Source organism: Balaenoptera borealis (genome assembly GCF_965194805.1).
Source record: "Balaenoptera borealis genome assembly, chromosome: 11".
Taxonomy (NCBI): domain Eukaryota; kingdom Metazoa; phylum Chordata; class Mammalia; order Artiodactyla; family Balaenopteridae; genus Balaenoptera; species Balaenoptera borealis.
In genome coordinates, this window is record NC_138868.1 from 2557123 (window position 1) to 2698543 (window position 141421).

The following is a 141421-nucleotide window of genomic DNA, read 5'->3' on the forward strand; positions in this document are numbered from 1 at the left end:
GCCTATGACCAGGAGGAAACATGCATTCATTTCTCTTTTCTCATTGGGTTTCTCTAATTATTGATCCTGGAAGGCATGAGCCTGAAAAGACCACACCAGTTCCTCATCACTGGAAAAGTATCTCATGCAACTGAAAGTAAAACTAAACATAGTGGGGAAAAAATCCTTCTGGTGGGAATTTGGAAGGTGTGATAAACGATTTCTGGATCTGTTTATCCCTGGGAAGCTTAGGGGCCTGAGCTGGACCATGGTGACTCCACAACAGAGGGTGTGATTTGAGACTTTCTTTTTTTTTTAAATAAATTTATTTATTTACTATTTATTTATTTATTTTTGGCTGCGTTGGGTCTTCGTTGCTGTGCACGGGCTTTCTCTAGTTGTGGCGAGCGGGAAGCTACTCTTCGTTGTGGTGAGCGGGCGTCTCATTGTGGTGGCTTCTCTTGTTGCAGAGCGTGGGCTCTAGGCATGCGGGCTTCAGTAGTTGTGGCTCGTGGGCTCAGTAGTTGTGGCTCGCGGGCTCTAGAGCACAGGCTCAGTAGTTGTGGCACATGGGCTCAGTTGCTCCACAGCATGTGGGATCTTCCCAGACCAGGGCTCGAGCCCGTGTCCCCTGCATTGGCAGGCTGATTCTTAACCACTGCGCCACCAGGGAAGTCCCTGATTGGAGACTTTCATCATTTATTTCTGACCTTCTACAGGGGGCTTGGCCAGAGCTATCCTGTCTCTCCATCCTCATCATTCTGCTGTCTCTCCCCAAGGGCTGGAGGTCATCCTGTCCACAATTAGACGTGGTTTCTGGAAAGAACATGGCTCAGGTCTTGAGGTGGAATATGTTCAGCGGTTCCCACCCAACCTCACTGATGCCTCCCTGGAAGCATTGATCTAGAAGCAGGAGTGCTTAGTGTCTAGGATGTCTGTGTGGTGGGTGAATGCAGGGGAGACATGAGAGGTTGAGACTTTGAAAGAGATGAAAGGACAGAGCATCTGGGAAGGTCAGGATGTGAGCTGAGGAGGAAGATCCCGAACAGGATGGCCCTGGAGGGACATTCTACCAGGCATGACCCTTGCATAATGCTTAGCCACCAAAATATACCAGCTAGTTCAAAGTCTCAAACATCACCAAGATGATGGATGCCAGGTGTTACGGGTGTGTTCTAGTGCACCGCAAATGTGCAATTGAGGCTTGTTTCAGAGAAAAAGTCACAGGAAGAGAGTGATTCTGAGAACATCGAGGTAGAAGCTGAATGTGAGGATGAGGCAACACAGGAGGAAATGCAGAAGACACACACGTGATCTTGAGATATTCTCCTGAGATGACGCTTGGACTCCGATTGGCCAGTGACCCCACACAGGAAATAACAAGGGACCCTGAACCAACTTGATAACACTCAGAGCTCCACTCTCCTCAGGAGCTCCTGAGGGTGGCTCGGTGGTCCAAGGACAGAGATGATGTCTCCATGATCAGACATCTAGAGAAGGTCCTTCCTACCCTCGCAGACCACTTCCTGGACTGGACCAGCATCAAAGGTAAGATGGAGTTGTCCACCTCCTACTCCTTTACTGCATTTCCCCCAGGGCGTTAAGCTTGTGTCTGGTCTGGAGCCCAGAGCATCTGTGGCTTCTCAGGTTCCTCTTGCCTACTGTCTCCACCACGTCTTCCTTGACCCGCCATTGCTTTGTAGTTCATCCAACCTCTGTCTCCCTGCCCACTGGGCATCAGTCTGATGTCTCGATGGGAAATATCGATGCCTAGGTCATGCCTTTCTGGAAAATTCTCCAGTGGGGTTCCCCCCATTTTAGCCACCTCTTGTTTGCTTTCTTCCCTGCCTACCCTACCCCACCCCAGCATTCTCATCCAATTACTTTATGGAGGGACTTATGCCATTTTTGCATTAGGACTACATGGCGTGGAGAGACAAGTACCTTAAACCAGGAAAGTCTGCAGTGGAACAGCTACCGAAGCCAGCAGTCACAGGGATCCTTATAGAAGCAGCCTAGGACCAAGGGCGAGCCTACCACAGCAAAGATGGCCTTGGTGTCCTGACCATCCTTCAGATCAAAGCAACTAACCAGCCCCAGGGAGCAGGTTCCTTCTGAAGACAGTGCCCCAGGATATTTTGGTGAGCAAAGTAAACGTTATTCTTGATGACATCAATCTCATAGTGATCTATCCTCCATTTCGTTAGAATATTGTTACTAGTGCATTATGGATCTACAATCTAAAACCCTCTAAAGTACGCTAAATCCTTCATGCTACTAATGTATTTCATTAATTCAAACTTCCAAGGAATTGCTACTGTACTACTGATCCCCCTCTGCTTCTGTTACTTTATTTTATTTTCACCATGCCACACAGTGTGTGGGATCTTAGTTCCCCGATCAGGGATGGAACCTGCACCCCTGCATTGGAAGCACAGAGTCTTAACCATTGGACCACCAGGGAAGTCCCCCCCGCCCCGCTACTTCTGAGTCTTGCTCTTAGCTCCTCAGACAACACTCTCTGTTGTTTTCTTCCTCTGTACCCTCTCCTCTTCTGTGTGCTTCTGATGGTCCTCCTTCATCTACGCATTGGATGTAAATAGATGGTACATCTTCCCCAGCCCGCCCCTTTCCTCCCTGCAATGTCATCCTCTTCAGTGGCTTCAGCTATCACTTACATCAATGATGTTTGCTAAATCCACACCTCCAGACCACAGTTCTCTTCCAAAATCCTGACTGTCTGGACATCTTCACCTGGGTGTTCCACAAACAAGCCCAAATCAACATAAGTTAAAATGAATTACTTATCTTTTACACAATTCCTTCCTCGAAATGTGCTTTAAAAAACGAAAAAAAATTTTTTTTTAAATTTCTTTTATTGAAGTATCATTGATTTACAATGTTGCATTAGTTTCTGGTGTACAGCAAAGTGATTCAGTTATACATATGTATATATATTCTTTTTCAGATTCTTTTCCATTATAGGTTATTACAAGATTAACAACCTATAATTATTAATCTTGGATAATTAGTTCCCTGGATATAGTTCCCTATGCTATACAGTAGGTCCTTGTTGTTTATCTATTTTTTATACAGTAGCGTGCATCTACTATATATAGTACAAAGACCGAGTACATCACACAAAGGCACTCGTTAATTAGTGGGAGGGGCAGGAATCCAACCCAAACAGCCTGACCCCAGAGTGCACCTGATGCCCTCCAGTGATTTCACATTTCATATCTAGGGGACTGGGTTTTGTGTGGCAATGTAATTTGTAGGAATAAGGAAGAGCAGTGGAGAGCACACGTTTGGGGGGTGGTGTTATACGTGGTGTTATTAGTCGGCAGTTTGATGAGCAAGTCAGGGCTGAAGAGAGACGGAGGCTGAAGAGGTGTGTTTGGGAACCGAGTGGTCCACAGAACGCCATGTGAATGGGTGAGATCAGATTCAAGGGCGTCGTTTAACTACAACAGAACAGAATACAGAGAAATGTGACCTGGAAAACGTCAGCAGCATCCAGGGGATGAGAAAAGGAGAAGAGCTGAATTGGTCTGAGTAAAAGATAAGGAGAAGCTGGCAACAAGGGATGAGAAAGGGAAGAAGCGTGAAACCCAAAGGGCAGAAAGGACCTCTTGGAACCTGAGCCCAACCACGGAATGAGCGACCTTATGTAACAGTTTCCTATGGCTGCTGTAGCAAATCACCACAAATTTATGACCCTACAATTATGGAGGTCCAAAACCCAAAATGGGTCTCACTGGGCTAAAATCAAGGTGTGGACAGGGCTACATTCCTTCCCAGGGCTTCAAGGGAGAAGCTGTTCCCTGGTCATTTTTCAACTTCTGGAGGGGCCTGCATCCTTGGCTGGTGGCCTCTACTGTACTCTTCAAAACCAACCATCACATCACCCCTCCCCTGCTTCCCGCTTCACATCTCCTTCTCTGACTCTCCTCCTCTGCCTCCTTTTTATAAGGACCCTTGTGATTACATGTGGGGCCCTCCTGAATGACCCAGGATAATCTGCCTATTTTAAGTTCAGCTGGTTAGCAGTCTTAATTCCATATGCCATCTTCATTGCCTCTCTCCTACCTCAATCGTCATAGACTCTGGGGATTAGGACATGGGTGTCTTTGAGAGGAGCCATCCTTCTGTCCCACAGCCACTGAGACATGAGAACCCACAGCCCTAGAAGCCCGCAGAGCACCTTCAGGCGGCTGACCAGCTTTTCGGAGTCATTAGTACAGGATGGTATTGAAGCAGATGGAGTAGATGAGATATCCTAGGGACTCAGGCACAGCTCGCCCTACAGATATCAGTGCATCTGGGCTGCCACCTGGTCCTAAGTAAGGAGGTAGACCAGATGCCTCCACCCACCTTTACATCATCGACGTCCTCTCCCCTGTATCCCAAACTGCTCTTCAGGTCCTAACCATACTAAGAGGTCTACCCTGAGTGCACAAGCTCCCCCAAGACTCTGGACCTTCTTCAAGTGGTTTCTCTGCATTGGGTATCATCTTTCTTGGTAACGTCTACCATGTCTTCAAGGGTCAACTCCCCCCTGAGTACTAGAGCTCCAGTCGCACCGTCCTGTAAGTGGTTGTTCCCCTGGTTTCCTTGGGGGCAGAAACCAGGTCTCCCCAACTTCCCCCACCCTGTGTTCTGCTCAGCGCCTAAGCTGGAGGGGACATCCGGCAAATCAGTTTGTTGAGTACAGAGATGAATGAATGAGCTGTACTGATGCCCAAGGGGCCCAGCTCAAGAGGATGAAGCTGAACTCTTATCTCATCCTCTAGGGAGAGACGAGAACCACAGTAACGACCTGTACTTGGTTCATTTGTGGCCAGGCTTGGGGGTGGGAAATAGAAGGAAAGGGAAGAGAAAGAGACAACTGAGGGAAGAAGGGGGGCAAGGAGGGAAGGAGGAGGAGAGAGAAGAGAAGAGAGAGACAGGGAGAGTGGGGAGGAGCAAGAGCCCACCTTACTTGCCTGAGGTTCTGTATTTCCGTCTCTGACTCCCCCCACCCCACCCCCAGGAGTGCCGGGAATCAGGGATCAGAGGAACCCAGCAGAGTCCTGCTGAGCTCGGATCTCCTCACCATGGACCAGTACCGCAAGACACGCAATCGTTCCAGCATTGACGCCACAGCGCTGGCTCCAAGATCAGAGAACACTGACCACATGATCTTCCGGTCCATCACTGTGGTTGTGGCCCTTTGTGGGTTGGTGGGAAATGGAATAGTAATCTGGTTTGTCCATCTGTCCGCCAAGAAAAATGCCTTCTTCATCAACAGCCTCAATCTGGCCGTCGAGGATTTCATGAACCTTTGTTTCCAGACTGTATTCTCTGTCTGCCAAATCCTGAAGCTTTTCCTTCACTATTCCTTTCACCTGCATGACACCTTTATGGTCCTGAGGTTCTTCTTCTACTTCACTGGCCTGGGCATCATGACTGCCATCAGCTTCCAGCACTGTCTGTCCTCCTTCTTCCCTATTTGGTATCGGTGTCATTGCCCCAAGCACCTGTCAGGCAACGTGAGCGCCCTGCTCTGGATTCTGATCTTTTCGGTTAATACACTGAGAGGTCATGCCTGTGGTCAGTTTATTCATCCCAAGGACAAAGTTCGGTCCCGCACTTACGACCGCCACCACCGTGTGGGTCCTCCTCCCGTTCTCCATCCTGGGCTTGTCCAGCCTGCTGTTGCTCTTCCGAGTCCAGGCGAGCTCCCAGCAACACTGGCCCAGAAAGCTCTACCTGGTCCTTCTGCTGTCGGTCCTGGGCTTCTTTCTCTTCGGCCTGCCCCTCTGCATCGTCAGCTGCCTCGTAGCTGACATGAAACGTCACACTCTCAGCGACGTCTGCATCCACCTGTCCTGCACCAACAGCACCGCTAACCTTGCTATTGACTTCTTCATTGGGGGCCTTCAGAGACAGCGGCTGAGGGAGCCCCTCAAGGTGGTCCTCCAAAGGGCCCTGGGTGAGGAAACAGAGGATGGTGAGGATGGGAAGGCGCCCCTGACTGGCAAGGTGGAGACGGTGGACCTCTGAAGGATGGGGGGCTCCAAGTGGATCCGTGTCCCTGGGGCACGGTCCCTACCATCTCCTGGTGATAACCATGGCTCGCTGCCAGCGGGACGGAGCTCCCCAAGTCAGCACCCCCAAATAGTTCCCTTCCCAGCCTCCTCTTTGTGAAAAATGAGAACGAATAGCCAGAAGCAGAATTTTTTGTGTGTATGTATATGAAACCAAATGCACACATTTGAGCCTTTTGAAATCTGTTAAATTAACCTTCAGAAAGTTTGTGAAGTCACACTCACCAACCTCAGAAATTCGATTTTAACCTCTGACTTACTGTTAAAATTCTGCTCATTTTCAGTTTTGGATAACAAACGCTGCTAAATTCCTTTCAGATGTAGGCTGGTCCTTGGAAATGACGCACCCTTGTCCTTCGCCCATTTTTCCGGCATGTTCTAGGATCTAAATACAGTGTTTTATTTTTTTTCTTCCTTGATTTTTAATGGATTGACCTCGTGGGATGTACTATCTCTCTCAAAACTCTCTCCTTTTGTCTTTAGAATTCCAGAGAAACAAAGATTTGTCGACCAATGCTGTCTGGGGGCGGGGTGGGCAACGTCCAGTTGGGTGCGGGTTTGGCTGCGTCAGTAGCTCATGCTGCAGTGACACTCAGGTCTCCGTGTGGTCCCCCAGGCTGCTTTGATTGTTGAGTGAAATGTTTCAGCCAAAGCTTGTACGACCGCCCAACCGAGAGGACGGTGCTGGTGAGTCTTTGCTCTCAGGAGCGACCCCAGGAGATTCCGAGTAAGCTCTGGGTTTGACATGAGGCTTCACTGCCCTCTCCAGGAGCTGGGGTGGGCGGGCTTGTCTATGTTCGGGTCTCAGAAAAGAGCCAGGACCCCACACGACGAGCTGGAGCTGCAGACAGGAACCCATAGCTCCTCATTAGCCAAGCTCTGGTGACTTCTAACTGGGGGGACCCTACCTTATACCTGGATGACCAGCGGCCCGGGTCCTGGGGTCCCTGAGTGCAGGAGGCCCTTGCAGGACAATGTTCAGGACGCTGCCACTGACCCCACGACTGGCCGTCCTCAGTGTCCCCGCCCCCTCCATCTCCCTTCCCTGGAGCAGAAACCCCCCACCCCACTCCCAGCACACGTGGTGCAGGAGCCGCGGCCTCAGGAGGGCATGCGTGGCTGGGGAGGGGGGTGGCAGAGAGGAGGATGTCTCCTCCCCAGGGTGTCAGCAAGGTGCACGTCCCCCCGGGGGACACCCGTGGGGTGCCGACACCTGCACCGAGGGGCCTGGCCGTCACCCTGGGTGACAGCCATCCCAGAAGGTGACAGCAGTGTGTGAGCTGTCACCCCTCAGCTGCAGAACCCACGGCCACCTCCTCTTGAGCTCATCCGTGACCCCGCCCACGAGGGCCAAACGCTGGGATGAGACCCACAGGGTCAGGGAGGGCTGCCCGCACGGGATGCACCCATCCACTCGCCGGCCGTCCGCAAAACTGTCCTCAAGTTAGGGAAATACTCATCAGCGTACCTGGGCCACATTGGCTCGAAGAATAGCTTTTACTGCTGTTTTGTTTTCTTTCCAGATTCTCCCCAAGGTGAAGGACTGAATTCTCCTTGAAGCGTAAACTTTTCCTTTGTTTTAGGAGAAACACCTTCACGGGGGTCTCAGTACGTACGTGAAGGCTGCTGTAACAAAATATTGATGCCACAGACCTGGTGACACATAAACAAAAGGGCACTGCTCACAGCTCTGGAGGCTGGAAGTCAAGACCAGGTGCGGGCAGGGTTGGGGAAGGGGCCTCTTCCGGGCTGGGCCGGAGACTTCTTGCTGGGTCCTCACGTGGCACAGGGGCCGGGGGCTGCCTGGGGTCTCTATTATAAGGACAGCGATCCCATTCGTGGGGCTCCACCCTCAGGCCCTCATGACCTCCCAGAGGCCACGCCCCCTGACACCATCGCATGGGGGTTTAGGATTTCCCATATGAATTCTGGGGGGATGTGAACATTCAGACCGTAGCATTGGGATTTGGCTCCACAAGGCCAAGAGTCTCTTCTGGAAGACAAGTTGGAGATGGTAAGCAGGATGTGGCTTCGCATCGTGGTGTAAAAGGTTGTCTTTACGTCGAGTGACTTTACCTCACAGAAAAGTGGCCCTCGGTGGGGTGAGGGAGAAGGGGTTATTCTGTCCCCGAGCCTGCGGGAGGGGCTCTGGATTCCAGGGGTGGGAGATACAAAGATGGCGGCAGCCTTCGGGGAAAGAGGGCAGTGTGCCCTTGTTCCCTTCCCTCTGCCCAAGCCTGGAGTCTTATTAATACGTCCCTGGGTGTTGCTGTCACTGTGGGAAGTTGAGGAACGTTCTGTGCATGTGCTTTGCAGGCCCAGGGCCTGCGGTAGCATTGCCAAGAAACGTGGACTTAGATCCAAGGAGCCATCGTCCAGAGCCTGGGCCCGGGCCAGGGCCTGAGGGTGTGTGCAGTGGCCGTTCCTGTTTGGAGAACTCACCATCTATTTTTCCTAATTCTGATAACACCCTGTGGTCCTCTTTGGAGGACCTCGGGGCAGTAGCTAACTGGTTCAGAAATGGGCATATGACCCAACTGAGCTAACCCAGGGCCTGTACTGAAGAAACGGGGAAGGCACATGTGCTAATCTCCTGCTGGATCTGAACTTGGGAGTTTGCAAGACTGGAGTCACAAGAGGAAGCCAGCACACAGAGACAGGGTCAGGGGAAGAGAGAAACAAGTTCCAATGACATGGCACAAACCCTGGGTCCAGCCAGGCCTGAAGCTGTCACTCCCCCGGACTGCTCAGCATGTCAATCAATAAATTCCTTTCCTTGTTCACCAGGTTCTTTTCTTGGGTAAGGCTTTTGGTAACACACACGCGGAAAGTCCAAGCTGATGCAGTTTGTAAATATTCCTGGGGATCCTTAGGAATTCCTGGTGTTCCAGCAGAATGGGGGCTGAGCTGTGTTACTCGGGCCCAAGGCGGGACCTTCCGCAAGGTCCGCAACCAGAGCCCAGCTCTCTCCTCCCGCCCACACTGGCATCGTCCCACTTAACCTGGGTGCTGACCCAGGACGGTGAGACCGAAATGGGAGGAGGAGGCTGGCAAGGATGGCAGGCAGCTGGCCCCCCAGGGGGGTCTTTCCTTAGGGCAGCACATGGCGGGGGCAGGGATGGTGACCGCACAGCCTGCCTCGAGAGCACGTGAAGCCTTCCCTGGCGGCACAGGATGGAGGCAAATCTACATCCCTGCAGGTTTAGGTCCTCGGAATGACAATGACGGTGACCAGGAAACAGAAATCAGGGAAATGGGCCAGTTTATAGTGAGAAGAGTCATACACAAGGACAGAGGAAGAAAAGGAGAAAGGGCTGCTTTGCAAAACTACAAAGATTGCAAGGGTGGGTGATGGGTGGGGACAGTCATTCTAGAACCACCCTCCACCCCCCAGGGCCTCCTCCATCCCCGCCTGGAAAATCCTCCTTCGGCTCAGGTGACACTCAGGAGATGCTGCACAAGGGCCAGAGGGGCTGGGGAAAGCGCTCGCTTCAAGAAGAGGGCTTATATATAGTAGTTTGTGTATGTCCATCCCAATACCTGCTGTACAGCACAGGGAACGCTACTCAGACTCTGTAATGCCCTCTATGGGAAAAGACTCTAAAAGAGAGCGGATATATGTATACGTATAGCTGATTCACTTTGCCGTACAGCAGAAACTAACACAACATTGTAAATCAACTATACGCCAATAAAAATTAATTTAAAAATTAATTTTTTAAATTAATTTTTTAATTTAAAAAAAAGAGAAGAAGAGGGTTTAAAATCGCATCCTCTTGTATTTCAGCCTTTTTTAAAGAAACCAGACTGAAAAGATCCCTCTCCTCGAAACATGTCGGACGGGGCTTGTGGACACGCCAGCCGTTCCCGCTCACAGCCACCAGCAAGGCAGACGTGCAACGCGCATCCTCGCGGGAGGGGAGCCCTCTGTGCAGGACCCGGGCTCAGTCCACGCCGTCCAGGTCCTGACGCTGTCTTCTCTCCAGCTGGAGAACCTAGAAGAGAGGATGCAGCGTCACCACGAGGACCTGAACGGCTAGGCCGTCACAATGCACCGATTCACCCGAAAGAGGGTCGCGGTCACGGGACTGAAAAAGCAGGTCCTCCGACAGCATCTTCAGTGATGAGATGTGGGTGGATCCGGAGTCCGGAAGGATGTGCCTTGGCCCGGGCACGGGGGTCACTGCTGGGCTAGAAGACTCCAGGTGAGTTCCATCTTTACCCACATGTGTTTTTCTCCATTTGAGGGTCTCTGCACACCCTCTGAGCCCCAGGCCTGAGGTGAGGGAACCCACTGCTGAGTGTGTACTGGTGGAAGCGAGGCCCCACGGCTGACTAATACTTGGCGGGGGGAGAAGGCTGTGCTGTGCACCACGGGGTGTTCTAGAGGCATCCCTGGACTCTGCCCACTATATGTGGCAGCAGAGCCCCCACCCCAGGTATGAGAACCAAAAATGTCTCCAGACATCGCCTGACGGCCCCTGCATGAGGGCCACGGTCACGGCCGTGCGGTGTTGCTTGCGTCCCATCTCAGTTTGCCCATCGTCTCCTCATGGCTGCTCCCCGCTCCCCACGGCTAGCGCCGGCCGCTGCGCTCATTCTATTACAAGTTCATCACTAAAGGGATATTGCCTATAAGCTTAAATTACACATAATGGCCCATCTCTGGGAACCCTGCCTCCCAGGTCATGAAGATTAAGCTAAAATACCTTTGTTTAGCTCACAGGAAACATCCCGACCAGGCCCACCTATGAAAGGCTGCAGGGAGGGAGAAAAAAACACATCCCCTCCGGAGCCAGGACATGTTTGACTGTAGTCCCTCCCCTTTTAGTATCAAAGAAGCCTGAATTCTCAGGCAAGATGGTTCTACTATTAGGTAATTAGGGGAAAAGAGGAAAAACAGACGGTTTAGAAGATGTGAAGCCAGTTGGATAGCCTAGTAGTGTAGAAATCACGGTGACTGGTACCACACTTGACACAGTGTCGTAGCCCCTAATTTTAGCATCCTCAGCACAGCCAAAAATAGCTCATGCTCTGATTGACTTGAAACCTACTTGAAACCTTTGCAGAAAGAAGGACGCTAAAAAATGCCACCGTACATATTAAAAAGCTTCTCAGTCCTCAATGGAAATGAGCTGATATTCCCTCAACAGACGTTTAACAGGGAGAAAAACCATTTTTGCCTGATTTACCTGAGTTTCTATGCAGCGGAACTGCCAAGGCCAGCGGGTGTTGTACAGAAACGGCCGCAGGTCGAACCTGTTGTCGTCTGGGCTGTAGCTCTCGGCGTGATACGCGGGGGTCAGTGTGGTCATTTTGTGTCTATTCATGGAATACTTTGAGAAAAACCGCTTCACTTTGTCGGCCACCTGGGAGGCGAGGGATGCACAGGGCCTGATGCTGGCAAAGCCGGAAGGACCCCAGGCTGGTGTTCCCGGCAGCACCGCCCTGGGCTGTGCCAGCTGACAGCACCCGCCCCCTGCAACGCGGCTGCCTTTGAACCCCCCGAAGGCAGGAGTGGACCGGTGCCACTGCTCGGGCTGGGGAAGCGGGATGAGCTTTGAGGACGTGGGCTCCTGACTCCAGCACCCCGGAAGCTGCATCAGGAGACCTGGTCAGGGGTCCCGGGAAGATGTATCTCATGAGGCTTCCAGGCCGTTCTGCGGGGACCACTCCGTCTGTGGGCTTCAGCCCTAAGGAGCCTGACAACTCGCAGAAAAGCAGCGCTATTCCAACCTCAGAGTCTGCCCTCTGCCCCCCAAAGAGGAGGAGGAGCTAGCTGGTTAGGATGGGGTCCAGCCCCACTCAGACGGACTCAGCCAGGGCAGAAGGAAGGCCCGGGCTGCTGAGAGCCGGAAACTGGGCCGTAGCTCCTTAGACAGAGCGAGTGTTCTCATTTTAAGGTCACACCGCGGCCACCTGCTCCTATGAGTCAAATCCACCCACCAGGTGACCTTACCTGCCGACCCCCTGAGGACACTGCACATGGCTTACCTGTCTGGGGGTGCAGACGTCCTTCCACATGTAGAGGAGTTTGCAGAACATGCTGTAGGGCCCCATCTTGGCGATCTTCCGGAGCCTCCCGTAGACCGACAGCTCCGCGTAGGTCACTCCCATGTCTTCCTGGGGACAAAAGAGATGCGTCTCATGAGTGACAGCAAGTCAGCGCTGGGGGACAGGTTAAAGCTTCTGCTGGAGATGGAATCGAGGCCTCCCACCCCACTCGCCTCATCACCTCCCTCCCGGCCCCAACCTTGAGGGACCTGAATTGAACACTGAAGGCCAGCAGTGCATGACGCTGAGCCCGGGGCTCCCAGGCCGGGAACCCAGCGATGGAGCATGGCTTGTTGGGGCAGAAAGGAGGCCAGGAAGGAACCCAGCAGCAGGGAGGTGGGGGAAGAAGCACAGTGACAAAGCCACCGCCGTTACCTCGTCAGTCTGGGACACCCGTCCATGGGCCAAGGGCTCCAGCTCGGCAGTGGCCGGCGCTACCAGGATGCTGTGGCCAAGACACACAGAGGTCAGTGACAACACCTGCGTGTTAACTCAACAGATGCCATGAAAGCACCAGGCGCGCTCAGCCCGAAGACGGAGGCATACACAGACCTCCCGGCCTTACGACGGCGGGAGAAGGGTGGCGAGGGGGAGAGGGAAGCAGCGGCTGCCTGACCTGGCCAGAGCCAGGGCAGCACCGACGGGAAGGAAGGGGGGGCCTGGTCCCGGGACCCCAAGTGCCCCTGCAGGGCAGGACTCTTTCCATCAGGAGATGGGAGCTACGGAAGGTGGCTGAGGGGGGCGAGGGGGGCCCGGGGCTGTGCTGAGACGCATACCCGGTGGCTCAGGGGCCACAGCTGAGGCCTCGTGGGCGCACACGCACCTCTGCAGGGCGGGAAGCTCGAAGCGCTCCATGCAGAGCTGGACGAAGGCTCTCAGGTCCGTCTTGCTGATCCCGCCTATGGGGTTGACGTCTGCGCTGGAGCAGTCGTACTTGGTCAGGTAGCCGAGGAGGCTGCAGCAGGAGAAAGAACACGCAGTGTCCACGCAGCAGATCCGAGGGGCTGCAGATTCCACGAACCTGGGGGCCTGGCCATCCAGCCCCTGGGCATCCGAAGACTCGCTTCTTCCAGGGCCCTGGGGCCAGAGCTTGGCAGATCAAGGGTCTTGGAGAAGCCTGATGTGCTGGGGCAGATTGGGGAAGGGGCAGAGGCTATGGACAGCCGAGGAGGAGTATCCAGCAAGCCAGACGAGGCGTCTGGGCCGGGAAGCAGCTTGGGGACTGAGCAGCAGCCTGGAAGCGGCCCGTCTGGGAGGGGAGGGCTGGGGCCAGTGGAGCGGGGAGCTGAGGGGCGGAGGTCCTTGAGAGGGAGGGGCAGGACCTCAGTGCACACAGACGCCGAGCCAACAGAAGCAGGGTCACCTCCCCACTGCTAGACACCTCCTGTGGTGGGCAGAGTGGCCCCCAGAGTGCCCACATCCTAATACCCGGAACCTGTATACATACACATACAGGGAGAAAGGAACTCCGCAGATGAGATGAGGCTGAGGACCCTGGGATGGGTGATCACCCTGGATTATGGGGTGGGCCCTAAATGCAATCACAAGGGTCCTTAAACGTGGAAGAGAGAACTGGTGGGAGGGGGGCGTCAGTCAGTGGGAGCTGTGGCCACAGGAAAGGCACAGAGAATCTGCACCATTGGCTCTGCAGACAGAGGAAGGGGCCACACGCCAAAGGACGCAGGCGCCCCTAGGAGCTGGAAAAGGCGAGAAACAGCTTCTCTCCTGGAGCCTCCAGAAGGAACCGGCCCTGTGCCACCTTGACTTTGGCCCAGTGAGATCCGTGTTGAACCCCTATCCTACCGAACTGTAAGATAATTCATTTGCGTCTTGAAGCCACCGACTTTGTGCCCACTTGTCACCTCAACCCCACGACACTCACCCCTTCGATGCGTCCGTCCCTCTCCACCCCACCACCACCGCTACCATATTCTCGCTGGACCACTGGATGACCGCAGCTCTCCACCCGCATCCCAAGCTCCACCCCGCCAAGGCCATTGCTGACCTGTGCTGTGGGTACTGTTTGGCCTTTGTCCCACCTGCACTCACACGGCTGACCTCTCCCCACTTTTCAAGAGAAAGACCAACCACTCAGCCCTCCAGGCTCCCACGAGGGTGCAAAGCCGGGGTGTAAGACCCCCTGGGTCCCAGACAAGGGGGATTAAAACCTGCGCCGCCCTGAGCGGGGCTCCTTCAAGCAACCCCGAGGTGGGTGTAACATCACTCCCTGTCCCGTTAAACGGATGGCTGATGGTAGGAACAGGGTCCAGTCTGTGGGCAAGGGCCAGGATTTACAGGCCAGAAGAGATGACCGTTTTCACCTGACCCCTGTGCCTCTTCCCCCCATCGGCTGCTCTCAAAGGTGCATCAGGAGCTAAGGCAGAGCGCGGGAGACACAGACCCGGCTGGAGTGGCCGTGGGTCAACCAGGGGACTCATCCAGAGCAAGGGCCACACACCTCTCATCCACGTTGGCAGATCCAAGCACGAGAAGCCTGCCGGGGGCACCCCGGGACCAGAGGCTCAGCTGAGCGAAGAGGTAGGCAATGACCATCCTCACGCGCGCCTGGACCACAGGAGGGGAACGTCATCCGCGCGGGGCGGGGGTGGGGGACGTGCATGTGAACACCGCCTCCCTGCCGCCCGGGGCAGGGGCTCTCCCAGCAGCCTCAGGAGGACGGGAAAGTTTAAGTGATGCCGGAGCTTCCAGCGTCCAGAGGGTCCGGGAGCCCGTGGTCCCCTCACCCGCGCCGTGGGCTCCTGCGCTCCGCCACACAGATGGAAGGACCAAAGCCCGAGGCCGCGGTGGGACAGGGCTGCAAAGCCAGCGGGGGAGGCCGCGGTCCCTCCTGTCACTCCCTGCACTGCTGGGCAAGGCCACCCGCACCCGCAGAAAGGGGACAGAGAGACAGGACAGACCCAGGCAGCTGTAGCCCAGGCCCCCTCTTTCCCTCCACGGACCACGCAGGGTCCAGCTCCCCTGCAGCCGGCTGGAAGGTGGGGCTGCGTCTGAGCCGCCCCCCAAAGATGCAGAAAACGCACGCACTTGCACACACACACCCCACGTTCACAGACCCTCACGCTGATGCGCACGCTCTCACGCACACGCACGCACACACACGCAGACCCCCATCCTCGTCACGAGGCCGCACACTCAGGGTCTCTCAGGCAGGCTGCCGACCCCGGTGCCGGCTGTCCCCCGGGTTCCCTGCGGCCCCCGAGTGGGGACAACGGCCCCATCTGGGAGGCACACCTGTACGTTCTGCAGGGCCAGGCTCTCCCGGCTGCTTCCTCCGTGAGCTGCAAACACAGGGCTTTTACCCGTCACCAGGCTGAAGATGCCCATGACGGCCTTCACGGCTGGGTCGATGTTGAGACCGATGTGGCGGCTGGGAAGAGAAAGGGAAGGTGTGCAGACAGTAAAACAGAAACACAGAACACAGAATTTACCATTTTCAAGTGCCCCATTCAGCAGCAGTGAGTACACTGACGATGTCACCTCTAGTTCCAGAACTTTCCATCAGCCCAGAAGGAAACCCGGTGCCCACGAGCGGTCTCTCCCCACCCCCTCCTCTTCCAGTCCCCGAGGACAAGTGACCCACTCTCTGTCTCTGTGGATCCGCCTATTCTGGACATTTCAAAGAAATGGAATCACACAATATCTGTCCTTTTGTGACTGGCTTCTTTCACTCAGGATGTTTTCCAGGTTCATCCACGTTGTAGCCTGTGTCAGCGCTTCATTCCTTTCTAAGGCTGAATATCATCCCCTTGTATGAACAGACCACCTTTTGGTTACCTATTTAACTGTTGATGGACATCTGAGTCGTTCTGGCTGTTGTGAATACGCTGTCACAGACACAGATGTGTAAATATTTGTTCACGTCCCTGCTTTCACTTCCTTTGGGCATCTCCCTGGGAGAACTGCTGGGCGGGGACAGCTTTTAGCTGAGCTCCGCATACAGAATGGGCAGCCTCTTGTTTTTCCCTTGGAGGCAGAATAAATGGAACATTCTGGATGGAGCCGAGTCTCCCTGTGTGGAAAGATGCCCTCTCTCCACCTTCCTCAGGCACAGAGGCCGCCAGGTGGAAGGGGGCAGAGGGCGGGTCACGCTCCCAGGAGGGGCGAGGGCCTGCCTGTGCTCCCAGCTGGAGGGGGGTGAGGAGGGAACCTGCTCGCCTCCGGGGTGCTCACTGACCCACAAACGTGGCCCTGGGTGGAGCTTCCCGCCGTCACCGCCACCTGGCCGTGCCCGACGCCCCTGACCAGCTACCTTCCGATCTGCTGGGCGAGATCTCCGGCTCTGCTGCAAGTCTCCTGGGAGGAGTTCTCGCTGGCCATGTAGCAGGTGGTCAGGACGCGGCCGCAGAGCTCCCGGGGGTCCTGGGGGGTGTAGCTGGTCTGGTTCACAATGGTCCGGACGTCGGCCAGCACTTCCTGATCTGAAAACCACCGGACAGAAGCGCACGTGCCGTGTGCCAGGTGCCTGCACCATTTAATCCCTTCTCCACCGCCCCGTAACCTCGCCAGATCAGCCCCGCGATGCCCGTTTCTCGGCTGCGGACACTGAGGGAATGGCCGATGTCACTGCACAGAGTGACAGGATGTGAACCTTGGTTTGCCCGACCCCACGGCCCCTGTTCTTTCCTTGGGGCCACACTGCCGACACACGGCAGCGACAGCCACCTGTGGCTTGAAGGACACAGCCACGTGGGCCCTGGAAGGGACTTTAACGGCCTTGCTGTCCCCAGGCCCTGGGACTTGGGTGCGACGCTGTGACATCTGAATACGACCTCCACCACGATGCCCAGGACCTGGGTTTTCCCTCTGCTTCTCCCGCAGGCTGACCCCCCGGAACCTGCTCGGGCCCCAGACGTCACCTACTTCCGTGCTTCACAGCCTCGCAGACCTGGTGGCACATGGAGTAGACGAGACAGGCGGTGGCCCCGCTGTCCACCCCGCCGCTCAGGGGCAGGAAGAACCCCGCCTGGAACGGGCCGACCAGACGGGGGTGTGAGCAGCGCCTCTGGGAAGCAATGCGCCCCCAGATGAGCCCGGCTCCCCCTGCAAAAATGAGCGCCCACAAAATACTCTCCCTGGGGGAGGGGAAAAGATGCCCTGCACGTTCCAGGATGGACTTTCTAGAAGGCAAAGGGGCCTCCACTGTGGAGGGTCTAAGGCTGGGTCTCCACGGTGAATTACAGACACGCACGATCACGAAACTGGCAGGGGGTGGGGAGTCTCGTAACTCAGTGTCATCAGACAGGACCCCAAAGACGGAGCCAAAGCTCAGTGGGACCTTTGGGCTCTGGCTAGTGTAGCCGAGGCTCCCGACTGAAGCAGAGCCAAGAAACGCTTGCATTAAAAAAAAAGTCACCAGCCAGCCGCAGGATCAAACGCAAACCAACCGGTAGAAGGAGCAGAGAGGGGTGGTGAGACACTGACGCCTTACCTGTTGGCTACGTCTTAAAAAATCCCAGAGCCAGCATGCAGGTCCGAGGCTGGGGAATGATGGGAAGCATTAGGACAGGGAGCTGCTGACCTGGTCCACAGCTCACCTGGGGGCAGGTGCCAAGGTGGGCGCAGCGCCCGTGAGAGCCGCCAGCACGACGCCCGGGTCTCTGTTTTAAGCACTTCGCGTGAATGATCTCATTTGAAATCTCAAAACGGCCCCAGGGGGCAGGTGCTATCATTGGCCCCGTTGTGAAATGGCACAGGAAGGCAAGAACAGCATCTCTGTGCCCAAGGGCCCAGGGCAAGGAGCGGCAGGGCTGGGCATGGGCCAGGGGGTCCGGCTGCAGCGTCAAGTGCAGGCTCTGGAGACCAGGACACGCTGGCCCCGCAGCGCCACCTGGCGGTGCAGCAGGGGATGGGGGGTGCCCGGGGGACAACAGGACCCCCCTCCAGCATCCCAAGGGCCCCACCTGATCTCCTCGGCGGGACTGTGGTATTTCCACTCAACAGGCTCAGAGAGAGGCTCCAGCAGGTCCTCGTGGCAGGACAGGGCGAAGTCCACCTTCACGCGGGGGTAGGGGCTCACCTTGCTGGCCTGGGAAGGACACCCCCTCAGCGCTGGTACCCGTACAGGCCCCTGGGATGACTGCAGCCAGTGGGGGGGAACACAGCTCAGAACCCCACTGGGGACCCTTCACGGCCACCAGGACGGCCAGAACAGAGGTGGATGTAGCAAACGCTGGCAGGGACGTGGGGAACCCAGAGCCCTTGCACAGCGCTGGGGGGACGTGAGATAGAGCAGTGGCTGAGGACAGCCTGGCAGGGCCTCCTACAGTTAAACAGGGAGCCACCACAGGACCCTGCAGTCCCCAGGTACATAACAAAGGACACGCAGACACGTCCACACAGACACCCGGGCATGTGTCCACAGCAGCACGATTCATCACAGACAGAGCGGAAATGGTCCAGACGTGCATTGACAGATGAATGGACAAACAGCACGTGGTCTATCCATCAGTGGAATATTATTCAGCCATAAAAAGGAATAAAGCACTAACACACGCTACAGCATGGATGAACCACAAGACATTATTCTCAGCGAAAAAAGTCAGATGCAAAAGGCCACGTGTGATATGATTCCATTTCTATGAAACGTCCAGAATTGGCAAATCCATAGAGACAATGCAGACTGATGGTTGCCGGGGGCCCTGGGGGAGGTGAACGGGGAGCAGCAGCTCATGGGTCCGGGTTTCTTTTGGGGTGATAAGAATGTTTTGACACTGATTGTGGTGACGCTGCTTGACTCCACGAATAAACTAAAAACCACTGAAACATGTGCCGAAATCAGTGAATTGTGTGGTAAGGGAATGACATCTCAATAAAGCTGTTATTAAAAAAAATTCTGGGTCTTTGATGCGCATCCCATGTGTGCGTCTATGAGCACTTACCGCCAGGTTTCGAGATGAAATCTCTGCCCTGTAGCTTCTGACGTCCTCCAAATCCAACGTGGCAGTGAGGACTTCCTGGAGAAGGGAGTTTCAAAGAGAAATCGTGATTTCCTGTTTTGTTTTTTTCACTCACACGTCTAATTTGTTTTCATAGGTGTGCCAAATGGCACCCGATGAGTTATGCCTTCTAAGGCAGGGACTGGGGGTCCAGGGAGAGGGGACAGCCAGTGGTGCTGCCAACCCAAAGCCCTTTCCTCTTGTCGTTGCCACAAGAACTTCCATTGAATTGCCGGTGATTCGTTAATCACAGCACAGGACACAATCCTGTCAATAAATGTCTGCTGGGGCTTCTGAGAAAGCTTCTTAAAAAGACACATGAGGAGCAACAGCCCCTTTTCTGCCTTTGAATGGGGCTGCATGAAGATGGCATGGCTGGAGCTCCTGCAGCCATCCTGTGACCAAGAGGCAACTGAAAATGAAACCCACACAGAGGAAGGCCCAGATGGAGAGTGACAGAGGGGTGGAGCCAGAGCCCCGGCAGTCATCACGTCGGGGTCCTGGCCTGGACGTGCTTCCTGTGTTCTAGGAGGTGATGCTTCATTGCCTTTGAACCCAAATGAGATGGGGGTTCTGCCACTTGCAACAAATTACAGAAAAGGGAAAAGTTTTAACTCATAGACGTTATTCCTTCCGTTATGGAGAAAAAAAACACTCATCAAATTATATTATGAGGACATTGTCTCATACACACAGGTGCAGGACAGCAAGAACTGCTTCTGGGCACCACTGGGGGACACAGGGTGGCTGGGCCCCCGCTCCTGCCGCTGGGCTGGGGACAGCTACCTGTGTCAACAGTGGGCCTAACCCAAGCTGGAAACGCCCTGAAGAGACAGAGAAAAAGGAGCTGCCGCGTCCTTCGGTTCTCCTGTCCTTTCCCAAGTGGTGGGTCACTGAAGCCGCCGGGCTGCCTTGGCAAAGCCACAGAAAGTGAGAAGACGCCAGAGGAGTGAACCCTTCCTGAGAAGGAGGCTCCAGTCCACTTTCCCCAGAACTAGGTTAGCTTTGCACAAAGGCTCGATCGAGGCTGTGAGAAGCATGTGCCCTCGAGAAGGTCAGCTGACCACGGAGGAGATGGCAGAACAGAAGGGCACTGCCCTGGCCCCAGGGCAGTGATGGCACCTCCATCCCGAACACTCAGGCAAAATCAGAGAATTCTGGCTCAAAAGCCCCCTCCAGGGAGTGGGAGACAATGGTCCCCAGGTTTTTGTATGGTGAAGAATCACTGTGTGCTTGATGAAATGGGGGTTCCTGGGGGGGCCTGGACGGGGTCCAGAACCTGCAGTGACCTGCACGCCTGCTCATCCTGGAGCAGGTGACCCCCCAACCCACCTGCCAGTCAATCCTGCCACCAGGTGCCTGTGGCTCTGACGTTTGGCTGAGTGTTTTGGCCAAACCGACGTGCACTGAAGCATGTTTGGAGCAGATGAACACCTAGCCGTCTGCATGGACTTCATTTTCCCCTCCAAAGCCCTTCCGTCTTTAACATGGTTAATACTGAACAAGAGGACGCCTTTGGGGACGCAGCCACTTGGAAAGCAAGGTCTGGGGGACCACGATCAGGAGAACTTTTGCAGAGAGACGGAGCGTTCCCGCTGCCGGCGCCCAGACTGCCAAACCTCGGGCTTCCCTCCGGGCGAGAAAACACCATGGGATTCTTTTCAAAGTTCCATTCCTCGGTCCATTTTGAAACCAAAGTTTGGTTTCATAACCACTTCCTTGCCAACAGCCCCAAGGAGACTGCGGAAGGCATGAAACATCACCCCGTCTGCGGGGATGCCAAGGAGGTGAAGCAACAGAAGTTACAACAGAGGGTCCTGTAGACTTTCTTATTCTGTGACACCGCTTGCCTTGCTCCGGCAGAGCAATCCCCGGAGACTTTTTTTTTTTTGCTACCACCTGCCTCTGTGAATGAGCATTTCCAACACTTGTTTCCAAAAAAACCCAAGTTGGATCCAAAGACAAGATGCGCGATGCCATATGAAGCCTGTACTGACCGTCTGAGGCCAGTAAAAGTGACCCTTCTCAGCAGCAATGAAAGTTACGTTGTGTTGTGTCTGCAGAATTGGAATCTATTCCCATTTTTCTGGCAGTGACAGCCATTTTCCTTCTTGAGTGCTTAAAAAAAAAAAAAAAAAAACCGACAGGGAGAGCCACACAATTCTCTACAAGCACCTTTTCATCTCGTCTTACTCTCTCTGTAAAGGAAACTAATGTCCAATCACATGGGAAAGCTCTGCACCCACGTTAGTATGTGTTTTCAGAAGCAGAGGGTGTGCAGTTTTCATATCTGTGGCTCCAGTGAGGTTACGACCCCGTTGGGGGGACGTGCCCCCCGTGCCCCCAGCTGGTCATCAGCCCAGTGAGACCGGGGTGCCCCCCAGAACGAGGAGGGTGGGGGGTCTCCAACGCTGCTTCCAGAACCCGCGGGGCAGGGCCCACAGGGAACGTGTGCTGCCTTGACCTCTGGGGAAAACCCCCTAATGGCCCACCTGCAAGCCCCCCCTGGCTCCGTCCCCACGGACGGGCTCCGCTCTCATCACGGGGACCAGGCGTGGTGTCTGCTCATTCCCGAGGACTGGCTCCAGTTCCCCGCCAGCCCCGGCTGTGGGATTCTTCAAACAAGCCCATCACGTCCTCCCGGGAACCAGGGGTCACTCCTTGTCACTACAAAGCCCACTCCTCCTGCAGCTCCTGGCCTCTCCCTCGGCTCCAAGTGCAGCCTCGGGAGGGACCCTGCAGGGCACGTGGGGCTGATAAACAGCCAGGGATCCCATCCGTCCAGCGTGCTGTGCGGGCGGTCCCCGTAACCTCGGGGTGAGAATCCCTCCCCCACCAAGGAGGTGAAGAGGGAGCAATCAAAACCAGCAGGACCCACCACGGGGGCCATGTCAGACCCCCCCCCCCCCCCGTCATGGGGTAGACCAGAGAACACAGCCCCTGAACCACAGACCCTCCCGCCATCGCACGCGGGCTGGTTCGTACCACGTCGTCCAGAGAGAACTGGGATCCCTGGGCAAAGACGCTGCCGTTCATGGCTATCAGGGCACAGCCGTCGTAGTACAGCCGGTCCCCATCACAGCCCTTCTGATTGGCCAGCAAGTATATCCCGCCGTTCTGGAAAATGCAGGGGACAGCAATGGTCGACTGTGGTCCGTCACCTTCACCCTCCTCCGGCCCAAACACATGAAGCTTCAGACCCCCCCGCGACTCTGTCATAATTAGCCCCCCACCCCAGCAAGAAATGTGCGCCTCCAGGGAATGCCCGCAGCTATGATGCTCTCGGCCTTCCAAGGTACCAGGCATCACACGAATCATCCATTCTCGCCTCCCAACTACCCTTCAAGGCAGGCGCTGTCACCTCCACCAGACAGGAGGAGAGATGCAGCTTCAGAGAAGACAAACCCCCCAGGTCACGAAGCCGAGATTCCGTCCCAGGAAAGAGCAAACACGGCCCCTGGTGTCACGCTGCCAGCAAGAGGGGCAAACTCGTGGGCGTTCCCCGTGCCTTGCTGTGGTGCCAACGGGCATCCTGGTTCCCGGTCACCATGTCACTTGTCCTGAGACCAGTATGATGGTCAAGAGCCCAGGAACCGGATGGCTGGGGTGTGAGCCCAGGGGCCGCCTGACCGCCACGTACAGAGTGTCCTGCTCCAAAGAGCAGAGGTGTCAACAGCACCTGGCCCGTAGGGCGGTTTTGAGGGTTAAGTGAGGTCAGGAAAGTGGGGCCCGGGAAGCGGAGTCACGCACACCGATCGGCTGCGGCTGTAACCAGAGGCACCGAGCGCCCTCACGCTCAGGCCCCGCCCAGCGCTGGGCGCTGGGGTTGCAAGTGTGAGACAGACACGCTCCAGCATCCCCGCCGCCACCTACCTTGGTGGTGGCCATGGTCACCAGGTCCACCCTGGCGTGGGCTTTGCGCAGCACATGGTGGCTGCCTGAGGCGTTGGTGAAGATCTCCACGCCGTCCAGGCCCATGTCCACGTGTGGGCTGTGGGCAGAGGAGGGCAAAGGAAAGAGACCGGTGTCCCCAACCCTCCCTCCCAGCCCCGCAGCTCCCAGGGCGTCTCCTCGGCCCCAGGCCATGACGCCAGGAAGGCTGCAAACCCCCCGCCCTCCGGGGCCCAGCGAGGATGGGATGGACGGCGCGGAGGGCAAGGCTGACCTGCGGGGTGTCCAGAGCTCCTCGCAGACCTCACTCCCGATGCAGGTGTCCCGGGTGGAGAGGACAGCGTCCCCAAAGGGCACGGTCTCCTGGGTCGGGAGACCAGAGCGCTTGAGACCCCTTGGCCATTCCGTCTGGGCCATGTACTGAACCAGGACGCCAGATGTCACGCATGAGACTTGCATGAAGGCCACGGTTTTGTTTCAAGTGCTAATGAATCCTTCCTCGACCCGGAGCATTCCCAGCCCAGGGGCCAGCAGACATCTCCTCCGCTGACCCAAGGGCCTCAGTCACACCTGGGAGCCGAGCTCTGAGCTGCCACGAGCTTGATTGTGGCTGCAACTAATTGTGACTCGGTCCCTAAAGTTTCCACGGGCCCAGATGGCCAGCAGTGTCAGCATCCGCTGGATGCTCTTTTGACGTCATCCATGCTCCCGGGGGTCCCATCCCCATGTCAGAAACGAACGGATTGAGCTCTTACAAAGTTCACGCCAGCCAACGGGTCACCCAGCTCCTGAACGGCAGGGCTGGGGCGGGACGCAGGTCCCTGTGTCTCTAGGAGCTACGTTCGTGACCCCTGAGGGGTGGGAGCTTCCAGGGCAGGGATGGAGCTGCCCCCGAGGCTGCCACACAGGTCTGAGCAGTCACTGACGTGAGCAAGTGCTGACAGGGTCACCCGGGCGTGGGGCCCACCTTGGCCTCCTCTCTCGGGGACCAAGTTTCAGCTGCGCTGCCATTTCACTCAGCCAAGAAATCATCCCCGCGGGCCTGGACCACATCCCAGCACTCTTGGTTGCGTCCCCTGACGTGTGTGTTAGTGAGTTCAACTCCTTTATGACCAAGGGCAAGAACCGAGGGGCAGGCCTGGCGTTTTCTGTTCTGATGCTTCCTGCCACGGACACAGCCCTCACCCAGGACCCCGAGCTGGCCATCCCGGGACCACTGCACACCCTGCAATGGGTGCCTCACATTCCTTACCACAGGGGTAGGGCTGGAATCCTGACCCCATCTTCCTGTGACAAGACCAGGGCTCGGGGCAACAGGGTGATAAACAAAGCATGTAGGGGGGGTCTCAGTGACGGGTCCCCGACCTGAATTATCCAGGTTACAGCAGTTACGGGGCTGGCTTTGCCCTGTTTCTTGAAAACTCCCCTGAACTTTAATCCACTCGCACCCAGGGCCAATTTCTGCAACTTGCTCTCAACCAGTGACAACAAGCAGCATCCTTCCACCTGCAGGCGGCCCCCAGATTGGTTTAGGGGGGATCACTTGGTATGTTTTTTAGGATATCAAAGGGTCCTAGAAGAATGAAATGGAGGATTTCTCGCAGCAGGGGGATTGCTGCTGAAATGTTTGTTTCACTCACACACACACACACACACACACACACACACACACACTGTGTTCTGGATCACGATGAACTTAAATTGTTCCCATTGCTGCAATTCACGGTCAGAAAAGTTTCCAGGTCACATGGGAGGCGACCAGACCTGGCTGAGAGCCCCTGTCCCCAACCTCAGCTGTGCCCACCCCTGACTGCCTGCGGGGGGCACCAACCCAAGCTGGCCCCTCGGACATCCTCTCTTAGGGATCAGAACCGGTGCCAGTGACTTAATCTGGCTCCCGAACAGAGGTGATCTTGGCCCAAGGGCCAGGGAAGTGAGAGGCAGGCGGAGACCCCTGGCATAAAGAGGAAATGGGTCTGGGGGCTGGTGGGATCGGGGAGAAGGGGACTCCTGCCCCACCCCCTCCCCAGATCCATCCCCGAGGTCCAGATGCGTCCCTGCCAACCTGCTCCACTGGGGAGGTTCAGTGTGTCCCCGCGAGCCACCTTGAGTGCAACAGTGAGGGGTGCAGAGAATCGGGTGTCATGGGCTAAACTGTGTCCCCCAAATTCATATGCGGAAGCCCTAAGCCCCAGCACCTCAGATGTGGCTGTGTTTGGGGATTGGGGTCTTTAAAGAGGTGATGAAGGTAAAATGAGGTCACTAGGGTGGGCCCTAATCCCATAGGACTGGTGTCCTTATAAGAAGAGGAGAAAAGCACACAGACACACACAGAGGGACGACCCCGTGAGGACACAGGGAGGAGACGGCCATCTACCTGCCGAGGAGAGAGGCCTCAGGAGGACCAGCCCTGCCCACACCTGGACCTCGGATTCCAGCCTCCAGGACTGGAGACAGTGAATGTCTGTTGTTTAAGCCACCCAGGCTGTGGTGCTTGGTTATGGTGGCCTGAACAAACTGATACACTTGGCAACCAGAATGGAAACTCAAGCAGGAGCCAAAGAAATCAGGCCCCCCCGAAACACCCCCTCTGTGCCCCTGGCTCTCAACGCCCCACAGGAAGTGGACAGCACCGGATCCCAGCTGTCCCACCTCAGCAGCTTCCAGGACGAAGGGGATGGTCGAGGCCCCCAGATAAGGCTGCAAAGTCAAAGCTCTTCAGGCCTGGCCAGCCAGGTGCAAAAGACAAGACAAGCCAAGACAAGACAGATTTCTGATGCTGAGTTTTCACAGAATGAACAGGCAGCCAAGGAAAGTCCTTCATGAGTTTTATAACTAGAAACCCTCCAAACTCGGCTTCTTGGGCAGTCCCTAAGCCCGAGCCCCAGCCCAGCAGGGAACAGCCGGCCGGCCGAGGTGGGGCAGGAGCCCCCTTCCCCAGGCTCCCCCGAGCCCTCTACCCCACTGTGTGAGCCTGAGGAGAGGAGAGGAGAGGAGAGGAGAGGAGAGGAGAGGAGAGGAGAGGAGAGGAGAGGAGAGGGCAGGAACAGGACAGGCATCACACAGGGGAAAGGAGACGCCCACCGTCCCCCCCCATGCTCCCGGGACCCTCCCCACTTGTTACAGACATCACCCCTTTGTTTGTGCTCCTTACATGGGCCATGGTGATGCCCGTTACTTTGACCCGAAGGGTCCTGCCCCCACGGCCCACCCCAGAGTGACGTCTGACCGAGAATGGGTTTTCTTCTCCGAGACTCACTCACCTGCTTTGTCAGGTCCTGTATCATCCGGGGGAGAAAATATTCCTCTGTTTGCCTGGAAAGGAAACCACCACAGATGTGAGGAGGACCATCTCGGGAAATATGCAGAACGGCACCCAAACGTAAAGCGAAACTCAAAATGAGAGCTTGGAACTGATGAGCTGGCAAAGGAACTGTCAATTTAAGGTAAAAAGGAAAGTATACGGCGACTCGATGAGGCTCCCAGGCCGCATGACAGTGAGATGCTTGGTGCTCTCCTACCATTGGCCTGGCTTCCCCACACTTTTGTAACTGACCAGGACACCATGGGGGCCTTCCTGGGACAGGCCTTCCCCCACAACCTCTGCCTTAGCTCCTCTCTGAAGTACCCAGATAACAGTATTTGATGCACATTTCCTGAGTTGTTTTACAGATGTGAACACCCCCCTACCACCAGCACCAAATGGAAGAACTCCTCGATGACCGTGAACACATAGCCCCAGGCCTCCTGGAGCCTAAGGACTGATCATATTAACCCCTGTGACACCGCCCTGCTGCCTCACCGTCAGCCAGTCAGAGAATTGTGCACAAGCTGATCACGTACCCTGCAAGACCCTCCTCTCCTGGCCTTGGAAAATGCTTCGCCAAAACCCTTCGGGGAGTTTGAGGCTTCTCAGGGCCTGAGCCACCTCGTCTCCTTGCATGGCCCTGCAAAAAACCTTTCTCTGCTCCCGACTCTGACATTTCAGTTTGTTTGGCCTCACTGTGCATCGGGCACACGAACTTGCGTTAACACTTTCATGCACGGCATCTGAGAGGCACGTCACGGGGATTATCTGAAAAGAAGTCATATTTCCCCACAGAGAAATCCAGGTGGAATTCCTGATCAAAGTTCCTGAATCAGAATGATCGCACTGCATGAACCCAACATACGGTGACAAACCGATATCATCACTGAAGTAATAAAACAACGTTCCAAATTGTATGAGCTGGACAGAGAGTTTAATACACAACTTTAGTACAAGCCATCCCACGGTCTACACTAAAAGGTAGAATTCGAACAATAGATCGTTTCCAAATCTGACCTCAAATAGGCTGTTACCAGATGCGCCATTAAGACATTTAATTAACTAGATTTCTTTTTGCTTTCTTAGAATTCACAAGAACCTTCTGGGAGATTTTAGTGGCTTTTCCTTAAGTAAATTTTAAAAGCAGAGAAATTGAGAGGACAATGCTGTTTCTCCCTCACTAGTGAAGGGAACAGAGACTGTAGACGTCCTCTGACCCCCGAGCTGCCTTGGCATCCCATAATGAGCGCTCAGTTCACCGTCGGTAGGCTTGTTGATGGCGATGCTACTGCATCACAATTTGTTTTACAGGGAAGAGATGCCCCAAGGTTTCTCCCTTCACCCTCGCCTCTCCCCTCAATTTGCACGAAGATCCATTCAGAACCAGACGCAGGCAAGCCCACCAGGGAACGATGCAGGTTCACCTTTGCTCCTCCCCACCCCCTGCTCCAAAGCCAACCTACACCTGGCGGATGGCTCATGAGGTTTGCACGGTTCATTAACGAGCCAAAGTATCAACAATAAACCCTCCGGATCGGCAGTGAGTCATTCCAAGCTGGCTTCACGCTGGCCCGACCCATCTTTCCAGCTGCCTCCACACCTGAACTCCTCCTGCTCTGCATAGCTCCTCTGATGGGATGTTCTTCTTCCTCAGCAAACATGCCTTGGAGAAACCCTAGCAGCATATCTGCCGAGAAACCACTTCTGGCCATGCTAATTTCAAGTCATTTCTGGTCCCCTGGGAGCTACAAGAGCCCCCTCGACACCCCCACCCCCCGACATCCCCGTCTTGCTGGGCTCAGATTTGGGGCATCCACCTAAGAATCTAATGAAAATGAACCTAGATTCTTAAGTTCTCTGCAGTCAAGAACTGGGCCTTTTTTCCGTTTTCCTACAAAAGCCTGAAATAGCATCTTCAAGCTGTGATGGACTCATTACTAAAGCAGGGACACAGTGACATAACCATTTTATTGTCACCATTTTGGCACAACTCCCGAAGGGTAAAAACTCTGTTTTGTTTTTTAACTGTACCAAAATGAAAGCTTCTGGTTCCAGCTCAACATCCACTGCCACCCTTTCTACAGGCATCATTAAATGAGTGATGGTCTGAAAGGATTCAACATTTCAACATTAGAAATGGAGAAAAAGAAAAGTGAACTAGAGATCTATACTGGCATAGAATTAGAGACAACAGAAGTCAATGCAAGATCACAAAGGTAATCAGACAGTAGAAGATAAAAAGCGAGCTCAAAACTAAGAAAATAATTTGAAAAATTAAAACATTTGAAGATATGAAAACATATTAGGTGCATCAAAGAACAGAACAGATAGGGAACCCTTGGGTACTGTTGGTGGGAATGTAAATTGGTACAGCCACTGTGGAAAACAGTATGGACATTCCTCAAAAAACTAAAAATAGAGCTACCATATGATCCAGCAATCCCAATCCTGGGCATATATCTGAAGAAAACAAAGACGTAATTTGAAAAGTTAAATGCACCCCAATGTTCATAGCAGCACATTTACAATAGCCAAGACATGGAAGCAACCTGTGTCCATTAATAGATGAATGGATAAAGAAGATGTGATACATATACACAATGAACTACTACTCAGCCATAAAAAAGAATGAAATTTTACCATTTGCAACATTGTGGATGGACTTGGAGGGCATTATGCTTAGTGAAATAAGTCACATAGAGAAAGATAAACACTGTATGATATCACTTATATGTGGAATCTAAAAAATAAAACAAACTAGTGAATATAACAAAAAGGAAACAGACTCACAGATATAGAGAACAAACTAGGGGTTACCAGTGGGAAGAGGGAAGCTTGTTTCAGAAGCTGATCACAAGGAATCTCTCCTTGGATGAAAATCAGAGGCCCCATGACCTGCAACCAGGGATTATACATACTAAAAAAGTCATCATTTAAAGGACTCTCTCTCCAGCTTAGATGAAAGGACCCTTATCAGGTATTCATAAGTAGCTCAAGCACAGTGAAACAAGGGAACTGACTCTTGAGTTCATATTTCCCACTCACGAGGGGTCTCTGCATCAGACTGGTCTACAGAAAGGACTGCCGACCCAAACAACACCCACCCCAGGATGAGAAGAAGACAGCAGTGGTAGACAGCTGACCCAAGAATCTGGACCAGACCCATTCTACTAATTCAGTTTACTGTTTACCAAATATTTGTCTCCCCTATCAACATTAAAGTTATTGTTTTACTTCTAACCATACCTTTGCCCCCAAAGTTCGGATGGAAAGAAAATTCTCTAGTGAAGTTGTCACAGAGTATAAGTACTCGTGACATGTACCACTGCTTACTTTAAGTCTACTGCTAAAAGCACATGTAAAGTGTTTCTGTGACAATTCAGTATAATTGATAAAATGTATAGCCTATAAAAGGTTTCCTTGCTAGCATACTTCTGTGCTTGTTCACTGAGTCTCATTAGTTTCCCCAACGTGGATAACTAGGCATATATATTTGTTTATATCTATATCAAGCTGGCCTAGCACCGAGTGATATGATGGACCCATGGCAGGCAGCAACCACCCTGGCATCGAGGGACAAATATTTTGATCATAAATGCTTTCTATCAAAAGATCTGCAATCAAAAGAGGAAAATGATGGAGGAAATTTTCACATGTTGAGGTATGGGGAAGTCATTCTGGCTTATACATGATTTAACTTAAACTTTATACTAACCAGAATGACCTGTTTTGTGGCCTATCAAACATGCATTGTACATCTGCTTTAACCACTGAGGAAAAGAGTAGATTCAAAAATCAAAATAGAGTAACTGTGGTTCAGGCATCCAAAATAGAGCTGGATGGCCATTGTGGGTGTGGTTTCAGACATGCTCCAGTATTACTGAGAACTTGAATTTTCTGAACTGTATCAGACTCAAGGACAACCACCAGCTGTCCTCAAAACAGTATCTGCTAGCTGCCAATTGCAAACTTATGTCCTCAAGGTCTCCTCTTGTAACTATGAAATCTTTTACTTTAAGAATAGCAGCAAACGAGACAGCTCAAGCCATAGCCTCCCAGCAGAGGGCTCTAGATTCTTTAGCCAGAAGGCTACTAGACAATAAAATTGCTTTAGATTATATTTTAACAGAAAAAGGGGGCATGTATGTAGTGGCCAATAGTTCCTGTTATGTATGTATTAATATCACATCAGAAGTTAAAACCTATTTAGATAAAATCAGACAAAAGGCAGCTTGGCTCCAACGAATGTCATCCCAAAAACCTGGATTTGATCTCTTAAGAAATATATTCTCATGGATTCCAGCAAGAATAAGGTCTATGTTTGAGGGACTGGTTAAACTAGGTATTATCGTTTTGTGTTTGCTATGATTTATATCCCTTTTTGTCATAACTCTCTACTTGCTGTTTGTCTTGTATCCTTAAGCCCAAAGTCTTGGCCTCATCTTGGGATTTGTGAGTATTTGCAATCAAATTCGAAACAGTTTCATTCCTCAAAACTTTGTTAGGCCTACATCCCTCTTCAGTAGGAAGCAGCCAGAGCAGTCATGGCCCCCTTTCCTCAAGACTGAGGAATGATTAAAAGGTGGGGGGACTGAAACCATGCCCCCTAGAGTTAACAGAAGCTGATGGCTAAAAGGAATTCTTGAGCTTGTTTTGCAGAGCAGCAGATTGGGGAACAGTTTGCTAAAACCCCTCTGCTTGTAAACCGCCTTTACTGATGTAGCTCACTTTAGTTATTTTTTTCTTTCTTTCTTTTTTTCCTCTCTTTAATTGAATACGTTCCCAGCTTCACGTAGTCCAGTTGTTTTACAAGAACGTGGAGGTTGGCTCATCGGTTACCAGGGAAACCAGCAAAGGGGCACGTCCCTTACCGCCCCTTTGATGAACTGTCATAGTGGAGATAGTTCTGATCTAAAGATTAGAACAGTCGTCACTAGCTGGGGCCGGGGGGGCAAGTATGTAGGCATTTACTGATTAGGCTCTATGACTAAGAGGGAAGGTGAGTCAGGTGAGTGGGGTGTAGGTGAGGCGGGGACTGGTCCAGCAGGGATGTACAGAGAGCAAGAGTGCAGCCATCTTGGGTGGCCTGACGGCACAGCTGCAAACCTCAGCATCTCAGCATTTGGTTTGCTGCACGTTGGACGAATGGATGTGTCCACAGTAACAGACTTGTGATTGGCATCTGAAGTAGGGTGGGGGGCAGTTCAGTGGGGCTGAGCCCTGAACCTGTGGGGTCGGACACTACCTCCAGGTAGACAGTATCAGCACTGAGTCCATTGCCTGGTGGTGGTAGAATCGTAGAAGGCTACTGGATGCTGAGTTCCAGCAAATGAGTGACTGACAGGGGAAGACAGTCATCCAGGAGGCTGAGCAAACCCAGGAGGGGAGAGAAGTCCCAGAGACCTGTGACAGGGAGGGGCTGCCGGCTGTGCACCCAGCCTGGGGGAAAATGAGCAGACTGGGGCAGGAAGTGCCTGTCTGTCTGTGGGAGGAGTGTTGGGCGAGAACAGAGATTGAAAGCAAAGGAACCTGACACTGGTCGACTCCAGGCAGGAGAAATGAGTGAAGAAACACGGATTCAGAACACAATCTGCAGCTCAGTTGTGAACATAGATATTGGCCGATCGTGAAACACTGAGCTGTGACTGGTTAGAGAGAAACAGCAAGCCCAAAATGGAGTCATCTGCCCCAAGACAGGAAACCAAGACTTAACTGCAGTTTCAACCTTTAAGAACAGTCAGTCTGATGTCCTGATCACACTGGGGAGGCAGGCTCTGCACGATGAAGACCCTGCTGTTACTATTCACAAGAGCCAAGACATGGAAACAACCTAAATGTCCATCAACAGATGAATGGATAAAGAAGATGTAGTATATATATGCAATGGAGTATCACTCAGCCCTAAAAAAGAATGAAATAATGCCATTTGCAACAACATGGATGGACCTAGAGATGATCATACTAAGTGAAGTCAGACAGAGAGAGACAAATACCATATGATATCACTTATATGTGGAATCTAAAATATGACACAAATGAACTTATCTACGAAAGAGAAACAGACTCACAGACATACAGAACAGACTTGTGGTTGCCAAGGGGGAGGAGGGGTGGGGGAGGGAAGGATTCGATTTGGGATTAGCAAATTAGACTATTACATACAGAATGGATAAACAACAAGGTCCTACTATATAGCACAGGGAACTATATTCAATATCCTGTGATAAACCATAATGGAAAAGAGTATTTTAAAAATGTATATATATATACATATAACTGAATCACTTTGCTGTAGAGCAGATATTAACACAACATTGTAAATCAACTATACATCAATTAAAAAAAAAAAAAGACCCTGCTGTTCCCTCCGTATCAAAGAGGAGGGCCTGGCCTGAAACTATCCTAACTTTTCTCTTGCTAATACCTTCTTGTCCTGTCCTTCTTCTGCCTATAAAAACCTTCCATTGTGTACAGCCCCTTCTACTTACTAGTGGGAGGCTGCCCAGTTCCTGAATCATTGAATAAAGCCAATTAGATCATCAAATTCACTCAGATGAATATTTGTTTTTTTAAACAAACTTAACCAGAAAACTGTGAAGTGCCCATGTTAGGAAGAGGAGGTCAGAGAGACTAACGGTGAGGGCTGAACTGTGTGCCAAATCCTGTCCTTCCAGAGCAGGAGGCCACGAAATGGCAATGTCTGCACATGAGTTAGAAATACCAAGGCGGAACCCAGAGGCTACAGGAGAAAGGAGAAAAATGGAAAATGGAAATGGACAGCTATGGGGAGCAGGGCTCGGAGACGGGGCAGATTGGGGGGGGCGGTTTGTGTATTTCTTTCTTGTTATCAAGCTTATAGAATTATTTATGAATTACAAACCCATATTATTATATAAAAGAGCAAACTACTTGTACTATGTATAAAGGAACAAACCACTGGACGAATCTCAAAAGCATCATGTTAAGCTAAAGAAACCGGTTACAAAGGAATGTACGTGGTGTGACTCCATTTGTATGAAATCTAAGAAAGGAGAAGACTAACCTTGGGGGCATCAGCTGGAAAGGGGCAGGGGTGCCATGGACATGGCTCTATCTTCTTTAGGGTGTGATTGCACGAATGCACACAATTGTCAAAAAAGAAAGCTCCTAAAATCTGCATATTTTATTGCATGTTATTTATACCTCACTAAAAAAGCATAAAAGTGAACACTATTTGATACAACATTCCCAACTGTAAAGAGAATTTTTGTCATATTACTACTTGATACTACATGATTTTTATAATATTTAAAGCATTCAGAGCACAGAAAAAAATTTTTTTTAATTTTAACTAACATAACACTGGCATATAAATTTAGATAAGAGAGGGAAATCCTGAATAGATACTAGCAAATGGAAACAAAGTTTAACATACCACATCCATTTGGAGCTTATAAAGACATGCAAAGACTTACCATGTTCATCTCAACATATGCTAAGAAGAAATCTGATAAATTCAACAACCATTCTCAATTAATTTTAAATCCCCAAAGTAAAAATAACTAAGGATGGATATAAATCTGAAACCAAATCAGAAACAGGAAGAGCTCTCCAAGTCAAGTTGGGAAAAAGACAAAAATGCCTGTTATCAAAGACATTTGTTCTAGAAATGATCTAGAATATTGTTCTAGAAACGCTGGCCAAGAAAAGTAGTTTTGAAAATGAACTGACGGATGTAAATATTAGAAAGAAGTAAAGTTAGTTTTCTATTGTATAATTTCTACTTGAAAAAAAACACTAACTAAGAAAATCAATAGAATAACTACTAGACCCAATAAGAGAACGTAGTAAGGTGGCCAATTACAAAAGCAACACACAAAATCTCAAGTTTTCCTACATAAAAATATTAACCACTTAAAAATATCATGTTAAAGATTCCATTTGTAATAGCAGCAACAATAAATAGACAGGAATAACTATAAGAAGAATATAGGGCAGGGGTTCTCAACTGGGGATGATTCTGTCCCCAGGGGACACTTGGCAATGTCTGGAGACATTTTAAATTGTCACAAATGGACGTGTCCATCAGGTGGAGGTCAGGGATGCTGCTATACACCTTTCCGTGCACAGGACAGACCCCCCACGGCAAGAATGATCCAGCCCAAAGCAACGGGGCTGGAGCTGGGAAACCCTGATATACAGGATCAGATGTATAATGATGGATGATGGGTGACTGATGACTGAGAGTTCCATGTGGTCTGTGATAAGTGGGTTATAAATTAATCAGCAGTGTCAAAGCAGCCATATCTAAGTGACAGGTACTGTGGGGCAGGGACTTCGCCCGGAATTCGTGTCTATCTCCCCCACGACCTGCACAAGCTACGCACAGGAAGATGCTTCATAAGCATCCAAGAAGCGGTCACAAACCAGCCTCCTGCGCGTCGGGCAGCGACTCACCGACTCCTGGACCACGGGGTAAACCAGCGCAGCTCTCGGTAGTTGCCTTCATTGGCCAAGGCCATTTTGGGTCTGATGAGCAGGATCTTCCTACAGGCAGGGGGACAAGGCCACTCCCGAGATGAACACGCCCCATGACAAGGAGCAGCCGCCGGTCCGTCCGCCCCGACAGTCGACGGGGACAGGGCAGCCAAGACCCGGCAGGGGGGCACTTGCGGGCAGCTGATGTTCAGGGTCTGCGAGGGGACATGACAAGGCCTCTCCCCCGGACTGACCTCCCAGCAATGGGGCCACGTGTCCCCAAACCCCACCCCGTGGCCTCTCTCTTTCTAATACCTGAAGGTGTCAGTGGTGGCAGAGACCAGGAGCAGTGCCACTTGAGTCACCTGCCTGGTACACCAGCCCCCACTAAGGTAGGTCCAGAAGAAGCCTCCCTGCACACAGCCCCCGGGGACCATGCCCCAGGGCACTGGCACGAGTGCCCACAGGCCCCTAGAGCTCAGGGGAGACAGGCAGGTCACTCTGCTCCCGACGGTCACCTACCTGTTGAGAAATATCACCCTGCAGTTGTAGCGGACGTTTCGGTGCATTATGGGCCTGCGGAGAGAGGGGACGCACACACTTGTTGGCAAAGAGCAGAGTTATGCGTCTGTTTCGACATGAAGCTTCCCCGTCCTTTATGAGAATCAGAAGGCTCCCCTGTGGCTTTCTCAAACCAAAGTTAACAACAAACCCAAGTGTTTCTGCCACAGCGTAGGCTCTAAATGGGAGAGAGTCCTCTAAATAGAGCACCAAGTCCCTCCCTGCTCAGGGCTCTTCCTCTCCTCCTGGAAGGTTCTCGGGCCTTCCAGTGGCTCCCTCCCTCCTTTTCTCACATCCCTGCTGTCACATCACCCCTTCATCCCCTGCTGGCCTCAGGCACTAGTCCCTGTGCCTCCCCAGTTCTCCCTCCCAGCACCTCTCCTGACCCGAACACCCCTTCCCCAGAATGCAGGCTGCAGGGCCGGGGCAACGGGTCCGAGGGGCCGGGGCGGGGGTGGGGGTAGGGGTGGTAGGCGCTGAGCAGATCTGCTCACCCCTCTGTCTGGACCCTTTTCAGGATAGACATTGTGTTTTACATCTCCTCCCGGACCACCTGGTAGCTTCCTCCTCTGCAGGGGAGGGGACCAAAGCTCCAGAGGCTGGGGTGCTCTGCTGGCCACTGGCTGGGGCAGAGCTGGGCCAAGACGGGGCAGAGCTGGGGCAGAGCTAGGCGGAACTGAGCAGAAATGGGGCAGAGCTAGGCGGAGCTGGGCAGAAATGGGGGCAGAGCTGGAGCAGAGCTGGGGCAGAGCTGGGGCAGAGCTGGGGCAGAGCTTGGGGCAGAGCTGGGCAGAGCTGGGGCAGAGCTAGGCGGAACTGAGCAGAAACGGGGCAGAGCTGGGGCAGAGCTAGGTGGAGCTGGGCAGAAATGGGGCAGAGATGGGGCAGAGCTGGGAAGAGATGGGGCAGAGCTGGGGCAGAGCTAGACGGAACTGGGCAGAAATGGGGCAGAGCTGGAGCAGAGATGGGGCAGAGCTGGGTAGAGCTGGGGCAGAGCTGGGAAGAGTTGGGCAGAGCTGGGGCACAGCTGGGCAGAGCTGGGCAGAGATGGCAGAGAAGGCAGAGCTGGGCAGAGCCCAGGTGTTGGAGCCCAGCTCAGGGTGAGAGCGCAGGAGCTCAGGGCAGAAGCCATCAGGCACCAGGGGAGGATGGCCTTAAGGGGTACCTAAGACGATGGATTGTCAGATAAAACTAATAAGACAAATAAATAAATGCCCTGGGACATTAGTAAACAAAGCAGTGATGCAGGAGGAAATAAAACCAACCATTAATAGCGTGGGCTATCAAGTCAGGTGGCCAGGGTCCAATCCTGCTTTGCACTGGCTAAGTCCCGCTACCCTGGGTTCCTCCTCCCAGAGGGACTGAAGGACAGGATGCAGGCGGGGGTGCCCCCAGTTGTGCCCACGGCACACGGATGCCACCAGCAAGGACTCCCACTGCTGTGGTTTCTAATCCTCCCCGGGCCAGACCAAAACCTGCCTGTGTTCACATTTATACAAAAATGTGTTCAAGGCAGGAGGTAAACTTATATTTTAAACAAAACAGAGACCCTCAGTGAATATCCGATTTCCAATTGGAGTAAGCCTCTTGAACAAAAACAAAAACAAACAAAAAGCACTACAAGGAAAACTGAAAGCTCAAAACATAAAGTTAAATAGCAAACAACATACAAGTAAAAGTATTTTTATCATATGTGGGAATGGGTTGATATTTTTCACATATAAAGAACTCTTAAAATAAATTAGACACAGACACTTCAATTGTAGGCTAAAGAACAAGTGTCACAAATGGCCAAAAAACAAACAAGAGAGTTCAACTTCCTAAGTCATGAAAACAAATAAATAAGATCTTTTTTTTAAAAAATTATTGCGCATTATAAGATTCTATTTTGTTTCTTTAAGTTTTCTTTTTTTTGAGCTAGCCCTTTGTGATCAGCGCTAAGGATAACACGCCTTCAAAAACAGGGCAGGAAGGAGGCTCAGCACCTTTTTCCTGGAGGATAATTTGTAAAGACAATTTCAGACGGAGAATATCAATGACATCATGGTATGACGGTTGTTTTCTTCAGTTGTGCTTACAGATCCAGATAAATGCTGGATTTCCAAAGAAAAATATCTTCAAATATGATTGTTAGCACTTTGAGGGCAAAAAGCAGAAAAATTATAATTGGATTACAAGTTCAAGGCCAGCAGAGGAAAGTGGAACAAAGAAAACACACAAAGGAAAACGGGAAAAACAAAAAAGAAAACAACGTGATGACTAGGACATTTAATAAAGTGGCCAGCATCAGTCCATGTGGTGGGTTGCGTAAAGGCCCCCAATGATGTCCCTGTCCCGATTCCTAGGACGTGTGAGCATGTCACCTCATGTGGCAAAGGGTACCTTGCCGATATAACAAAGTTACAGACCCTGAGATGGGAGATTATCCCAGACTCTCTGGGGCCCTCATCATAACCACAAGGGTCCTTCTGTGAGGGAGGAGGGACAGTTGGAGGGCACGTGGCAGTGGAAGCAGGGGTTGCAGTGATATGATCGCTGGCTTTGAAGATGGAGGGAGGGGGAGGGGCCACGAGCCAAGGGATGTGGCCCTCCAAGCTGGGCTTTTCCAAGGAAACCGATTCTCCCCCAACAGCCTCCAGAAGCCCAGTCCTGCTGACCCATTTCAGACTTCTGACCTCCACACCCACAAGACAACAGATTTATGTGGTTCTGTGTGTCGCATCTGTGGTACTCTGTCACACAGCAGCAAAAGAGGAAACAAACACAGTCCATGTATCAAGAATGATAGTAAATGCGAACAAACTGGGTTAAAAATCTCATCTGTTCACTGCTTAAAAGAGACCCTACTACACAGATGTCACAGCGGGTTGAAAAGGAAGTGCAGAACACGTGCAGGGCCGAGGAAAAGAAAGCAAACTCGGCTACGTTCACACCACATAACACAGAATGAAGGATGCAAACAGAAACAAAATAAAGGCCCACCAGTGGGCTCTGGTTACACAAAGCACATCACAGACACACTCAAGAATAGTCCTAGGCCAGACCCCTACCCACGTGACCTACACCCGTGGAAACTATACCCTATGGACCTACAGGCAGACCTCGTTTTATTGCACTTTGCTTTACTGTGCTTTGCAGGTATTGCACTTTTTTTTTTTTTTTTTTAATTGAAGGTCTGTGGCAACCCTGCATTGAGCAAGTGTATTGGCGCCATTTTTCCAACAGCTTTTCCTCACTTCCAGTCTCTGTGTCACATTTTGGTAATTCTCGCAATATTTCAAACTCTCCACCAGGAAAAAGATTACAACTCCCTGAAGGTTCAGATGATGGTTAGCATTTTTTATCAATAAAGTATTTTTTAAGTAACGTAAGTACGTATATTTTTAGACATAATATTGCACACTTAATAGACTACAGTATTATGTAAATGTAACTTTTATATACACTGGGAAACCAAAAACTTCGTGACTCACTTTATTGCTATATTTGGCTCTACTGCAGTGGTCTGGAACCAAACGTGCAAGGTCTCCAAGGTCTGCCTGTAGACGACGTGGGCCTACAGCTATGGAACCTACACCATATACATCTATACTTATGGAACCTGCATCTATGGACCCTACACTATACGGACCTACACCTATGGAACCTACATCTATGGACCTATACCACATGGACCTATACCATATAGAGGGACCTATACCATATAGAGGGACCTATACCATATGGAGGAACCTACACCTATGGAACCTACAGCTATGAAAGCTACATTTATATACCTACACCCTCTGGAACCATATGGTCAGCATGTCGATATGGAGTGATGTGGAACCATCCCAAGACTTACCATTAAGTAAAGAAAGAGCTATACATGTGAAAGGGAGACCCTGTGCTCTCAGCTGTGCAAAGTGTGTTCCCACATGCACAGTAGCATCTGGAAGAACATACAAAAAAAATCTCCCAAGAGCTGCCTCCGCTGGGGGAGTTAGGTACCTGCAGGGCTAGGGAGGGAACAAACCCCACTTCTCTACACGAGGCCTTCCGTATCTTTGAAATGTTCAGATTCCACCTCCCTGATGTTAGGATGGCTCCAGACACACGACGCCCTTGAACTTGCCTCTTTCCAAGCTTGCCTTTCCCCATGCTCACGCCGGCACTTACATTCCCACATCACAGATGATATCCTGAGTGACTGGAGACTCCAGAAGGGCAGCCAGGACCTGGAGCGAATGCAGGAGGGTGTCCGACTCATAATAATGATCCCAACATCCGTAGCCACTGCAGAGGGAGGGAGCAGAACAGTGAGCCCTTGAGACACACGGGGTGGGCCTGGGGGCAGGGGTGGGGCAGGGGCCTAGGGGCCTAGCGAGTCAGAACGTGCAGGGGTGCAACCCAGGCCTTGGTATCTTTATAAAGCCTCCCACGAAATTCTATTGTGCAGCCAGACTTAGAATCACTGCAACAAAAAAAAGAACAAAAAAACGATGCTTTTTATTGGAAATTCATGGACTGGGCCCCACCCACTTCTCACAGTTGTCAGTTACAATGAGAAATTCTCTCTCATGTCACAAAGTGTCTGCTCTTGGATTTTTTTTTTTTTTAACCTTCAATGTAGCCCAAATCCCACTAATCTACAAGAAAGGGATGCAAAAGAAACAAAGCTGGACCCAGAGAAAAACATTCCTCAGGCAAAGGGACCATGAATAATCATTCGAATGCCACTCACACAGCTACTCCTGAGTTTCTTGCTATAGATACTGAAGCTTGTAGTGGGCTGAATGGTGTCCCCCAGAAAGGTGTGTCCACGCCCTAACCTCCAGAACCTGTGGATGTGACCTCATTTGGAAAAAGTGTCTTTAGAGATGTAAGTGAAGGATCTGGAGATGAGATGACCCTGGCCCTAAATCCAGTGACAAGTGTCCTTACATGAGACAGAAGGAGGAAAAGCCATGGAGAAGAGACGGGGTTGGGGCTGGAGGGGTGCAGCCACAAGACAAAGAACTGGGAACCAGAAGCCTGAAGAGGCAGGAAGGACCATCCCCTGGAGCCTTGGAGGAAGCAGGGCCCTTCTGACACCTTGATTTTGGACTTCGGGCCTCCTGAACTGTGACAGAATAAATTCCTGCCGTTTTAAACCATCCAGTTTGTGAAACTTTGTTACAGCAGCACCAGAAAAAACTAATACAATGCTCAATGAGGTCCTAACAGGGGAAGTGGGTTGAGAGTAATTTCTCAGTCTGGTAGTCCCAGTAACGAAAGGTACAGAATTTGTAAAGTACTATTTTATTTTGTTTTATTTATTTTACTATTTTATTTTATCTTATTTCACTTCATTTTATCTTATTTCCACACCACATGGCTTGTGGGATTTTAGTTCCCCAACCAGGGATGGAACCCCGACCCTCGGCAATGACCGCGTGAAGTACTAACCACTGGACCGCCAGGGAATTCTCTGTAAACCACTTTTAAATCTTCACAAGGTCCTTCCCACTACGCATGGCCTGGAAGTGATGTTGCAAACGCCAAGCAAACTTTGCACACATGAACACAAACCCCCAAACTGGCCCTTGCCATCCTTAATGCCTTGAAAAGCATTCCTCTCGGCCTCTGGTTCTGATAAGGGGGAGAGCCTGATTCTTAGATGAAAACGGGGTCCAGACCTGGGATGTCCTTTCCTCTCCAAGGACAGACTCCTGCCTCAGGGGTTGTCGCTTCCTTACCTCCCAGACCACATGTGATACCAAACATCAATGCAATGCCAGACGTCCAGCCAGCTTTGACATCAGCCCCGGACTGGGAAAAGTCAGCCTCTCTACGAGCTCCTGTGTTACCCGACATAGGAATCTGGGATCACCCAGCCTTGCTGGGCCCGCTCTTGTTCAAGGGTGCCAAGCAAGCACACTCACGGGCTTCTGATGGTCTCCTAAATGGGCCTGCATGTCCGCAGTTCTCAATGCCCGCCGCCTCCTTCCTTGCCCTTTCGGCTGAGGGGAGTTGATATAGACGCCTCTACCTGCCCACCCTGGGGTGTCTGTGTGTTTTGCTCTCACCATATTTCCAGTTCTGGTCCAAGCCTGTATCTTGCTCCTTTGTGTTTGGCAATTTCAATACCTACATGTACAGAGAGAGAGAAAGAGGGGCAATTTCAGCACCTACAACTGGTCCAAAGGCAGATCCAACCCTCTGCTGCCATAGGTGTCGTAAAAAACCAAAGGGCATCTCCCAGACCCTGCTGACACCTGCAGGAAATGAGACACAGGCAGGGCCTGCAGGGCTAACCCTCAGCACCAAGGAGGAGGAGGGCAGGGGCGGGGAGGGGGGGGTCACACACTGGTAGTTTATTAACCAGCAGATGCAGAAGACCCTGTGTAGGGAGAAGGCAGCACCCAGAGGCACCAGCAGCAGGAACCAGCCGCCTCTGGGTTTGAACAGCAGGCCGGGGAGGAAAGGCTGGCCAAGTGGAGACTCAGCTCTGGCCACCGAGACTGCCTCTCTTTACTCCAGCTAGATTTGCTCTGAGCTCTGATGAGATGAAAGCAGGTTGAGATTGAAAAAAAACAAAAAGGATGAAGGTCCGAGGCACGTGGCTGATAAGATGCCCTCACCTGAATCATTCTGTTTTTACTGCGGTTGGCAACCCTGCTGCAGTAACCAGCTGAGGGCAGCCGGTCTGAGGTGGCCGAGCCTGTAGGGTCGCCCAGGGCAGCCCCACTTCAGGTGTAGATGTCAACAGTGCAAACTTGCGCTTTCAAAGGTGAGCTGGTGCAAGTGACAACTGTATAGGGACCCCCGTCACACACACACAACGATCACACCTAGTCTCTAAGCTGGGGGGCTCACCCCTATTCCACTTCCCTCTTTGGGTCGGTTTCAGCTCTAGAAATGTCACATGCGACCCCAAAGATATCTGAGGACAGGTTCACCCCAGCCCTCCCATCTCCACCTCCACGGCCAGACTTTTCTTACCACGTGTACATACCACGTGTCCCCAGGCAGTGTAACCCACTCCACACCCCCATTCATGAGGAGGACCCGGGCACTTACGGGCACAGGCGTGGTCATAAGATAGCTTATCTTATCTGTCCCCATGCCAACGGCTGCGAGTTTCTCCAGAGCAAGGCTGCGTGTGCGTCACAGCAAGCCTGGCGGCCAGAAAGGACCTTCGCCCCTCTGCCCCACGCCGCCCCTAGACTCACTCTTTAAAATCCTTTGTAAATTGCCCTCGAAGTCCAGGGCCCACTGGTTGAGCGCGCAGGTGGCCACGGTCACCTTCCGGCCCATCCTGGCTGCAGTCGCCTGGGCAAAAGGCCGGCCGGACAGTGGGTCTCTCTGTCCTAGGGAGACAGGCGGCCGCGTCTTGTGTCCTTCCGGGTTGCCCCGTCCCGTCCCGCCAGGCCCTGCAGGGACAGGACCGCAGAGCCCCAGCGTCAGGCCCCGCCCAGATCTCCCCGCCCTCGCCCCGCCCACTCCCCGCCCACGCCCTCGCCCCGCCCAGCCCGCGGAGCTCTCCGCCGCGCCTGCGCAAGAGGGAGGCCCGCGGAGCCGCGAGTGCTTGGCAAGGGGGCAAGCGCGCTACCCCCGCCCACGCCGCCCCGACTCTGACCGGGCAGGTGGGACGGTCGCCAAGTCCTGGAGCGCAGGTGGAGAGGGGCCGGCCCGCCCGCGTGCCCCCATCCCTCTATTTAATTCCATACCTCCCCGCAAACTGCATCTTAATACGCTTGTGCAACTTTATTTTCCCCCGTGATATTAATTACGCTCTTTTGGTTATTTCTGCGTTTGTCACTGCATTGTAGGAATAAAGCCCACTTTATCCGTTCATAACGGGCGGGCATTTAAGTTAGCAGCGTTGTGCCAGCACACACGCGCACTGCTATTTTCATTCCTGTAATGCATCCCCTGTGAGGGCAACTAGTTTATGCCTACCGTTGCCAGTTTCCGCCGGAGCTGCACTTAACCTGTGCCTCGCCAGGCGTAGGATATGCATATGTATAACTTTACTAAATGTTACCCAATTTCCTCTCTGAAGCATTTGAACCTATTCACTACCAGCAGTTTTTCAGGTTTTGTTTTCACATTTCACCCTTTAGTCCCCTTAGGGTAGGAATTCATTTTTTTTCCCCTTGTGAATAAGTAGCTGGCTGACCATCGTTGATGGAATAGGCCATCCTTTTCTACTGGTTTGCAATGTTGCCTCTGCCATACATACTGTACACGTTTTCACATTTCAGACAAACTTGTATCCTGTTTATAAAGTAATGCTTGTTCATGAGCTTCAATTTGGAAATGTCAGAAAACCACAAAAATGTTTATATGTTCATTCATGTAATCCTCACTTCGACCCTTTGGGGCAGTTTTCATTGCTAGAAATACCTCAGTTCTTTCCAGTACGCTCAAATATCTCCTGCCAACCATGGCTGATTCTAGGCCTTGGCCAGGGAAGGAGCAAATCCTCCAATGTCTGGTTGGAGCAGAAAATAAGGATGTTCTCCAAAAATGATGGGAACATGTTATTTGAAAAGAAAGAATCAGTTTGGAGGGGTTCCCACTGGCCAAGTATGGGACAGTATGGGAACTTTAAAAAAAAGTAAATGACAGTACAGGATCGTAACTCAATGACCAAAAAATCTATTAGTCCATACTGACAAAAAATTAAGTAAGAGAGGGAAATTCTTTACAGAAAAATGCCAACTAATAAATATTGAAAGGATGAGGAAGTTAGAAGATCACCCTTTTTGCATCAAGACGTTTGGTTCAGGCAAGAGCCATCATTAAATGCTAGATAACTGGACCGAGGGTTATTTGCGAGCAGTGTATTTACAGTCTCAAAGTATCACTCCACAGCTTACTCGTTAATCATGAAAGGAAAAATGGAGACTTTTGGCAGATACCACCTGAACCACACGATCAAACTTACCATCAACAAAGGGACAAAGTGACATCGTGTTGCCTCCTGCTATGACGCATGAAGATGGGACATCTGGGTAGTATATCATCCTGCCCCACAATGTGTAACCTAAAAGCAAGGACAAGGAAAACAGCCAAACCAAATCAAGAGACTTGCTGTGAAAAGCCAGCCTTGACTCTTCAAAATTGTCAAGGACGGAAAAGAAACAATAAAACAAAATAGAAAGCACTGCTGGGGCAGTGGTCTAGATTAAGGGAGGCTGACGAGCTAAATGCACATTGTGGTTCCCCGATTGGATCCTGGGTTTTTTTAAATGAGCAATAAACATGATTGGGATAATTGGAGGAAGCTGAATATGGATAATATATTAGACAATAGCATTGAAGGGATGTTAAATTTCCAGCGTGTGGTCATTCTATTTTGGTAAAGTAGAAGAATGTCCTTGTTTTTAGGAGATGCATACTGAAACATTCAGGAGGGAGGTATCATCTGTAGCTAATTAGTGGTTCGGGGTGGGGGGAGAAGGAGGGGATACACACACCTACAGAGCTAGAGAGAGAGAGAAATTAAATGTGGCAAACTGTTGACGGCTGCTGAATCTAGGTATGTGGGTGTTCACTTTACTATTTATTCAACTGGTTTGCATGTTGGACATTTTCAAAATAAAAAACTACAGGGGAAAAAAATGTCTCCGTGAGGGACACAGAGATGGTCATCCAGATCCCTCTGCCAGTAAGCCGATGCCCGATGTCGGAAGTTGGGGGGAGCAGCAGACACCTTCAGCTGCCCTCCCCTCCAGGGGCTGCCTGGGTTGCACAGCTGCCCAACCCAAGGTCATGCCCTTGCAAGGGCAGGGGTATATGAAGGAGGCTTGGCCATTCTTGCTGTCCACAGAAATAATCAATAAACCAACCTATAAGAGGAATAGAAGAGTTTTATTTGAGGCAAACTGAGGATTAGAGCCCAGGAGACGCTGATTCAAGAAGCGATTAAAACGACAAAATGGGAGAGGCTTCTAAAGGCGAAACCCCCCAAAATGAGAAAAGTTGTTTGTCAAGAATCGAAATTGCAGTTGGCAAGAAGTAAGAGTGCTTGTTAAGCAAGGATTGGTTGGGGTCCAACATGGTTGCATAGTTACAAGAGGAGACCTTGAGCCTTTCAAGGTTACGGCTGGCAGCCAGCAGCTATTGTTCTGAGAACAGCTGGTGGTGTCCTTGAGGCTGGCACAGTTCAGAAAATTCAGGTTCTCAGTGATGTAGGAACATGCCTGAAACCATGCCCACAATGGCCACCCAGATCTATTTCAAATGCCTGAACCACAGTCACTCCCTTTTGAGTTTTTAAACGCATTCTCTTCTTTAATGGTTAAAGCAGATGTACACCGCACGTTTAATAGGCCACAAGCAGGCTGTTTTGGTGAGCCTGAAGTTCAGGTTGAGCCACGTACAAGCCGGAATGACTCCCGCACACCTTGACCTGTGAACATTTCTCTTATCACTGCCCAGGGGACAACTGTGAGGGTCTCTCTTATTAGGGGGCTTCCCCACGTGGTTGACCTAAGCTGCGGGCTCGCATCCCCACTCAACTTCTCTCTCCGCCCAGCTCTGCACACTGTGAGCCCCCCCAGTAAACTCCACCTCCCGCTCCCTTCCTGGGGAAGGCCTGTGATGGCCTCCTAGCCGCGGGCTCTCCCTGACACCCCTGAATAAAACTGCTACCCACACACCCTGCTTTGATCTTCCCCACACCACTTTCCACCATCTGACACCCTATATGCCTACCTGATTGTTTATTGATTACGCACCACCACTACCGCGCGTGCACCCCAAGAGCAGGGATTTTGGTCTGTTTTGTGGGTTGTTGTGGACCCGGCAATCTGTACACCACAGGCTCAGCGTGGGCTGCGTGCCTTTGAAGCCCCATTGGCAGAAGAGGAAACTGAGGCTGGGGCGCTAAGCCGCTTGCCCACGACCACCGGTGGGGACGAACCCCACCCCAGCCCCCCAGCCCCCCAGCCCCCCAGCCCCCCAGCCTGGGCGGGGCTCCCCGGCCCTTAGGGAGGCTGTGCGCGGGGCGGGCCCTCAGCCGTCAGTCTCGCGCCCCGCGGCTGCCGAGTGGAGCGCGCGGTGGCCCGGAGTCAGCTCAGGGGGTGGGGCGAGGCGCCCCGGCCAATCGCGGGGCGCGAAGGCGCCGGGCCTCACAGGGCCCGTCTCCGATTGGTCATCTGCCATTACGCCACATCCTGGGGCGACCGGCTTGGAGCGCAAGGGTAGTAGCGGGTGCGGAGCCGTGCGCGGAGACTGGCGCTCAGGTAAGCGGGCCAGCTGCGCAAGTGTGAGACGCGCGCAGGGGAGCGGGAGGCGAGCAGATCCGGGGGCGTGCGCAGGTCAGGGGTGGGATGGGTGCGCGCAGGAGCGTGGAGGGGGGCTAGTGCTCTGGCGAGGAGGAGATGCGTGCTCAGGTGGGCAGAGGCCGGAGATCTAGGGGCGCAGGTTGGCCACCCGAAGACGGCCTTTCGGAGATGCTTCGTCCCCCGGTGGTCGGGAGATCCCGGGGGAGCCGGGGCGGGGCGGAGCCAGGTGGGTGCTTCCTGGGCCGGGTGGGCCGGTTCCTTCCTCGGGTGCCCCGCGTGAGCGGATGCAGTTTTCTGTTGAGGGAACGCGGATAATTTGTCTTTGCTCACCGAGAAGGTGGGAGCAGGTAGCAGGAGACTCTGAATTGCTTTACTAGGAATAGATTAATGGGGTGGGGGGAGGGGGGGTCGATGCACGGCGGGCAGGGCAGGGAGTGCTCACAAAAGACCAAACGCGCCCTCTTTTCTTTTCCAGCCTTCCCGACTAACTTAAATAATGATGTATTGCCTCTTTCCTGGACATTTTATAATTTTATGAAAAAGGTTTTTAAGGGTAGGAATTGCTCTGGTGAGATTCCCGACAAAAGGTAAAGAAAGGAGACAGGAAAGTTGGAAATGAGGAATCGTGTTTATCAAAAGTGGTGTGTGAGACCTCTCATTTACTGGGTGTTTCCTGAGTTTCCCGGCACTGGGCTGGGTGCTTTGACCTTAATTCTCAGATCAACCTGTGTACTTGGCATCGCCCCCATCTTACAGATGAGGAGACTGAGGCTCCCGAGAGGTGAAGTGACATGTAGAGTCATGTACTTAGCGGCAGAGCCGGGGTTCAAACCCAGAGATACCGGCGACATGACTTTGGTTTTGGGGGAAGAGCCCCATCGGCAATGCTTGCATTTAGTTGGGGGGTGGGGGTGGGGATGAGAAGCTGAGAAGCTTGGGGTTTGCAGAGGCCAGGTGGTGGTTGAGCAGCCCCAGGCACCCTGAAGGTCCCGAGGAAGGCGGCAGGATCAGGCCTGAGGAGGATGGAGTTACCCCACATGCAGGACACTCGCCACTCAAAAACCAGGACGGTTTGCCAGGCAGAAACCCAGAAACAACCATGCACAATTAATTCTTGGAAAACTTCCCACAAAATCCTTTTATGTAACTGCTGCTAAAAATAAAAAGTGGCAGATTTATGCAGCAGATCTACCTATTTATGTAGCAGATCTACCTAGTAGAAAGCTGCTTTCTAAGATCAGAGAAAGTGAAGAAGCGAACTTAGAAAAGAATTTAGAGGTAAACAAATCTTGGGGGAAAAAAAGGAGGGAGAGTGGGTGTGTATCGTGTGACAAGTAGCTCGTGAGACAATCCGGAGAATATGCAGCAAAATTCAGTGACTCCAGGGGCTGGATTGAGGGGATTTGTTGTCTGACTTTCAAACTTATGTTGCAGTGATGGTGTTACAGTGAGCGTATATTTTGCAACTTTCAAAAAACAGAAACCCTATATCTGCAGTCAAAGCTGCAGTTTACCCTTTAGAATTAGAGGTCAGTGTTTCTGAAATTTCCTTCCAGGGCTCACACGTATTTCTGGAGGCCTCAGAAGTGCCCCAGGAGCGGGTTGCCGTGCCCCAGCCAGGACCTCAACCCTCCCCAGGGAAGCCAGGCCAGAGCTGTCCAGTGCCAAGCACTGGAAAGAGCCAAGAGCAGCCTCTGCATTTGGCAGTTGAGGCTTGTGAATTGCATGTGCCAGTTGAGGGAGTGACCGCACCATCGGCAGAGGGCCGGGGGGATGCAAAAAAGCTTCAGGTAAACCCAAGAATGACCCCCGAAATCACTTCCCTATGCCTTGAGAGCAGATGACCTCCCTGACCCCGGAGAGAGCCACAGATGTTCCCAGAATTGTGGATCTAAGGACTCCAAGAGCTGTTACAACAACTCATTTCATCGTTGTTAAATTATTTTATTATACAAGTGTCCGCTAGAAAAACTAGGAAAAGGGTGGAGAAAAAGCCCACGTGGATATCCCACACTACTGAGGGTTTTGGTATACGGCTTTTTGAATAGCTTTTTAGTGATAGACCGTCTTGCAGCTTGCCCTTGTGCTGTAACATACCAGGGAACTTTTTTCCATGTTAAGCTCATTCTTTTTAACAGTTGCTGAGTATTCCACTGTACTGGTGTGTCAGTGTTTCTCGCACCTGTGAGTTTACACAGCCATCTGTATATGTCCCAGGATAAAGTCGTACAAGTAAATGCTGGGTCAACCTGAAGGTCTACCTGGCCTCTGAAACTGTTCTCCCACCAGGAGAGCAGCTGCCCAACTCTCACTGGTTCTGAATTGTATCATTCCTTTAAGTCCAAGTTGGGGCATGTCTATTTTTCAGTGTCTACCACTCCTTGGACTAACAAATTTCCAAAACAGAACCCCTGCTGTTCCGATAGCATTCCAACTAAATGTTTCTGTTATGTATGTTAGGATAGTACCCAGCACAGCACTCAGAAAGATTGGCTATTGTCATCACTACTCTGAATTTTACTCTACAGCCTCCCAAGTGTGTCACAGAGGGTGGCGTGCCCACAGACCCAGCTCCGTTCCTGTAGGTCTGTGCTAGCAACTTGCTCCGCTTTCCTTGCCTCAGCCCCCTCATCTGTAAAATGGGCCTAATGACGGCAACTCTCCAGGATTGGGGTGGGAATTTTATGAGCTAATGGGTGCTTGGAGCTTGGTAGGTGCTCCATAAATAGTCACCACCTGTGATAGGTTGTATCATCCAATATCTCACGTTCTTTGAATACCATGCTGCTTCCCCATCAGGAGTCAGAGCCTGCTTCCCCTCCCCCTGAAAGCTGGTGGGCTTGTGACTCAGCGTAGCCAGATGAATGTGCTGGGCTGCCGCGGGGCAGAAAAGGCAGCTTGGGCACCTCTTCCCACTGCCTTGAGTCCGCCATGCTGGGAGGAAGCCCGAGCTAGCCCACACCGAGTGAGCACGTGATGAACCGCTGCTCCGGGACACCCCAGGCCATAGCTACTTAGCCAGCCTCCCCAGATGCCCAACCCATGGGAACAATGAAAGAGGACGAAAGACTGTTTGTTTTGTTTTGGCCGCACCCCTCAGCATGTGGGATCTTAGTTCCCCGACTGGGGATTGAACCTGTGCCCTTAGCAGTGAAAGCATGGAGTCCTAACCGCTGGACCGCCAGGGAAGTCCCGAAAGATTGTTGTTTTAAACCACTACGTTGAGGAGTGATGACTTGTGCAGTGGGTAACAGAACTGTCTGGGGTTGGGCCTTGCAGGCGCATCCCCCTTAGACCTCTGCCAGGCCAGACTTCACCCCGATGCCCTGCGTGAGCCCCGCTGAGCCTTCCTGAGGCCTGGGTGGTGCTGGTGGCGGTGTCGGCAGTAGCCGACTCTCTGGGGCGGACTCTGATGGGGCTTGGGTGGGACCCTGAGCTCTTGGCCCCGTGACCTCATTTACCTGACAGCGTAAGTTACTTTGCGGATGAGGAAACCAAGCCTAGCGGAGAACTTGCAGCCTTGAGGGTGACATCTGGGCCTCCTGGGGGTTCGCCATGCCATCCCATCCCTGCCATGGTCCTGGGTCTCTGATGCGTCTCCAAATAGCAAACCCTCAAGATGCCGAAAGAACTGCCACGGGGCTTAAGCCTTCTGTTGTGTGGGCCCCGAGCTGTCGCTGGTGATGTTCTCAGCAATAGAACATTGGAGGCACTCACCTGGAATGCTTTGCTGTGAGGAGCCCACAGACGTCTCCCCCGCCGGGGCCATGTAGCGGCCTGACTGGCCCTTGAGGTTCTTATTATGATTGCAGGATGCCTTCGGCAAAAACCATCATGGAACGTTGAGGAACGAGATTTATTGCTCACAGGTCCTGTGGGTACACGCAGCCAGATTGTGGGTAGAAAGAGGGTGCGGGTGTGGGGCTGGGCTCTGCCTTTATGAGGGCGTGAGGGCGGGGTGTCTAGGGTTTCACGGGGTCACTCTTTATTGGTGAATTTAACGCATAGGAACAGGAATTAGGGTGTGGGAAGGGAGCAGGGCGGTTACTCAAGCTGTCTGTCGCTAGGTTACCCCGGACTTCCTGAATGAGGGCCCTTCGTGGGTTGGGGGGCGCCTTGGTCCTTATCTGGTGGTTCTGCTGGTGGCTGTGTGTTTATTCAAGATGGATGGCTTTTGAAATGGGCGCTTACTGTCAGGCACTTACACTACATCATCCCAAACCCTCAGGAGAAACGTCCCTTTGTCTTTGGCCTGTGGAACTCAAAATCTGGTCCACGGAGCTGACCAGGGTGCCAGAAAGCCCCCAGGCATTTCCCTGGCTCCTTCCCGGGTGTGGACACGAAACCTCCTTTATCCAGCTTTAACAAGCGCAGAATCTCGTGTGTGTTTCTGTGTGTGTGGGGGGGTGCTTTGATACCCCAAGACACTCAGGAAGGTCACGGGTCCAGTAAGTCTGCTGAGAACCAGCCTCCGAGCCCAGATTACTGTCAGTGATGTCCTGTATTCTTGGGATCTCACTGGCTCCTAGAACAACGTGCGGTGGGATTGTGCAAGCTCTAGCGGGGCTTGATCCGGGTCGATGGCACAAATGGCTTGTAGAAACGGTTCAGAGGCACGTGCGCTGCCTGGTGTGAGTCTGCAAAGAAGCCAGCTTTGGCTCATTGCTGTTCACCAGCTCTGTGTCTGCCGTGTTAAGGCTCATCTGCAAGACAACTCCTCCATGAAGCCCTCCATCCAGCTCTGCCCGTTGTTAATCGGTGCTTACTCTTTGGCAGACAGTGTGGGTGCTAGGCAGAGAAGCTGCGTGATAAGATTGCCTTATCCTGGGGGATCCCCACTCATGGGGCCTCTTGTGCTTTTGAACCCCTGGGCGCTGAGCTTGTGCCTTTCACTTGGTTCCAACGGTGGGCCTCGAGAAAATATCATTTGGGTCCTTATCTCCCTGTGTCTTCCTGTCTCTTCGTGTCCCCTGCAGGACTTTGTTCAGCAGGTTGAAAAGGATCAAGTAGGCCTTGTGGAGCGTGGGAATCTAGCGACTTGAAAGGGGGCAGTTCAAGAAGGAAAACCTGCATTCTGCCATGAAACCGCTTGGTAAGAGGTTGGAGGTAAGCCCATCTCAGCACAGCTGCTCCTGGGCAGTGACTTTTCAGCTTTGGAAAAGTAAAGGCAGCTGGTCCATCAGCTCTCGGTATCAATTCTTGTCTGATTCTTAGCAAAAAAATAAATTACATCCAGAATACCACCCTGTGCCCTATTTTCAGCCATCTGCTGCCAAGGATGTTACTTACACCTTTATTAAAAATTCCGTGCTTATGACAGAGAGGTGAATGAACGCTATTATAAGCTCAGAATAATTATTTGGGCTTGTTTTAATCCCTAGAAGATATGCTGCTTCCTTTTGGCTTTCCACATTTAGTTCTCAGCCTATACATTTCTGGCCCTTTTGCAATTTTCCAGCATGTTAGATCAGAGTAGCTACTATGTACCAGGCTTGGTATTCTGTGTTTTGGGGCTGTAAAGATGGGTGGTCCCCGCCCATAAAGAACTCTTCAACCTGCCTTGTACATCATAGATGCTCCATAAACTAACCTGTGTAAATTAGATTAAGTGATGTGGCTGCAGTTTTCATTATTGAAAAATTGTAAATGAATATGCAGTTGTATTAAAGTAATTCATGTTCGCATTTAGAATAAAATCAGTGTTAAGAGGCTTATATATAAAATGAACAGTTCCGTAACTCATCTTATAGTCTCACTTCCCAGAAGCAAATACTTTTCATTCTCTTAGCTACTTTTGTGTTGTTTTTACCTGCTTCTATCTAAACGATTTCCTTTCAGCACTGCCAACTTTACACGTTTCCTTCTATACATCTAGTAGTCAGTCAATAATCAGAGTTTACATGGTTCTGGCAAAGTTATTATTACTTACTGTTAAGCCAAGTAATGTACTATCATTATGGTTTGGGTTTTTTCCCCCTTCGTATGGCTTTTTAATCTTCCTGGAGTTAATGGTTGCCTCACTTTTTCCATATACTCAGGTTTCTATGTATCTATCGCTAATTTTTTTTCTGCACGTTTTAACTGAGCCATCATACATATCAGTGATTTTTCTACACACTCTTAACACAACAAAATGTGTCATTTCCATTCCTCCCTCACCCCTGTAGCCGTCCATCTTGTGCCAGTGTGGACTGGTTACTGTCTGGTCCACTGCACAGCTGTTATCTTGGGACTTCCTCTTGTCCTTTCACTGGGCATTTCTTTAGCAGCTTTCTTGGATCCTGTGTCTTCTCTGAATAATAGTTAACCTGGGAATAGACTTGTAGGTTGAAAAAAGTTTCCGTCAGAACTTTAAGTTTTCCACCCTTGTTTTCTAGAATCCAGCTTGCTGCTAGCATGATTCTTAATCCTGGATTTTTTCTGAAAGCTTTTAAGATCATCTTTTTTTTTAATGCCTGATATTTTGAACCTTGACAATTGTGAACTTGTTCTAGACGTGGGGATGTCACTGCTTCCCCCATATTATGACCACTGGTTGGCTTGTATGTTGGTACAAGATGAGTGGCTATGGGTGGGAGAGAGGAATAGGAAATGATAAATTGTGTTGGAGTATGTAGAAAAATTATTAATATGTATGATAGCTCTGTTAGAGCATTCAGAAAAAAAAATTAGTGATAGGTGCATAGAAACCTTAGCAAATGGAAAAAGTGAGGCAACCATTAACTCCAGGAAAAATAAAAAGTCATATACTGAGGAGGGGACATTTTATATGAGACCTGAATGAGGAGACCTGTAAAGCGTGTTCTAAGCTGAGAAGTAGCAGGTGTCATGAACAAGATAAACCACATTTAAGGATCGGTAGGGAAATCTAGAAAAATGGTACAGATGAACCGGTTTGCAAAGCAGAAATAGGGACACAGATGTAGAGAACAAACGTACAGACACCAAGGGGGGAAAGTGGCAGGGGAGGTGGGGGTAGTGGTGGTGGTGTGATGAACTGGGAGATTGGGATTGACATGTATAAAGTAGATAACTAATAAGAACCTGCTTATAAAAATTAAATAAAATTTAAAAAAAAAAAGGATCAGTAGAGACCTCCTTGGGCCTGGAGCAGAGGGCATGAAGGGAGAGTGGGGAGGAGGGGAGGCAGGAGCACATTGTGGGAGGGTTCTGAGCCACAGGCGTCCGGGTTCACGTAGTAAGAAGGATGTTCTGCTGTCGTTGGAAAATGAATTGAGACAAGCAAGAGCAGAAGTAGGGCCATGTGGGAGGTTATTGCGGGTTCCAGGAGTGAGTCTAAGATGCACTGATCTCTTCCCTGCCTGGAATCTCCCATCCAGGACAAGATAAAGAGTAGGTGAATGAAGGAGACCAGCCCTGTGGGGCCTGTGAACAGTGGCAGGGAGGTGCAGTGTCCGTTTGTCACGGGACGATCTGAACGGGTGTCTCCTTCCCTCAGGGCCCAATGGCTGCAAAACCGCAGTCCAACGATCCCCAAACCAAGAGTCCTGGCAACATCACCTTCGGCAAGGCTGCGACCCAAGGGCAGTGGGGCCGTGCCTGGTAAGGCTCTCACCCATCTTCCCAGCTAGAAAGTAAAGTGGGATCTCAGTGAGAGGTTGCCAGCCTTTGGGATTTCGTGAACCTATTAAAAAAATTCTTTTTATCAGCAAGACTGTCATTAGTAGCAGTTTCCCCTTTTAGAGAGTGAGGAATTACAAGAAGAAGAAACTAAAAACTGATTCCAAGGACAGCTGGTGCCCTCGTACCGCCCTCACTGTGTAGCACATGGGGGTCATGGTTGTCGAGCCTTAGGGTGCTGGGGACTTGGTGAATGTCCCCCGTGGCCCGGAACGGGAAGCCTCTGGCCAGCTGGGTTGTGAAAGGCCTTCTGCCTTTCGTGTCCTGGGCCCTGGGCTCTCTGGGGGTGCCCACGGGTCTGTCGGCCTTCAGACTGCTTGCAGTGGAGCATGCAGGTGGGGTGCCCTCCCCAGGCAGTGGGGGCCTTTGCACTGCCTTCTCTCGGGAAGTGCTGGCGGGTTTGCACGTGGAGCAGAGCATCCCGTGCGTCAGGTCAGAGGGTCAGGAGGGCGCCACGTGACCTCCTGCCGTCCGTCTGCCCCACAGGGAGGTGGACTGGTTTTCCTTGGCCAGCGTCATCTTCCTGCTGCTGTTTGCACCCTTCATCGTGTACTATTTCATCATGGCCTGCGACCAGTACAGCTGCTCCCTGACGGCCCCCTTGGCGGACATCGTCACCGGGCGGGCTCGACTCTCGGACATCTGGGCCAAGACGCCACCTGTGACAACGAAAGCGGCCCAGATCTACGTGGCATGGGTCACGTTCCAGGTCAGCCCTCCCGGCCGCCGGCCGCCATGGGCGGGGCTCTGCCTGTGCAAGAGCATCCCCTCCCGCCGGGATAGTCCTGGCCCCTTGTCAGGGGTGGGGTCCTGGCTCACACCGGCATCCTCGTGCCCAGGACCCAGCAGGGGATCACCTGCAGCCTGACAGACTTAGCTTTGTCTTCGGATCAAGGGCGCCTGGTGGCATTTCAGTGTCCGACTCACTTTCCGTTGAGCCTCCTCGAGGTTCAGGGGTGTGCCCAGCCCTGCAGGGACCTGCTGAGCAGGAAGCAAGACCCCGTGGGAACGCGTGAGGGCGTGGCCCACCAGGGAAGCCCCGTGCACCATGGGAAGCTTATCCTAGGGTTGCCTGTGGGAAGGAGCACCCAGCCCCAGAGGGCCGCTCTCGGTCTCAGCAAAGCCAAGGCTGTGTCCCCAGCAGGTGGTTGCACAGACCTGTCCAAGGACAGCCTTGGCTGTGCTGTGACCCCACTGGCCTCCCAGCCAGAAGGAGTTCATCAGAAGGCTGTCTGCACCATGAACTTGGTGAACAGGCGGTGTTTATTATCTGAACCCAGGAGGTTTCCAGGGAAACGGTGCTGTGAGATGCACCCCCTGCCCGCCCCGGGGTTTCCTGTCCTGAAGGAAGGCTTTGACCACTACTAGCTGTTTCTCCCCACATTCCCAGCTTTTGGGCTTCAGATTCCCTCTCATTTCAGGTCTCGTGGTCCCTTTGGGTAAAAAGTGATTCAGAGCAGCGAGAGTCACAGTAGCCTAAAGGCAGAAACAACCCCCATGTCCATCGACAGATATGGACACACACAACGTGATCCATCCACGTGGTGGAATGGTGTTCTGCCATGAAAAGGAGTGAAGGTCTGACACAGGCTACAGCATGGATGGACCTTCAGAACATGACGCTCAGTGAAAGAAATTAGCTGCAAAGGGACAAATCCTGTCTGATTCTGTTTATATGAAAAGTCCAGGATAGGCAAATCCATAGAGACAGAAAGTGGGTTAGTGGTTGTCAGGGGCTGGTGGGCAGGGGCCGAGGGGAGTGACTGCTGGTGGGTGTGGGGTTCCCTTTTGGCGGGGTGAAACTGTTCTATAATTAGACATTGGGGAGGGTTGCACGAGCTTGGGAGTGCACTGAACACTTTCGGTGAACACTTTCAAAGGGGGAGTCGTACGGAATGCGAACTAGTGGGTTCTCCTGAGGGGAGTGGCCGAGTCCCGTGGGGAGACGGCTTGGGTGCTCTGAGTAGTGATGAGTTTCCTGTTCAGGGCCCCCTTCAAAGCCCGCAGTCAGCCTGCAACCAGAGCTCCCGGAGCTATAAAATCTTCTGGAAGAAATAACTGGCTCTGTGTAGGCTTTCTCCCATTCCTTCGGTGCCTTCCCATCTATCATCTCGGTTAGTAAAGCAAGGCTGTGTCAAAGCACAGCAAGGCCCTCCAGCTCACAGGGAATTTAGCTGAAAATCTCTGTGTCTCAGGTGCTTCTGTACATGCTGCTTCCTGACTTCTGCCACAAGTTTCTGCCGGGCTACGTGGGGGGCGTTCAGGAGGGCGCCATGACTCCCGCAGGTAAGCTGGGCTCCGCCCTGTCCCTTCATCTCACGGGGCCTCCCCCCACCCCCGCCCCCGTGCAGCTTCCATCCCAAAGGCTGCCCCCTGACAAAGTAAAAACTTTGCTTGGGAATTTCTACACCCCGGGACCGCCCCAGATTCGAGGTGGGAAGTCACCTTCTCAGTCAGGGAACGGAATACCCCCTGCCCCACACTGGCTGTATAGCTGGGCTCACGGAGCGTCTCCCCGGCGGCAAGCCCCCCAGGGGCACCTGGTGGGGCGGGGCTTTTGTTAAGGGGCCCTTGGGGCTGCCCGGCCCATTCATTCCCCACAGTCACTGAGACCCCACCCCAGCACACAGAGAGCACCCGGTGCCTCAGGGAGGCTGCTGGGCCCTCCGCCAGGTACCCTAGGGAACCCTAGTCCGCTTCTGCTGTGGCTCAGCCCCAGCCTCCGGCACACTGCAGGCTGGTGACTCAGCCTCTGGCTGGTTCCGGACATTCTGCACCCTCTCACCCTTCCAGGAACTCAGCGAGCAGGAGTGGTTAGTCCCCGGCTCACAGCGTGAGGTGTGCTGCTGGCGTTTGGACCCTAGGGGCCCCGAATTGCAGCAGCAGCTGACCGGCTGTCAAGCCTGGGGTCTGGGGACCCCGGCAGCTGAGGCCCAGAAAGGCGGTAGGGCCGGAGCCAGGAGCTGCTACAGCTGGGGAAACGCCTCCACTCTTCCCTCTTCCCTCTGCAGGAATCGTCAACAAGTATGAGATCAACGGCCTGCAAGCCTGGCTCATCACGCATCTCCTCTGGTTTGTTAATTGCTACCTCCTCGCCTGCTTCTCTCCCACCGTCATCTTTGACAACTGGATCCCGCTGCTCTGGTGTGCCAACATTCTGGGCTACGCCGTCTCCACCTTCGCCATGATCAAGGGCTACTTCTTCCCCACCGATGCCCGAGACTGGTACGTCCTCAGCGGCCGGTCGAGCCCAAGATGGAGAGTAGGTGCCTTTTTCTGTTACCTTGGGCTGGGAGGTTGCAGAGCCCTGAGGATGGAGAATCCCTGAAGGCGGAGCTTAAGGGAACTTGATGGGCTCTGGGGAGCGTCCTTTCCAAATGTCTGGGTGGCTTCTCCCGCCTTAGGGAGGATGCACTTGAAGACGGCCGAGTCCATCTTTGGTGGCCCAGCTATCTCGTGTAGGGCTGTCAGGGAGCAGGAGGGTGGAAAAGGCAGCTTCTGGTCGGGGGCGAAGGCAGTCCATCACCTCTTTTTCTGGAACGTCAGCGTGGCCTGAAACAGTCTTAGTGAGGAGTCCTGTTTTCTCAGCGGCTTTAATGTAACACCTTCCCAGGGGGAGCCCTACTGATTGGTGTCCATTCTCATGGAGCCTTGGGTTGGATAGTTATCAACCATGCGTCCATCTCTCCTTCATCTGTCCATGTCTCCAGTTCGTGCATTCATCCACCCACCCATCCACCCATCTGTCCATCCATCCACCCATCCAACTCATCCATCTATCCACCTACCCATCTACCTACCCATGCACCCATCCATCCACCCATCCAACTCATCCATCCATCCACCTACCCATCTACCTACCCATGCACCCATCCATCCACCCATCCAACTCATCCATCCATCCACCTACCCATCTACCTACCCATGCACCCATCCATCCACCCATCCAACTCATCCATCCATCCACCTACCCATCTACCTACCCGTGCACCCATCCACCCATCCATCCATTCATCCATCCATCTCCCCATCCAACCACCCACCCATCTATCCATCCCCCATCCCCTCCTCCACCCCTCCCTCCCTCCCTCCCTTCCTGTCTCCCTGTATCCATCCATTCACCCATGCATCCATTCATCCAGCCCATTCATCCATCTACCCATTTATCCATCCATCCACTTACACCCCCCTTCCCTCCCTCTCCACCTCCTTCCATCCGTCCATTCATCAAGAGATGTTTGTTGGGTTCCTCCTGTAGACAGGTGTAGGCAGTGGGGCTTTAGGTGTAAACAAGATTCTTATTCTCGGGGTGCTTACATTTTAGTTTGGGGGTCCAAATGGAAATAAAGTATGTTTCCTTTAACTGTTGCACCTAAACTCTTAGGAAATGTGTTTGGTTGGTGGTACTTTGAGCTTGTGTGATTTTTTATCAAATAATGAGGCTGGTCTTCTATGACTCATGGAAATAATTTTCTCTGCTTTATAATCACATCCCCTATCGTAGACTTTGTATATTTGGCTTCTTTCTACTTTTCCTAACTGAGGGTAATGGACACGAGAATATGTTTCTCTGACTAGCACAGACATCCCTGTGTATGTACAGCAAGTTATACTTAATGAAGGTCTCCACATGGGTTATGGTGGCTGATTCTCTGATCACTCCTGGAGAGGGCTATGGGTCAGGTACCAGGGTAACGAAACATTAAACTTGCCCAGCAAGGGATGGGTGTGGGCCCTGGAGCCAGACACCCGGCTCTAAGCAGCGTGCTTTTTTTCACATCTGCCTTGGCATCATTTATGACTCCACTTGCCCACGGGAGACCCGAATGCCCTGTGAGTCCTTCAGAATAAAATCTCTGTCCGGTCGAGCCAGTTGGGCAGCTCACCTGGTGCTGTGCCTCCAGGGAGCCTGGAGTGGGGAGGGAGGGCCCTGGGTGCTGCTGGCCCAAGGGAGCCTTAAGCACAGGTACAATCTCCCCACCTTCCCTGGGACACAGCGAGCAGCTCAAGGGCCAGAGGTGAACGTGGAGTGAAGTGCCGAGTCTGCGGGGAGAGAGGGAGGCCGACGCGACCTCTGCTTGCTGCCTCCCTGCGGTTCACGGCAGGTCTCCCCCCGGCTCATCTCTCTTGGGCCTGCGGTACCCAGGCTGGGCTGAGCACCTGTGTCCGTGCCAGCCAAGTAGGCCACTTGTGAGATGCGCTCGTTAACGACACGCATTTGTTCTTTGTATTTTAAAGCAAATTCACAGGCAATTTCTTTTACAACTACATGATGGGCGTTGAGTTTAACCCCCGAATTGGGAAGTGGTTTGACTTCAAGCTCTTCTTCAATGGACGCCCCGGGATCGTCGCCTGGACCCTCATCAACCTGTCCTTTGCAGCCAAGCAGCAGGAGCTCTACGGCTACGTGACCAACTCCATGGTCTTGGTCAACGTCCTGCAGGTAGCCTCTCTGTGGCCCAGGGGGGTGGGAGCTCTGACACCCGGTGGGCGCTGGGGAAGCCTGAAAGCCGGATAGTTTTCAAAAGACCATAATCTGCCGCCTTTACAAGGGGGTCGGCCCCCTTCCCACATGTCTCTGAGGAGCCGGCTAGTGAACAGGAGGCGAAGGAGTCGTGTCCTCACCTGCCGGGTGCTGCACTGGCCCTGGGGACTCGTGTGGCCCACGTGAACATCTGTTCGCGGTTCGGGTGTGTCAGTGGTCCTGGCCACACGGCTCTGATGTCTCTTGGAAGGACCCTGTCCTGAGCCCGTCCACCCTGAGCCATCTCTCTGCTCCCGGCTCCACAGCCCTGGGAATCAGCATCTGGGGCGTTGCCGGGTGCCCCTCTCTGGGCAATGTGTCATCTCAGACTGCAGACTTTGAGGACAAGGACTCCCGCCCCACCATGTCCCAGGCACGGCGGGAAGTACAGGAGCAGCCCCGTGGTGCACGTCACCAGAGGAGCTCAGGGACACCCAGTGACCCCCGCTTCCCCTACTGCAGTGTGGTGTCCCGAGGGCCCCCATCAGTGTCTGTGGTCCGTACACGGCCGCTCCTGTGTTGCAGGCCATCTACGTGCTGGACTTCTTCTGGAACGAAACCTGGTACCTGAAAACCATTGACATCTGCCACGACCACTTTGGGTGGTACCTGGGCTGGGGGGACTGCGTCTGGCTGCCGTACCTCTACACGTTGCAGGTGAGGAGCAGGGGCAGGGAGGCCCCCGTGACGCATGCCCAGCGCAGCAGCACGCTGAGCTGTAAGGTCCCCGGGCACCCCCAGCGCTGCCCTCGGAGCAGACACAGCGGAGCACGTGCCGAGCCTTGTCCTCACCCAAGTGTCTGTTTTTTGGGGGGGGGGGTGGCGCCAGAACCTGGAGAAGGGAGGCTGCTCCCCTGTTTTAGGAAGAAGAGAAGGCTTAGTGTATGAGTCAGCACAGGCCACTGTAACAAATACCACGGACCAGGCGGCTTAAACAGCAGACGTTTATGTCCCCAGTCCTGGAGGCTGGAATCCCAGATCCAGGTGTGGGCAGGGCTGGTTCCTCCTGAGGCCTCTCTCCTTGGCGTGTAGACGGCCGTCTCCTCCCTGTGTCCTCACAGGGTCGTCCCTCTGTGTGTGTCTGTGTCCTGACCTCCTCTTCTTATAAGGACACCAGTCCTATGGGATTAGGGCCACCCCAGTAACCTCATCTTACCTTCATCACCTCTTGAAAGAAAGACACGCAACTCCAAATACAGTCACTTTCTGGGGTGCTGGGGATCAGGACTCCAACATGTGAGTCTGGGGGACACAACTCAGCCCATAAGACTCAGAGAAGAAGAAGATACGGAGTAAACTTTGGGTCAAAAGAAATGATTTGGGGGATCTGGGTGGATGGAGGTGGGTATTTGTATCATGTGTGTTCAAATCTTAATGCTGAAAGGATGAGAGGCCTTCTTTCCTACCGTCATTTGCATTTAAGCTTTGAGTATCTACACACAAGAGTGGAGGAGATGCGGGGGGCCCTGCGCTCTCGGAGCTCACAGCTGGGGAGGGAAAGTCCCTGACACAGGCAGTCCAGTGTGGGGAGGGGGAGCTTGACAGGAAGTGGGGTGCTGACCCCTGAGAGAGGGCCAAGGAGGAGCCCCCAGCCAGCAGGTGGGGGTCAGCAAGAGCATCTGGGAGCAACCACAGCCAGGCTGAGAGCAGAATGATGAGTCAGGGTAAGAACATTCCAGAAAGGTGGAGCGGGGAATATATCAGGGTGGGGGGGGCAGAGGGGGACATTTAAGGCACGAGACAGTTCGGCGTGGCTGGGACACAGGACGTGGGGGTGGCAGGAAGCCTTGCCCAGTTGGAGCCTGGAGGATCTGAGGCCAGCACTGGGTGGGAGGCCTACAAAAGGGGAGCGTTCCAGGCGAGAAGAGGACGCTGGGGGTTGGGGGGCACAGGCTCCGGGAAGAGTTCCCACGAGTAATGAATCAGCCCGGGTCCCCAGGAGAGCCTCAGCACGCGCTGCAGAGTCGAGGGTAGAAACCTCGACTGCGGAGCCCGAGGGACCTGGGTTTGCACCTCTGTAGGGCTGCCAGCCAGGGGAGGGGGCCTTGAGCTCGTCCCTGAGCATCTCTGAAAAAGCAGGGCGGACGTCACCCCTGTTAGGGCCGGGCATCCTCGTTCCTGCACCCGCCGTGTTCTGAGGCTGTTGGGGAGTTGGGGAGAGGCCTCATCGTCAAGCCCCCCGCACCCCTCCCAGCTCAGAGAACAGCCCTGCTTTCCTCTGCATGGCAGGCGGGCTCCTGGGTAGGGTGACTGCTTGAAAGGCCTGGCCAGATGCCCACCCGCTCGTTTTGTCAGCAGGTGTGACGAGGTGTGGCAGTGGGGGAAAGAGCAGGTTCTAGGGCACTTGAGTGGTTAGCGGTGGCCTGCCTTAAACAGGTTGTGCAGGAGTGGAGAGGACCAGTGCTGACAGACCTCGTAGGCTGGCCAGGACGTGCACGGGCAGGTGGTGGGTGGTTACAGCCCGTCCTGCAGGCGATGATAAGGGGCCCCCGTTACCTGGCTGACTACCCTATGCAGCATCCTGAAGCAGGAGCGCTGGGAAAGCAGGAAGATCACAGCAGAGTGAGCAGGGTTGAGGGGAGAGAGCCCTGGGCCGGGCGCCAGGAGTTCCGGTCTCCGCTCCCCACGCTGGATCCTCTGGGCGGATCCTCTGCTTGGCTGGTTGCAGGCTCACTGGCTCCCTGATTCTGTGAACACCATTTTCCAGGCATGCAAAACAATAGCAATAGATCGCACACACACACGTATGTGTGTTTATTTGATTATGTAACTGTGGTCCATTCAAGTCCAAAATCTTCAGGGCAGCCGGCAGGCTGGAGGTCCAGGGAAGAGTTGGTATTGCAGCTGGGTCTGAAGGCCGTCTGCTGGTGGAATTCACTCTTATTCCAGGGATTCTTTTATTCTTGGGGCCTTCCACCGATTAGATGAGGCCCACCAACATTGCGGAGGGTGGTCTGCTTCATTCAGTCTAATTGGAAACTTTAATCCCATCTAAAAAATACCTTCGTAACAACTAACGTTTGACGAAGTGGCTGGGTCCCATGGCCTAGCCAACGTGACACATAAAATTAACCATCACAATATTATATTCAAATAATACTTTTAATATTGTTATATAATATGTATACTACATATGATATACGTGTGTATGTACGTATGTACGTGTAGATAGATAGATAGGAAGGTAGCTAGGTGGGTAGGTAGGTGGATATGCACGTTTGCATATTTACTTGTCTGATCCCACAGCAACCCTCCGAGGCAGGTGCTTCTATCTACAGGAGAGGAAACCGAGGCAGGGCACGAGGGCAGCCGGTCAGGCGCACAGCAGGGGTTTGAACCCAGGCCGTGCTCCCGAGCCCGCGGCCCCGCTCAGCCCGCTGACCTCTCCCGCTCGCCCTGCAGGGTCTGTACCTGGTGTACCACCCCGTGCAGCTGCCCACCCGCTACTCCCTGGGCGTCCTGCTGCTGGGCCTGCTGGGCTACTATATCTTCCGGGTGGCCAACCATCAGAAGGACCTCTTCCGCCGCACGGACGGGCGCTGCCTGATCTGGGGCAGGAAGCCCAAGGTCATCGAGTGTTCCTTCACGTCGGCCGATAAGCAGAAGCACCACAGCAAGCTGCTGGTGTCCGGCTTCTGGGGCGTGGCCCGCCACTTCAACTACACCGGCGACCTGATGGGCAGCCTGGCGTACTGCCTGGCCTGCGGCGGCGGCCACCTCCTGCCCTACTTCTACATCATCTACATGGCCGTCCTGCTGACCCACCGCTGCCTGCGGGACGAGCACCGCTGCGCTAGCAAGTACGGCCGGGACTGGGAGCGCTACACCGCTGCCGTGCCTTACCGCCTGCTGCCCGGAATCTTCTAAAGGGCCGGCCCGGGGGGAGCCCCCAGCAGGGCAGTGAGGACGCCGGAGTCAGGGCCGCCGGGCCAGCAGCATCTCGGCTCCACGCCCCAGGAGCCTCCGCGTCCCCATCTGTAAAAGGCAAACAGCCCGGCACGTGTCCTGAGCGGAATTCTGGGGGCTTACGCCGACGGCCTTCTCGCCAGCAGAGGTGACCGGCTTTCTCTGTGCCGTGTCCCCAGGGTGGGAGGATGACCTGGTCTGCTCGCAGATGACGCTGTTTCTTCTCTGGGGTCTGAGCCGCCCCGCTGCCCAGACAGCAGGAGTCCGACACTGAACGGGATGTCTTCCAGCCCCCGTGGTCAGTCCTGCCCTTACTCTTGCTAAATAAAGTAGAAGTGGACACGTAAGCTGTGCCAGTTACCAGCTGACTGCCTTTCAGCTCCCGGTGCACCCTGCATCACCTGCTCTGCGGTAGTGAGCTGTGCCCTTCAGACTTTTCCCCTCTGCACGTGCACCTCATTACATTTGTCTGTAGAGGGCGCTGAGGGCCGCTGCAGGAGTAAGGGCATCTTCTGGTTCTGGTTCTTTTACAGACTTGGCCCAGGCAACCCAGAGAACTTGGCCACACCATCCGGGGGCCTCACCCTAAGCCTTTCCCAAGGAGACCTGAACCCCAGCCTCAGGGAGGGGACACCCTTCACGTGTTTTCTTACCTTGGGCACGCTCCTTGACCCGCAGGTATTCTGGATTTTTTTTGGTTTTTTTTTTCAATTTACTTATTTATCTTTGGCTGTGTTGGGTCTTCATTGCTGCGATAGGGCTTTCTCTAGTTGTGGTGAGCCGAGGCTACTCTTTGTTGTGGTGCGTGGGCTTCTCGTTGCGGTGGCTTCTTTTGCTGTGGAGCACGGGTTCTAGGTGCACGGGCTTCAGTAGTTGTGGCACGCGGGCTTCAGTAGCAGTGACTCGCGGGCTCTAGAGTGCAGGCTCAGTAGTTGTGGCGCACGGGCTTAGTTGCTCTGTGACATGTGGGATCTTCCCGGACCAGGGCTCGAACCCGTGTCCCCTGCATTGGCAGGTGGATTCTTAACGACTGCGCCACCAGGGAAGTCCCCGCAGGTATTCTTGACAGCTCTCTTTAGACGTTACTGCCCTAGTCGAGTTAATAATTCTTTATTCAGGTGTATCTGGGAGGTATTGCAGGTTTGGTTCCAGACCACCCCAATAAAGCGATGATCACAATAAAGCGAATCACACGAGTTTTTTGGCTTCCTAGTGCATAGAAAAGTTAGGTTTACACGAGTCTGTACTCTTTTAAGTATGAAATAACATCTTCTTAAAAGACAGTGTATACACCTTGATTAAAAAAGGCTTTATTGCTAAAAAATGCCAAAACGATGACCATGGTAACGTCACAGGTCCCTGATCACAGATCACCGTTAACAAATAGAAAAGTTTGAAATACTGCCAGAAATGCCAAGATGTGACACAGAGACACCAAGTGAGCAAATGCTATTGGAAAAATGGCACCGGTGGGCTTGCTGGACGCAGGGTCACCAGAAACCTTCAGTTTGTAAAAAGCGTGATTATCTGCGAAGCACAATAAAGTAGATGTTCCCGTTTTAAACCTTCCCTGTTCAGACTTCTTTGTGGTTTGTCTCCCGATGGGGCCTGGCCATAGACAAGGGCTCAGTTTCTGGTGTGTAGAAGGGATGCCCAGGGAACTTTGGATCAGACGCTTGGGTCCTGCCTCAAAGCTTTGGGTACCGATCATGGGATTCAGGGGAGGGGTCCACACTTTCTCCACCGTTGGCCCTCTGTTGGGGCCACACTTGTGCTGGGTGTGAGAATCCATTCTGTTTGCCAAAGGGAGAAATCCCAGTTTGGCCGCCTGCCCCCAACAAGAGAACGGAGAAGCCACAGAGATGGCAGTGCTAGACTTGCTTCACACCTGGAGGAACCGAGGACTGGGATATGCTGGGAGCCCCGCTCCCTGGGCAGGGGGGGCAGGTGCAGGGCAACGCCTCCCCTGCTCAATCTGGAACTGGTTGAGCAAAGACAGGCGACCTCCTGAACAGCCAGGAGGGGATCGGAGCTTGGGGCCCACCTGGGCCGACTTAGAGCCGTGATTTTCCAATGCTGGTGCCCCACCCCTGCCCATGGAGCTCATGGGTCAAAGGGGGTCCCAGGTGTTTGTATTGTCACCAGCCACACAAGTGGCTTGAGTACCAGGCTAGAGCAGTGAACTCCCACCGGGATGGCGCTGAGTACGGTGGCCCCGCCGTTTCCTCACAGTCACCGCGTGAATTCATTTTAAGGAGGCTGGAGGGTGGTGGCTGTGAGCTCAGACCCTGGCTTCCCTATTCAGTAGCTGTGTGACCACGGCCAGGCAACTTCCCTCTCTGTGCCTCGTTGTCCTTGTTTGAAAAATAAGGGTGATTATTGTTTTCTTGCCTTGTGTGAGGTTTCTCAGCCGGATTTCCTGGGAGAGCTCTAGGTTTGAACCTTGGATCTGCCTCTCAGTTTGCCAAGTTTCGTTCGTGTGTTAGCGTCTTGGAGCTGGGCTGTGCTTTGACCTGTTTTGTTCCACGTGCTCAGCTAACACAGTGAGGCAGGGCGCCCCGAGCAGTAGGGTAGGTTTATCTGCCCTCCCTCACCTCCTCTGCACGTGGATGAAACCCAGTGCCCCCTCTCCGGGCAAGCACTGGGGAGCCCGGAGCTCCACCTTTGTGCATGGTGAGGCTGGCGTAGGTGGTGGGGGGAAAGGATGGTCCAGGGCAGATGCGCTGCCCACGGCGATGGGCTTGGCTTCACTGCTGTCTTCAGGGAGAGCTATCCCAGGAGGGACAGAGGCCTGGGGGTGTTCCTCCAGTTCTTGGCGCTCTCCTGTCTGGATGTGGGTGTTATTTCGATCATGAGAAGGCAGGCCAGGCAGTGACCCAACCAGGTTCTCTGGGTGAGAGGCTGAGTTGAAGAGAATGTGCAAAATCAAGATGTAAGTCCACACCGCACGCTTTTCTAGAAAGGGCAGGTCGCTCTCACCCTGCAAAACCACTCTGCCCCTCACCAGACTCAGATCTCCACATCTATTGGGAAAGATGTCGAAAGCACGCCCTGGAGTGTCACGTGGGGAGACCACAGTGATTGGGAGGCAGGGACGGGATGGCTTCAGCTTCCAGAAATTCAGTGCCCCACGTGTGACTGTCCACCAGTGACCCACACACAGACCTGCTCATGCTGCCCAGTTCCTTGTCCCGGGAATACAGGCAGGGCTTGGAGACTTGTGCAGGGCCAGCTCACTCACCTGGACAAACAGGGATGTGAAGAGAGCTCTCGGTGAGAGGCAGGTAACCAGGGAGCCTCACCTGCCTCGGGGCCTTAAATACCTCCATAAGCACTGGTCCCCCTCCGATGCCTCTCTGGCCTGAGTCCCATCCACGTGTCCAGATGCCTCCTCCCTATCTCACTTGTGTGGGTTAGGCTTAGGGTTAGGGTTACGTGGGTTAGGCTTAGGGTTAGGGTTAGGGTTATGTGGGTTAGGGTTAGGGTTAGGGTTGGGTGGGTTAGGGTTAGGGTTAGGGTTAGGGTTACGTGGGTTAGGGTTAGGGTTAGGGTTAGGGTTATGTGGGTTAGGCTTAGGCTTAGGGTTAGGGTTATGTGGGTTAGGGTTAGGGTTACGTGGGTTAGGCTTAGGCTTAGGGTTAGGGTTATGTGGGTTAGGGTTAGGGTTAGGGTTACGTGGGTTAGGCTTAGGGTTAGGGTTACGTGGGTTAGGGTTAGGGTTAGGGTTAGGGTTATGTGGGTTAGGCTTAGGCTTAGGATTAGGGTTATGTGGGTTAGGGTTAGGGTTACGTGGGTTAGGGTTAGGGTTATGTGGGTTAGGGTTAGGGTTAGGGTTAGGGTTATGTGGGTTAGGCTTAGGCTTAGGGTTAGGGTTATGTGGGTTAGGGTTAGGGTTAGGGTTAGGGTTATGTGGGTTAGGCTTAGGCTTAGGGTTAGGGTTATGTGGGTTAGGGTTAGGGTTACGTGGGTTAGGCTTAGGCTTAGGGTTAGGGTTATGTGGGTTAGGCTTAGGGTTAGGGTTACGTGGGTTAGGCTTAGGGTTAGGGTTAGGGTTACGTGGGTTAGGGTTAGGGTTAGGGTTGGGTGGGTTAGGGTTAGGGTTAGGGTTAGGGTTATGTGGATTAGGGTTAGGGTTACGTGGGTTAGGCTTAGGCTTAGGGTTAGGGTTATGTGGGTTAGGCTTAGGGTTAGGGTTACGTGGGTTAGGCTTAGGGTTAGGGTTACGTGGGTTAGGGTTAGGGTTAGGGTTGGGTGGGTTAGGGTTAGGGTTAGGGTTAGGGTTAGGGTTAGGGTTAGGGTGTTAAAGGCTTCTCACACTTCACGGATCAGCGACTCCCACGTCTCCCCCAGAATTTGCTCTCAGGTGATGGCAAGTCCAGACCCGAACATGGAAATATCCCCCTCTCACCCAACCGGCCTGTACTCCTGCAGGGCCTCCTGCAGAAGGCATCCGGCACCTGACCACTCCCTCCCATCTCTGTGCTGACCCTGTCCCAGCCCCGCCCTCTCTCGACAGCAAGAGGAGCCCCAGCACTGGTTTCCCGGCCTCTGGCCTCTCGGCCCCAACCTGTTCTTAGCACAACAGTCAGACTTGTCCTGTTAAGGTGTGAGAGTCAGAGCATGTCACCGCTCTGCTCGGAACTTCTCAAGGTCTCCTGTCACTCACAACGAAAACCAATGTCACTTCCAGAACCTAAGGTTTGCCTCGCTCTTTCTCCCACATTTGCCCGGCAACAGCCATGCCGGCTGCCTAGCTGGCCCTCCAAGGCCCCAGGACTCTTCCACCCCAGGGCTTTTGCACAGGCTGTTTCCTCTGCCTGGAACACTCTTCCCCTTGGCATCCGTCTGGTTCCCTCAACGACCTTCTAGACGTGGCTTAAATATCACCTTCACAGGGAAGCCTTCCTCACACACTCATCCCAGGACTTGGCTTTGCTTTTCTTCATAGAACCTACTCTCCAGTTATAGAATATAAATTACCAATTTATCTTGCTTATCTGTCTCCCCCACAAGAATACAAGATCAGTGAGGGTAAATTTCTGATTATTTTGTTCCCAGATGTATCCCTAGCCCCAGAACGCCATCTGCCCTGTGTCAGCAGCTGACTCTTCCAGCTCCTACTCTGCACCCACCACCGCTGTGAGAACCTTACATATACTCTCTGACCCTCACAATAGCCCAGCTACTAAATACGATCGTCATCACCCCCATTTTATAGGTGGTGAAACCGAGGCACAGATGGACAGTGGGACCTGCCCAAGGTTACATGCTGATACGTTGCAGAGCTGGAACTCAAACTCCACGTGGTGCCAGAGTCTGTGCTCTTCACCACCTCCCCTAGAGCTTCATCTCCTCTTGCTGTACTTGTTAAATAACTAGAAAGGCTGTGTCCTGAAGCAGGGCTGGGCCAGATGCAAAGCTTTCCACCAGTGCTTTCCGGACTTTGGGTTGCAACCCACTCATGGGTCATAAAATCATCCCTAGAAGAGCAGGGTTATGTATTATCTGTCACCATGTTATGTGACCCCTAAATTGAATGGCTTAAACCAACAATAAACATTATCTCACGCAATTTCTGAGGTTAAGGAATCCAGAAGTGGCTTAGCAGGTGGTTCTGGCTCAGTGTCTTTCATGGTGTTGCAGGCAAGGTGTTGGCTAAGGCTGCATCATCCGAAGGCTCGACTGAGGCTGGAGGACTTTCTCCCAAGGCAGCTCCTTGTATATTTGGCAATTGGTGCTGGCTGTTGGCTGGAGGTCTCAGCTCCTCACCAGTTGGGCCTCTCCACAGGCTGCTTGAATATCCACACAACATGGCGGCCCCCATGGTGGGTGATCCCAGACACACACTGTCCTTTATGTCTAACCTCGGAAGTCCTGCTCCCCCACTTCTGAGATATTCCATTGGTTACACAAGTCAGCACCTTTCAACATGGGAGGGGGCTACACAGGGGCTACCAACAGCCAGGGGTGCATCTTACAAGCTGCCTGCCATAGGTTACTTGACAATAAAGAAACTTGCAAAAGTCCCTGGAGAGGAGTGCCTCACTGATGGTGGCATGTCTGATGGGTGGCAGAGTTCCACTAAGAGGCAAGAGCATGGACCTTGTCACCTTCCACCGGCTGCACCTTCCCACTGAGGTCCAGGGCTCCTCGTGGTTTGTAGCTCCTGCCTGGCTCTGCCTTCTGGCGTAGCACCTAGGTTGTTCTCAACACCCGTTGCTTGATGAACTTGATGTAAAGACAAGGACAAGAATATGGCAGGTTCAGCTAAGAACATGGGAGGCTGGGGACTTCGCTGGTGGTCTAGTGGTAAAGAATCTACCTTGCAATGCAGGGGACACAGGTTCCATCCCTGGTCAGGGAACTATGATCCCACATGCCGCGGGGCAACTAAGCCTGTGTGCCGCAACTACTGAGCTTGTGCGCCTCAACTAGAGCCCGTGTGCTGCAAACCACAGAGCCTACGTGCTCTGGAACCCGCGTGCCACAATCTCTGAGATTGTCCTCAATTCTTTTCATTCTTTTTTCTTTATTCTGCTCTGCAGTAGTTATTTCCACTATTTTATCTTCCAGGTCACTTACCCATTCTTCTGCCTCAGTTATTCTGCTATTGATTCCTTCTAGAGAATTTTTTTTTTTAATTTTATTTATTTATTTTATTTATGGCTGTGTTGGGTCTTCGTTTCTGTGCCAGGGCTTTCTCCAGCTGTGGCAAGCGGGGGCCACTCTTCATCGCGGTGCGCAGGCCTCTCACTATCGCGGCCTCTCTCGTTGCGGAGCACAGGCTCCAGACGCGCAGGCTCAGTAATTGTGGCTCACGGGCCCAGGTGCTCCGCGGCATGTGGGATCTTCCCAGACCAGGGCTCGAACCCGTGTCCTCCGCATTGGCAGGCAGATTCTCAACCACTGCGCCACCAGGGAAGCCCCCCTTCTAGAGAATTTTTAATTTCATTTATTGTGTTGTTCATCATTGTTTGTTTGCTCTTTAGTTCTTCTAGGTCCTTGTTAAATGTCTCTTGTATTTTCTCCATTCTATTTCCAAGATTTTGGATCATCTTTACTATCATTACTCTGAATTCTTTTTCAGGTAGACTGCCTATTTCCTCTTCATTTGTTTGGTCTGGTGGGTTTTTACTTTGCTCCTTCATCTGCTGTGTGTTTCTCTGTCTTCTCATTTTGCTTAACGTACTGTGTTTGGGGTCTCCTTTTCGCAGGCTGCAGGTTCATAGTTCCCATTGTTTTTGGTGTCTGCTCCCAGTGGGTAAGGTTGGTTCAGTGGGTTGTATAGGCTTCCTGGTAGAGGGGACTGGTGCCTGTGTTCTGGTGAATGAGGCTGGATCTTGTCTTTCTGGTGGGCAGGACCACGTCCATTGGTGTGTTTTGGGGTGTCTGTGACCTTATTATGATTTTAGGCAGCCTCTCTGCTAATGGGTGGGGTTGTGTTCCTGTCTTGCTAGTTGTTTGGCATAGGGTGTCCAGCACTGGAGCTTGCTGGTCGTTGAGTGGAGCTGGGTTTTAGCGTTGAGATGGAGATCTTTGGGAGAGCTTTCACTGTTTGATATTATGTGGAGCTGGGAGGTCTCTGGTGGACCAATGTCCTGAACTCTGCTCTCCCACCTCAGAGGCTCAGGCCTGACACCCAGCTAGAGCACCAAGACCCTGTCAGCCACACGGCTCAGAAGAAAAGGGAGAAAAAGAAAGAAAGAAAGAAAGAAAGAAAAATAAATAAATGAATAAAATAAAGTTATTAAAATAGAAAAAAATTATTAAAAATAAAAAATAAAAATGTAATAAAAAAAGAAACAGAGAAAGAAAGAAGAGAGCAACCAAACCAAAAAACAAATCCTCCAATGATAACAAGAGCTAAAAACTATGCTAAAAAACTGCAAAAAACAAAAAACAAAAGATGAACAGTCAGAACCCTAGGACCAATGGTAAAAGCAAAGCTATACAGGCAAAATCACACAAAGAAGCATACACATACACACTCACAAGAGGAGAAAAAGGAAAAAGAAGAAAAAAATATTTATAAAATAAAAAAAGGAACCAAATCAATAAATCTACCAATGATAATAAACTCTAAATACTAAACTAAGATAAACATAAAACCAGAAACAAATTAGATGCAGAAAGCAAACCCCAGGTCTACATTTGCTCTCAAAGTCCATCGCCTCAATTTTGGGATGATTTGTTGTCTATTCAGGTATTCCACAGATGCAGGGTACATCAAGTTGATTGTGGAGATTTAATCTGCTGCTCCTGAGGCTGCTGGGAGAGATTTCCCTTTCTCTTTTCTGTTCGCACAGCTCCTGGGGTTCAGCTTTGTATCGGCCCCGCCTCTGCATGTAGGTCACCTGAGGGCGTCTTTTGGGAAGCCTGAGGTCTTCTGCCAGCATTCAGTAGGTGTTCTGTAGGAGTTGTTCCACGTGTAGATGTAGTTTTGATGTATTTGTAGGGAGGAAGGTGATCTCCATGTCTTAATCCTCCACCATTTGAAGGTGCCAACAGGCCATTATCAATAAAATTTTTTTAAATTAAGAATTAGTAAATGCAAACTTTTGGGTCAGATGAGTACCCAGATGGAGAAAAATGAATCTTGACTCCAGCTCACATCATACAAAAAAAAACTGAAGTGTAAAAGGTAAACCAATAAAATCGTCTTTAAAAATAAAAGAGAATCATTTTGGTTAGGCAAAGATTTCTTAAAAAGGACAGTGAAACAATAAGGTCCTACTGTGTAGCATAAGGAACTATATTCAATATCCTGTGATAAACCATAATGGAAAAGAATATAAAAAGGAATGCATATATATGTATAACTGAATCACTTTGCTGTACAGCAGAAATTATACAACACTGTAAATCAACTATACTTCAATAAAATAAATTAAAAAAAATATAGAAATAGGAAAAAAAAAGAACAGTGAAGCACTAACCACAAAAAAAGAAAAGAAACTGGATTTCAATGAAATTAAGAGCTTCTTTTAATATTACTCAGCCAGAAAAAGAAACGAAATTGAGTTATTTGTAGTGAGGTGGATGGACCTAGAGTCTGTCATACAGAGTGAAGTAAGTCAGAAAGAGAAAAACAAATACAGTATGCTAACACATATATATGGAATCTAAGAAGGAAAAAAAAAGGTCATGAAGAACCTAGGGGCAAGATGGGAATAAAGACACAGACCTACTAGAGAATGGACTTGAGGATATAGGGAGGGGCAAGGGTAAGCTGGGACAAAGTGAGAGAGTGGCATGGGTGTATAAACACTACCAAACGTAAAATAGATAGCTAGCGGGAAGCAGCCGCATAGCACAGGGAGATCAGCTCGGTGCTTTGTGACCACCTAGAGGGGTGGGATAGGGAGGGTGGGAGGGAGGGAGACGCAAGAGGGAAGAGATATGGGAACATATGTATATGTATAACTGATTCACTTTGTTATAAAGCAGAAACTAACACACCATTGTAAAGCAATTATACTCCAATAAAGATGTTAAAAAAAAAAAAAGAGCTTCTTTTCATCAAAAGGGAACATTCAGAGAGTGAAAAGGCAATTCACAAGGAGGGAAAAGGTATTTGCAACGGTGCTCCTCCCACTGGAGGACTCATGGGCAGAATATATAAGGGGCTCCTACAAATCACTAAGACGGCGATTGGCAAGCTGATTTTTATCAAGGAGGAAGAGACCTGAACAAAATGACCAATAACTATATGAAAATGTACTCAGCATCCTTAGTCGTCAGGAAAATGCAGATGAAACCACTTCCCCCTGGATGGCAAAGATGAAAGGGCCCAGAAGCCCACCTGTTGGTGAGTGTGGAGCCCCTGGCATTTCCACCCCTGGGATGGGGGTGCAGATTAGAACGGCCCCTTGGGGAAAAGAGTCTGGTAGCATCTCTTAAAGTCGAGCATCTGCGTCCCCTGGGAGCAGCTCCCCTTGGCCGGGTTGGACTGCCAGGGACAAAGCGTCTGTGCTCATAAGAGTGTTCACAGCGGCATTGCTCATAAACAGTGAAAGAACCCGAAAGTCAGTCCACAGTAGAGTGGGTGACCAAGGTACAGCACACGGCAAACCCTCCGTCGCGGGGGCTACAGCGTACAGGAGACTCCTGTGCACGCCGGTGAGCGGAGGAAGCCAGACCCAGGAGCAAACACTCTCGGAATTCCAAGGTCAGGCCAGCTGCACGACTGCACCAGGAGGCAGGGGATGGTTACCTCTAGGAGTGGGTGACCCATGTGGAGGGGGCACGGCAGCCGTCCCAGGAACCAGAAACACCTGCATCTCCATCCCGTTACACAGGGGCAGCGAATGTCAAAGTCCTCCCAGTGTGCCCGTAAGGGCACGAACTTCATTGTCTGTACAAAGTCACAAAGCCCAGGCGCTAAACTGTGACCAGCATTCAGCACGCACACGTGAAGTCCATCCCCCGCAGCCACTCGCTCCCCCCTCACCCGACCCTACCAGGTGGGCCTGTGCGTCCAGGCGGCCGTTCGGAGGCGTTCATGGAGATGGCGTTAGAATCTGGGTTCTGGACCCAGGGAAGCAAGGCTGTTACAGTTTAACTACCCCATCAGGGCCCCCGGGTTGGCATTATGACTGGCAGAGGCAATGCCGTGGTGCTCCGAGTGGGCGGGATCCAGGAGTCCCCGTCACCTCTTGTTAGTGTGGCATGTGGGATCTCAGTTCCCTGACCAGGGATCGAACCCACGCCCCCTGCATTGGGAGCGCGGAATCTTAACCACTGGACCACCAGGGAAGTCCCTTTTTTTTTTTTCATCGTTTCAATGAAGGTGCTACATGTTCTGCCCACAGGGGAGAACTCCAACGCTTCTGTCCCTGCTTTGTCCAGGCCAGGACATGTGGGCTCTCCTCCAGCCTGGACCTTCCCTGCCCAGGGCTGAGGGCAGCTCTGCCCAATGGTCAACTCTCCTCCAGTGCCCAAGGCTCCCCATCCAAGGGGAAGGCCTCGGGGTTCTGGCTGGGGCCTGGGTCTCAGCAGCAGGACTGATTCCTGGGGGACCCCATGTGGCAAAACAAGTGTAAGAGTGGATATAGCAAAAGTAGAAAGGAGGTAATAAAAACTAGAGGACATGCTGGGCCCTGGCAGGCTGACCCTGATGTCAGGGGCAGGACCCTGAGGTCACAGCTGTGTCACAGCACAGTGCGGTTGTTCTGCATCATGATGGCCGCAGGCCACCAAGACAAGGTCATCCCACACCCAGCAGTCTTGGTAAGGCAGGCAGAGAGGTTTGTCCTTTCCTTGAGAGGCTCATGTGTTTAAAAACGTCATGTTCATGAAGTTTCAGTTGTCCGGGTAGCTCAGTTGTACAGAACTGCCTTTCCCCAGTGGACGGGGTTGGGGAAGTCGTTAGTGGGTTGCCTTGTCCCTGATGTTCATTCAGCTCTTTGTTTCAGTAGCTCTGGTTTGACTTAGGTGCTTTCGCTGTTTATTTTTTAAATTTATTTATTTAGTTTATTTTTGGCTGCGTTGGGTCTTTGTTGCCACGTGCGGGCTTTTCTCTAGTTGTGGCGAGCGAGGGCTACTCTTCGTTGCGGTGCGCGGGCTTCTCATTGCAGTGGCTTCTCTTGTTGCGGAGCACGGGCTCTAAGCACGCGGGCTTCAGTAGTTGTGGCTCGCGGGCTCTAGATTGCAGGCTCAGTAGTTGTGGCTCATGGGCTTAGCTGCTCTGTGGCATGTGGGATCTTCCCGGACCAGGGATCTGAACCCGTGTCCCCTGCACTGGCAGGCAGATTCTTAAGCACTGCGCCACCAGGGAAGTCCTACTTTCACTGTTTAATTAGAGGCTTTTGAAATCTTTTTTTTTTTTTTGGCCACGCCGCGCTGCTTGCGGGATCTTAGTTCCATGACCAGGGATTGAACCCGTGCCCCCTGCAGTGGAAGTACAGAGTCCTAACCACTGGACCGCCAGGGAAGTCCCTGAAATCTTTTTTTAATAGGAAGAGGGATGTCGCTGAGCAAGACCGACGGTTGCTGAATAAACGCAAACCCCCTTGAGAATCAGGCCTGCAGGTGCCCCATCTCTTCCTCGGGGACCTTAGAGGTGAGAGGGGGGTGGCTGCTTTCCAGGTAGCAAAGTGTGCTTCGGGAATTTCAAACTTCTTACGTGTAAAAATGAATGGTTTCATGTTTTCTCTTGATGCTTCTTCTTATCTTCTTCCTCCAGCTATTAAAAAAGACTTTTTTCTAGGTAGGGATTGAACCAAATTACTTCTAAAAGTGTCTGGAATTCAATTCTAAAGGTGTCGGGAATTGCCTAATTTCTGTGGGTCTGGGCACATGGGCAGGCTCCTGGGCCCCAGCGTCAGGGGCTCCTGGCAGAATACATAGGAAAGTGGCCTGGGTTTCTGTTCATATGTCTAATCACAGCCCGGTACATCCACATTTAAATTAAGATTCTATTAAGGAGAAGGGTCCACCTTGGGCTGCTCGTGGCCACTGGTAAATGAAATATGTTGGAGTTTTCTTCCAAATATGCATTAGAAATTCACAAGCATTTGCATTTCTCACCAGTGACACAAGCCAGGGTAATACAAGTGAGGAAATCCCTAAAAGATCTCTAAAGCCTTGAGGGAGCAGAGCCTTGATTTAACAACAGGCATGTAACCGGACCCAGATTTTGCCAAAATGCCCTTTCTTCTCCCCTCCTGTGGGCCCTGGCCAGGCTGGAATCGACACATCATTTTTGATATGCTCCACAGAAGACAAAATTTGGCTTCCAACATTATCAGGAGAAACAGGTGAATGTGGAGATGGCGCCTATATAAATTTCAGTCCAGCAAAGAGGAAGTGTCTGTGCTGAAAGGGTGAAACTTTGGTCTAGATGGTAGAAGCCAAAAAAAAGTGAGAAGCTGTTTTGGGTGGAAAATGCTGGTAACTGGTATGACTGTTGTCCAGACTGAAAGTACTGGAGCTCTCCAAGTTTGAAAACACCAAGAATCTTTTCTGGCCAGAAATAATGTCTGGCACACAGTAGGTCTGCAACAATTTTTGGAATGAATTGATGAAAAATCAAATCCACAGAGGAAGCTTCTTTCCAGGCTAAGAATAGCCCATTTTACAGGTGTCTCCATGAACCCACTCACCCAGGAGTGGGCAAACATTTTCCGGAAAATGCCAAGTAGGAAATACTTTAGGCTTTGTGGGCCAGACAGCCTCTGCCACAACAATTCAACTCTGCTGCCGTAGTGAGAAAGCACACAGACAATATGTAGACAAATGGGCTTGGCTGTGTTCCAATAAAACTCTATTTACAAAAACAAATGGGGGGCCAGATGTGGCCCATGGGTCATGTGTGCAGTCCCCTGCGCTAGATGGACTCATCGGTTCTACAGGACACAGATGGCACCTTTGTATCCTCTCAGGACCCAGAACTGGATATTTTAGTTAAGTACAATGTATTAAAACTGCCTCTCCCAAAGAGAACCCTCCTACGCTGTTGGTGGGAATGTAAACTGGTGCAGCCACTATGGAAAACAGTATGGAAGTTCCTCAAAAAACTAAAAATAGAGTTGCCGTATGCTCCAGCAATCCGACTCCTGGGCATATATCTGGAGAAAAGCATAATTCAAAAAGATACATGCACCCCAGTGTTCACAGCAGCACTATTCACAATAGCCAAGACGTGGAAACAACCTAAATGTCTATCAACAGATGAATGGATAAAAAAGATGTTGTACATATATACAATAGAATATTACTCTGCCAATAAAAAAGAATGAAATAATGCCATTTGCAGCTACATGGATGGAACTAGAGATTATCATACTAAGTGAAGTAAGTCAGAGAAAGACACATACTGTATGGTATCACTTATATGTGGAATCTAAAATATGACACAAATGAACTTATTTACGAAACAGAAACAGACTCACAGACATAGAGAACAGACTTGTGGTTGTCAAGGGGGGAAGAAGGGTGCAGGAGGGATGGATTGGGAGCTTGGGATTAGCAGATGCAAACTAGTATATATAGAATGGATAAATAATGAGATCCTACTGTATAGGGAACTATGTTCAATATCCTGGGATGAACCATAATGGAAAAGCATGTGAAAAAGAATGTATATATAAGTATAACTGAATCACTTTGCTGTACAGCAGAAATTAACACAACACTGTAAATCAACTACATATCAATTAAAAAAAAGGAGAAAAAGAAAAAAAACCTGCCTCTGCCTCTTCCTTCCACTATTGTACATAAAAAATTTTTTTCATGTTGTCCAATTACTGTGTATTGTGTTAGGGGTAAGTTGAAAGGCTGAAAACCTTTCTTTGCTCCATGTTTCCTTCCTGCACATGGATGTGAGAGCCGGGTCCATGAGCATTGTGGTCTAGTGAATGGCCACCAGGGGACACCCCGGGCACACAGGAAACTGAGCTGCTTTGCAGGAAGAAACAGAAAGCAGAATCTAGTCTTGAAGGGGTGTACCATCCCAGGTCGCGTTGTGTGCGCTCTTGGGGTGCAGGGCCTGGAATCTGGGATGGAAAACGCTGAGCCAGAAGCTTTCTTCAATTGCCACACTCTGTGGAAGGTTTGCTGACATGTATTACTCGTGCAAATAAATACCTGATTCTAAATATGAACGTGTGATGTCCTCTGGACTAAACCAAGAAGCGTGACATCCTAGGAGAGCAAGCCGATACCCCTTCCGGCCACATTATTTAAATAACTGACCTTAACATTTGTTTAGGGGAGAGGTCAAGTGCTATGAGGGGCACCTGGCGGGGCTGAGCCTCACCTGGGTCTCCCCCAGATTCAGCTCCGTCTCCGACCTGCACCTCATCACGTCCTCCAGAGAAAGGGGGCACGCTCCCCCTCATGCCACGGGTTGCCAGCCTCCTGCTGGCATTCAAACACATCCCTCGCCTCAGGTGAGCACGTATCCACACAGTGGAATAGGGAATACTCTACAGTGGTGAAAAATGAACCACAGTCATATCACCAACGTGGGGAGATCTCCAAAGACTGAACAAAACAAGCAAGCCCCTGAGGAAACATCCAGGGTGATCATTCCCTGCATAAGAAGTTCAAAAGCAGGCAAAACCAAACAATACCTTCTTCAGGGACAGATCCAGGTGTGGCAAAATTGAGAAAGGAGGCAAGAGAATTATTAACACAAACTTCAGGGTGATGGTTGCCTCTAGGAGGGAGGCCGGAGTGGAGGGCTACGCAGAGGTTTGGATGATATAGATGCCTCGCGCTGGGTGGTGAGCTATCAACTTATTTATTAAAATAAGTAGTCGTCGCTAAGACGTGCATATACGTTACATGGATCTTGTATAATACATCATCATAAACTAGTACAAAAAAGAAAAATAATACTCACCCCTTCCCTGTTTGTATCTCAGGGCACAGCTCCCTGGGGGAAGGGAATAGTGTAGCGCTGGGGACCCTCACTTTCTGACCATTAGGGGTTGCAGCGTGCTCTCCTAGAAGCTGTAGGGGACGCGCTGCTAATTCTCGTCTCAGCCTGAAGAACTGCACCTCGTGTGCAGACCCGGCTTCGTGGTCGAATGGGAGATGTGACACGTGGCAGCCTCAATGCCAGGGATGCTGGGTCCAGGAACACAGTGGCTGGCCCGGATGCCCCTGTGGGTCCCCATGGCTTCCAGGTCCCCAGTCTGGTGGGAACCAGAGTTTCCGCACAGTGGGGGTAACTGCCTTTGGTGGCCTCTGAGCAGCCCCTCGGCTCCCAAGCCCCAGGGCCCCGCCTTTCAACTCCTCCCCCAGCACAGGCACTTAGCATCAGTAAATGCCACCAGCCTGCACATGCTGGGCTTTTCTGGGCTGCAGAAAACGTCATCTTTTAAATCCCAGACGTGGAGGGACCAGTTGTCCCAGTCTGCCCAGGACTGGGGTGTTTCCAGGGACATGGTTCTTTCAACGTTAAAGCTGGGAAAATCTGGACAGACCAAGACGAGCTGGTGATTCCGCCCAGACTTTGTGACTTAGATATAAGGCTTTTTTTTTTTTTTTTCATCTTTATTGGAGTATAACTGCTTTACAATGTTGTGTTAGTTTCTGCTGTATCACAAAGTGAATCAGCTATATGTATACATATCTCCCCATATCGCCTCCTTCTTGTGCCTCCCTCCCACCCTCCCTATCCCACCCGCCTAGATGAAACTTCAAAGCTTTTGCACAGCAAAGGAAACCATAAACAAGATGAAAACCCTCAGAATGGGAGAAAATATTTGCAAACGAAGCAACTGACAAAGGATTAATCTCCAAAATATACAAGCACCTCATGCAACTCAGTATCAAAAAAACAACCCAATCCAAAAATGGGCAGAAGACCTAAATAGACATTTCTCCAAAGAAGATATACAGATTGCTAACAAACACATGAAAGGATGCTCAACATCACTAATCATTAGAGAAATGCAAATCAAAACTACAGTGAGGTGTCACCCCACAAGGATCAGTAAGGCTTGGTTTTGTTCCAATTGATTTCACGCCGTGAAAGCACTCCAGACCTCCTGCCTGCCTTTCGTAAACGCTGGATTTATTTTGAAGGGGGGCAGGAAGGAAGGTTTGACTTTGTCCTCCACCGCCCCCAAACAACTCCTTCTACACCTTCGGCTCAGTCATGGCACTGGGGGGGACGGCAAGTGTTTTGGTGGGTGACTGTGAGCTGGTCTAGAATCTTGCTGAGGGCAGATTAAACTAGTCAAATAAGGATTCCAGGCAGTTATTGGTCTTCCAAAAGCTGGGAGTGGGAAAGAAAATGCTTTTTAAACTGGGGAAGCAAACATCATACCAGATTTCTGTTGTCAAAGATGGTTGGGTTGTTTGATCTTGAAGCCATGGAGATCAGAGTCACTGGGAGGGCTTCTTAAACAAGAGCATGTCTGATAGTGTCAATCTGGGTTAAGGACATAGGACTGCATTTCTAACTAGTGAAGTTAATTCTGCTGGTCTGGGGGGCCACATTTTGAGAACTATTGTCATAGTGTTAAGGGCATTAAGTATGGACTAGGGGTTGTCAAATTTTTTCTATAAGGGGTCACATAGTAAATAATTCATTCAGGCTTTGTGACCACCTGGTCTCAACTACTCAGCTCGGCCATGGTAGCCCCATTCCCCCCCACAAGCAGCCATAGGCAATATGTAAAAAATAAATGGACGTGTCTGTGTCCCAATAAAACTTTATTTACAAAAGCAGTCAGTGGGCCAGTTTCAGCTCATGGGCTGTAGTTTGCCAACCCCTGGTTTGTGACTTTTGATAAAATATTGAGCTTCTCTGTGTTCTCTATCCCTGTGTATTGGTGAGCAGATGACTTTGACCCCACTGACAGCAGGTCGCAAGGGTCACAGGAAGGGCCATTTATTAAAAATACAAAGGCAGAGTAGCAGAGTGTATCAGTCAGCCTTTGCTGCATAACAACCATGCTAAGACTTAGTGGCTTGCAACAACCACCATCTTATTTTTAGTCATCAGTCTACAGGTCGGCTGGGTGACTATTCTGGTCTGAGCTGGTTTGGTCTCTGATGGGCTCTCTCATGTATCTGGGGCCACCTAGCAGACCCTCTGGTGCTGGATGATTGACGATGGCCTCCTTCACATGTCTAGCAGGTGGTTGGCTATTGGTGGGGCGCCTGGGGTTCTCTTCCCAGTGGCCTCTCCTCCTCCAAGAGGCTAGCTCGGGCTCTTTTACCCAGTAGTCTTAGCGGGGCAAGAGAGGGGGTCACAGTTCCTCTGGATGGATGACTACTAACATGATGTCATCTCCATCAATGTCACTGGTCACAGTCACAACTCCCTCCCAGATTTGAGAGTGGGACAATAGGCCCCCTCCCTTAGTAATAGGGGAAGCTGCTTCCCCTGACAGCTCAGACTGAGAGCTGTGTAGGGAGTCAAGCTCCCTGAGACTGAGTTTCATCTCCAGCTCTCACCAGCTGGAGCTCTTACTTTATTCTCCTGTGCCTGTCTCCTCATCAGGACCTTGAGGCTGGTGCTCCCCAGCCCCACACCATTGCTGGGAGGCTTAAATGAGTTAACTCAGAACCGTGTCTAGCACGAGAAAGTCCTCTCCGCGTGGTGGCTGTCATTAATGTCTAAGTGAAGCCCCACACTTGTGACAGCAGTGGGGACACAAGGAACAGTAGACCCAAGGCCATATGGAGTGTTCTTTCATCCTTCAAGGACTGCCCCACCCACCCTGGACTCCAGGCTTTTGCTTCTCTTCTCCCCTGTCTGGAATCTGTGCAAGTTTTCCAAGGCCAACTCGTAACGTTGCCTCCTGTTTACAGCCCTTATCACACTGGATTAAAGTGACTTTAGAAAACAAATGTGTTTCTCCTATAAGCTGGGAACTCCTTGAGGGCAGAACCAGTGTCTTGCTCAGAGCCTGCAGTAGTGTCTTTGAGATCATCCAATCACAACCCCTTTAAATCTTGTGGGGTATGTTTCTCCCCATTTTCTATTAAAAACATTGAAAGCCAGCCAGGGTCATTTCCCACTAAGGGAAGGACCTGTGACAGGAAGTATGTAAACACTGCCTGTCCTGCTCCCCTTCAGCTGAATGTGGTCTCTTTATGGGGACACCGCCGCCTGGAGTTTGGGTAATTTTCTTAAGAAAAACAAACAGTAGCCACATTCTGTGGATCCTCTGTTTCCTGTGAGAAGAACAAATCCCGTTCTGAGGCATCAGGGATGGTCCAGCTCAATATGGGGGGCGGGGGCGGCTGGGAGGAAGGAGTCTCTTTCTCCACTTAGACCCAGGAACTTGCTAAAGCAACACACGAGTCAGTATTCCATACATGTTTGTGGGATTAAATGTATTATAGAAGAGAACCAAGACTGTAGAAATTTTGCAGAGGCAGCAGAAAGATACATCATTTCTCCTCCTGCAAGGACCATTTTGAGATGGATTTCTTTATTTTGTTTTATTTATTCTTAATTGAAGTATAGTTGATATACAATATTGTGTCAGTTTCAGGTCTACAGCAAAGCAATTCAGATATATATAATTTTCCATTATAGGTTATTACAAGATATTGGATATAGTTCCCTATGCTATACAGTAAATGCTTGTTGCTTATCTATTTTAGTAGTTTGTATCTGTTAATCCCATACTACTAATTTATCCCTACCCCCGTCCCTTTCCCATTTGGTAACCATAAGTTTGTTTTCTATGTCTGTGAGTCTGTTTCTGTTTTGTATATTGATTCATTTGTAATATTTAAAAATTCCACATATAGTATATAATATTTGTCTTTCTCTGTCTTACTTCACTTAGCATGATAATCTCTAGGTCCATCCATGTTGCTGCAAATGGCAATACTTCCTTCTTTTTTATGGCTGAGTAATATTCCCTTGTATATATGTACCATATCTTCTTTATCCATTCATCTGTCGATGGACACTTGGGTTGCTTCCATGTCTTGGCTATTGTAAATGTGCTGCTATGAACATGGGGGTGCACATATCTTTTCAAATTTGAGTTTTCCAGATATATGCCCAGGAGTGGGATTGCTGGGTCACATGGCAACTCTATTTTTAGTTTTTTAAGGAACCTCCATACTATTTTTCGTAGTGGCTGCACCAATTTCCATTCCCACCAACAGTGGAAGAGGATTCCCTTTTGGAGATGGATTTCTTTTTAACAAATGGACTAGGTGGAGATATGGTTGTCTGAACTTTGAGAGGTGTAAGAGATGAAAGGCTAGAAATGATTATATGTATGTCTATCTATCATCTATCTAATCCATCCATCCATCCATCCTGGGGCTCACAAAACCCTTTACAAATACTTTAGCCCACAGACTTATCTTCCAATTCTATGCCACTCCAACATCCCCTTCACACACACACACACACACACACACACACACTCACTCATCCCAACCTCTCCCATTTGGGAAATTCAAATTTCTCAAACTATCATAAGGATAAACCCTTGATGTTATAATCATCCGCTCCTTAGGTGTCACAGCATTTATGGTTTATAAACAGGAGGCTTTACACTAATGCTCTCCTCCATAGCTGCACCACTCACACAGACACAGGACCCGTCAGGCACACCAAGGTCACACAGGACCCGTCAGGCACACCAAGGTCACAGGTGGGAAGAACCTCCTCTCTTCCATCCTTGGTAGATGGGAGTGGGCATGATGCACCTGACAGGGAAAAGAACAGGACAATGTCCTGAGAATAACCTACACAACTTGGTCATTCTGATTTTTGCATTCCTCCTTGTGATGGAGTTGGTTTGGAAGAAATTGCTTTGCATAAAAGGAAGTAAAACAATCACTCAGATCTGTTGTGATCTGGGTAATCTGGGACCCGGGAAACCTGGTTCTAACTGCTTCAGAACTTGGAACTGTCTTCCCACCAACTTTGATAGGTCTCCGTCATGAAGGTCCTTCCCTCCACCAGGGGTTTTCAGCCACAGCTATTTTGTCCACCTCCCTCTCCCCAGGAACATCTGGTGGTGTCTGGAGACATTTTTGGCTGTCACAAGTGGGAGGTGCTACTGGCCTCTAGTGGGTAGAAGCCAGGATGTTGCTAAACAGCCTACGATGCATAGAATGGCCCTCGTAGCAAAGAATTACCCAGACCAAAATGCCAATCATGCCACAGCTGAGAACCCTCATTCTACACACTCACCCGTTCAGAGCTGACGCTCCCACCTAACTTGCTTTGGATGAGAAGAGTATCCGGCACGCTCCCTCTGCGTGACAACGTTATCCTGTGATGTTTTCACACTACAGTTCCAGCTCAATGTCCCAGGCAGGGCAGGTGGTCCCAGGCAGCCCAGTTCAGTTCTGGTGCAGACCTACAGGGCTCTGGCTTCAAGGACCTCAAGATGGGGAGGAGATGCAGGTAGGGAATTTCACAGGAGAGGAATAGAGGACCAAAGGTAGGGATGTGATTTGTGTACTCAGGGGACGTGAATACTTTTGGTGAGATTGACTGGCCATCCTTGAGAATTGTACTTAATCAAAAGCTTTGAACAATGTAAAAAAAAAAAAACGGTGGCAAATCCTACATCTGACAAGGGTCTAGTGTCTGGAATGTATAAAGAACTCTCATAACTCAAAAATAAAGGCAAACAAGACATGGGAGCAACCTAGGTGTCCATTGACAGATGAATGAATAAAGAAGATGGAATGGAATACATACACAATGGAATATTACTCAGCCATAAAAAAGAATGAAATAATGCCCTTTGCAGCAACTGGAGATGATCATACTAAGTGAAGTAAGTCAGAAAGAGAAAGATAAATATCATATGATATCACTTATATGTGGAATCTAAAATACGACACAAATGAACCTGTCTAGGAAACAGAAGCACACTCACAGACATAGAGAACAGACTTGTGGTTGCCAAGGGGGAGGAGGGGTGGGGGAGGGAAGGGCTGGGAGTTTGGGGTTAGCAGGTGCAAGGTATTTCATTTAGAATGGATAAACAACAAGGTCCTACTGTGTAGCACAGGGAACCATGTTCCATATCCTGTGATAAACCCGAATGGAAAAGAATATGAAAAAGTATATATATATCTATATACCTCTCTCTCTCTCTCTCTCTATATATATATATATATATGTATATTATATACATATAACTGAGTCACTTTGCTGTACAGCAGAAATTAACACGACATTGTAAATCAACAGTACTTCAATAAAATTAATAAAAAATAAAGGCAAACAAAGCAATTTGTTTGGGCAGACTATTTGAGGAGAGATTTATCCAAAGAAGGTATGTGAATGGAAGATATACAAATATGCACATGAAAAGATGCTCAATATACTTAACCATCAGGGAAATACAAATTACAACCACAATAAAATGTCACTTCACACCCACTAGGATGACTATAAAAAAAGACAGACAGTGACCGGTGTGTGGTCAGGGGTGTGCAGAAACTGGAGCCCTCGTACGACGCTAATAGAAATGAAAACGGTGCAGTCTGCAGTCCCTTAAGAATTTTAATCATAGAGCCACCATATGACCCAGCAATTACCCAAGAGAAATTAAAATATATGTCCACATAAAAACCTGTACATGAGTGTTCATAGCAGTGCTGTTGACAAGTGTCGTGATCACCTCTGGGGCCAGAGTCCTTGGAGCCCGCTTCATCCAAACCCCAAGAAGGGGGATTTGATGGAAAGAGAGAAGCAAAGGCTCTAAGAGGCTGGTGGATGAACTTGGAGAAGCCTAACTGGGTCAAGAAGATGCCATCTCTGCCAATCACATGCCAGTGGCTTCATCAGAAGCAACGACACAGAGGGACACCACCTGGGCTACAGGTGGGCTCCACCTTTTACATCTCTGGACCTCCTTGTCTCCAGGTCTCACTGGCGCTAGCTATGTGCTTTTAGTACATTTCCTGAAGTAGGGGAGCAATTCAATCTTCCCCTTCCTTTTGCATGTTCGTCCTGTGGGTAAACAATTTCTTTTCTTAGCGGGCTGAACATTTCCCTTCCAATTTCCATCACACCCTTCCTTAGACTTCTGTTTCTGTGTGTTGATATGACTATTTAGACTTACAAGGGAGTCCCAGCTCCATAAGGATTTGGAGCAAAGCAGGAAAACACCCCTTCGTGGAATGTTGCATTCTGGGCCCAGCAGCCCCTCCCTCCTTTCCAGAGACCAACAAGCTCAGGGAGTCAGCCCATTGGAGGCAAATCCCCTCCCTGCTCTCAAGACACCAAGATGAAAATGTTCAGGCTTGGAAAGAGCCATGCAATTACTCGTGGCCTAATTTTCCTCCTTTTGCTAAGTAAATGGAAATGGAAGGCAGCATCAGATGATTTTTTAAAAACCAAGGAAAGGGGCTTCCCTGGTGGCACAGTGGTCAAGAATCCGCCTGGCAATGCAGGGGGCCGGGTTCGAGCCCTGGTCCGGGAAGATCCCACATGCCGCGGAGCAACTAAGCCCGTGCGCCACAGCTACTGAAGCCCACGTGCCTAGAGCCCATGCTCTGCAACAAGAGAAGCCACCGCAATGAGAAGCCTGCGCTCCACAACGAAGAGTAGCCCCCGCTTGCCGCAACTACAGAAAGCCCGCGTGCAGCAACGAAGACCCAACGCAGCCAAATAAATGAATTTATTAAAGAAAAAAGAAGCTACATGAAGATACGCAACCAGCATCCAGACAAACAGGACACCCATGAAAATGCCCAAAGTCCTCCGTAAAGGACAGACCAGAATTCCAAAGCAAATCAGCAAACAGTAGCCGGGCATCTGGTGGAGCGACAGGTGCTTGGGGGCAGACGTGAACTCTGCCTGGAGGAGCTCGTGGCCCGTCAGGGAGACCAGGGCAGGTGGAGGTGGTGGACGGGGCAGAAAGGGCCTCGATGTGGCAGCAGCAAATCAGCTGATGTTTCTGGACGGCAATGTGCAAAGTGTTTACGGAGCCTTTCAAAATTCTTGGTCTTCCCACTGGTCATTCTAAGGACGTACAGGATCAAGAGCTGGTCCAGGGTTCAGGACAAAGCAAGAGGAATAAGGAGGCTCATCACAAGGTTATTTATAAAAACCAGAAAGATTGGGTCTAAACCTTCCACGATAGGGGTCAGTTAAAGGGATGAGCAGATAATAGCTGTAGATATAGATAATATTTTAAATATATGTAATATTTTATTTTTAAATTTTTATTTTATATTGGAGTGTAAACAATGTTGTATTAGTTTCAGGTGTACAGCAAAGTGATTCAGTTATACATATCCATGTATCTATTCTTTTTAAAATTTCTTTCCCATTTAGGTTATTACAGAATATTGAGCAGAGTTCCCTGTGCTACATAGTAAGTCCTTGTTGGTTATCTAAAATATACTAGTGTGTATATGTCAATTCCAAACTCCCTTTTTATCCCTCCCCCCACTTCTCCTTTGGTAACCATAAGTTTGTTTTCTAAGTCTGTGCGTCTATTTCTGTTTTGTAAATAAGTTCATTTGTATCTTTTATTTAGATTCCATATATGAGTTATCATATGATATTTGTCTTTCTGTCTGACTTCACTTAGTATGATACTCTCCAGATCCATCCATGTTGCTGCAAATGGCATTATTTCATTCTTTTTTATGGCTGAGTAATATTTCATTATATATATATATATATCTCTCACATCTTCTTTATGTCCATTCATCTGTTGATGGACATTTAAGTTGCTTCCACGTCTTGGCTATTGTAAACAGCGCCGCAGAACATTTAGGTGCATAAATATATATGATATTTCATATGCAATGCATACATACAATAAACATATAGCTAGACCACGTACCACTGCCCCTGGGAATCGTACCGCACATGGCTGTTCACAAGGCACCAGACAGAAAATGACCCCAATGACCCCTATGCTATATGTAGGAGCCGAAAGGGTAGATGCCCACTGTTAACAAAGGCTGTCTATGATTAGTAGGATTTGGGGAGAGTTTTATTTCCCCCCATAGTTTTCTCTAGTGAACATGTTGTCTTTATCTGGAAAAGAATTAAAATCACTTTCAAAATGAAAAATAACATTTGTTACAGTAAAGGTTTAGTTAAAATGCAATATTCAAAAGGGAAAATGGATTCATTTATTTTGAGGGTAATTAATTTTTTTAAATCATGTATACAAATAAAGTTGAAACAAATATCAAAATAGAACAGGGCAGCGGTAGGTGGTAGGACTCTGGGAGATTAGGATTTCCTTCTTTATACTTTCTCATGTTTTCCAAACTTGTAAAAACGTGGAAGAAGTTGCCTAGAAGCCAAGTGGAGGGGGGGATTGATTTCGACCCTGGGCCGGGAGGCGGGAGAGGTCTCCCAGGAGAGGCAGTATGGGTGCTGGGCTTGGGGGCCCTGGCCGTGGCACCAGCAGGCAGACCACCAGGACCACCGTGCCTACCAGGGTCCCCCTGCCCAAAGCCCCTGGCTGGGAGAATAGAGAAGGGGCTGCTTCAGGGGACCCCAGTGAAGCAAGTCACGGGCCACACCAGATAGGAGAAAAAGCCTTAGCCCAGTGCAGCCACATGCAGGTGGTCATCTGACAGGCTGGCCGCTCCAGCAAACTGCCCAGAGCGTCCAGATGGTGGCTTGCCCCCAGGCATGCCCAGCTCTGGGTGCGCGGAGCCAAGATCATACCTGGCACCTCACCTACCCCGCAGGTGAGAACCTTGCAAATGGCACAAGTAACCGCATCTTCTGTCTCTCCCTGCAGCCACATCTAGGTCACGTGCAGCACAATGAATGTGCCCCTCATCTGCGACTGCGGCTCGGGCGTCAGCAAGGTGGGCTTTGCGGGGACGGAAGCCCCCCTGGCTATGTTCCCAACCATCCTCGGAAACTTCGTCATGATGTGAGTGCTGGGGGTCCTCCCTGGGGGCCGCAGCTCCTCCCCCCAACAGGCTGGCCACGTCAAGTCCGTAGAGCAGGGTGGCTGTGGTGAACGTGCATCAGAATCATGGGGCGCTTGGCTTGGCAAAATGCAGGGGGCCAGGCCCACCCAGAGTTTCTGCTTCAGCGGGTCTAGGGGAGAGGGTCAGGGTTTGTACTTCCCTCCACTTCTCAGGGGATGCAGAGGCTGCTGGCCCGGGGCCACACTTTGAGAACCACAGACTTAGAAAGAACAGGCCAATTACATACGATAGAAAAGCAGACAGTTGTCAAAAATAAATCATGCCCATCTATTTACTGTTTGATTTTCCCACTTCTGAGAGTGGAAGGAGTTCTCCACCTTTAGGATAAACATCAGTCCACTAGTACTAGGTGACAACTGACACTCAGCCTCCATGACAGGAGGACAATAAGGATGGGTGGGGACTGAGGCCAATGCTCTGCCTGAAAGGGCATCTTTGCTGCCTAGTGACATGCAAGAAAGTAGGCCCAGTGTTGCCAGATCTTCCTGCTCTTCAAGAGAATTTAGAAATTCAGGGTTTTTTATTGTGATAAAATATATATAACATGAAAGTTACCATTACCATTTGAACTTTTTTTAAGCATATAATTCAATGGCATTAAGTACATTCACCTTGTTGTGCAACTGTCACCCCCATCCACCTCCAGAAAATTTTCATTTTCCCAAATGGACACTCTGTCCCCATGAAACACTCACTCCCCATCTCCCTTCCCCAGCCCTGGTCCCACCACCTACTTTCTGTCTCTATGGATTGAACTCCTCTAAGGACCTCACCTAAGTGGGACCATACAGCACGTGCTCAGATTTCTCTGTCACGTAACAGGGTTAACAAAAGTATATACATACATACGTTTGGCCCGAAGGTTAAACAAGATGGTGAATGTATGATTAACACAGTTTCTGGCCATCTGCAGTGTTTCAGGGCCACACTCTCTGAGGGTCTGGGAAGGATCCTCCCTGGCCTCTTCCAGCTTCTGGTGGCTGCAGGCATTCGTGGGCCTGGTCTGTCTCCATCATCAGGGGGCTTCTCTCTCCTCTATTCCCTTCTCTGTCCCAAATCTCCCCTCCCTTCTCTCTCATAAGGACACTTGTCATTGGATCTCAGGCCCACCCTAAATCCAGCATGATCTCATCTCCAGATCCCTAAATGAATCACATCTGCAAAGACCCTATTTCCAAATAAGGTCACACCAACATAGGTTCTGAGGGCGGCCCGTGGACCTATCTTGGGGGCCACCAGTCAACACACTGCAGCTGGTTTCTGCCTCTGCTCTGCTCTGCGGTGCCCATGCCGGGGCTGGGGCTTCTCTAGCTACTGCTCCCTGAGAGGTTCTGCAAATAGAAGGTGGCGGGAGGGGGCAGTCTTCCCGTTCTCCTGCCCCGTTCAGCCTCCCGCCAGCAACAGCAGTTTCCTGCATCCTCTGGCTCCATCCACACAGCGCCCAGTGGCCGTGAAAGAACAGCAGGGCAGAGCCCCTCCCAGCCCTGTGGGGCCTCCTCTGAGCCCTTGTTCTGCAAACCCACTGCCCGGTTCTTCCTGCAGCGAAGCAGTGTCGGGTGGATCTACTCTCTGCCCTGTTTCTGCTTTCGAACCCCCAATGCTGTGTGACCACCTCCCTGTATTCAATCCCTCTGTTTGAAATCCTTGGTGTGGCATCTCTTGCCCTGACACGTATAATAATTTGTCCTGCAAGGTCAAAACTTAACGTTGCATTCTTTTCCATTATGGTTTAGAATATTAAAAAAGAATGTAAAAAAAAAAAACCAAACTAAATACTATAAAAAGTAAAAAAAAAAGAAACAAAAACCCCCCAAATAACAACTTAACGTTGCCCCACGGAAAATATTCCACAGCCCCAGGGGAGGAAAAAATACTTGTTATCTCTACAGAGAGGCACAATAGGAAACGGAGTGTATATAAAGTAGGTTACATACCTGGGGAAGCATAAGATCACAGCAAAAACCCCCAAATTCCTCACCGAAATAGCAACGTGTGACCAAGACGAATAATCAGGCAGCAAACCATCTATCGGGACCGCGGCCGACGGGGCTGTCTGTCTTCGTTTTCAGTGAGGCATCTCGCCTGCTTCCTCCTGGGCTTCGGGCAGGCCCCTGGGTGGCAGGAAGGAAGTGTCTGTCTGTCTCCAAGAGGGGTCAGCACGTAACAGGATGCTCTGCATGGACTCGTTTCCATCCAAGCGCCGTGACTCCTCCTGGGCACTTCGGTGTAGCAGCAGGTTGGCAGTGAGACCCCTCGTGGGGGACCTGCAGCCACGGAGAGGCAGGGCAAGGCTCAGCTGGGAGTCACCCAGCCCACTGTAACCAGAGCGGTCGGCAGACCTGAGCGCCATCCATATCGGACCAGGGTGACGTTGCTCCTTCTTCACCCCTGCAGGCGCGGCACTCCAGGGCACCCACCCAGCCCTCGATCCCGTACCTAGCCTCAAGCCGGCACGACAGCCCAGTGTCTCCCCTCGCCTTGTCTGGCGTGCTCCCTAATAAAATCCTCGTACCTTGCATCTCCTCTTGGTGTCTGGTTCTTGGTGGACCCAGATTAACACACAGCCGACTCTCAGATCGTTTCCGAATGATAGAACGAATGGTTTAATCTGCATGAAAGTAGATAGATTTATCTTCCTAAAAAACAGAAATTAACTGAAATCGCACTCTTTCCCCCACTCACTTTCCAAAGCAAACGTAGAAGCCAGTGTGTCCCTCACACCCATGGTTCTTTCCTCCCCCGCCTCTCTCTTTGTGGCCTTAGTGTCCTCACCTACAAAGCGGGCAAGAGCGTGTCCCAGCAGGGATTCCTCGGGTGCACTTCTTCCTTGCAGGTCATTTGCTGAAACCCCTTAGTGGCATTTTGACACAGTGCACGGGTCTGAGAAGGCCATCGATGGTGGTACTGCGACCCAGAGCCGTCCCCAGCGGCACATCGGGGTTCCCCGCTGTTCACTGTGCGCTGACACACGAGAGCCAGTGAGGTGAGTTGCTCCTGAGGGCAGATCTGGCCTGGCCTATGTCTTTCAGAAGCTGTTGGTGGGAATGGAGGAAGAAGACTGGTTCATTGGAAATGAAGTTCAGAAAAATCGAGGGAAACTCAACCTGAAATATCCCATCTCTCGGGCAGCCATCACCAACTGGGACAACATGGAAAAGGTAGGCTGTAGCTTCTGTTGGGTGGGACCCACTCACAGGGCCCCCATCGATGCCGAATGGCAGCCCTGCTGCCTGGCACCTAGGAAGGGATGTACCGCCAGCATCCAGGGCTCTCCTGGCATCTCTTGGCTCTGGGTCCCTGGAGACACTACACAACGGTACTAACCTCATAGATTCTAGAGTCAGAGACCTGGGCATGAATTTTGCCTCCACCATTTATGATCTGCATCATTTTGGACCAGTAACTTAGCTCTTTGGTCCTCAGTTTCCTAATCTGTGAGAAAGGGATATAACTTTTCCTATCACATAGTGCTGTTGTGAGGATTAAAGCTGACGATGGATAAAAAATCCTAAATCCACTCCACACCTATTAGGATGGCTATTAGTTAGAAAACCAACCAACAAACAGTGCCCACTCCCCACCCCAAGAAAATAACAAATGTTGGTGAGAAGGAGGAATTAGAAAATTGGGACTCTGAACCACTGTTGGCGGGAATGCAAAATGGTGCAGCCACTCTGGAGAACAGTATGGTGGTTCCTCAAAAATTAAGCTAGAATCATTGTATGACCCAGCAATTCTCCTTCTGAGCGAATCCCCAAAGAACTGGAAGCAAGGACAGGAAGAGACATTTGTACACTCATGTTCATAGCAGCATGATTCACAACAGCTGAAAGGTAGAAATGACCCAAGTGTCCTTCAACAAATGATTGGATGAGCACAATGTGGTCCATCCATAAAATGGAATATTATTCAGTCTTAAAAGGGAAGGACATTCTGACATAGGCTACAATGTGGATGAACCCTGAGGACATGACGCTCAGTGAAACAGGGCAGTCACAAAAGGACAAACAATGTATCATTCCACTTATATGAGGACCTAGGGTCATCAAATTCTTAGAGACAGAAAGTAGGCTAGTGGGGGCCAGGGGCTGGGAGGGGGTTGGAGAATTAGTGTTCAATGGGGACAGAGTGTCAGTTTGGGAAGATGGGAAGTCTCTGGAGATGGATGGTGGTGATGGTTGAACAACAATGTGAATATACTTAATGCCACTGAACTGTACACTTTAAAAAAGCTTACAGTGGTAAATTTTATGTTCTGTGTATTTTACCACAATAAAAAAAAAAACTTCCATAGTCAAGCATAGTAAGGATGTAACATACGGCTAATTTGAACCAGTGTCTCTCAGTAAATGAGGGCTCTGATCAGGGTCTCCATGTATAGTTGAACAGGTGCATGTTGCCTTGGAAGATGCATTACTTATCTAAGGTTTATAGCAGATTCATCCCAAAACTTAGAGGCAGGAAACAATGATGGTCACCTGTTACCTCCCTGGTCAGGAATTTGGGGGCAGCTTAGCTGGGTGGTGCCGGCTTGATTCTCATGGAGTTGCAAGCAGATGTTGGTTGGGGCTGCATCATCTGAAGGCTCGATCGGGGCTGGAGGACCCATTTCCAAGATGGTGCTTTCCATGGCCGGCAAGGAGGTCCCTCTTCAAGTGGCCTCTCTGTGGGGCCTCTCCGATGTCCTCAGGGCACGGTGGCTGGCTTCCCCCAGAGTGGGCAATCGTGGAGGCCTAGGTGGAGTCTGCAGAGCGCTGATGTGCTGTTTTGCCGAAAGTTTTACTTTTCTTTTAGGTTCAAAGGGTTTGTTAGCGAAAAGACACCACTCGTCACACAAATAGACAATTTCAACTTAACTTTAATGGAAAATCATTAGAAAGGAAGAAATAGAAATGAAAAGGGATAGAAAAGTAAAAGCACGTACATCACCAAATTGGGCCAACACCTACATCCAGACTCAAACAGCACTGGAAAGTCCTGAAAACAGCAATCTGGAGTCCCAGCTGAAAGATCCCAGGCAGTGCGTCCACCCCACGGGTGAGACTTCAAATTGCAGTTTAGGGGAGTGCCGCTTGTAATACCAGGCAACTAACTGATATCATCAATTTGCATGCAAATATGCAGCTCTCGGTTTCTTCAGCAGTGCTGTTTATCTCATTTTGTGTATCATGAGAATTTCTAGACCCCCAGGAAATGACCAGGTCCATGAGGCTCAAGAAATTCCACGATCTACTCCCTTCTTATTCTTTTTTAAAAATTTTTTTAAAAATTAATTTTATTTATTTATTTTTGGCTGCGTTGGGTCTTCATTGCTGCACATGGGTTTTTCTCTAGTTGCGGCGAGCAGGGGCTACTCTTAGTTGTGGTGCGTGGTCTTCTCATTGCGGTGGCTTCTCTTGTTGCAGAGCACAGGCTCTAGGCGCATGGGCTTCAGTAGTTGCAGCACGTGGGCTCAGTAGTTGTGGCTCGCGGGCTCTAGAGCGCAGGCTCAGTAGTTGTGGCGCACGGGCTTAGTTGCTCCGTGACATGTGGGATCTTCCCAGACCAGGGCTTGAACCCGTGTCCCCTGCCTTGGCAGGTGGATTCTTAACCACTGCGCCACTAGGGAAGCCCCTCCCTTCTTTATCTCAAGTGCCGCCAGACTTGCTGGTGGCAGCTCACAAGCAGGCACGTAGTGCAGGCAAGGTCACGAATCGGTTAGAGGCCTAATATGGCCTCTGAAGCCTGAACAAGACTACTTCCATTTCAATCCTCCTAACATGTGCCCCCCTCTCTCCTCAGATCTGGCACTACTCCTTCCACCAGGTGCTGCACGTCGCCCCAGAGCAACATCCTCTGACGCTGACAGAGCCGCCCTTGAACCCAATGTCCAACAAAGAGAAAGCGTCGCAGGTAAGAGGCCAGGTGGTGGGCAAGGGGCTCAGGGAGCAGGCTGCATGGGGGGCAGCTCGGGCCGCCCCCCCCCCGCCCCGGGCTCCCTGCGCAGAGGCTGAGATACCAGCTGAGACCCGTCCTCTTTGACATTAGCGGCAAGAGGGACGGCTGCCTCTGGAGAACTCGCCAAGCAGTCTGGCACGGGCGAGGTGTTTAATCTGAATTATTTCATCTAGACCTGTGGCTACTCTATGGGCAGGGCGATTATTAGCCCCTTTGCACAGATGAGGAAATTGGGGCTTCCGGGAGTGGAAGTAACTTGGCTGAGGTCACCCAGCGAGTGGCCTGTGGACCCGCCCAGACTCCTGGGGTCTGAGTGCACAGCCCCATTCTCAGCACTGATGCCTGGTGTGTCCTGCCTGCAGGTCTAACCCTGACTTAAAAGCTCCCAGACCTCCTCCATCTCTGGGCCTCATGCAGGCCTCATGCAACCCCAAGGAGTTGGTGGTGTGTGCTGGTCGGATCGCCCCAGATTGAACTGGATTGAACTGGGTGGTGGAGCCCGTCAAGGCTGGTGGGGAAAGGGGGGTGCACCCCCAGGACAGATGGCAGAGTACTCCTCGGGCTGGAGTGGGGTCCAGGTGAGGTGGGGACCGCAGGGGCTGCCTTATTGAGGACTTAGGTGAGCCAGTTAAGCAAGCAACCTTGTCCCACCAGCTGGCCCCGACTCCCTGGAGCCCAGCGGTGCCTCCTGCCGTGAGTGGTGACCCAGCGGACATGCCCAGGGGCCACGCACCACCTGCACACAGACGAGGCTCGTGCCGTGGCCCAGAAACAGAGCACCATCCATCGCAGCTCAGGATGTGCCACCTCATGCCGCCTCGTGTAACACAGCACTCGGGAGCCAGTGACTCTCCCCTGCATGTGGACACGTCGGTCACAGACGTGGGCCCCGCCGGGCGCCATGTGGACCTGGCACAGGCCTGCAGCCTTGCCACATCAGATACCAGCTCTGAGGATGCCAGTTGCCCACTGGGGCCCCTGTGAGCTGGAGAGAGAAGACAGAGACAGAACTGTCCCTCACCCGAGGGAATGTGCCACTCCAGACTGTCTTATTTGGGGTCCCCCAGAGAAACAGCACCCATAGGAGATGCACATATAGAAGGAGATTTATTATAACGAATTGGCTCATGTGATCATGGAGGCCAGCAAATCCCAGGGTCTGTAGTCGGCAGGGTGGACCCCAGGGGAGCGGATGGTATACGTTCCAGTCCAAAAGCAGGAAAAACCGATGTCCCAGTTCAAAGGCCACCAGACAGGAGGATATTCCCTCTCATTCAGGGGAAGGTCATGCCTTTTGTTCTAGCCAGAACTTCAACTGATTAGATGAGGCCCACCCACTTTGGGGAGGGCAACCCGCTTTACTCAGTCTATGGGCCGAAATGTCAATCTCACAGACAGACCCAGACTCATGTTTGACCCAATGTCTGGCCCTTCCGTGGCCCAGGCAAGTAGACACATGAAGACACCCTCACACAAACTGCGCTTCTGGCCACACAGCCTGTCTCGGGCACTTCCCCACCATTCCCGGGCCCGCCGCCTGCCTTTCTGTCCTGACTGTCTCCAAATTTACCCCCTAATTGCATCAGGATCCCAGCAGGAAACCAAAGCACACTCACGTCAGGTAATGTTGGTGAGGGTTTATTAAAGAGATTGCACGCCAAGGTGAGCATGAGTCTTAGAAAAGCAGCACGAGAGGGTTGCAGAGCCCCCGGGTGGTAACAGGGAGCCATCCCCTCGCCTCCACTCCCGGGGCTGAAGGAGCTGCAGGTGGGTACCAGCATCGAGAAGGCTCAGCCGGCAGGGAGAGGGGCCCTCAGGTCTCCAGCAGCCTCTCCCGCATCCCTCGGCTCTCCTGGACCCCCACGGGCAGATCCCAGTGGGTCACCTGGGGGGGACTCTGTGACTACAGCCAGGGACAGAGAGAGGTGCCAAAGGGCGGAAGCTCCTGCAGGCTTCTGAGGCAGCAGGCGATGGGGGCCCGCACCGGGGCACAAGGAATGCCACCTCACTGTGGACAGATGGGCTTCTCGCATCTGTGGGCGCCACCACGAGCTCCCCATCATGCAGGGCCCACCCAGCAGCGTCCCTTCCCTGCCTAAGTCCCTGTGTCCAGCAGCCAATGTCCAGGGCTCCTCCCGGAGACTGGGACAGGCTGAAAAGTGCAGGGTTGATTTTTCTCCTGGAATAAATCTGTATCTGAAGAGGATTTCTCGGGGCCGTGTCCCAGAAGAGAAGCCAACAAGGGGAGCAGCCCAGTGTACAAGGAAGGGCCCAGCCTGGCCTTAAGACCTCTGGCTCCACCAACATGTGTGACCTCAGGTGGCTGACTGGTCCTCTCAGTGTCCTGGTTTCCTCCTCAGGATGATAACGGTACCGGCCCTGGGGTCGCTATTGAAATGAAATGCGTTAACGCTGTAAAGCGCTTGTCCCAGTGCTTAGCGCCCGTCGAGCGCTCAGTAAATGCTGCTTCTTGGCCCCTGGCCTCAGTTTTCTCATCTATAAAGTGGGAGTTTGACTGCAGGAGCCCTGAAGACCCTTCCAAGCTCTGTGACCTCTGGCCTCATGCCAGGCCAGGGGGCGTGGAGGTTGGTTTATATCTTTGTGTTTTTAGGGGGAGCGGTCTCTAGTTGGAGCATAAAAGATGCCCTCCCTCCTCCATCAGGATCCAAATTCCAGGATCCACCAGGTTCCAGTGTGGGGGGCACCCAAGAACAGCACAGACTTACAGGCTAGTCTTTGTATGGACATGTGTTTTCACTTCTCTTGGGTAAGTCCTCAATCCCCCCAGACCCTGCTCTGTAATCACGCACTTAGTGGGCAACACGCTTGGTGAGTAATGAGCTCAGTGGCGTATCCTGGCCGTGTGTAATACTGTGTTTTAGTAGAGACGTGGATGGACCTAGAGACTGTCATACAGAGTGAAGTAAGTCAGAACGAGAAAAACAAATATCGTATATTAACACATATTTGTGGAATCTAGAAAAATGGCACAGATGAACCTGCTTGCAAGGCAGAAATAGAGATACAGATGTAGAGAACAAACGTGTAGACACCAAGGGGGGAAAGGGGGGTGGTGGTATGAATTGGGAGATTGGGACTGACATATATACACTAACTAATATGTATAAAATAGGTAACTAATGAGAACCTGATGTGTAGCACAGGGAACTCCACTTCACTGTACAGTAGAAACTAACACAACATTATAAAAAACTATACCCCAATCAAAAAACAAAGTGCGGTCTTGACCCGGTTAAGAGGTCTTTGCTAGAGGCCGGTTAATTTCCCTCTTAGGCAGCTGGTTAAGCCTGCAGCTCAACCTCTCCCCTTACGGTCCTGTCACACACCCCAGGGCCACGATACACCTGCCCTAATCACTTCAGAACCGGGTACCAGACCATTAGGGACTGCCCAGATGCACAGGGGCCGTGAAATTATTCAAACGAGCCAATCCCAGGAACCCATGCAACCTAGCAGAGCACCCCGCTGGCCACCCGTGAGCTGCCCCCGGCAGCTCCAGCTCACCGTAACCCCGTCCTTGGGTGCAGCACCCCCGTGGCCCAGCCTGGCAGCCGTCCCTGCTTTGGAGCTGTACGTAACAGAATCCGCCTTCCATCTGTCTGAGTGACACTGTGTTGGGTCCTGCCATCAAAAGAACCTGTAGGGCTTCCCTGGTGGCGCAGTGGTTGAGAATCTGCGTGCCAATGCAGGGGACACGGGTTCGAGCCCTGGTCTGGGAAGATCCCACATGCCGTGGAGCGGCTGGGCCCATGAGCCACAACTACTGAGCCTGCGCGTCTGGAGCCTGTGCTCCGCAACAAGAGAGGCCGCAATAGTGAGAGGCCCGCACACCATGATGAAGAGTGGCCCCCGCTTGCCGCGGAGAAAGTGGAGAAAGCCCTCACACAGAAACGAAGACCCAACACAGCCATAAATAAAAACAAAAAAACAAAAAAAAACAAAAACCTGTAGTCCTATGGACCCGTGTCACCATCTTGCAGGAGAATCGTTCGTTCACCCAGCCAAGTTCACAGAGGCAGTGCCCTGCCATGTTCAGCAGCCGTGTTCACAACCCACTTTTGCCACCTGCCCCCTCACATTCTTGCCCACTGGTCTCTCCTGTGGACAAGCTGGGGCTCCAATATCACATACCCCCGGGGGGTCACCACGGGCTGTAAACGCAAGGCTGTGCCTGCCCTGTTCACTCCTTCCACCCTGTATACAGTCAGCACCCAGGAGAGACTTCTTGAACAAGCCACGTCTGGACTAAGTGTCTGGCATGCAGTTAACGCACAGTAACTGTTAACTTTCATTGTTCCGTTTTAATAAAACAAATGAATCCTCCCAAGTGTCAGAATTTCTGTAACATCTGCCTGCCCTCAGGGAGCAGAAAGAAGGATGTATTCAGTGGAGGGACCGGTAGCAGCTTCACAGAGGCACTGGGAATTCAGCTGCATCCCCACTGTGAAAAAACGGTGGTTCATAAGATGACGTGATGCCCTGTGATCAGTCCTGAGACGGTCCATAAGGTGCTGTCCCGCTAGGTACCTGGGAAGAATGTGAGCCCATTTTACAGACTTGGAAACAGTGTTGCAGAGCTTGTCAGGGCAGGGCTGGGATGAAGAGTGGCATTCCTCACCCTGTTGTCTGGATCCCTCAGGGGCAGCCAAGTGCTTCGGGCCAATCGGACTCATGTGCTCATGGAATTAAGGGACACCCGCCCCCTGAGTGCTCCACGCTTTCCCGCAGATCCTGTTTGAGACCTTCAGCGTGCCGGCCCTGTATTTAGCCATATTCCCTACATGGCGCATGGGTAGGTGGCTTCATCCTGTGCTCACTTTCCACCTTCAAGGACATGTGGGTCACCAGTGAGGAGTGTAAGGACATCGGTTCCTCCTTCGTCAGAAGGATAACCCTCTGATTTGTGACCGTCTGGACCATCGCCTGTCTCATCAGCACCAGCTCCAGGCTGAGCTTGGCTCAATTGATCAGAGCTCAGAACCAACTCAAGCATGAAGGTGGCCCTCCCTCCCCCAGACTTCGTTAAAAAGGGTCAATAAAGGACAGACAGCTTCTTTGAGCAAGGCTTGCAGCATCTTGGGAAATGCTCGCAAGGCACTCACTATGTCAAAGCAGAGTCACGAGGGGAGGGAATCTCTGGCGACCCCTGTGTATTACTTCGGCGTGGCTACTCTGTGCTGCAGTAACAAACATTCCCCAAGTCTCAGTGCCGTAAAACAAAAGTATATTTCTCACCCGTGCTCCACGTCCATTGAAGGTCACAGGGGCTCTGTCCTGCTTTCCCCTCACCCCAGAATCTGGCTGACAGAGCTGACACCATGTAGAACATTGTCATGCATTGTGGGTGCACATAAGGGTGACCTGGAGGGCCTTTCACTGGCAGCAAAGGGACACATGGCACATCTGCTCAGTTAATTGTCCAGAACAAGTCACGTGGCCCCAAACCACCACGGGGGCTGGGAAGGACCACCCTGCCATGGACCTGGCCTCCAACATGGGAAGAACAGCACAGATGCTCTGGTTCATGAGAGCATAGTGAGGGCACATTCATGCGGGGGACATTACGTCCTTCACGGATTTATTCCTCATCACGTTGCCATGAGATTGGCTTATTCAAGCCGACTTCGTGATGCAGGAGCTGAAGCTGAGAGACATTTATGAACTTGAGCGAGGTCATTTCGACAGGGACGGGGAGTTTAAATCTGTAGAGAACTCCTAGTAGGGACACCAGAGGGTGAGAGCAGAGAAATAAGGGGAGAAAGTCAGCACGAGCATCTGAGAAGGAGTTCCCAAGCTGGAGGCCCAAGTTCACCTTGTGAAAGACCATGGAGGGCCGAACAGAGCAATGGGGCATCCCCTTGGCAGACGCTGCCTGGGGAAATCCCACAGTGTCGAAAGTAAGAGCGAATTCTAGAGGCAGTAGGAGAAAACAACAAAAAACAGGTAAACTATAAAGTAAGGTTACCAGAAAAATCCAGGCTGCCCAAGGAAATTGAATTTCAGAAATACAACAAATAACTTTATAGTATAAGCACGTCCCAAAGATGGCATGTGTTCTTATTTGCTAAATCTTTCAACCTTACTCTAAAATAAAGAGGCTTTGATCTGCATCAGAATTCTCACCTGCAAAGCTGCTGCTACAAGATAAGAGGACAAAAGCATAACCAGGAGAGGAAGGGTGCTCTTGAACTGGAAATTCCATACCTCCCCCCACTGGAGTTGGAATGTTGGGAAAAAAATCATTTGGCCACCGGCAAAGACTCAGAAAATTTACCACCCACCTGCCCTCTCTCTGAAAAAAATCAAAGATTATCTATGAGATGAATAAAGAAACAAGCCAAGAAAGAAACAGTGGGGATTAAGGAAGACCAAAGTGGGAGTTACATCTAAATAATTGTTTATACAGAATTTTTAAAAAGCAAAGCAACGTGGAACCAAAAAATCTCAGAGGATCTCGGAATGGGGGGTGGAGTGGGGTTAGAGGCGAGAAAGAGGAAGAAAATGAATCTGTGGATGATACGAACATAATTGAACTCCGGATATTGGTGGGAAAGAATAAGCTTTGATGTACATGTTTGTGATGTAAGGATAACAGGCCACTGCGCCATCCAGACCCAGCCTGAACCTCTGAGATTCTGTTTACTGTCCTCAGCATGAAATAATGGCCATGCAGCCTGCCCTAAGCACTGCACCTGCCCAGGTAATTCAGGCCCTGGAAAGGCACCGTTCTAGCAGCCTCTGCTGCATGTTAAAATCATCTCCCTATTGGTGGAATGCCATTGCTTATGGCAAACAGTGGTTTGTTTGTTTCAGTTATCAGATGCTCCTGGTTTTTTTCTGACCTGAAAACAAGTATCATTCTTTCTGTAAATTTGGAAATAGGAGCAAAAGTTGCTTGCCGTTACCTTTCCATTAGCTATTCACCCGGCACAGTGCAGCTGATAGGGCATTCCCGTGCCCTGATCTGTAGGCTGGAGACCACACAGATATCCCCCCTCTTGATGACAAATCTCACTTTGAATGATGGTAGTTGAATGAATAAATCAGGATACCTTTATGGTAGTAAAACTTTAAGTAATGCTTTTAATTACTTGTAAGTGGACGATGGAATCTAAACGAATCTAAAGCAGAAGAGCCTGCGCCCTTTATAATATTCTGAATTTTGTACTATCTGCGTTCAACTTTTAAACAATTGTTTCAACTAACCTAAGGGTAACCCAGGGGAAAGTAACAATAAATGGGACTCATGTAGCATGAAATTACAAAGGAAAGTGAAAATAAGGTGATGGATAAGCCAGGAAAATGAGAAGAAAAAAAAAAAGCAGATGTCAAAGAAACCAAATTCCAGCAAAATCATTAGAAAAATCAGAGAGATATTTGATCGATAAGGGTGAGGAGCAGCCAGCCAGAATATGTCATGAATCTTCTCACCTTTTTAGGTGCATTTAGCTTCCAAGTACATCAAGCCAAGGGTATAGTGCCTAGAAAGTGCCGAGAACTCCGTCAGAATTAGCGTGCCCCAATCAAACCCTTCATTTCTTTTTTTTTTTTTTCTTTTTTCTTTTTTTTTAGTTTTGGAGTTTTCCATACTCTAGTCCTTTTTTTTTTTTTAATTTATTTATTTATTTTTTTATTTTTGGCTGTGTTGGGTCTTCGTTTCTGTGCGAGGGCTTTCTCTAGTTGCGGCGAGCGGGGGCCACTCTTAATCGCGGTGCGCGGGCCTCTCACTATCGCGGCCTCTCTTGTTGTGGAGCACAGGCTCCAGACGCGCAGGCTCAGTAGTTGTGGCTCACGGGCCTAGTTGCTCCGCGGCATGTGGGATCTTCCCAGACCAGGGCTCGAACCCGTGTCCCCTACATTGGCAGGCAGACTCTCAGCCACTGCACCACCAGGGAAGCCCCAAACCCTTCATTTCTGTCCAAGTAAGTAATGGCGCCACTCAGAATCTTTAAAGTAATTCTTGTCTCTTCTCTTTCACGGCTCACATAAAATATGGCAAATCTTAATGATTGTACCTCCAAACTCTGTACAGAATCCACTCATTTCTCACTGTGCTGCTGTCCCTGAGGCTCGGTCACTGTCCCCTCTCTCCTGGAATTCCCAGCAGCCTTCTGCCTGAAGTTCCTGCTTCTGCCCAACAGCCAGAGTGGTCTTTGAAACACAGATGAGGTCACAGCATCCCTCTGCATAGACGCCTCCGTGCAAGCCCAATGAGCCACCCCCTCACACACAGCTGGGTGGTTATAATCAGGAAAACAGACAACAAATGTTGTCGAGGATGTGGAAAATTGGAACCTTGTGCATTGCTGGTGGGAACGTACAATGGTACAGCTACTATGGAAAACAGTTTAGAGGTTCCTCCAAAATCTTAACGTAGAATTACCGTGTGATCCAGCAATTCCACTTCTGAATATATACCACAAAGAATTGAAAGTAGGGACCTAAACCATATGTGTACAGCAATATTCGTAGCAACATTATTCCCAACAGCCAAAAGGTGGAAACACTCCCCGTGTGCACTGATAAATGCGTAGTTACACAAAATGGGGTCCATCCATAAATGGATATTGTTCAGCCATAAAAAGGAAGGAAATCCTGACAAATGCTGCAACATGGATAAATCTTGAGGACGTGACACTGAGTGAAAAAAACAGTCACAAAAAGGACAAATGCTGTCTGATCCCACTCGTAGGAGGTCCCTAGAGGAGTCATATTCATAGAGACAGACAGTAGGATGGTGGGGGCCAGGGGCTGGGGGAGCGGATGGGGAGGTTTATTTAATGGGGAACTGAATTTCAGTTTTGCAAGATGAGAAAAAAAGCTCTGGAGATGGACGGTGGTGATGGTTGTACAACACTGTGAATGTACCTAATGCCACTGAGCTATCCACTTAAAAATGGTTAAAATGATCAATTTTACGTTACGTATATTTTACCATAGTAAAAATTTTGAAAACTCCCAATGGGCTCTCGTCCCAGAAGGAAATGTACAGGCTTTACCTGAGTCTCTGCCTGTGTGACCCGCCCTGCTGCCAACTCTGTGACGTCACCCCCCATGCTTCCCGTCACTCACCCACTCTGGTCACACCTGCCTGCGGGCTGCTCTGCTCAGACCCACTCCCACCACAGGGCCTCTGCTGCCCGGACACAGTGGCCCCAGAGAGCTCCTTGCATGACTCACTCCCTCACTGTGTTCAGGTCTTCGGGGAAACTCTCTTTAGCAGACAGCCTTCCCGGACCTACAGTCCGGCCCACACCACGCTGTCTGTGTCCTGCTCTGTGTGCTTCTCACGGCTCTGATCTCTCTGCAGAGTTTTCCTTTGCTTCTGTGAATCATCTGCCCTCCAGCTGGGATGCCAGGCCCTCGAAAGCAGGGACTGTGTCTGTTTGCTCACAGCTGAATCCCGGCACGTTGGTCCACCACAGTTGTTCAACACGTATCTGTTGAACAAATGAGTGAGTGAATGAATGAATGAAAGAAATGAACAAAAAATAAAGAAAACTTATAGAAAGTGGGCAAACTACAGAGATTGGCGATGCCCAGCAGAGAACAATCCAAGTAGATGATAAAATTATGAATCAGTGCTCCAACTCACTGATGGATTTCTTTGGATTTGGTAGAATTAGAAATTCTACAAGCTAAGAAAAACAAAGATGGGAGTGAGATACTGCTTGACACCTGCTAAGTAGCCAGGTACGACGTAGTTACCCCACGTGCATAGGAAGCTCGTGGGGACGGGCGCCCTGGAGCCCAGGCACAACCATAATCTTCGTGTAACCTTCACCCCCACCCCACCTGTGAGGGGACATTCCTGCGACACTGTGTTGTACGTGACAATGGAGCCTTGAGCTCTGTAGGTGGACATGGGGACAGACCAGGGGAATCAGTACATAACGCTTGGTCCATACAAATCCTCTAATTCTATGTGATGGTTAAAAGCAATGAATTATACATAGGAGATTTTAAGATGCTCTATCTTAAAAATCTGTGTTGAATTTTTTTAAGTAAAAATGGAAATCTACAGCTCAGGAGATTTACTTTCTATTTGTATAAAGTTACATATGCACATAGTTTAAAGACACGAACTATTCTAGGAGACTTTCTGCAAAGGGCCAAATAGTAAATATTTTCACTACACAGTGTCTGTTGCAACTACTCAACTTTGCCTTTATAGAGCGACAGCTGCCATTGACAATGTAAATCAATCCATTTACGTGACTTATGATGCTGGATATATATTTTTTTATACTGCTTTTTTGGATGTTTTTCTTTTCTTTTTACATGCCTTCTACTGAACTGACTTAATTTTCTTCATTCCCCAACTGATTTGGGAGTATGTATGTTATTTCTTTTCTTTTGTGGCCACCATAAAATCTTTACAGGCTTGCTAAACTTAAAGTTGGAGATGAATTAATTACTATCGCTACCTATGGAGAGATTGTAGAACACCTGTGTTCCAGTCTCTCCTCCTATATTTTATTTCTGTCTTGGGTTTTAATTTGACTTTGTTTGTTCCTTTAGAAGTCCTTCTAGCGAGGGTATGCTGGTGATAAACTCATGCCTATCTGAGAATGTCTATGTTTTGCTCACACTTTGAAAAAATCTTTGAGATATAATCCACATAGCATAAAAATTCATCCACTTACAGTAGGTAATTCAATGTTTTTAGTAAATTTACAGAATCGTGCAACCATCACTGCAATCTAAGTTTAGAGCATTTTCAACCCTAAAGGAAACCCTGTATCCCTTAGCAGTCCTTCCCCTTCCTCCCCTCCCCCAGCCCCTGGCAGCCACTCATCTACTTTCTGTCCCTGTGGATTTCCTTAGTCAGGACATTTCATAAAAATGGAAACACACAATACATGGTCTTTTGTATGTGGCTTCTTTCACATGCTATGTTTTCAGGGTACGTTCGTGTTGGAGTGTGTGTCAGTAATTCATGCCTTTTTATTGCTGAATGATATCCCATTGTATGGCTGGACCACCTTTTGTTTATTCACTCATCTTTGATGCTCACCACTTCCAGGTAGACCCATAAGCATCACCCACACACCCCCCTCCCTCCTTGCTGCCTAGATTGGAGTCGACGTTCAGCTGACCTTGGGAGCTCTGGGTTGAAGATGGAGCCTGGGTCCTGGAATCCCTTCTCAGAGAAGAGGCACTGAGACTGTTAGATGCTCAATAAACAGACTTGTGTTGGGTTAAGCTGCTGAGACTGAGGGTTATCTGTTAAAGCCGCTGGTGTTTTAACTGATGTATATGTGGAAGGTGCAAGTTGGGGGAGAAGGAATAAACTGGGGTTTCATCCTTTGAGACCTGAAGCTAGCCAGACCTCGATTTTTCAGTTTAATAAGATAATAAATCACACACTCCTTTTTTTGTTATAAATGTTTTAATTGAGTTTTTCTTTATCACTTGGGAGCCAAAATACCTATCCATGATGCAATCTACAATAACCAGTTAGAAAATAAAATCAGGAAAAGGCAACAAATGCTATAAAATACCTAGAGAAGAAAAGTAAACTAACAAGAAATGTACAAGACTTACATTAAGAAAACCATAAACCTCTATTGACTTGCTAAAGAAGACTCAGATAAAGGGAGAAAATAAAATGCTCAAGGATGAGAAACAATATACAAAATGTCAGTTCTCCCCCATTACCTAGAAATTCAGTGCAACCCTAATCAAATCCCAGTGAGATCTGAGTGGAATTTGACGAGATGATTCAAGGTTCATTTGGAAGAGAATATACACAAAATACCAAGAACTGCCCCAACAAGCCCTTGGGGTGTCCAGAGCAGCCCCCTTTCACAGCAGCCAGCAGCACACCCAGGCCGCGGGCCCAGCTGCACCTGAGTCTCAGGTGCCCCTCAGAGAGCCACTTCTCAGCGCCCTAGGATGTGGTCCTGGCAGGTCGAGGGCGCCAGGATCCAGGGCACATCACGTCAGGACAGGAGTGATACCTTTATGGTCCAATGCTCTTTCTCCCTTCTGGATCTTCCTTTGGTGTTGGTTTGGATGAGGTTTATACCCACCATGTCATGCAGGTGCGGGCATATGCCCGAAGCCTGGCTGACCAGTCCCAGTGGAATGTCACCCAAGCCAGGCCAGTGAGGCTCAACTCCAGGATGCTGGCTGTTGGGTAGCAGCTCCTGTGAGGGAGCTCCCCTCTTAGACAGAAGCCTGGAGCTGCTGGCAACTATCAAGCTTCCACAGTGGGGAGCCTGCATGAGAACTAAGCCATTGCAGGAGAACCCAGGAGTGGGGAGGGGAGAAAGAGGGGGAGGGAGAGAAACAGAGAAAGAGAAAGGGAAAAGGAGAAAGAGATTCTGATTCCTCACAGCACGGCTTTAACCAACCAAGCCTGAATTCGATCATGGACTCATTGTTTGTGAAGCCAGTAAATTCCACTTTTCTTTAATCTAGTTTGTACTTAAAGATGATTCTTTAAAGCTGAAGAGGTCTGGGACCCAATCTCAGGGCTTCTGGATAAATATATAAAAATAAATAAAAACCTTTTTCTTGTCAGTGGCTTTGGGACAGAATTTTGCATTGGGATTTAGACTTGGATAACCTTTTCCAAATACCCGGCTTTAGAACAGGTCTCCTCCTGGGGATGTATTAGCCACTCACTCTCTCATTTTCTCAGTCACCAAAAAGCCCCTTTCTACCACGGGTTGGGGTGGAGATGGCTGAAGTCAGAAGGTCCCCTGCCATGCAGCTGGCAGGTTTTGTAAGGCTTTATTTTCCTAAGGAAGAGCCCCGCGCATCTGCCCGGAGCTGGTGGCCCTTGCTGTCTTGACATCATCACCGCCAGCACCGTGAACCCAGGCTGGCTCTCCGGCGATGAAGCCACCCGGCAGCAGAAGTCCTCCAGCGGCTCTCTATCCAGTCCCCACGTCTCAGCCACCAGAACAAGCCGCAGGCTGTGACTAAAGGAGCGGCCTCCCTTCCCTGCGTCTCTTTCTTGCCTGTGTTCACCCCATCATCCAGCAAGCAGCTTGTAGTGGGTGCCGTGCTGAACGCTCAGGATAGAGACATTGACCCTGCTCCCCAAACTCCCCAAATATCTAAGAAAGGCTTCCAGTGGAAGGGATGCTGGTGAGAGGCTCGGAGAGAAGATTCCCACCTTGTGTTCCACGTGGCAGAAGAGAAATCCACGCTGCAGATGCATACAGAAGGCGTGTCTCACAGGATGGGTGAAAAACCCATTCAGTGGAGTGGGAGCCAAGGCGAATTTAAAATAGAAATAGATCCTTCTGGAATTCCAGGAGAAGCAGGATCACCGGGCATCAAGAAGGGCGAGGCCCACACACGTTCAGGAGCCGGGATGGCAGAGGGTCTCCTGAACCTTCTCTCTGGTCTCCCCCCGACTAAGGCTTGTTGTTCAGAAGGGGGGCATGTGTCAGGTGCCTCGGCAGCCAGTGGTCAGCCTTCCCCGGGGCAGATGTCCACCCAGCCAGATGGCAGGAGGGGCCGACGCCCGGGGCTGCGGACACGGGCTTGTCTCTCTCCAGTGCAGGTCACCCCGCCCTTCCCCCCGACACCAACGTCCGTCTCTGACTCTGCCCTTCGCCGGTCAGGAGTCTTAGTGTGGTCAAGGTCCCCAGCCGTTCTTCCCTTCCTGTTACAACCTCAAAGCCCCTCACCAAGCCTGCACGGAGTCTGCTTTCTGAGTGGCCACGCCAGGACAGAAAGTACACACAGGATTAAAGGGAGATGTGGACAGAGCTCTGAACAGCCCGGGGCAGCTCCGGAAGCCCTCCCCTGGGAATCCGCAGCTCCACCTGCCCAGAGAGGCTGTTGAGTCCTTCCCACTCCGGGGCTCTGAAGAGCTCTTCCTAGCATAACTCCAGATGGCACTCCTGGAACCTTGTAGGCGGTCCAGCAGGGCAGTGGGAGATTCTACCCCAGAGGAGTGTCCAGACAATGGCTCCTCTGAATATAACAGGATGGTGTTACGGGCCTCGGGCCTGAACTGGGGGTGACTGAGAAGAAAAGAGCTGTGTTCTCCGAGCTCAGAGGACCCCAGGCTGCTGGGCCACCACAGGGAGGGGGTGCTCCCGGACAGACTGATACCACCCTCCACCAGTCCCCGCCCACCGCCAAGCATGGGCAGCTGGGAAGCAGGTGGGGTCGTCCATCCAGGAGCTCCGTGTGCATCAGGAGAAGCCATGTCCCCTCTCAGCACCATGGACAGGGGGCACCTCCCCTCCCTGAGGCCAGGGACCCTGGCACCCCAAACTCCCACGTGCTCTGAAAGGGCAGAGGGGCAGTTCATTCTCCACTTGGGTATTGCTCTGCCCCTGCCCACTGCTGTGCTCGGGGATGTCGGGTACAGCCTGCCTCGGTACCCCAAGTGGGCACATGGGGCAGCATGCCTGAACCCGGGGGCCCGAGGGGGCTCAGAGGATGGATGAGATGGCTGCTGAGGCTTCCTGGGGACCCTGAAGCAGGGGCGGGGTGGGGGGGACTCACAGCCTGGGAATGAGGGGTGATGGAATGTGGAGTCTCACTAGGGCCTCCTTTCCCAGGGGAGATGCCTGGATGGGAGCCTGGAGGTGGGGGTGGGGGTGGGGGAAGAATCCATGGAATTCACACTTGCCCACAGCCAGGCCAGCCACAGCAGCCGCCCAGACCAGGGAAGAGACGGCTCCCTCACCCTGGACAGTCAGGTGAGGAGCCATCTCTTCTGCCTCCCTCCTCCCCACCCACACTGAGCACCCAGAGCAGCAAGGAGGGTCGGGCACAAGAGAATCAGACTCTTTAACTCTCCTCACTCAGCTGCTCCCCTGGCAGAAGTCAGGGCTGAGGCAGCCGGAGGGGGACATAGAGGGAGAAAGACTTTGAATCAAATATTACATCCATCTGTCCATCCCTCCACCCACCCATCCCTCCACCCACCTATTCATCCACCTACCCATCCATCCATCCATCCATCCACATATCCATCCATCCATCCATCCATCCATCCACATATCCATCCATCCATCCATCCATCCATCCACATATCCATCCATCCATCCATCCATCCATCCATCCATCCATCCATCCATCCACATATCCATCCATCCATCCATCCATCCACCCATCCATCCATCCATCCACATATACATCCATCCATCCACATATCCATCCATTCATCCAACCATCCATCCATCCATCCATCCATCCATCCATCCATCCATCCATCCACATATCCATCCATCCATCCATCCATCCATCCATCCATCCATCCATCCACCCATCCATCCATCCCTCCACCTACCCATTCATCCATCTCTCCATCCATCCATCCACATAACCATCCATCATCCATTCCTCACTTGGCCAGAGCAGAAGTCAGGGCTAGGGCAGTGGGGGAGAAAGCCCTTGAGTCACATATGACATTAACATTTAAAAACAAACAGGACCAAGTTGTAGAACAAATAATGAGACTGCCTTAGCCCTAATAAAAGCATAACTTCCTTGATGCCAGTCCTGCCCTAAGGACCCTCCATATGTTGCCTCCCCCAGTCTGTGCTGTAATCATGGAAGAAGGAGCTTAGGTGCTATGATTATCCCCATTTTAGAGACCACGAAGGGAAGCACCCAAGGTCACACAGCTGAGGCTCGATGCCAGGCAGTTGACCAGCGTGGGTCTGCCTTTCTGCAGTAACCAGAAGTATTCAAACGGTGTCAGAATCAGGGTGATCTAGCACTCAGGTAACCTGCTGATGAAGGGGAAAGAGCAGGGGTAAGATGGGGTCCGACAGCACAGTCAGAAGTAATTACTGGGAAAACAATCTGTATTTATATCCCAATGAATACAGAGTCCTCAGTAATGGGTTTCATATACATGTACCTAGAAATCCAGCTTGCCTGTGTAGTGTAATTACCAGCATTCACCAAGTGATTTACATTAACTACTCGAGAGTGAGTTTCTCTTATTAAAGACACAACAATTAGTGATCCTAATAGCCCATTACGACTTAATTGGATGCTGAAAATTGCTTTGTTAAAAGCCAATTGAGAGGGACTTCCCTGGCGGTTCAGGGGTTAAGACTTCGCCTTCCACCACAGTGGGTGCAGGTTTGATCCCTCATCAGGGAGCTAAGATCCCACATACCTCGTGGCCAAAAAACCAAAACAGAAGCAATACTATAGCAAATTCAATAAAGATTTTAATAATGGTCCACGTCAAAAAAAAAAATCTTAAAAAAAACAAAGCCAATTGAGAGATAGAGGTAAATAACTGTAAACTCAGCCCCCAGATGACTTTCCTGCTCCTGGAGAGTTGGTCTCCACCCTTGGCTGGATTTCCAATCCCAGCCCAAGGTATCACGTGCCATGGGCAGCTCAGACCCCATGGACAATCACACCCCAGGATGTCAGCTTGACTTCAGCGCTCAGATTAGGGAACTCCTTATGCTCCAGTCTGGGCAACAGCAGTGAGGGAGGATGGTAGGAAGGTTCAACTGGGGCCATCCTGTCACTCCCAGGGCTTCCTAACCAGTTGTAATTTCAACTGCAGCACCTTCTTCAGCTCACGCAGGATGACGCTGCCGCTCTGGGTGCCCAGCCTGTATCCATGCACTTAGTGCTGGATGCTCAGGAATATAGACGCCATATTATTTATTCTCTATTTTCATCCTTCCATCCATCCAGCCCTCCATCCCTCCATCCAACCATCCACTCCTTCAATGATCCATCCACCCACCCACCCACCCATCCATCCATTCCTCACTCATTCATTAAGTACTGAGATCAAACCTCATAAATGTACAAGTTTGCAGTAAAACACCTGTATTTGAAGTCTGGTTCAAACAAGCAGTATGACCTTACGCAAGTTACCTAACTTTCTATGTAGCACAGTTTCTTCATCTGTAAAGTGGAGAAAATAAAATTGCGGTAGATTCAAAGAGTTGACCCATACAAGGGGCTTAGAAAAGTGCCTTGTGGGTAATAAGTGCTCAATAAATGTTAAGTCTTGTTTCATTATCATCATTATTAAATATGCACCAAGAGTTACTGTAAGCCAGATGCTGTGGTTTTAGCGAGAGGTCCAGAAAAAGTTCTGGAGTTCAAAGAAGTTATTGGGGAAGGTTTCATGGAGCTGGTAGCATGCTTAGGAATTATATAATACTCAAGTCTGTTCCGATTTCAGAAGAAAAGGAGCTTAACTTTGGAACCTGGTCATTAAACGTTCCCAGAGGAACCTTTCTGCTACTTTGAAATACGGACAACACTGTGATTTCATTCTTATGTTTTATTTCTGTTCAAGTCATTGCTAAAACTTGGTAATTTTTAAAGCAAATCATGACACTGTGTTAAACTAAAGAAATTCTCGATAAGGAGACTGGTTGAACATACTGTTATTCTTAAACACCAACATTTTCGTGAACAAAGCAACTCCCCGTTTCTGTATCTCTGTAAAGAGTCAGACCCAGATGATCTTCAAGACATCTTCCCACTCTGGCCAAAGTCAGTGTCATGTAAGGCTTTCCAGCACCAAAGCTCACTGATTTATAGAAGATGCTGGAATCTGTGACTGTGTGTCCCTCGAGAAAAGGGCATAACTTAAGAGGAAAATGGATAATTAAAAAATAAAAACTAAGCCAAGTAGTAGTTGAACTGAGTTGACAAGTACTATTGAAGCCTTCGAGTTTGCTGTCTGCCTGCCCCTGGGTTGGACTGGCCATCAGGCTCAGCAGTCGGGGGATGGGAACAGGAGGGGAGCGGAGTGCTGGTCTACTCGGAGAAGGACGTGGGCACAGGGGCGCAGCGGGTCATGACGGTCAGGGTGACCTTGCAACCCCAGGGTCATGGTGCCATTTCGCTGCACTCTAGATGGGATGGAAGCCTGAACTTTAAGGAAAAAGTCTACACACTGCAGAGGAGAGACCATTGGCTTCTCCTCCTTTCACATAACCTTATCCTTTCTGAAGGAGGATGGAATGATGGGGAAAGAGAAACTTGGCAGTCCTGGCTCAGCTGTGTGACCTGTGACCTCAGGCAGGTCACATGACCCCTCTGAGCCTCCCTCTCCTCGACGTCATCTTTTCTGACTGTCTGTCTCTGTCTCTGTCTCTGTCTATACGTCTACCTTATCTCTGTCTCTTTGAGCAGAGCTGTTATAAGAATGAATATGAAATGGCATGTACAGATGGTAAAGCTCTCTGCAAGCACAAGAGATGGGCATAAACCAGTGATTCTCAAACTGAAAGTATATCAGAATCATCTGGAGGTCTTTCTGATGATGGCCATTCTGGCAGGTGTGTGGTGGTATCTCATTGTAGTTTTGATTTGCATCTCTCTGATGATTAGTGATGTTGAGCGTCTTTTCATGTTCCTGTTGGCCATCTGTATGTCTTCTTTGGGGAAATGTCTATTCAGGTCTTCTGCCTGTTTTTTAATCTTTTTATTTTTATTTTTTTGTATTGAGCTGTATAAGCTGTTTGTATATTTTGGATATTAACCCCTTATCGGTCATATCATTTGCAAACATTTTCTCCCATTCAGTAGGCTGCCTTTTCATTTGTTGAAAGCTTCAAAGCTTTTGCTGTGCAAAAGCTTTTAACCTTAATTAGGTCCCATTTGTTTATTTCTTTTATTTCTTTTGCTTTAGGAGGTGGATCCAAAAAAATATTGCTGCGATTTATGTCAGAGTGTTCTGCATATGTTCTCTTCTAGGAGCTTTATGGTTTCAGATCTTGCATTTAGGTCTTTAATCCATTTTGAGTTTACTTTTTAAATCAAAAAGACCACAAATAACAAATGTTGGTGAGGATGTGGAGGAAAGGGAACTCTAGTACACTGCTGGTGGGAATGTAAATTGGTGCAAAGATCCAGCAATTCCACTCCTGGGTATTTATCCGAAGAAAATGAAAACACTAATTTGAAGAGATACATGCACCCCAATATTCAGAGCAGAATTATTTACAATTGCCAAGATATGGAAGCAACCTAAGTAACCATCAACAGATGAATGAATAAAGAAGATATGGTACATATACATAATGGAATATTACTCAGCCATAAGAAAGAATGAAATTCTGCCATTTGCAACAATGTGGATGGACCTAGAGAGTATTATGCTTAGTGAAATAAGCCAGACAGGGAAAGACAAATACTGTATGTTATCGCATATATGTGGAATCTAAAAAATAAAACAAATGAATGTACATAACAAAACAGAAACAGACTCACAGATATAGAGAACAAACTAGTGGTGACCAGTGGGGAGAGGGAAGGGGGGAGGGGCAAGATAGGGGTACGGTATTAAGAGATACAAACTATGTATAGAATAGATAAGCAACAAGGATATTCTGTACAGCACAGGGAAACATAGCCATTATTTTGTAATAAATTTAAATAGAGTATAATCTATAAAAATATCGAATCACTATGTTGTACACCTGAAACTAATGTAATATTATAAACCAACTATACTTCAATATATAAAAAAAGAATCACCTGGAGAGCTTCTTAAAACACAGATTACTCCCCCTCCGCCACCCAGCATTTCTGAATCTGCAAGAATTCCACTTCTAACTAAAGTTCCCAAGGCGACGGCTGGTGCTGCTGGTCCGGAGAGCATACTTTGGGAATCACTGGCATGAATATTTCTTGTCAATCTCTGAGTTGGCTGTTATAGGTTATACTCCAAGAGGCAAACACCTCCTGTTCGTCTCCACCACAAAGTAGGAAATATTTTGTAAAGATTTGGAGATTTTTTAAAGTGCGTTTGTGAATCATCATTATGCTATGAAAAAAGAAGACTTATTATATTTAACAGCTGAACTTAAAAAATTGACTCAGTACTTTTTTTTTTTTTTAATAGCCAGGTGCACCTTTTTTTTTTTTAATTTTATTTAGTTATTTATTTATTTTTGGCTGTGTTGGGTCTTCGTTTCTGTGTGAGGGCTTTCTCTAGTTGCGGCAAGCGGGGGCCACTCTTCATTGCGGTGCACGGGCCTCTCACTGTCACGGCCTCGCTTGTTGTGGAGCACAGGCTCCAGACGCGCAGGCTCAGTAGTTGTGGCTCACGGGCCCAGTTGCTCCGCGGCATGTGGGATCTTCCCAGACCAGGGCTTGAACCCGTGTGCCCTGCATTGGCAGGCAGATTCTCAACCACTGCACCACCAGGGAAGCCCCCCAGAGTACTTTTAAGGTGCTCAAAGACAGACTAAAAAGTTCTAGAACTGCAGTCATGGCCCTGCATGGCCCTGCCCCAAACTTGCCCAGATCAGAGGCCCCCTCAGTAGCTTGTCCCATCCCTGTTGGGACCCCAGCAGAGAATACTTGTCCCCGGCCAGCTGCAAGCCTTAGCAAGAACCCCTTTGCCAAAGCCCTCTCTCTGCACCCAAATTGTTATCACTGACACACTGTCCTCTCTCCCCCCTCCCGCCTCCCTCCTCCTGGGTAAACTTAGAGGAAAGCTCACATCTGCCCCCATCGACATTGTATGCCGCCTTCTTCAGGAAAGCTGTGAGCAGGAGGCTGGGCGTCTAGGAGGGGGCACTCTATGAAAAGATGCATAAACAACCTGTTTCTCCAAAAACAAACACGAAATGATAACCCTGACTCCACTCTCTTTCAAGCACGACCAAATTCAGAAATTCGGACCCAATGATCATACTCTTACTCTACCGCCTGCTTTGCCCTAAGGAAAGATTTCACTCTGATTCTGAACCTGTAAGAACTCTTGGAACTATTGCATCTTAAAGTTGTTCACTTGCGGTTCATCTGCTACAGTAGATGGTAGGGAGCTGATATTGTCTGGGATATAGTGAGAGAGAGAGAGAGAAAGAGAGAGAGGGAGGTATGCGGGGGGCAGGGAGCAAGAAAGGACATCAGGACCACCCTCCATTCTAACCTTCCTTAGTGTCTTCCTGGTCTGCATTTCCCACAATCCCTTGCAGTGAGTGGTCCAGCTGTGATTTGGGCGTTACCCATGGATAAACTTGCATCCAACTGAAAGTGCATGTAAGGCAAAGGCTCCACCGCCACTGCTTGATGTTCCTGCAGGTGAGAGCACAGGTGTGTGGAATCCTATGATTCTGCTGCCCTGTACCATCCCCTGATGAATTCCTTTCTACATAAACTAGCTGGAGGGGATCCTGTTCTTTGCAAGAGTCCCCATACATACAACACGGGTGTGCATTTTCTGGGGAGAAGGTCCATCATTTTCCTCAGCTTCTCAACGGGGCTATGACCCAAGGGAGGCTGGGAATATCCCCCATTTGTGATCCACAAGATATTCTGCTGGGTCACAGCAGGTGTCCCAGAACATGGGCAGGGAATCAGATCTCTTTGAACTTTTGGTTTAAGGGAATTTGTATGCAGCATACTAATTTGTATGCTGCCCACCTGGAGTTTCAGATCCTGGGTCTAATTAATACATTGCTCACCCGCAGCCATTTTCACTTTCAATTCAACAAATTCAATGACTTGTTTAATAAACATTCACTAAGACTTCACCAGACCCTTTGCTAGGAGCTGTGGAAACAGAGACATTTGCCATAATTCTTGGGGGACCTCCGCCACTGTATAAGGAAGAGAAACCCCAAAAACCAAACCCTTGCAATGTGGGGCCATTATGGCCACAAGACACACGTGCCAGAGGACGAGAGATCGCAGAGGAAGAGGACAACAGACACCCACGTTTGTGAGCGCCTATTGTGGCCGACTGCAAAACTGGCCACAAATTCTCCCCCTCCCATCAGGGGGCGGAGTCTGTCTCTATCCCTTAATAGGTTGGTCATGTTGGGCCAATGAGGCAATGGCGGGCAACGGCAAAGATGACGCAAGCAGGGGCTTGAAAAGCACGCGTGCCTTGGGCTCGCCCTTGGAAACGCTGCTCCCGTCGCCTTGTAACTGGCCGACCCACCTGGGATGCTGGGAGACACAAGGCCCAGTGACCCCGTTACCGCCAGCTGACTATCAGCCAATCAGCAGCCAACCGCCAAACTGTCTTCTCTTCAAAATGTGTACAAATGAGCGCTTCTCTTCATCACGTGGGTGTTTGCTTTCCAGTAAAATGTTTGAAATTGTTTACCAACTAAATTCCCTAGCTCTTCCTCAAAAGAAGAGTGGAGGTGGGGGGAATGGACGTTCCGGAAAGCTGCACCCCATCACCCGGTGAGTCCCGACCCCCCGGCCCCTGCCGGCCCACCCAGATCAAGCGCCCTCCCGTCTGAGGGCAGCAAAGGCAGCGTGTCTGAGTGGCCTGAATGGCACACTGCAACTGACGTCAAACTTATGCTGATGGGATGGTTTTCAACCCCAAAGCAGGCAGAGCTGTTTGTATTGGTGCTGGTGTTGGAGGGGGGTTGGGACGGGCCATTCAGGATCACAGGGGTGTTTCGGTTGAGAGTTTAGGGGAACAAGTGGATGGCCTGGAATATCAGGGTCACCGTATTTCTCCTCACTTCTCTCCTTGTCTCAGAACTGGCCCGGCATTTCCCTCCCCCAACCCTCTTTTTTTTTTAACTTTAAGTATCTTGCAGTTTTATTTGACTTCAGACTTAGAGATGAGTTTTTTTGGATTTGACACCAGAAGCAAGGGCAACAAAAGCAAAAATAAACAAGTGAGACTGTGTCAAACTAAAAAGCTTCTGCACAGCAAAGGAAACCATCAATGAAATGAAAAGGGAACCTACCAAATGGGAGAAAGTATCTGCAAACAGTATATCTGATAAGGGCTTAATATCCAAAAAACATAAACACGACTCAACAGCAAAATACAGACAATCTTATTTAAAAAACAGGCAGAGGATTTGAATATTTTTCCAAAGACAGAGGCCACTCAGAGGCCATGTGTGCAGTACTCTTGTGAGTGCCAGCTGGTGCCCAGCAAAATCTTCCTTTGGGAAGGAGCTGATTGGGCCCAGAATGAGGGCACGGCCCTCTCCCCGAGAGGCAGATTTCACAATCGAGGCAGATTTTATCAAGAGAATTCATTGCAGCCCGCCAGCTCGTTGCCTTCGCCGACACCTTCCACAGCTTTCTGTAAGACGGAAACGCCTCCGTCCCTGGCACGGGGCAGGGGGCCTGCTGTGGCAGAGGGCGGCAGGGATGCAGGATTCTAAGTTCTGAGATTCCACCTCCTCCCTGTGGGACCAAGACCAGGATGTAAACCAGTTCCCAGCGGCAAAGCGAGGCGAGGAGGCTGGCCATCCAGGGTCCCTGTGAAGAGTCCCCCGCGTGTGCTGGGGACTCCACCACTGTCCCCCGCCGCCCCTGCCGGGCGCGCACCCACCTCTCTCCCGGGCCTGTCCGTCAACTCGCGGGGCCGACTAGCTCCCTGCGGGCTCGCCGCGGCCTCCCCTGCACAGATGTTCGTCGCTGGCTGAGTTTCCGCCCAGCTCAGCGAGGTCCCCGGCCCAGCAGCTCCAGCAGCACCCTCGGGCTTGTGGAAGTGCGGATTCTCCGCCCGTCCTGGCCCCAGACTCCTGCGCAGGGGCCGGGCCAGCACCTAGCGGCACCTGGGTCTCTGCCCAAGTCGGGGCCCAGCTGGCACCTGGTCCCTGTGGTTCGGAGCCGACCGGCGGGGGTCGCCCTGAGGCCAGGTTGCGGGTCTGGCCGTCCCACTGCACTTGGCGAAGCCGGGGAAGGTCGGTGGGCGTGCAGGGCCATCTTCTACCAGCCTGGGCTCACGAGGCCGGCCCTGACCCAGGAGCAGGAGGGCTCGTGTGAGTGCGTGTGTCCGTGTGTCTGTGCGTTCAAGGAAGGAGTGGGCCTCACAAGCGCATCCCTGGCACACATCCCGAGCTCAGTGCTGGGGCTGGGGGTGGGGAGACGGCTCTGTGGTCTCACCCACCCCAGCGAGAGCCGGTCACCCTGGGGAGGCCCTGTGGGGACTCGGTGTCCCCAGCACACGGGGGGCGGTGGCCGCCTCAGCACAGCGGGGTTGAGGGCTGGCCGGGCAGGGTGTGGGGAGCCTGCGGCCTCGGTGTGCACCAGTCCTGGTCACCGTTGGTGGGGTGTGGTCACCTTTCATCGGCAAACTCTTTGAGGCCCATCAGGCACCAGGCACGTGCTCGGCCAGAGCTGGAGAGAGACGCTGCCGCCTGTGAGCTGGGGCCCCGTGGGGAGTGAGGGATGCAGGGGCGGAGCTGGATGGAGCGCCCTCCTGCCCCTGAGGCCCAGATCCCACCCGACGCTGCCTGGCGTGGTGACAATGCCCCGTCCGCAGTCTCTGGTCCTCCTGGCCCCCCGTTCCCTTTGCTTGCCCGGAGTTCTACACCCAACGCCTTCATCAAGGTCTGGGCGCTCGAATCACTTCCGGGCCCCTTCTGATCCCTGTGAGGACCCTGACCCACACAGCGAGCGCATCTGGCCAGGTTTCCATTTCAGAACAACTTTCCCAGCAGCGGCCTTTCGGTGGAGGATGGATTGGGGCCGAGGCCAAGGGCCGCTGTGAACCAGCGGGGGTGCCTGTCCTGGGTGGTGGGGCCCGAGAATACAGGAAGCACACCAGGCAGCAAGCTCAGCCGGCGCTGCTCCCAGGACGCCCCTGCAGCTTGGAATCTTTCCCTAAAACACGGAGGCGCTGCTTGTTTCACTGAACGTGTGACCCGATGCATTCTCTGGCAGGAAACTCCAAGACAGACAGGGACCCTCGGGAGGGATCAGGACCCCACAGCAAGGGGTCTTCCTGCTTTGCCCGGCCCTGCTGGTACCCGGCCACGTGACAGGTCCCACCACTGCCCCTAGGAAAGCTGCCCCGGCCTTGGCGGGCCAGTTGACGAGGGTGGAGGGCAAGGAGCTCAGGCACCGTGGGCGGGAGGTCTCGCCCCTGCCCAGGAAGGCGACGTGGGAACCATTTCAAGCTGACCAAGTGCCAAGGCCTGGACCACACCGGCGCCTGTGTTACCAACCTGGGTTCTTGGCCTCCTTAATCAATAGAAATGGATCAGAGTCCAGACGAGAAATTCAAGCAAGGCTTTACTGGGGCCCCTGCTGCAGCAGGGGGGAGTGAGAACAGGTAAGAGGTTCCCTTGTTCACTTCCCGAGGGGGGGGCGAGCTGGTTCCTTCTATGGCGTGAGGGTAGGGACGGGTCCAGTGTTCGAGCTGAAGGGGTGACTTAGGGGGTTCGCCCACCCCTTTGGTGGTGGTGTGTGCAGCGGGCATGCGCAGTACCCTGCTTTTCTTTTTTTTAAACTTTTTTGGGTTTATTTATTTATTTATGTCTGTGTTGGGTCTTCGTTTCTGTGCGAGGGCCCTCTCTAGTTGCGGCAAGCGGGGGCCACTCTTCATCGCGGTGCGCGGGCCTCTCACTATCGCGGCCTCTCTTGTTGCGGAGCACAGGCTCCAGACGCGCAGGCTCAGCAGTTGTGGCTCACGGGCCCAGCTGCTCCGTGGCATGTGGGATCTTCCCAGACCAGGGCTCGAACCCGTGTCCCCTGCATTGGCAGGCAGATTCTCAACCACTGCGCCACCAGGGAAGCCCAGTACCCTGCTTTTGCTCCCGGCTCTTCAGAAGCGGCAGTTGGGTTTTTGGTCTTTTGTATCTTCTTGTCCATAATTTGCCCCAACTGCACAAGCATGCAGTTATTTTTAGTCCCTTATAGATTCTGTGTATTTTGTTGCTCAAGGAGATGTTTGTCCAGGTGCCAGCGCTGCAGCACAGCAGCAAAGGGTCCCAGGTCCCAGGTCCCAGCCTGTCTCACCTGGAGTGCAGATCTCACCGAGCAGTCAGGTACATTCCGCGTAGAGCCTCAGCTGGAGGCCGAGGAGGCAGGAAATCCTCAGTGGGGAAGCCGAGACATCGGAACCAGCCGTCCTGCGTTTGAACTGTGGCTTCACGCGCTGGCAGCCAGGTGACAGCCATCCCAGCCCCCTGGGGCTCAGTTCTCCCATCTGCAGGTTGGGGACAACGTCAGCCCCCGGGGGACTCACGATCCAGCCTGTGAGATGCCCAGCAGGGCATGGGGTCTGGGGGACCCGCATGTGTGCCATCCCTCTGTCTTCCCTGTGGGGCGGCAGCAGTCCCCGGTCCCATGAGTGACCACAGACACACAGGCCAGCCCCTGCAAAGACTCCGGTGCAGGCCATGTGTGATGACAGTCGAAAAACTTAACTTTTCTACCAACTGTACCTGTTGTGTGATGATCAGAGGGCCAGAGCTGGTGAGGAGACGCACCTTCCTGCTTTGTGTTGGAGCCGAGACCACCAATGCCACTCCCAGGGCAGCCAGCAGAGGCACAGGGAGTGGAGGAGACAGAACACAGAAGGACTTGCTGTCACCAAGGCTTTAAAACACCAACATCGCCGTCACCATCTCAAAGCAAAAGGTGCTCTGCTCCCCCTGGGCAATCGGCTGGGTCTGGCCTCATGGCAGTGGCCCCCTTGGTCCCCTTCTGCGTGGATTCCCAGCTGGTACAGACCCAAGCCCCATTCAGCTGGGGCGGGTCAAGGGCACAGGAATCAGCAGAGTGGACGCAGCTCCTTTAACGTGTGATGGCCAGTGAGTGAGTGAATCCAGTGACCAGAGCATCTTTTGGCTAGAAGACAGGGCCGGAGGGAGGCGAGGCCGGGCAGGTGCCCACTGTGCCAGTTAGACAGTTGCCTTTCCTCAGGACACCGCGCTGCCACCTGCAGGAAAAATGTGGTGAGCGATGCACAGAGCTGCGGGGACGGTGGTGCCTTTGTGCGGGAAGGAGGCTGCAAGGCTGTCAGTCTCCGGGCGCCCCTTCCTCCTTGGGCCGTTCTCACAGTACCAGTCTTGCTTTTTTTTTGGAGAAAAAAGGCAGGAAGTCTGGCACAGGGTGGGGACAGGGCTCAGAGGAGGGACCGGCCATCTGCATCCAGCTGGGTTGACCAGGGCCTGCCAAATGTGAGGCAGCTGCCTGACTGGCCTCCAGCTGGGCCTCAGCTCAGGACATCAGAACCAAGCTTCCCTGCTGGCTCCTGGGGCTGACTACCAGGCGAGCCTCTCTGGGGTCCAGTGGCCAGAGCTGGGTCCTGAGATGGGCTCTCCCAGCCCCCCGTGGCCTGGCTGGGACAGTGCCCCTACGCAGGGCTCTGGGCCTCCCAGCATCGGAGGGCTCGAACCAGAAGAATCCTGAGGACAAAGGAGAAAGCAGAGGCTCAGGAGAGGCGGGCGGGCGGCCAGTCGGGTGGACAGAGAGAGACGTTGGCTCAGAGCCCGCCCCAGCGGCATGGCAGGGCCTGGGACTTAGCTGCTGGACCTGCATCCTCACTGGTGACCCAGGGACAATGGGATGGCCCTGCAGAGCTGTTGAGAATGAGGGCCACGTATGAAATGTGCGCCACGGTGGCACTCGGCCAGTGGTGACTCACAGTTGTCACAGGAGGGGCCCAGGGACATGGTGACAGCGCTGGCTTTCTCCCAACCGAGGCCCCACCGGCTCAGGCAGCTGGTCCAGAGGAGCCCGGAACCCCCGGCCACCGGGGCTCAGGTGACGAGCCTGCCCACTGAGGCCCAAGCCAGCGCAGGAGGTGACACTTCCCGAGGGCCTGCTCATTCCAGGAAAAGCGCCCGTGCTTTCCAGACACCCCATGAGGATCCAGGGTCCCCAACATCACTCAAGCACTAAGGACATGGGGACAGACGTCCAGGCCCCTCCTCCTGAGCCAGCAGCCACCAGCAGCTCAGAGCTGGAGGGCGCTTGGTGTTTCTGAACAGCCACTCGAGGTCGGGGGACCCGCGGGGACTCCGTGAGCGAGGCTGGCGTCCAGCTGCTCTGCTGCTCGGGGAACAACCTCACATCCACCTGGAAAAGCTGAGGAATTTCCAGATGGCTTGAGGGCTTCCGTGGGGCTCTGAGGGGACCCGTAGGCTGCGGACTGATCTTTGTCCTGAAAGAGAAATGTTATCATTATGGAAAGGGGTGCACACCGCCCCCTCCACTGTCCCCTCCCACTGAGCCACTGAGCTGGCTTTAAGCAAAGCCCAGCTGAGGACCATCTCATCCCCGCAGCCCTTGACCCTGAGCCCGTGGGTCCCAAGGGGCTCCAAATGCCCCATACGGCTTAGGAAGCACCTTCATGGCTGTTAGCTCAGGTGGCCCCTCCAGGCAGGTGGTAGAGGGACAGGTGTTGGGGATGAACAGGTGTGGAAATCAAGGCAGAGGGGTGGTCTCTTTGCAAGCTCACCCAGCAGGTCTGTGATCGAGGGGTGCCCATGAGGATCGTGGTCCAAGTCTGCCCTCAAATTGGGTTTCCACCCCTCCGTGCTCCAGGTTGAGCTTGGATTCCCCTAAAGGAAGCCTGCATGAAGCACAGGGCTAAGCCCCCTGAGCTCGCATCCCTGGGAAACAGCGGTGCATGTGTTTATTTCTCCTTCATTCAAGTCACCATCCTCCATGGGTCAAGAGGTCAGGACGTGGGGCTTCCCTGGTGGCGCAGTGGTTGAGAATCTGCCTGCTAATGCAGGGGACACGGGTTCGAGCCCTGGTCTAGGAAGATCCCACCTGCCGCGGAGCAACTAAGCCCGTGCACCACAACTACTGAGCCTGCGCGTCTGGAGCCTGTGCTCCGCAACAAGAGAGGCCGCGATAGTGAGAGGCCCGCGGACCGCGATGAAGAGTGGACCCCGCTCGCCGCAACTAGAGGAAGCCCTCGCACAGAAACGAAGACCCAACACAGCCAAAAATAAATAAATAAATAAATAAAAATTTAAAAAAAAAAAAAAAAAGAAGAAGAAGTCAGGATGTGGCTCTCTGTCCCCCTGAACAGGTGGCCTCACTTTCTGCTCTGTGACCCTCTTCCCCAAACCAATGTAGAGATACCTCTGATGGAGGGATAGATTGAATGAATAGATGGATTAGATAGCTAGCTAGAGAGATAGATGGATAGATAGATAGATAGAATGGATTAGGTAGAAAGATAGAAAGGTAGTTATAGATAGATAGATAATAGATAGATAGATTATGGAGAGATTGGATGGATTGATGGATCGATGGATCGATGGATATTGGAGTAGATAGATTATTGATAGAAAGGTAGATAGGTAGATAGATGATAGATGATAGATAGATAGATTATGGAGAGATAGTTTGGATGTATGGACAGAAGGATGGATGGATGGATGGATATTGGAGTAGATAGATAGAAAGGTAGATAAGTAGATAGATCATCAGGCAGACCTGCAGGCGTACACTGTGAAGACCATCCCAGCCCCCTCGGTGCAGGCTTCCCTTCCCACGCCGGGCCCAGGGCCCCTCCTCCTGCCTTTTCTGCAGACTTGGGATCTTTTCATCATGTTTCCCTCGTGCGAGGCTTCTCTGTGTGGATGTGATGATGAGGCCCGTGGTGGAAACTAATACCGAGGTAATTATACTCACTAATGACACCCTTCATCAAGCCCAGGCTGAGAGCTCACGATACGCAGAGCTAACCAGTAAGTCCTCCTGCCACGAAGTCTCTGCAACTGCAGCCCGGCCCGGAGTCCAGGCTGACCAGGGCCAGGGGTGGAGACAGTCACCTCCAGACGGCACCGAGTCCTCAGGTCCTGCCTGGCTCTACTGTTGATCAGCTGTGTGACCTGGGGCCAGCCGCTCAACCTCTCTGAGCCTCAGTCTTCCCAGCACCTGCTGTACTTCTTCACTATGTTGTCAGGAACAAAAGAGACCAAATGCTCTGTAAATTATACTGTGTCTGGCAAATTAAGACATATTGGTTATTATTACTCTGCTGCCATATTCAGTGATTGTCCCAAGACCAGTTACAAGAACAGTGATAATGACGATGATAATGACGCCGACGGTGGTGGTGACAATGACAACATAGCAACAATCGTGTTATTTCCAGATTTTAGGTCACACCCTATTGGGGAGGTTCTCAGCCCAGTGCTTGCCGTTCATTATTTCATTTTATCCTCATGGGGAGTTAGGGACATTATCGCGTAAAGCAGGTGGGAAAAGCAGACCTCCAGGAGGTGAGTCTGTGAATGACTGCTGGTCTCCAGGCCCTGCCTCTAGTCTGGGGACAGTCTGGCTGTCCTGAGTCGGTCCCTCATTCTGATCCCCAAAGACCAGTGGGTTCCAGGAGAGAATCCGTGTCTTCCCATCCCCAGCCTTAGGATCTGCCTTTGAGAGGGAAGCAGAAACCACTGGCCGGAGATGTCCAAGGCCCAGCTGGATCTGGAGCCTCCTTTATATGGACCCCATTCAGTCAGGCCACCTGTCACGACCCTGGGAGACTCCCAGCCTGGCGGGTCCATCGTGACTGGCGTTTCCTCTGTTCCAAGGTGGAAGAAGGTGAGGCGCTGAGCAAGGTCACCATGATTGATTGGTGAGCCCAGCTCGTCCCAGAACTGGAGAGGAAATGGGTCACTCTGCACATGTCACCAGCCAAGGGGAGAAATTTCTGGAAGGAGTCAGGGAGCAGGTGACTTTGAGGGAGAGTCAACCTAAAACCACAGGAGGGTGGCGGATGGCAGGTGACACCGGCTTCAGAGACAAAGTCTCTGCTTACTCTGTCCACAGGCACCCACACCTTCAGTAAGACTTGGTTTAGTCTCTAAATAAGTCTGTAGATTCAAGATATACAGAGATTCACATATATATGTTCAAAAGAAGTTTGAGATAAATGCTTGTGTGAGACCTTTGAGCAGTTGCCAAGGTGACGTGGAAGAGTAGAGAGAGCTTTGGGTTTGCTCCTTGAAGGAGATATAAACCCAACTAAACCACGCCAAAGTAAAAAAAGGGATTTTTTTTTGGTCTTGTGTAACTGAAAGGTCCAGACATCAATCTTGGGTATTAGTTTATTTAGATTTGCTGTGTAACAAAACATCCCCAAACTTAACAACCACCAGTGTGTTATTGCTCATGAGGCTGGAGTCCACTGGACAGTGTGCCCTTAGCCGAGGCCATTAGACTGGGGACCAGTGGTCCAGGATGTCCTGAGTCACATGGTGGCCAGTTGGCTCTGGCTGTCATTTGGTGTTGGAGGCCAGTGAGATGATGGGGGCAACTGGGCCGTGTGTCTCTCACCCTCCGGCAGGCTAGCCCAACAGCAGTAGAGAGAGCAGCCCTACACACAACCACTTTCCCAGTCTCTGCTTGGGTCACATTTGCTACTGTTGCGTTGGCCGAGGCAAGTCACGGCAAGAATCAAGTGGGTGGAGGAAGACACTTGACCCCTTGATTGGGGGGACACTAAAGTCACAATGCAAAGAGGCGTCTTACAGTGATGGGAAGGATGTATGGCCATTTTTGCAATCTACCATATTGGGCTTCAGGCTAGGCTGGATCCAGGGACTCAAGCAGCATCTCTGCTTCTTCCTTGTCAGGTGCACTCTCAGTCTGGCTCTCCCGGTGGCATAGTAAGCTGAGCCCTAGCAGCTCTGGGACTCTGGCTTCCCAGCTCAGATCCATTAGGATGAAAGACTCTCTCTCAAAGTTCTAAATCCTAGAATTGCCTCTCCCTGTCTCTGATTGGGTCACATCTCTGAGCAGACTCTATGTGTTAGAGGCATGTGATGCTCTCTGATGGCCTCTTTCAGGGACCAGAAAGGAAGTGAGGTCTGCCCAGTCACGTGGACAGGGGAGGAGAGGGGAGTGGTTGACCAAGAAAAACAGGTGCCAAGACCAGAAGCCAGAGGATGCTCCGACGGTGACTGAAACTAACGTCTGTGGAGTGTCAGACGGCCAGTGAAGTGTCTGTTTGTGTATTTTGCCCATTTTTATTTGGGTTGTCTGTCTTTTTTTTTGAGTTCTTTATATAGGCTGGATACAAGTCCATTGTCAGACATATATTTTGTGAAATTTTTTTTGAGTCTGTGGCTTTCCTTTCATTTTCTTAATGGCGTTTTTGATTTTGGTAAAGTCTAATAATTTAACTTTGTTGTTGTTACCGCTTTCTATGTCCTGTCCAAAAAGTGTTTTGCCTATCTCAAAGTCACAAAGATATTCTCCTGTGTTTCTTCCAGAAGATTTTATGGGTTTTGATTATATATTTAGATCTATGATCTGCCTTGAATTAATTTTAGTATAATATGAGGTAAAAGAGGAGTTTCATTTCTTCCAAGTGTATATCCAGTTATCCCAGAACATCCAAACGACCTTCCGTGGCCTTGATGGAATTAGAACTCAATAACTGGAAGACAGCTAGAAAAACGCAAGTAACACATTTCTAAATAACCCATGAGTCAAAGGAGAAATGACAAGGGAAATTAGAGGAGAGAGACAGCCCTCATCGCCAGGCCAGAGCAGGGACTCAGCGCCTCTGGTCTCCATCGCTCCGTCCACACAAACTCTCCTGGAGCCTCCTTGACAAAGAGGTAAGCGACGTGCCTTCCAGAAACCACAGCAAGTTTCCAAGAAGTCGTGCTGCCGTGGAGTGGCTGGTATTTCAGAAAATCACCTGCAGTTGAGGCTCATTTTCTCTTAAGTCCTCTACTTTTAAAAATTCCAATCATTCATCCACACTTTCATTCAATAAATACAAGTGGAGAACTTTCCTCAGGCATGGGAAAAACACGAGTCCTTGTTCACAAGGAGCTTCCAAGTGAGGGACACAGACAAAAATAAATCGCTGGGTAAATGAAATAATTGCAAACATGCGGCATTCTATAAAGGAAACCCAGACCTCCTTGCCGGGGAGCAGGGGAAGCTGGAGCTGGCCAATGTTCCCCTTGGCTTTTGGTGGATCCTGTAAAAATACTGGCTCCTCTCTGCCTAATATTTCAGAGGACTTTCTGCCTCTCTACGGAAACTGAGAAGCCCTAGAGGGCAGGGAGTGTTTCTAAACCTGCACCGGGGCGACAACCCTCTCCCTCTCAAGCCCAGGGCTGGTCAGGGCTCCCCTCAGGGCCTCCTGTCCATCCTATTTCTGCTTTAGATGATAAGCCCATTGCACAGGGCCTGGTTCTGGGGAGATGCTCACTCACTGATAAATGTCACTGAATCTAATCCCCATCCTTGGGCCCGGGTCACTTAGGGGCAGGGTGGGAGGCAGTGCAGGACAGACCACTGCGGGGCTCAGGGAGTCGGGGCATGAACTGGGCATCCCTGAACTGGAGTCAACTTTGTCCTTGACCCCTTCAGCCTCCAGCACAGCCAGGGCCTCCAGGACCTGAAGGGAATTTAGGGACCATTCGATCTGAGCACTCAGCCAAAATTTGGGAGACCCCTTTATCACCCACCCAAGTGGCCATCCAAGCGCCCCTTGATTACTTCTGTCAATAGACCACTCTCCGATCCCCAAGGCAGCCACACCATCTTGGAAGAGATGGTGGGGAGCCTAAAGTGAAGGAAACAAAGTATTCCGGGGTGGGGTAGACTCTTCATTATACAGTCAGTGCTAGGAAAAAGGTACTTTAGGGCTTCCCTGGTGGCGCAGTGGTTAAGGATCCGCCTGCCAATGCAGGGGACACGGGTTCGAGCCCTGGTCCGGGAAGATCCCACATGCCACGGAGCAACTGAGCCCGTGTGCCACAACTACTGAGCCTAAGCTCTAGAGCCAGTGCGCCACAACTACTGAGCCCGTGTGCCACAACTACTGAAGCCCGTGTGCCTAGAGCCCGTGCTCTGCAACAAGAGAAGCCACCGCAATGAGAAGCCGGCGCACCGCAACGAAGAGCAGCCCCCGCTCGCTGCAACTAGAGAAAGCCCGCGCGCAGCAACGAAGACCCAACGCAGCCAAAAAAAAGTACTTTATATTTTTCTGAAAATTTATCAGAAAATTCTGCATTTTCTGTGTCATTCAATGGACGACTCGAAAAAGCCAACCAGAGACTTTCTTCTAAGATCCCGGGCTGAGCCTCTACATTGAGTCTGGCCCCAGGGATCTGGTGAATTCTAGAGCTGTCCTGGGCCCCTTGCACGGATTTGGGCGAAGTGTTGCATTGAGTTGAAAGTCGAGGCAGTTGCCACCTCAGACCCAAGGGTCCAGGTGAACGATCTGGGCCAGCGAGTCAGCTCCCACACCACCTATTTTGAGAAATGGGGCCATCAAAAATAGAAAGGCCCTAATTCCACCGCCTGAAGCTCTCATCTAGAGAGCTGGTAATAAGCGAAGACAATAAATCCCAATCCTGTGACATTTTCACAATGGAATCTTTTTTTAAGTACTTTGAAATCTTTGAGAAAAAAATTGGCTAAATTGTCTTTAAAGACAGAACAGACGTTGCCAGCAGCTTTGGGTCAGAATAACCTGGCAAAGGCATGAAGGAGGGCCACGTTCACACTTCCACAGTGAGGCTGGCATTTATCGGTCCGAGGGAGCCTTATGCCCTGGTTTGACGTGGCAGCTTATAAAACTGTTAGCAGGAAAGGGAGGTTGTTTGGGAAAATTCTGGTAGAAACAACTGAAATCAAATGTTTCTACTAGTGCTTGGTCAATACTGCCCCAAACCCAGTAGAGTGTCCTTCTTAAGACAAGCAATAAATATATTTTTTAAAAATTAGAAGGTTTACAAGCTCTAGAATTCAGGGTGTTTTAGTGATTGTTTTTTCTCATTCCAGACATTTCCTGGGAGACTTAGCTTTGGCCGGGCTGAAATGTACACAGAGTTAACACTGAATGAAAGATGTTTGCCAAGATCTGTGAGAATAAGGGGCATCCTTTTTCTTTTTTTCTGATTTCTAAGAGCGCCGTCTGGGTGGAGATCGTTTCTGAAGACCCCTCACCATGACACTAGAAGGATATCAATCAGTACTTATGAAATATTTACCGAATACGGGCTTTGGGCAAAGAATTGCGGTAGATGCTATCTGGGTTTTCGGCAGCTCACATTCCGGGAGGGGGAAAGATTGTAGGCAAGTTCAGCAAGCAGTGTGCTCAAAAGAAAGCTGGTCCTGAAGCAGAAGAGAGGCAGGGGCTGACCTCCACAGGGAGGGGGCTTAGGATTTCTGTGGCAGGGATGGGATGGAGGGGCCATTCAGACAGCAGGGGAGGAGGAGAAGATGGGAAGGTGAGTTGAGGCAGCAGTCATAGGAAGCTTGCCATTCCCTGGAGTTACTCAAAGATGCTTATATGTGCCAGAGATGAGCTTGACCTATGGATTAAAAATATTGCAAAAGTGAGAGAATATGGCAGGGGCGAGGCGATGTACTGAAAATAGTGCCTCTAGGGTCTGCAGACTGAACGGGGACCCCTCTCCCCACCAGACCTCCATCCCTGCCCACAGGCCTAGTTCTCAGGCCTAAAGAGCAAAGATCCAGATTAAGTCAAATGGCTGGAGGGAACCAGAAGAAAGGCTGTAGGAAAAATGGAGCTAAGAGTAACTTGATGGGCTGGATGCTAGCGGAAAATTGTGTGGAGAGGCTGCTGGATTGTGGGAAGACTTAGCCATGCGTAGATATGATTAAAAAAAAAAAAAAGAAAAAACACTAAGCAACTTAGGGAAATAAAGGCAAATATTAACTCCAGGAAAAACAAAAATTGTATAAGAAAAAAGAAAATTTAGTCATACTTGACTCAAAAGCAAATAATATTTACCTAGTTGCAATAATGCAAATCCTGAATAGTGATTTGTGCAAAATTTGGCATGCAACTACTTTGAGAGACTAGGAGAGGAATTGATAACTTAAAGAGATATAAGTACTTCACCATTCTGTAGATATTGCCTAAAGCTGATGAATCAAGAGATTGCCATGAAAGCAATATTTCATTGCAATTGATTTTGGTAAAGTCTAATAATTTGTTTAAAAGTATAGATGATGCAAATACCTAGAGACTTACCTAAAAGAGTTGAAAGTCAATGCGTCTGAGGAGTTGGAGTGGGAGTGGGGACAGTTGTTTATCTTTATACGCCCTTTAGCACTATTTGACACATGCGTATTCTTAGATGTATTTATGTACACACACATGCATGCATGTATGTCCTACTTTGATTTACAAAATGATAAAAAGGAAGAAAGGAAAAGAACAAGCCCTTGCTTTCTACGAGGGGAGTGTGATGAAGGCTAATAGAGTATGGAAAGGAGAGAAGATGCTCGCAAGGGGCATCTCTGGAAAAGCCCCAATCTTCTCATCCTCAGCAGAACATGCCATTTTATAGCTACTTTATTTATTTATTTATTTATTTTTGGCTGTGTTGGGTCTTCGGTTCGTGCGAGGGCTTTCTCTAGTTGCGGCAAGTGGGGACCACTGGTCATCGCGGTGCGGGGACCGCTCTTCATCGCGGTGCGCGGGCCTTTCACCATCGCGGCCCCTCCCGTTGCGGGGCAGAGGCTCCAGACGCGCAGGCTCAGTAATTGTGGCTCACGGGCCCAGCTGCTCCGTGGCATGTGGGATCTTCCCAGACCAGGGCTCGAACCCGTGTCCCCTGCATTAGCAGGCAGACTCTCAACCACTGCGCCACCAGGGAAGCCCCGAACATGCCATTTTAAATCCTCATTTTGCCTTTAAACTTTCCAAAACCATGAAGGAAACCATGATGCCCTTGGGGCAGGCATCCGTGAGACCCAGGAGCCGCTGGAGATTTGGGCTCACATTTTTGTCTGCGTGTTGCCTTCTTAGCTGGAAAGCCAGGGTCCTGCCCCTTTGCCCCCCAACACACCTGCTGTCAGGGGCTGCTGGGCCCCGTCGCAGCAGGTGAGGGGATGCATTTGATCATCTTTCCGAGAGCGCGCAGCCTTGCCTGGGTAGCCCCACAGTCCCGCTGTTTGCGGCTGGGGGAGACTGTTGATGTCTCCAGAGGGCTGGGTGCCGCTGGGACTCATTGTGGCAGGGACGGGGGACCCCGAGCCCCAGGTGGATTGGGGGCTCGACAGGGAACCTTGAACCCTGTCTTTGCTCAAACACAGGTGTAGAGGTGGAGTGCCCACTGCACACATTTACAGGGGAACGCAGCCCTTGGCCGATGCTGCTCGTTCTTTTAAAACAAAACAGCACTGTTATTTCCCAGCTGCTTTCCGTTCCACTTCTCCGGAAAATCCACCCCTACTCCAGGTTCAAAGGCAGCACCATCAGACTCACGGCTCCCTTGGGAGGTCGTGATGGGACGAGAGCTGGGGTGTTGCAGCCACCCAGACGTGGGCGATTCCCAACTCGGGATCTTAGCAAACCCCCAGGGCCCCAGTTTCCTCTGCGAAGTGAGAAGAAAATACAGCTGCCGAGGTTTTGGTTGTGAGGAGACTTGAAAGCAAGGGACTCTGCAAAGCGCGAGCACGGAGATCACAGGCCTCCAGAGAAGCCCCTCCCCCTGGCAGCCTTACCAGCCATGCCATCCTTAGCGGCTGCCTTTTTACTCTCTCTTCCTCTCACAGTTTCTCTTGGCCTCTTTTTTTTTTTTCCTCTAAGATAATCCTTGATATGACAGCGAATTTTCAGAGGTAAATGCACAGACGAAATCACACATTTCCAAAACACCATGTCTCACGTGGGGGGAAGCACGATGGTATTTTCTAACACGTTTCTCTCTTGGCAGGAGATGGTGGAAGAATGACACTGCAGCTACAAGAGCAGAGACTCTGGGGCCCCAAGATGGCAGGGCACAACTCCAGCCGAGCCCCTTGATAGCTGTAAGCCCTGGAGCTCCCGAGAGAGGCAGGCAGGGCCGGAGGGGGCAGAGCACGAACCTGGACCTGGACCTGGGAGGTGGAGGCAGGGGGATGGGAGAGGTGGTACCCTGGCCCGGAGCCTACAGAGCTGTGCCAGCCTTTCAGAGAGGACCCCAGTCCCCAACGGCCATGAGATGCCTGCCTGGGGACCAGGCTGGTATTCACGCTATCTGCATCGTCTGGAATTAGTTCTCCTTTGATGATTAGGGCTCTTGTTTTGGTGCTGGGCTCTTTCTCATGGGACAGGTGGGGTATGACTGGTTGGATCTGTTTTCCAAGGGAAGCAGCAAGACCCCGGAGGCAGCCTGGGGGGCGGTGATAAGAACCACCCAAAAGAGCCGTTCCTTCCAGCCCTTCTCAGCTCCAGGTCAGAGGATCCTGTGATCAACTCCCCAGAGGGGTCTAATCTCGCTGACTCTACTGTCTGCACCTCCCCCTCTGCAGCTGCCTATCTTCCCACCGATGCACCAAAACTTCCCTTGTCAATGTCACCAACCTCTGCATCTGGGCAAATCCAGGGGCCGATTCTCATCTCACCTTCTCTCCAGTACTTGCCACGCTGATCACTCCTGCTGGAAACGCTTTGTTCATGTGGCTTCTAAGACGCCATGGTCTCCTGTGTTGGGAAAAATAGGGAAAGACTTTTAAGTGGGCAAAAAACAACAACAAAAACTCCCCACAACTTTCCTGAGTGTCCTGTCTACTGCACCTGTCGGGTTTTTCCCTACCTTTCATGGAGCTATTTTATACATTGCATGAAACTGCTGTGGATTCCCTTGCTTGGAAATGCAAATTAACTGTGGCTGCTGGAATGCAACTGCTTTTTGTCCTGTGGGCAGAACTGTCAGGAATGTATGTAAATTTATTTCTGGATTCCTTGAGTCCTCTGTAATGTCCTTTGAATTCTCCTTGGAGCTGGTTGTAACATCTGATTGGTTTCCTCGTTAATTAGTGAGTCCGACAAAATCTTAGGTGTTCATTTTATATTCATATGAGCGTCATGATTTTGCCTTTTGTTTATCCTTTGCTCCTACCTTCCTGGCCATTCCTTCACCTTCTTTGCTGACCCCTCCTCTTCTTCCCAGCTTTACCTGAGACCGTTGTCTTGTCCTTAGATCTCTGTGCTTATCTATCTACCAGCCTCCCCAGGTGATGCCGTCCAGCCACTGGCTTAACGACCAGAGACGGTAGAGGTCCTCAGATATCCCCCTCCAGTCCCACCCTCTACGATGGGCCCCAGACCAGCAAATCCAGTGTCCGCCACACGGCCGTTTGGCCATCTAGCAGGTTCCATCAAACAGGCCACCACTGACTCTTGCTAGTCTCCCATGTCCATCACCCCCAACCCCACCTACCCGCTGACTCTCGGCCAGAGGGGTCTCTGTGGCCCCACCCACCTCTCCAGCCTTCCTGCCTCAGTCTCCCCATCACTCACGGCCCTTCCCACCTCAGGCCTTTGCACTGGCCATTCCTACCACTGGGCACGCCCTTCCCTGCAATATCTGCGTGGCGAGTTTCTCGCTTTCTTCAGGTGTCAGCTCAAATGTCACGGGCTCCCAGGCTTTTCTGCACCTTCCTTTGAAAACAGCATCTCCTATCACTTTGCGGCCCTTTCCCTGATTAGCTTTTCTTCAGAGCATCTGGCACATATCACATTACTTGACATCTTCATGTACCTTTTTGTTGCCATCTTGTCCATTAGAATGTGAACACTTTTGTCTGTTTTGTTCATCACTGCAGACCCAGAATCTAGAAAAGTACGTGGCCATAGTAGCTTGTCAATACATAGTTATTGTGTGATTGATTACTTTCCCTACACGACAGCTCCCTTACAGGTGGGTATAAGCATAATAGGCATAGATGGGGACTGAAAAGATGAACTAAAACACTGCAAGCAGAGGAAGACATATGAGCAAAGTCACTTGGGCAAGAAAAGTCTACCACTGGTCTCCCATGTGCTTGTCTGTCTATATGTGTCCCATTTCAGTTCAATTCAACAACTCTCTCTCGAGGGCCTCCCGTGTGCCAGGAACTATTTTGGAGCTGAGATCCAGAGATGAGTAAGACCTAGTTCCAGCCCTTGAGAAAATCAGTGCAGTGAGAGGAGCAGGCTGTGTAGACAGCTGATGGCCAAGGAGGCATTGCTCTGATAGGGGCGCTAGGCAAAGAAGAGGGAAGACACAGGGTCCATTCACCCTGAGAAAGTTAGGACAGGCTTCCCAGGGGACAAGCAACTTGAGTTTTGAAGGATGGATAAGAGCCTGATAATGGACAAGATTATCTACAGGAAACGGTTTGTTTAAAAAAATTAAGTCATCTTATGGGACTATAGTATTTGTTGAGAAGAATTGTATCAGTCAGGGTAACCAAGGTTACACTGAAGTAACAAACATCCTCCAAGTCCCAGCGGTTTTAAACAATGCCAGATGATTTCTCACTCAGGTAGCACGTCTATCACACGTCAGCAGGGATCAGGGACAGAGAGAAGAGAGGCTCTGTTCATTGTAGTCACTTGGGGCCCCAAGCTCAGGGAGCAGCTACATTCTCAAAGTCCGCCAGCTGCCGTGCAGATGGAAAGAGCCCTAAAGAGTCGCAGGCCAACACTCCAAATGCTTGACCTCCTTCTATGCACAATTCATTTGTCAGACCTTGTTCCACGCCTCCCAGTCCCCACAAAGAAGACAGGACAGCAGCCCTGCATGTCGAGGAGAGAGGACACACACGGGTGTGCACAGGCAGACTCTGATGGTGTCCAGGACGCATTCTTATTCTCCTTCCTATAGCAGAAGCCCAGTGGGGTGGGAGGGGGTTGGCCTCCAGCCCAGCTAAAAGGCTGTGTTTCCCAGATCCTGTCCCTGCCAGGTACGGCCACGTGATGGTTATGAACAACGAGATGTAAGTGATGTGCTGGGGGAGCTTCTGAGGAAAGGGCTACAAGGGGCAGACCCAGCTGGCCCCTTTTCCCCTCTTCCTGCCTGGGACGCATGTCTGTGCTAGAAGCAGACAGTCATCCTGAAAACGTACGGCGGCCAGAATGAGGGTAAGCTCTGCACACCCGGTTGGCTGAGCAGCTTGCTAGAAAGCATCCTGGACTGTTTGTCTTGCACGTCTCATTATGTGGGGAGGACAGATCCCTCCCTCATTAAGCCCATGTTTATAAACAAGATCCCTGGATCCAACACCCAGAGATTCTGATCATGGGTCTGGGGTTGGGTCCAGGAACCTTCTCTCCTAATAAGTTCCTGAGTGATGCTACTGACCATGGACCACACTTTGAGAAGCAAACTAATGGATGAGGGGGAGGGAGTAGCGGATGAGCCTGAAGGCGGAAGAGGGAGGCACAGGCTGGTCCTGGAGAATCGTGTAAGTCTTGGCTATAAACCAATTAACCCATGAGCCCTCCCAGGGTGGGGACCGTATTTTGTTCATCACCACGCTCACTCACTTATTAATCTTTTCTTCCTCCACCCCCTCCTGTATCCATGGGTGTTCTGGTCCACCTAACATGTGCTGTCCCCTGAGCACAATGACGTCATTCCCTCTGCTGTCCATTTTCGAATCCTGCCATGGCCCGGCACTGCGTCCTGTGCCCAGCCTGGGGCCTAGCATTTGGCCTTAGAGCAAGTGCCCAGATGACACCGATGTGTCCACAGACCACACCTGGAGTAGCAGGGGCCAGGGCGTCCCCGCCCCACCAGTCAGCATGCAAGTCAGGGCTGAGCCGGTGTGTGCCCTTCCGGTGCTGGCAGGCAGGAGCACGGCGGCCTCTTCGTGTGCCTCCCCAGGCCAAGGAGGTCTGCCTGGGAAGCCCCCCAGCACCTCCATCTCCCTCTCCGCAGGCCGTGGCTGACGGCATCTGTGCACTCGTGTTGTGAGGACGCACAGCAGTTTCTGGAGTTAATTTCTCAAAGCCAACAACTCAGGGCCACCTAGTTCCCTCCTTAAATCCCAGCATCCCTGTGCCCTTAGTGGCGCCCCGATTAGGAGGCTGCAGAAAAGGGAGTCATCCAGCTGCGCGGCAGCAGCTGCCGGGAGCCCCGAGGATGCCGCGGCTGCTCTCGCGTTAACTGGACTTTTCAGCCCCGGCTCCTGGGTTGGGAAACAGCACAGACCTTTCCCCCAGGGAGCAAAGGTTCTGGACCCCATGCAACCTGTAGAAAAGGTTCATCACCCCTGGGGAGCGCTTGGGGGAAGGGGCACTCAGATAGGGAGGGGGGGCTAGGAGCAGATTTGGCATCAAAGATGGGTGGGCACTGGACCCCTTCACCCTGGCCTGGAGCAGGGTCCAGCTCCCTCCAGGAAACGGGCCCTCTCTGAGCTGGAGCCTCTGCAGATTTGGGTGGGGGGTCGGGGGAGGGGCAGGGGATGAGGGGGAAGGCGAAGGGCGGGAGGACAGGGAAAGAGGGAGGGGAAGGAAAGAGGAGGGGAAGAAGGGAGGAGGAAGCAGCCATCACCAAGGCAGCCCTGAGCAGGAACAGAGCCGGGTCCCCTGCGTCCTGTGAGGAGCAGTGTGCCTGTGGAGGTGGAGGCTGAGGGATGTACGGATGTGCCTAGTGCCACACAACCCTGACTGGCACTGTTCAAACTTGGGGGCCCCCAGACCCCGAGCTCTGAACCTGCAGAGGCCCCTGAGGAAGCAACCTGGTGGGGTGAAGCAGGTGCTGGCTGAGGTACGGGGCTCAGGTACAGGCTCAGGTGTGGGCTCAGGTGTGGGGCTCAGGTACAGGGTGCAGGTACAGCATTCAGGTGCAAACTCAGTTCGGGTTCAGGTTTGAGCTCGGGCCCGAGTCTGGACACCATGCCCATCCGCCCTCTGCAGAGGGAGCACGTGAACAAAGGACTCAGAAGCCGATCGGATGGGCTGGGTGGAGAGGAGAGGATGGAGCAGTTACTCAGGTTCTGCGGTGGGTCCTCAGGGGGACGGTGACACTGTCTTTGAAATAGAGAATCGGGGGCCGTTGGGGGCAAAGGGAGTGGTGAGTTCAGGTAGAGTGCATTGGTTTGGGGACATCGGGGAAGTTGGGGGAGTCGGACGTGGCCTCTGAAGAGAGGCTCGTCTGGAAGGGGCTCTGTAAGCCTCCGTGCAGGTGGGGGTGAAGGCCCTGCCCCGAGTGAGGGTCCAGAGAAGAGGGGGCACTAGGAACAGCGGCATCGTGGCAGAGATGGGGGTGGGAACCACAGCAGGTCATGGGAACAGGGGGCGAGTTCAAGATCAGTGTATGCGTCAGTGCAGCTGCTGTAACAAAACACCACAGACTGCGGCTCAAAGAGCAGACACTCACTGTCTCCAGTCCTGAGGCTGGAATCCCAGATACAGGTGTGGGCCTGGCTGGTCCTCCTGAGGCCTCTCTCCTCAGAGAGTAGATGGCCATCTCCTCCCTGTGTCCTCACAGGGTTGTCCTTCTGTGTGTGTCTGTGTCCTGATCTCTTCTTTTAAGGACACCAGTCCTATGGGATTAGGGCCCACCCTCGTGACCGCATTTTACCTTAATCAAAGACCCCATCTCCAAATACAGCCACATCCTTAGGTCCTGGGGGTCAGGGACCTCAACATATAAATTTGGGGAGACACAGTTCAGCCCATCCAGTCAGTAGCAGCTTGACCTTGAGCTCTAACATGGCTGTTGGTCTGAATACTCTGGATTTTCCAGCTCTGCGATTCCCTGTGACATTATCACATTATCCAACCAAATCCTCAAACTCTCTACCATGATTTCTCATGGGCACCTCCAAGTTAATGTGTTCCAGACATAGCCCTGGACCTCCCCTCATGCCCACCACACATTCACCCCTCTGCTAGTAAAAGCACACACCTTCTCCTGGCTGTGGATGACCAAGACTAGGAGTTGTCCTTGACTTTCTACCCTCCCCAGGTCATCCTGGGCCAGCTGGTTGTTCCTTCAGTGCAGACCTTGAGTCCAGCACCATCTTTGTCCGTCACTTCCTTTCTTGCCCAATGACTGCAATGCCGCTAACTGGTCTGTGGGCCCACCCTTGCTCCCCTCCCTCTTGCTGCTCACAGAGCCATCTTTTGTTCTTCTCCTTTTTAATTTTTATTGAAATATAGTTGATTTACAATGTTGTGTTAGTTTCAGGTGTACAGTAAAGTGATTCAGTTATACACATATATATATATATATATATAAATATGTATATTCTTTTTTTCTTACATTCTCTTCCATTATAGGTTATGATACCACATTTTGTAAAATGCAAGTTGGGTTGTATCACTCCCTTCCATGAAGCCTTCGATGTTTCTCCATTGCTTTTGCGACAAAGACTAGAACTCAGAGTGTGGGCTCCAGCCCTGCCCGCTGCGGTCCATTTTCCTCTCAAACCTCGTTGGAATGACTGACCTCGCATTTTGACATCCCGAGCCCCGACCTTATCAGTCATCTTCCCATTTCTTGAATGTCCCAAGTCATCTCCCTCATCAGTGATGCAGCCAATGCTGTTGCTTCCTCCTGGAATGAACTCCCCAGCTCCTCACCTGGCCAGCTCCCCCCCCACCTGCAGGAGTTGGCTTAGACACCACTGCTGCCAGATGCATCTGTGCTCCTTCATCCAATTGCCTGTGCAAAGGTATTCATGGAGCGCCTGCTGTGTGCCAGACAGCGTTGCAGGGGACGGGATAAGACATGCACTGGCGAAGGACAGATAACAAAGAGGTAAATAAAATAAACCCACCACAGTCAGGTGAGGCTATGTAGCGTGCAGCCCGCCTCTCAGAGGAAGTGGTATTTAAGCTGAGACCTACATGACAAAGGAGCCAGGCATTTGAAGACCAGGAAAGGGCACCCCAGGTGGAAGGAACAGCTTTTGCAAAGGCCCTGAGGTAGGGATGGGTGTGGTTTGTTTGCAGAACAGACAGATGTGCAATTGGCTGGAGCTTGTGGAGACAGGGCAAGTACCAGTGAGGGTGGTATGAGGGGCGAGGCTGAAGTCTGTAGGATTTGTACGCCCGGGCGAGCATTCTGGATTTTATCCTGCGTGTAATGGGAAACCACATCGAGGTCGTGATTCGGTTTATATGGTTAAAAGATCACTCTGGCCATCCTAAAGAAAGAGTACAGACAGAAAAGAGAAAGCAGGGAGAGGCGTCGGGTTATTGTGGACGCAGGAGAGAGCTGACGGCAACCAGGACGAGGCCGGTAACTAAAGATGGAGAAGTGTGGTCAGACTAAGTCTGTTTTTTTATTTGTTTGTCTTTTTAATTGGAGTATAGTTAATTTACGTGTTAGTTTCAGGTGTACAGCAAAGGGAATCAGTTATACATATTTCCACTCTTTTTTAGATTCTATTCCCATATAGGTCATTACAGAGTATTGAGTAGAGTTCCTTGTGCTATACAGTAGGTTCTTATTAGTTATCTATTTTATATATAGTAGTGTGTATGTGTCAATCCCAATCTCCCAATTTATCCCTCCCCACCCCCTTTCCCCTTTGGTGACCATAAGTTTATTTTCTACATCTGTGACTCTACTTCTGTTTTGTAAATAGGTTCATTTGTACCATTTTTTAGATTCCACATATAAGCAATATCATATAATATTTGTCTTTCTCTTTCTGACTTACTTCACTTAGTATGATAATCTCTAGATCCATCCGTGTTGCTGCAAATGGCATTATTTCGTTCTTTTTTATGACTGAGTAATATTCCATTGTAAGTCTCTGTTTTAAAGAGAGATTTAGGAGAATTTGCAGAGGTTGAATAAAGGTCGTGAGAGGAGAGGACGCAAGGATGACTCTGGGGTTTTGACCTGAGCAACCGGGTGGACCCTTTCCTGGGAGGGCAAAAACATGGGGTGGGGCAGGAGGACCAGGATGGGGCGGAAGCTGGGAACAGTGGGCGCTCTTCCCTGGCGGCCGTGTAAGCACTGAAGCTGCCAATCGGAGCCCCTCTGCACACGTCCCTGGTGCGTCTTGTTCACAGCGTGATCATTTCTATCAAGTATGGCCTGTAATTCCTCGTCTGATGTGCATCCCTCCCCCAGACCATCAGTGGCACCCCGTGGACCCTCTCTGTCCCCTCCTCATTGCCACAGCGGCCCCAGCACCCAGGAAAGAAGTCTCGGCACATGGTGGGTACACAAGAAATGTTTTTTTTTTTTTCTTTTTACTTTATTTATTTGGTTGCACTAGGTCTTAGTTGCGGCAGGTGGGCTCCTTAGTTGTGGCTCGCTGGCTCCTTAGTCGCGGCATGCATGTAGGATCTAGTTCCCTGACCAGGGATCGAACCCGGGCCCCTGCATTGGGAGCACGGAGTCTTAATCACTGCTCCACCAGGGAAGTTCACAAGAAAATTTTCTTGAGTGGGTTGATGAAAGAACAGCAGGACTGAAGCCTGAATGGACTACCATCTCCAGGTTCACACTGGAAAGTCAGCATTCTTTGGCAACTTTAAAATCGGCTACAGTGGGGACTTTTTTGGGCATGACCATCTACATATTTTATGACTTATTCTAAGAAGCCAGCATCACAGAGCCCAGTGAGCAATTACAGTAATTAACCTAAATCACGCTCTGGGACAGCCCCTGCTAGACACTCCCTTTCAAGGCTGCTGCATCCCCTTCACAGCAACAGTGAAGCACATGAGATGCTTCCCCAGAAATGCTGACAACCTTCCCGAAATATGCTCCACAAAGGCCCAAAATCACAGTTAGGAATCCTATTTGAGTCACCAGCTCTGTGGCCTCGGGACAGAGCCCATAGGCAGGGGTAGCTTCTGACGCAGGCACCCGGGGCTTTGTTCTCCACATGGCTACGGGTCACCACGTGGCCGCCACCAGGTTCTCCCCTAGAGGTGCCACGTTTTGGAGGGAGAGTTTTTTCCAGGCAATACATTTCAGGAAATGGTCTCCCTCTCTGGGTGATGCATTAGAACTCCCAAGACGCATCCACATATATGTGAGGGGGAAACTAGGATGTCGAGGCTTATCGAGCAAATGTGTTTCCTCTTTGGAAAATGACTGCTCCCTGGCGGCAGTGGACAGAGCTGAGTGCAT

The 141421-nt window shown here is 51.1% G+C and overlaps 4 protein-coding genes and 1 long non-coding RNA gene across 14 annotated transcripts; 3 read left to right on the forward strand and 2 right to left on the reverse strand.

The window, feature by feature from the left end:
- The first annotated feature begins 431 nt into the window (after positions 1 to 431).
- Positions 432 to 6909, forward strand: LOC309605726 (mas-related G-protein coupled receptor member B2-like). The gene is given in 2 exon segments (XM_082341898.1): positions 432 to 5576; positions 5578 to 6909. Coding segments are annotated over 2 exon segments (948 nt in total). The 5' UTR covers positions 432 to 5075; the 3' UTR covers positions 6025 to 6909.
- A 2918-nt stretch (positions 6910 to 9827) lies between these two features.
- On the reverse strand, positions 9828 to 45950 carry NADSYN1 (NAD synthetase 1). Of its 7 annotated transcripts, none has more exons than XM_082341871.1 (22): positions 44209 to 44608; positions 42488 to 42688; positions 41342 to 41402; positions 39453 to 39569; positions 35256 to 35309; positions 34713 to 34802; positions 26233 to 26284; positions 23244 to 23332; positions 22952 to 23069; positions 22064 to 22195; positions 19022 to 19096; positions 18044 to 18219; positions 17572 to 17620; positions 17004 to 17106; positions 16393 to 16561; positions 15375 to 15510; positions 14581 to 14687; positions 12946 to 13077; positions 12498 to 12567; positions 12063 to 12191; positions 11261 to 11437; positions 9828 to 10063 (listed from the first exon to the last, which is right to left on the reverse strand). In XM_082341871.1, the coding sequence occupies exons 1-22, from the start codon at positions 44285 to 44287 to the stop codon at positions 10013 to 10015; spliced, it is 2367 nt and encodes a 788-aa protein (XP_082197997.1). In that variant the 5' UTR covers positions 44288 to 44608; the 3' UTR covers positions 9828 to 10012. The 7 variants fall into 7 exon arrangements, 5 of the variants coding, with proteins under 5 accessions (XP_082197997.1, XP_082197998.1, XP_082197999.1 ...); XM_082341872.1 differs by having other exon boundaries at positions 18044 to 18168; positions 44209 to 44601; XM_082341873.1 differs by lacking the exon at positions 34713 to 34802 and having other exon boundaries at positions 44209 to 44609.
- Positions 45951 to 46377: 427 nt separating this feature from the next.
- Positions 46378 to 65187, forward strand: DHCR7 (7-dehydrocholesterol reductase). Of its 3 annotated transcripts, none has more exons than XM_082341882.1 (9): positions 46378 to 46510; positions 51529 to 51658; positions 54012 to 54115; positions 54680 to 54902; positions 56389 to 56479; positions 57205 to 57418; positions 59432 to 59636; positions 60243 to 60374; positions 63120 to 65187. In XM_082341882.1, the coding sequence occupies exons 2-9, from the start codon at positions 51632 to 51634 to the stop codon at positions 63582 to 63584; spliced, it is 1461 nt and encodes a 486-aa protein (XP_082198008.1). In that variant the 5' UTR covers positions 46378 to 46510; positions 51529 to 51631; the 3' UTR covers positions 63585 to 65187. The 3 variants fall into 3 exon arrangements, with proteins under 3 accessions (XP_082198008.1, XP_082198009.1, XP_082198010.1); XM_082341883.1 differs by lacking the exon at positions 46378 to 46510 and adding an exon at positions 46629 to 46778; XM_082341884.1 differs by lacking the exon at positions 46378 to 46510 and adding an exon at positions 46629 to 46778 and having other exon boundaries at positions 51529 to 51644.
- A 23551-nt stretch (positions 65188 to 88738) lies between these two features.
- LOC309605727 (uncharacterized protein) lies at positions 88739 to 99658 on the forward strand. The gene is given in 5 exon segments (XM_082341899.1): positions 88739 to 88920; positions 88923 to 88936; positions 92027 to 92155; positions 94779 to 94889; positions 95589 to 99658. Coding segments are annotated over 5 exon segments (681 nt in total). The 5' UTR covers positions 88739 to 88823; the 3' UTR covers positions 95919 to 99658.
- A 20209-nt stretch (positions 99659 to 119867) lies between these two features.
- On the reverse strand, positions 119868 to 135219 carry LOC309605732. 2 transcript variants are annotated; one of them, XR_014231520.1, is made up of 3 exons: positions 133145 to 135219; positions 132954 to 133032; positions 119868 to 122763 (listed from the first exon to the last, which is right to left on the reverse strand). It is a non-coding gene; the product is annotated as an uncharacterized lncRNA (long non-coding RNA). The 2 variants fall into 2 exon arrangements; XR_014231521.1 differs by having other exon boundaries at positions 132913 to 135219.
- Positions 135220 to 141421: the final 6202 nt, after the last annotated feature.

What these genes read in the sequence shown, in the direction of transcription:
- DHCR7 (XM_082341882.1), top strand. Translation starts at nt 51,632, where the DNA reads ATGAAACCGCTTGGTAAGAGGTTGGAG. An exon ending in CGCTTGGTAAGAGGTTGGAG is followed by an intron (nt 51,659 to 54,011) that starts GTAAGCCCATCT and finishes TCCTTCCCTCAG; the next exon opens with GGCCCAATGGCTGCAAAACC. An exon ending in GGGCGCCATGACTCCCGCAG is followed by an intron (nt 56,480 to 57,204) that starts GTAAGCTGGGCT and finishes TTCCCTCTGCAG; the next exon opens with GAATCGTCAACAAGTATGAG.
- NADSYN1 (XM_082341871.1), bottom strand. Translation starts at nt 44,287, where the DNA reads ATGATATACTACCCAGATGTCCCATCTTCATGCGTCATAGCAGGAGGC. An exon ending in CTCGCCCAGCAGATCGGAAG is followed by an intron (nt 15,511 to 16,392) that starts GTAGCTGGTCAG and finishes TTCTCTTCCCAG; the next exon opens with CCGCCACATCGGTCTCAACA. An exon ending in GGGTGTCCCAGACTGACGAG is followed by an intron (nt 12,192 to 12,497) that starts GTAACGGCGGTG and finishes TTTTGTCCCCAG; the next exon opens with GAAGACATGGGAGTGACCTA.